Raw genomic sequence first — 143,475 nt, 5'->3', positions numbered from 1 at the left:
ATTTACCATGCACATCCAAAATTGGATCAAAACCAATAGAAAGTAGCTTTAAAACCTTAATTTCAGGCACTGTTTACAAATCTGTATATGTGACTTATGAATGTTTTGCTCAGCCACCACCTTCAGTAAGAGAAGGAACAAAGAAAATATTGCTAAGATTTCTTCCCTAAGTTATGTGTAATTATCTATAGAAGTGCAGAAGTTTCACATTATTCTCTTGTTCATTTAACTAGGATTCCTCATGTGACTATGGGCTCATGGGCAGGAATAAACATTAATAAAACCTGCCCCTGAAAGATCTTCATGCTATTGACAGATAGATTTTATTCTTGCAGTTTATTAAAAATATCAGATATCTGAAACTGAAGCACGGTTGCCTAGATTTCATTAGATCCATATGTAACACAGTAAGTGCATGTCCCTAGAAGGATGTCTCTGTTGGAAGCAAATTTCTAGATACATTTTTCCTTTGTTTAAAGGCAAAATGTATTTCTTCCTTTTTGCCATCATTATAATTATTAATTTTCTTCTTGTTAATAAAAATGCTCTCCAGAGAGCTTCCAACTGAAGTATTCATGCATAAGGAAACTACTATACTGTTATGGTTTTTTTATATAAATTACGCTCTTTTTGCTGTTGTCTCACTGCAGATTTTTTACAGGGTATAAGGAATTAAGGAGCTTTTAGATGCTAAACAAATTAGTCATAGGGTACCTTGCTTTCATATGAAAGGGAGAGCTGAGACACCACTGTGGAACATGCAGCATAAAAATGAAGCTCACCACTTTTTTCAGGGAGCTCTGGAAATGGGTTCTTGTGGTTTCTACAGCTGGAAATGTAAAAGGTTTCTCAGGTTTCTCCTTTCTTTTGTTAAAAAAATTTCAAAATTGCTGCTCCTGATGTCCTTCTGCACAACATCTTACGGCCTTGGGAAGATCTTTTCTCTGAATGGTCTTGGGAACAACACTCAAGTGTCTAAATGGAGTTCAACTGAAATAAATATTAAAATGCCCATAATTTTCAAGGAAAAATTATGCCTTCCCCACAATTTTAAAATGCTACAGAAAGCATGCCAACTCCTCTGAAAAACTGTACATTTCCTTTCCACCTTTTAAAGGACTATAGACAAATGAATGTTTTCTGAAGCGCCTGACTGCAACAATGCCGTATTGAGAATGTGTGAGCAGTTGCTAAGGTGAAGCTAGACCCTGACAAGTTGGGTTATTACTCTGAGGAACGTGTGTGGCAGCTGAAGAAGCTCTGTCCAAAGACAGCTGCTACCTGTCCTGCCATGGATGGTCCCTGTAGCTTTTCATGCATGTCCAGTGAGACGGTGGTGGCATGGAAGTTCGTGGCTCCCAGAACTCCAGCAAGAGAAAAGAGACTTACAGCTGTGCTTCATCTTCAGCTGAGATGAAACTGCAGTTGAGACAAGAGGAAAAGTGCAGTGAAAAATGAGGACAAGTTGCAAACTCTCAGAAAGGGATTGGCACCGCAGCCAACTTCATTCACTAAGGCATGGGCATAAAACCAAATTGCTTTCTCATGAAAATACTGAGGGTTTTTTAATACCATTCTCCTAGGCTTTCATCCCTTCTATTACTTTATCCCTGCAGTTTTATTCTTTCCTTCTCTCTGATCATTGGCTTTCTGTTCGCCCTTTTCTCTCTTAGTTCAAGCATTTTTGCTTTTCTCTGTCCCTTTTTTCAAACACTTAAACTCAACATCCCCCCCCCCCCCTTTAAAATAGCCTTTAAACAGTCACTGTTTCAAGCATCCTTTTTCCCCCTGCTAGTTTGACTCTCTCACCTCCTGCCTTCTCCACTAATTCACACCCTCCCACACTCACCCAAACACAAAGTTTTTGCCTGGAAATCGTGAATGAATGGGTGATGGGTGGGAATGAAGGGTATTCCCAGAATGGGTATCTTCAACTCCAGTCATCAAATTCCCAATGAAAATTGATCAGCAAATATGTTGGAATAAAGGCAGAGAAGGTGGCAAGGAGGTTTTTGGACATCTATTTACTAAATTGGAAAGCTGGGGACAAAGATGCTCAAGACAAAGGGTTTGCATTGGAAATACAACTAACCTTTCCAGTGTCTAACTCTTCAAGCTAATAACCCTCTGGGAGTTTACAATAGTCCCAGCAGAAGACACACAGACACACACTGTATTTTCTCTGACGTGGAATTTTTTTCTGTCTTTGTTATCTGAAATTTTAATTAAAGTTATCCAAACTGAAAGAGTTTTTGGCACTGTGCACAGCATAACAAAAGCCTCCACTAGCACAGCACAGCTGCACATCATAACAAACCCTGTCTTTTCCTGCAGCAAAACCATTCCTTCAATGGTCAACCAGGTACATTTCTGTGATGACACAGGAGAAAGCTCCACAAAGAAATGCCAACTCTTTTTCCTTGTAATTCTGTTAGTCACATAACTACACACACATAAGGAATTTTCTGATAGTGGTTAAAGCCCTGTCCCAGTCAACTAAAACATGTATATTTTTTAATAAACTTAAATTTCCAGTCAGCCATTGCTTTGCTTCAAATAGGTCATGTAGTATTTTTGTTTCCTTGACTTTTTAAAAATATGTGTTGACACTGCATAAGGAGCAGTTGGAAATGTAAGTTTGAAGAATAAAAATACATTTGATAAAATACCACAATTCTTTTACTGAGAAGGACAATTTGGTAGCAACAAGCTCCATGGACCCTTACAAAGATGGATTAGGCATGCAGCACATACAAAAAGCCAAGACTGGGGAATGAAGAAGCAACTCCTAATATTTTTCAAAACAAATTTTCAACCTCTCTCTCAAAATGATGAAATGTATAAATCTGCTGGATCAGAGGTAAGCGGTGGCATAAAGACAAAATAGAGTAGGCTGAGTGAAAGATCTCACCAAGCAAAATAGTGTGTCTTCAGTCATTAGTGCAAGCCCATTGGAAATAGGTTTGCTGGTGGACTGTGAATGATGCTTTCCCACCTATCCAGTCAGTCTTTGGCTTCTCTGAGGGCACCTTTCATCACTAACAGGCTGAAGCAAAGCCAGTTTAATGATCTGTCTCCTCAAAATTTATTGTGGGACAAAAGCAAGTACTATTCCTCCTCTGAATTAATTTTCACCCAAAGAGGAACAGTTTCTAATATGAAATTCTGGGACAAAATACCATCCATACACACTAGCAGGCTGGGTCATGAGAACTGGTCCAGGCATGGAGCAGCCACCCAGAAGAAATTCTGTGTTCTGCTATTTGAATGACTGCTTGTAAATAGAGGTTCATAATGTACTCAGATAGGCCATGAGATGCTAATAAGTCTTAAGGAGCACAGCTCTAATCTGGTTTTAAAATGACAACCAAATAGGAATGAGACATACAGCATGTCCCTCAAGTAATCTAATTCTTTTTCTGTGACATGATTCTAATATAATTCTTCACATTCACACTGTATGGCTTAATCTGAATTAGCTTTCTGAGCAAGACCTGATATGGGCTGATCATTTAGCCTCTCCAGCTGATTTTCTCTCAGACAGACCTCATTTTAGGTTTCCTTAATATACAACTTCTGCAGCTGTTTTGTCGTGACCTTCAGCAGCTCTATCTCCTTCCAGCTGACCCAGATGCTTTGCTTCTGTAATCTGAATCCCCGTTTTCAGAGGCTGCTGCTGCTGCTTCTGCAGTGCTCCTTTTTGTGTTTTCAGTGAGCTCTCACAGAAAGCTCTTAGACAAATATAGTTGTCATGGCATGGAAGAGAAGTCATTCTTGCATTTAAAATCTGCTAATGACATAGGGAAAAGAAGGTATGAACAAATGGTCACTTTTCACAAAGAAGGGGAATTGGCACTAAGAATCCCAAAGATAATGTGCTCAGACTTGGGAAGCAGTTACACACAGGCAAGGCAGCTGCATGTGTAGGTGAAAAACCTTTTGTGATGATTAAAAATGGTTTAGTAAAACCAGTTCTAAAGCTGACTGCAAAAAGTGTCTGAGGGATTTCACAATGCTGAATAGCTGTGATATAAAATAGCAGGTGAAACGTAAGGTTAAGACCATTGTATCACATACAGGAAAAACACTTCTATGTATACATAAAAGTGAATGAGCTCTAATTTAGCTACTGACATTGGGGGGAAAAATAACAGGGATCACAAATAGAAACCATCCTTAATTGGATTAGTACAGTGTGCCCACGCTTTGTCTGAGAATACTTTTTTCCATAAAAGATGTGGACAAAGGAAAGTCTGTTCAAAGCTATGGAAATGGCTCAGAGCATTTTAACTTGGAAAAGAGATGACCGAGGGAAAATATGATCAACATTTATGAAATGATAATGGCTTGGAAAAGAACAACAGATCTTCACTGCTTCTTATAATGCAAGAATAAAGGTGCACAAAACCGAAATAGCCAGTGGCAAATATAAATAATAAAAATGTAAGTGCTTTTTTTGCACAGCAGGTAGTGAAGCCATGTAACTCTTTGTGTGGGAGGTGTTAAGGAAGCAAAAGCAAGAACAGGTTAAAAAAGTCCTGCTAGATATATTCATTAGTGTGGAAGTTCGCCATGGGATATCCAATATACGTTCAGTTAAATCTTGGAAGTGAAAAAAACCTCCCAGTCCAAAAACCTGCAGCTCTTCATGCTGATGCATCAATAAATAGAATAAAGATTGTTTCATATTTGCCATTTTCTCAATTTCTTCTTCTAAGTAGCTGGTATTGGCCATTATCAGAGACATGAAGTCAAGTTAGAGTTGTCTTTATCCTGACTCAGTACAAGCACCCTCCTGCAATTAAAGTAAAAAGGTTATACAGAAACTGTTGATCAAAAGCATCTTTATGCTGAGAATGGAGACAAGTAAACACAATCTCCAGCTCAGGTACTTTCACTATGCAATTAAGGCAGCTTCCAAAGACACAATGATATTCTTAAGTGCAGAAATTGCATGTCTAGTGCAGAACCACCCCAAAAAAAAATCTAGGCAAGGAGGAATCTTGTTTAGATCTTCTGTTGCTCAGATATTTGGATGTGGAGTTAACATATGCATCTCTGTGAGCCATCCTGCTCAGGGCAATTTTGTGAACCAGCTTCTATGGTCAAATACTCTGCAGCATGAGGGAGGAGCAGCTGATGATTTCAAACGAGCTATAAATAATCTGAAGGACATTAAATAAACAAGTCACATAGAATCATAGAACAGTTTGGGTTGGAAAGGACCTTTAAAGGTCATCTAGCTCAACCCCCCTGCAATGAGTAGGGACATCAATTAGATCTGGTTGCTCAGAGCCACATACAATCTGACCTTGAATGCTTCCAGATATGGGGCATCTACCAGCTCTCTGGGGAATCTATGTGTGTTTTACTACATTATAAAAAGTTTTCCTTATATCTAATTTAAATTGACCCTCTCTAAGTTTAAAATGCTTACCCCTTGGTCTATCACAAGAGACCTTGCTGAAAAGTCCCTCTCCAGCATTCTTGTAGGCCATCTTTAGGGACTGTCAGGCTGCTATATGGTATCCCAGAGCCTGCTCTTCTCCAGACTGAACAATCCCAGCTGTCTCAGCCTTTCTCCATAGCAAAGATGCTCCAGCCCTAGGACTGTTTTTGTTGCTCTCCTCGGGCACCTGCTCCAGCAGGCCCATGTCCCTGCTGTGCTGAGGATCCCAGACCTGGATGCAGCCCTTGGGTAGGTTCTCACCAGAGCAGAGCAGAGGGGCAGAATCCCCTCCCTGGCCCTGCTGCCCACACTGCTTTGGATGCAGCCCAGGGTACAACTGGCTTTTCTGGGCTGCAAGCACACATTGCTGGGCCATGAGCAGCTTCTCATTCACCAGCACCCCCAATCCTTGATGGATGTGATTGAGATTAGTGATTCTGGGAAACAATAACAGATCCCTGTGGAAGAAAAACAGAGCACACACAGTGATGATTCTGCTAACAGGCCAAGCTTTGTATCAGGTGTAGAAAGCAGATGGCAGCAGAAGGAAATCTGAGCTACATGTAGTAGTTGCCACAGACATACTCTGAACGCAATGAGCCAAAACTACCATAAGAGACAAAAGCTGTTTATATAACTCCATGGAGAAGAAAAAGGAAGGAAAAGATGATCCGAACAGGATGCTGCATTTCAGGACATAAGGTGGGAAGTGTTAGTCACAGCATTAGGCATGCATGTTTTTAATCCAGCAAGAGGAACTGTCTGTGTAAAGGCATTGGCTTTACTTTCTAAAATTGTCTGGTACACTGTGTTTTGAAAGGGTGCCATGAAAGTTCATGAAATGAGACTTTGAATGGTGGGGTATGCCATGTCAGATGGAAATGTTCATCTTTCCCTTTGCTACTGAATCACAATGAACAACATCTCTCTGAAGTTCTGCAGTCTGGAAATTTCATCAACTACCCTCTTATGAAAACAAAATCCAGCTCAATTCCATTCACCCAAAGTGGTGGAAAGTCAAAACTTTTTCTGGTAGCAATGCTACCAGAAGCTTGGAAATCGATGAGGTTTGCAAGTACTTAATAATAACAACAACAATAATAACAATAACAATAACAATAATAATAATAATAATAATAATAATTTTAAATCTGACAAAATGCAAAAGCATGTGACAAGTAAATTCAGACAATCAAAGTAACAGATTCATGGTTTTAAGCCATCTATTTCAAACATTTTATTTCCCAAAGTTTAGTATCAAATCAAGATTTGAAGGCAAGAGCGACAAAAATTGTTCAAAATCTGACAACTCTTACCAATCTCATTGCTAACAAAATTTCATCTTGGGGTATATTTATAGATCAGCTCTCTGAATCCAGCTGCAATCCAGCTGATTTTTCAGCTTTGTTTAGCTGATTTGGTAGAACTGCCAATGGTATGTATACAAGCAATGACCTGCTGCAAATTATATTAAAAATGTGACTTTGGCCAGGATATCAGAACTCAAGATGAAAATATTTTCTACCTCATACAAGGACAAATCTGATGTCTTTTGACTTCCAATAGTTGCAGAAGGATGCCCTGAGAATGCAAAAAGAAAGAGAGAAAAGCTCAGCACCTCTTCAGCTTCAGAAGTCATGCTTCAAAAAAGTATGGCTTTAGTGAGTTTGTTTATCTCATTACTGTTTTCCTCCATTGTTAATAAAACTGAGATGTGTCTCTTGCAAAGGCACTGTGCCCTTTATCTACTTATATAATTCATTGTGCTAGTTTTGACTGCAGTAGAGTTAATTTTCTTCCCAGCAGCTAGTACAGAGCTGTGTTTGTATTTGTGCAGAACACAGGATTGATAACACAGAGATGTTTTTGTTATTGCTGAGCAGGGCTTACACAGAGCCAAGGCCTTTTCTGCTTTTTATATTCTGTGCTGTCAAGGAGGCCGGGAGTGCAAGGGAGATTGAGAGGAGACACAGCCAGGACAGGTGACCCCAACTGACCAAAGGGAAATTCCAGACCATATGGCATCATGCTCAGTATATAAAGTGGGGGAAGAATGAGAAGGGGGATCCAGGAGATGGCTGAACACCTGCCTGCCCATGGGAAGCAGTGAATGAATTCCTTGTTTTGCTGTACTTGCATGCATGGCTTTTGCTTTTCCTATTACACTCAACTAATGAGTTTTTTTGCCTTTACCCTTCCTGTTCTCTCCCCAGTTCCACTGGTGGGGAAGGGAGTGAGTGAGTGAGTGAGTGAGTGAGTGAGTGAGTGAGTGAGTGAGTGAGTGAGTGAGTGAGTGAGTGAGTGACTGGGGCTTGGTGGGTGGCTGGAGTTAAACCATGACACCCATAAACACTTCAGAGAAGTGAGGATCAGTCCCTAAAACTGTTGTGGCTTTTCTTTGGATTGTGTGCCTCAGACTGGTCCATCAGGTGCTTTCTGTTCATTGGAAATGAGGTCTGAGTCTGTCATAAATTGCAGACCTGGAGTTACCCAGCCAAAGTAGGTCCCTGATCACAGACCCCAGGGAAACTTTTTGTTATTTGCTTTCTGCAGAGGGAGCTGGAGCTAAGGGATGTGGGCAGCATTTACAGAAGCAGGAGTCATCCATCCCTCACAGCAAACCAAGAGTGGACATGACTAAACTGATGGACAAGAATGAGCCTCAAACACACACTGGACTGAGGCTGAGGAAAGAGATGGAGAGGCTCAGGGTAGAGTGACAGCTTTTACACAACTCATCCTTCTGTAAAAGGGATCTGAGCCATTGATAGGTAGATTCATAATGCACTTCTTGAGTACTGCTCTCAAAGCACAAAGGAACAGTCACCTTGTGAAGTCAACATGCAAAGCCTGTCTGCCTCTTCACCAAAAGATCTGCCACTGCATTTGCAGCTCACAACACTGACTACAGCTGCCTCTGCAAGGATCAAAATACATATAGAGCTTTAGTCTCTCATCTTCATCACCAGCAAAGCCAGTCACCTTTGCTGTCCTCAGTTTCAGAAAAATAGATCTGATGTACTGCACTGCCTTGCAAAACTGAGAAGTTGTCACATCCCATCACAGAAACAGTGGGTTCTTAAAATGGATAGGTCACCTGAATAAGACTGAGGTTTCCAAGGATAGAGAACTGCTACCTAGGTTAAAGAAGCAGGCAGGCTTTTTTATTTGCTTATGTCAATAGCAACATATATAATAATCCATTAAAAAGGCTTTTCTGGATGGTCCTGGTATGTAAGATGCCATTCAGGAATTTACTGTTCCAGATGGTGAATATCAGAGAAAGCTTCCCCACAGTTTCTCTTCTGTTATTGAGTATTTGACTGGCTTAAAAAAAAAGAAAAAAAAAAGAAAAAAAAAGAAATAAATCTATTTGTGGCAGTCACCCAGCAAGGCATGTTTCATCCTAAACAGCTAAAGAGTTATATAATTACAGTCAACAGAAAGCAGTCTTATCTGGGAAGTGTCAGGCAGACTTACTTACAGGCAGTGATAGGAACTCAGTCCCTGCCACAATATGCTTTTTCATGTTTTTTCTCCTTTTCATTGCTTTTTCTGTATAACTTTGTGCCCTGATTTTACATGGTTTGGATTAGTTCATTATTAGTCTTCTGTAAAATCAGTATAGCCTCTGAACTAAAAATACAGATTAAAAGAAAAAAGAAAGGGTTTGCCAACAAAATATTAATGTCTTGACAAGACAGCTAAGTCTGGCATATGAAGGCAGCTTTCTTTGGCTATCCAAAATAATTTCTACAGTAATTGGCTTCTTTCTCACATTTTTGAAGGTTGTATCCCCAGTACAGTGCTATACAACTGATGATTTATGCTTCTCATAAAAGAGAGGTAACTACAGGAAAAATAGTGCCTAAGCCACACTGGGGGAAAAAATGGCTAAAACATAGCTGCCAGAACTTTCTTAGGCCACTTCATTAAAAATAAAGAGGTGAGTATACTGTAACAAATCCTTCAAATCAATAAAGCCTAGGCCTCTCACAAACTGCAAAGTCATTGCAATAGGCAAGGCATGGAGAAGATATTTCCCTAGGTGAGTGTAAAATAACTTATACAATGCAATCTTTAGCAATTGTGGAGGAGGTGTTTTTAGCAGCTACATTGTCCTAAAGGGACATTCCAGCTCTGGATTTTGGCATGCTACCCTTTGGATTTGTGCCTCTATGTGTATGTTGACTTGCAAGGTTATGCCCTCTGCCTTTGAGAAGAGTGGGAACTTGTAACAACAAGAATAGGGGCTCTGGTATATCTTCAGCTCTTTTTCCAGGTGCCTTTGTGAGGGACTACTCAACTGGATAGGGCAGAGCATGGCTGGTGGAAGTGCCTATGCAAGTGGGCTTGGGCCAGGCAGCTGCTGGTGTCACCTGAACCTCTGCAAACCTCTCCTTCACGGTGGAGTCCTGGGTATGGAGCAGCTGTTCAAGGCAGAAACATGCAGAAGTGATGCACTTACCCACCCCCCACACAGTGAGAGGAACCTTGCAGGTCCTAGGAAACAGAGGAACTATAAGGCAAACAACCACACACCTTTCCCTCTCTGTGAAACAGAATGAAGTCTAGATTATTTTCTATTCTGGTTGTCAAAGGACTTACAGCTAATGCAGAGAATCTGTGTCATAGGTAAGAAGACATGATTTTTCCATCAGCAACACAGTTTATAACATGAAAGAGAACAAAAATAAAAGAAATAGTACTGGGTAGTTCTTTCTTGTAGTAACAAAATTACGCTAAGACAATAGAAGATAGAGGTGTAAGAAAATGTTATTTTAACAAAGAATGGATGAATAATCCCCACAGCTGTTCTTTCAAAAAGTCCCTATCTAGTTATTTTACAGAGGTCTTTATAAGGACACAGAAACCTGTTCTGGGTGAGGTACTGATCCTAGGGTAGTATGACAGCTTGCAACAGCCACAGGACCAAAGCTACCACCAAAACAACAGGGCAGTCACACTTCCCTTGTCTGTGATACTCTTCTGGGGTCAGCCCATGGGCCCTGCCTTCCTGGACATCTGTCTGCATCTGTGCCTTGCTATGCTGCTCAGAGCTGCAAGTCACTAAACCATGGTTTGAGGAGAAGAGAGAACGAAAGACCATGGCATTTATCATCCAGAGATGAGCAGTGCTCTACATGGAATGGCTTCATGTTGGGAATCAAATAAAAGTTTGTGTTTTTGAGGAAGTGGTGAAAGAAGAGATTGAGAAAGTGGAGAACAAGCCAATCAACCTTTCACATTCCCTCAGATCTCGTGGGATGTCCAATCCAATTCCTTGTGACTTGTGTTGACACCTCAGTGGTATCTCCCAATGCTCTGTTGTTGGTAAACTTCTTCAGAGTGGCTTGAGTGGCTTCCTCCTAGCTTGTTGACTGGCTCCTACACTGTGCTCTCTGCAGCCTAATCACATGCTGTCAGACTCTAATGGGGATGCTAATGAACTAATTATCATCTATTGGTAGCTGATCTTCCTGGGAATGCAAGTGGAGCTGCTCTTCACATATGTCACTAGAAGAGTCTCTGCTGCCAACCTAATCAGAGATTTTCACCTGCTGTTTTTTTCTTTTTGGCAAAAACAAAGTTGGGAAGAGATACACTACACAGTCCTTCTCACATCACAGATCCCAATAAGGTGCACCCATCAGTGGGACAGGCAGTTGTGGGGAAGAGAAACAGAGGATCAGTCACTTGAGTACAGGCCATGCACATTCCATAAACATCCTAAGCTGGGCTTGATCCCTCTGGTAACAAGATTTAGAGGAATTCCTCTTGCCTATTGCCCACAGCAAGAATAATGAACTAAAAGCCTCATACATTAGATACAACAGAAAAATCAATTGAATGTAAAAGGACTTTTAAAAAAATTGATTCTGGGTTTTAGGTTTTAGGCAAGATGCAGCTTGTCCAAAAAAGCAAAAATTGAAATGGATATTATCTTCAAGGGAATACTGGTACTGCTGCAATAAGACATGTTTACTAGACAGTCTGGATGTTAAAATTAAAAGAGCTCTGGCTAATTCAGAAATTAGAAAACATGTACAAGGCCTACAAATGAACTGTATCTCTGCAAAGATAAAAATCAGCATATGGGACAGAGCTGCCAAATTCCAGTATGTGATCTGTGCTGTGGAATAAGACACCAGATATGCCAGCCACCAGTTCCTGATATGCTATTTCTATCTACAGCAGAAATGGAGAGATTTCCCTTGGTTAAAATGGATCCTAAATCTGTCCCAGAATCCATTGAGATATCTAGGATATTCTCCTAGGAACATTAAAATGAAGAATTGGAATGGAAGAGTGGAGAGAACAGGAAGAAAAAACTGTTGGAAAGCACATGAAAGGGAAGGCAGGAAGAGACCATTACTAAATTTCACAATATGTACATAGGCAAGAGATACACCACACAAAAATAAGTGAAAAAAAGCTACATAAGAAAAGAAGAGAACATTTCTATTCTCCTCTCTCTCTGCTTTCTGAGAATATCAGAGGGACAAGGCATTAGTCCTATTAAAAATTCTGGTTGTAGAATGGACACATGTTGTATATATGTCCCCACCTGAGGGAACAGTCAAAGAATGACTGTATGGGCTTTGCATGGTTTGAACAACTGATGGTTGGATAAGATTCATTGGAGATGCCCACCCAGCTATGTGATTGCTTTCAGGTCAGGGAAGACAGAAAAAAATGTGATCAGTTTTGGTGTAGTTGCCATTTTTTTTGAGTGTTATGCACTTCTGCATAACAGCCCTGGATAGGACTGAAATTTGTTAAAAATGTGCTCCTGTCTCCTATGTTGCAGTGTCCTATCAATCTTCATGGCAGTTTGGTTTTCTGTCAGAGTTTGCCATATGACTTTGAGAAAAGGACACTCCCAAAAAAAGATTTTTAAAGGAGATTTTACATAAACTTCAGGAAACATTACTTTAAAATCATCTCTAGTTAACTGCAAAGAAAGGGTATGAATAAAATGAAAATAGTAAATAATATTTTAAACAGTAGATTTTATTATTACTAAATAAAATTCAATTTTTTCCATGTGATTGGATTTTTTACTGATTTACTTTTTTACTGAAGTAAGATGGGCAGGTGGGGAATTGGTAAAGCTGCATAATACTAGAGTTCAGTTCTTTGGTTTATCATTTACTTCATGCACAGCCATACACAAACTACAGTACAATTTCTGTGCTTTGGTTTCCCTATGAGGTAAGTAACAGGTGTTTCTACTAATATCATAGTGATTTCTTTAGAGGAGTGAGATGAGACTTAAGTAACACTAAGAATTTTAAGATCCACTGAGAGTAAATGCTAAAAAAATGTCAAGTGTTGTTGTTACAGTAAATAGGTTTCCAGAGAAGACAATCAACAAGCTGAGAGGAAACAGTAAATTATAAGCCTCTTCAATGAATGGCTTGACTTCTCTAGATACAATTCATCCAAATAAATTGGGACCTTCTCTTGTGTTAGGATCACATCTCATCCTTGCTGCTGCACATGTTATACCCAGATTCCATGAGCTGCATGGACAAAAGGGTGAGGGGAGAGGGGGAACTGTGCTGTCTCATCCCATGTCACACAAGCCAAGCACATGCCAGCCGAGATATCTGAGCAGCTCATGTCCTTTCATCTGCAATGGGAAATCTGTGTTTCCTCTCTGCATTGAAGCTGTGGGGAGAAATAACTGGGGGAAAGTTCCAAAGGGCAGGATTGTGCAGCTTTTATTGCCTTGTTGCATAACACATTATGTGAGCATCTGAAACACCGAGTTAAGACTTATCTTGAATTTAATGATGCTATTGCCCTGTTCCATAGCAAACTGCAGGAATCACTAATTACATCTCTTAGAGGCCAAGCTATTCAGCTTACATCAAAAGAGAGACTGGAAAAAATAATTACTGTTAACAAGTGAACTGAAACTATTATGCAAACTTCCCCAGTGAGCAAAAGCTGCAAGCCATAATCTGAATGAGGTGGAGGATAATAAACGGCAAATGCTGTTAAAGCATTTGTGCCCTCTTTTAAAAACAACAACGAAACTAACCAAACAAAAATCTGATAGGTCAGTGCAAGAAATGCAAGTAGATATTTTTGTCCTAGGGTCACGAAGATAAATTGGGATGCTGATGAGACACTGCTCTCTGCAAAGCCTCTGAGTTGAAGGAACAAATTATACTATTGCCATCATCCAAGCGGGTTGCAGACCAGTTCAAAGTCTGCTTTCCCTTTTCCGTGCTATCTGCTTCCAGCTGGCCCTGTCAGCTCAGATGTTTTGAAGAAAATTCTCCTCCGTCTCTGGTGAGGAGTGAATGCATGCTGTAAAGACTGGCCTGAAATAAAACTGGGCCATCTGCCAAACTTGGATTCAGAACTCTATGTTGTCCTAAAATAAACACATTTACCTTTACCCACGTGGTGAGAGTCCATCCCATGACTGTTTTCATCCTTTCCACCTCTCCCATGTTCTCTTACTCACCTCCAGTGTGCCACTCCACATTGTACCTGCTTCCCAAGCCTCACCAGGACTTTTACAGAGCAGTGTTGATCCTAACACGGGCTCAGTGTTTGCATGGAGCACTGCAGAAGAGATCTGGGGGCTGCAAACCCACCACGTCTCACAAGAACACATCTGTTGCTCCAGCATCACTACTAATTGTGCTACAGTGCATATCAAGCTGTCTTTCCTTCCAAGGGAAAGGGATCTTCAATTATCTTCAGTTAAATTCTCCAAGCAGTGGCTGCTGCAGAGGGCTGGCTTGATAGAATGAAGGGTCTGGCTTGTGGCAGGCTCCTTATAAGCACAAGGCTGAGATAGTCACTGGATATGGCTGAGGCTGGTCTAACTGTAAGCCTAAGACTTGCTCTTTTGTTTCCTTAATGAAGTTATTGCAATCAATTTTTTGGCATTAGAAGAGATTTTTTTGACATCTCAGGTTGCTAACTTGCTTTGAGGCATCGGAGTCCCTTTGAGTATTATCTAGGGCAAGATTTCAGTAGAGTATCTTTCAGGGATTTAATAAATATTCTTATTTTTTTATACACCATCAAAGACAGAATGTGGGGCTAGCTGCTGTCAATCAGACTTTCTGTAGCAACTGCTATCATCTGAGAAAAAAAAAAAAAACCAAAACCTGAATTAGAAACATTTTAATTTAAAGAGGGGACTGGAGAAAACATTTTAGGACATGGATGCTGCAGGATGTGAGAGAGCTGGAACAGCAAAGCAGAACTGAAATTTCACCTGTCATACTTTATGAGACAGTGGTAGAAAATAGCAATGAGTTTTATTTGTAGCAAGGTGACCCAAGGTGCTTTCACGGCTGAACTCACAACTTGCACAAAATAGTCATGGTTTAGGGTCTATGAGTCAGAAATAAATTTAAACCCTGTATTTTTTAAACTGCCTGCAGCACTTGTTTCTTTCTTCTGTATTCTCCTGTCCTTGCTGAGTGTGCCGCTTAGAGCTTGTGATCTGCAGGACTTTAGAGAAGAGAGGCAGGTATGATGATAGCTTTCGTCTATTTATATCTACTCAAAATGTACTTTTACCTTGAAAATTCTCCCAGGCTCTTTTCTCTCTTTATCAAACAATGTCATTGCTGTGGCTGACAACATACCCAGCTGGGAATCACTCACTACAGCCATGTGAAATGCAGCTTATGAGACTTCAGGAGTGCACAAAACCAATCAGGCAATGGAGGTAGATCTAAGGTATCTGGTCAAGTGGAATCAAGATGTGAACAGTGAGGGAAATTGTCATCACAGAGCACCAGATGAGTCAGCGCTGCCAAAAATTTTGAAGGCAACAATTTAGAGGTGAGCTTCAGAAAGGCTTAAAATATTAGAGCATCATTGTTTTCCTCATGAGTTTCTCCCATAGTTGAAGCAGGAACTATTCCTTCCCTTGAGTTCAATCCTCCTTCTTTGGCATTTCCAGATGTACTGTAAGTCTTCCAGGTTCATTTCCTGTGATTCCATTAGCTCAAATGCTTCACACAGCACTCTTGGGCACCTTAGCAACATCTGTATATGGGATTATTTAGTAAGATCAGACCACTCTGGCTCCTTCGTTATTTTTCTACCTCTGTTTTTTGGTCTCTTGCTCTCCTTTCCTGAGATATAAGTATTCTAAAATGCAAAGTAACACTCAATATGTTATGGGGCTTTCCTCAATGCCACGACTTTTTAAAGACAGCAACCCAGAGAACACTCTCAAAAACACCTGTCAGCCAAGCTCTGGGTTGCACCCTGCATCAGGGAGGTTGCAACTCTGATCTTAGTCTGAGAAGTTCTAATTTCTCTGTCAATCAAATATATATATGCCTCATCCCCTGTACATGCCCCAAAGGATTCATCCAAGTACTGAAAAACAGTTGTTGTTCACTCTGCCACTTGGCTATGATGAAGAGAAATGAAAGAGAAACTCAAGGAAACAAGTGCTGCATTGTGAGACTTTTAATGAAAATTGCCAGCAAGCAGCAGTGTGGGAGCACTGAGAGCAGCTGATATAGATGCCTCCCTCACACTGGCAGCTCCCCTACAGTGGCGTGAGCCAGGGCTAACTGGCTCTGTTAGTTTAGAGCAAGGCCACAGGTAATATTGTGGGTATGCCAGAGCCCTGCCCTCCATCCTGACATTTAGTGTGGGTCTGGGGAGCCCCAGCAGAAAGCTCCATATATCCAGTGCTCCTCATGCAAGATTTGCAGAATAGGACCACATGTATTTTCTCAGAGAGCTGACAATGCCAGTAACCTTGATCAGTGAGGGAGGAGTAGTAGTTCGTCATAGCAAAAGATATTTAGCACTGCTGTTTCTAATCAATCTCCATTGCACATCTTTTCCATATCTCACAGGAACTGTATTCTCAAAGACATTGGAAAAGATGAAAACACAATTCTTGCATTTGAAGAACTGGGTCAGGCTGGGCTTTGCCTTTCTGGCACAAAGATTTATTTTTTTGTATAACAAATGGTGACCACTTCATCAAAACAAGTCCTTTTAATCTGTATAAAGAAATCATATCTTGCCTTTAGTCTTCCCCATGACAAATGTAAGCTTATTGGAGCGATTTGTGTTCTTTATTGCACAGCAATTATCCTGCTGTGAAAGGATGGACTTAATGACCAATCAGGTAATTTGTATTGCTAATTTCTCTGCTTATATCTCGGGAGGGTGCATGCTAAAAATTCTTTTTAATAAAAAGAACTTTCTTAACCCAGTGCATATAATTACACCACTGGTAAAGCACAGATACCTCCTACTTTTTAATAAATGACTCATGATTGTGCCTGCCTTGCTTTTCAGATGCTGAATGTTGTCCATTTTTCAGGGATCTGATTCATAAGAAGCCTCAAGTATGGATTTTAAATATGCAGTCCCTTAAAATGTTGTAAGTTATCTAAACCAAAAGCTCCATAAAACTATGATTGAAAAATTTCATCTGCAATTGTAATATCTTTCTATATTGCAGCTGAGGCCAGAGGAAAACTTTTTTTTATCAAAGGCACTTGGCTGCACAAGTGTCCTGACAAGAGCCATTTGTTAAGATTAGATGGCAGAGGACAAGCAGAAAATGGTGGAATCAACAGAAAATATGAGCTCATGTCCAATCATTTATCGCCGTATGTAAATTATTTGGTAGCCCAAGTGAGAGTCTGACAAAACTAGCCTAAGGACAGAATGAAGATTGAAAATCACAGTCTTGTAGTTTGGGTATTTTTACCCCTCTCAGTCTGTACAGCATTAGGCAAAGGCAGCCCTACGTGTAGTTCAGGATACCATCTGCCTCAGGTATGGTCTCTTTCCACTCAAAATCTTTTCTTGGGTATAATGAAGGGATCTCTCACATTTGGGCAGCTGGCATTATTTCTCACTAGCTCCAACCAGCCTATTGAATGTCTGGAAATGGGGATATTTCCTCAAAGCATCAGTAGATTAGATTTGTAGTGCTTGGCCTGCAGGAGCAGCACATGGCCATGTGGACAGTGTAGCACGTGTGCTCATGACAGGTACCCTTCCTAGAAGCTTGTCATCACCAGCTGATGAGCACATCTGTACACACTCAGGAGATGTATCATAGAAGAACTGAATATTCTATATGGCTTTTAGTATTTAGCTGAGTCTTAAAACTTTAGGAGCACCACCAGTGTTAATATACCGAATCCAATACAGAGCCAGTAAAATTTTCTGAGCATATTAAAAAAGGTTGGTTCCCTGTGACTAATTGTGCTGACACTCACCTACCTGTGCATTAACTGGAAACCATAGTATGACAAATACAAAAAAAGGAATGACACAAACATTATTTCTATGAGTTCTTGAAACTGTCAAGATGTGCAGGTTTTTCCACAAATATTTGAATAAGGAGCAGAGAGAACTTTCCCCTGGTAATGAGTCAAACTTCAGTCCTTAAACTACAAGTGTATTTTGGTGATTTGAGGGCAAATATAACATTTCCTGATATAGCTGCATCAGAAAGATGCTTTAAATGACTTCTAAAATCCATGAATTTTTATCTTCTAAGAGTGTGTATGAATCTGTTATCTGCACAGCACTTGAATTAACAGCTGCCTGAATCTGGTCAAGACACTGTGAACATTGCCAACAGAGAAAGTTCATCAGACAGGGTATAAAATAATGGAAAAACCCAGACCATTCTCTTTCAAAATCACCTTGTCATGGTGCAGGAGATCTTTTGTGGAGAGATGTCATGCCAAGTTAATGAGAAGTGTCTGCTCCAACACCTGCTGTCCTTAACAAATTGACATGCTGTAATCATGGAGCAGTCCTGGAGAGGAGCTGGGGAGGGGAAGGAGAACAGCACCCACGGGGCAGCCGAGTCAGGGAACAGGTTCTGCCAGGGGAAGCCAGGCACAGTGTCTCACTGGCCCTCTTCCCTGAGAGCTCTGCCAGCAGCAGCCAGCTTTAAATCTACTCTCAACTGACACATCACCCTCCCCTGCTGATCCTATTTGCTTCTTGGGCCGGCTCCCAGCACCTAGCAGTCATGAGAGATTGCCAGCGCTTCATGATGCTGCTCCCACTCCCACAGGAGAAGCAGGAGCCAGAGGAAGATGGGGTGATGAGCCGATCTTGGCCCCTTTGGCATACAGCAATAAAACTGTGGGGTTGTCAGGGACAGGAAGGATCTTGCCAGGAGGGGAGTAAGAAAGATTTTTCATTTCTTATTTCCACTTTGTTTCTGATGACTTGCTCTGTTACAGGCTGAAGTGCCAGTGTGTACTTCAGCACAGAAAATGGGAGGCTGAGACAGAGTCTGATCTCACTCGTTGCTAAGAGAGTAACCTAATTTGCAGCAGATGGTGTTTATTGTTACTTCCCATCTGCATGAGGATTAAGAATTCTTCTCAGAAAAAAAATGATGCAGCCTGACAGCATCCTGGTAAGAACAGGCAAACTTAATTCCAGTCAAATATGACTTTTATGAGTCTTTGGGTAAGCTTAACTGAAATAAAGTTTAGGATTATTATTTTTTACGGTGTTTCTTTACTTAATTTTTTTTTTTAGTTGAGGATAATAATTTTTTTTAATAATGTCACTTAAAGTTTCTAACTTTGCAGAGTAATTTTAAAAAATGTACAGGAATGGAGATCAAAAAATGTACCAGTAAGGAATAAGCACATTGTCTCTAATCAAAAGTAACTTAATGTCAGGCTTGAGATTTTAAGTTTCAGCTTCCCAAGGCCTTAAACCAGAATACAGCCCCACAAAGGAACTGATAGCACATCTTGTAGTGTCTGTCCTTGGCCCCTAGCAGTGATAAAAGAGAGCTATGGGTATGGTGTCTGTGAATGATCAGTCCCTTAAAAGCACAGATGTCTCTCTTATGTTCAGCACCCATTGACTGATTGTGCCTCATGGCACAGCACATCCCTTTGTACACACTAAGAAACCAAACTTTTCTTCAATTCATACAATCCACCTGAAGTCATAAGAGTTGTACCAAGGTGGTTAGTACATTGAGCCTCGTTAAAGTCTGCCTGAGTTGGTTTTGTAACACATACTGTAAAACTGTCACCTTGAATACACTGCCACTATCACTTCCACTTCTGCCTGGGCTTTAATAAGCACAAAAACATTCACATGACTACAGCTTAGAAACCAAGATGGAACTTTAAAATGGAAATTATAATGGACAAACCAAAAAATAATAGTATTCAAAACAAGATAGCAAAAAACCACGAAGACTTAAATGACAACTTGGTCAAATATGTGTTTATTAATAAAAGCAGCTTGCCTTAACATGTGTGCCACTCCCCAGACTAGAATGGTTATCCTGTATTTATAGTATTGTTGCCTAAATCTATAGTAAAATCTCTCTGTATTCTTACTCATAGATTCATTTCTTGATTGGTATGCCCTCCTTTCCTTCCTGCATTTTATGCCCTTAGAAGAAAAAGCAGAGTCTGGTTATTTTTCTGCAATTTCTAGAAATCAGGCATCCCTGGCAGACGGCTGGGTGCTGAGAAGATCGGCTGGGTATGTCAGGAAATTCGTGGCATTCCAGTCAAAAGGAATCTGTCTGAGGCCAGTGGAGCTAACCCAACCCCTGCCTGGGCTGCAGCAGACAGCATCCCTTGCACAGCTGATCTGTACATTCACAGCAAGTCTGAAGCAGCTGGGGTATGTCTGCTATCTGGCATGTGCACTGCATAAATAGAAATCGCTCTCTAGGATTTCTTGAAGAGGAGTCTAGAAGTCCTACACACATCTGTAACAGGTTTTGTAGGGGTTGCTAATTTAATGCAAAATTTATGACAGCATTAGGTCATTTGGTATTCTCGAGATTTGCAGTGCAAAAGGCACAGCAGTGGTGGCACTTATGAGGATGTTGGCCAGAAGATGCTTTGCCATCCTAAAGCACATTTATTAAAATCTTCAAGTGTGTATTTTCCCTCTTAATTGGTTTATACAATAATGGCCCATCTGAGCTTGTTTCATTATTTTTTCTGTTTTGGTGTTGCTAGGTGGGCTCCACACATGTAGGTGTAAGATTACATGCAATATCCATGATATATGTACCACAACTCACACATATATTTTCCCATGCAGAGTTTCTCTTCCAGCTTGGTTACCTCACACCTCTTAAATGAAATGTGGAAAAAAACTTTGCTGGCTTTGTTCCTCAGAATCTTATAACAGAGTAGCTTTTTGCCACCCTAAAAATCATCAAGTTAAACAAAACTTGGCAAGCTCAACCAGATCTCTGCTTAGTGCAGGCTAATAAAATTTTCTCCCATTTCAGATGGAAATGTTTCTCCTCCAAATCTTGTGCTCTTTAAATAACTTTTTACCCTTCAGAAAAAGTGCACAGATTTCTATGTTTCTGTGAATCATTAGTGACATCCAGTGGCTAAAATGCTAAAAATTCATAATTCCTATTGTCAAGGGACACCTAAATTTCCATCTCTTTCTCTAAGGGCTACCTATTAGAAAAAAGGAAAAGGTGGAAAATTCTGTTCCCCAGCTCTTCCAAAACACATTGTGGATTTGATTAAATCTCACTGAGCTTGCAACATACAACTGCTATCTTTCCTTTGTGATAACTATAATAAACTATAGAGCTCCCCTAAGGAACCATAGAGCTCCCTAAAGAAATCAAATGCCTGAAACCATGCCACTTTCAATAAAAACACAGATACATATCACAATGCAAAACAAACAAACAAATGTGAAAATGCTGAGAAATATAAACCAAATACAGGTAAGGGTTTCACTAAGGGAGGGGTGTGTGTGACAGAATGAGAGATGCTGAAGAAACAATATGGAATGAAAGAAAAGGAACAGCAATTTGGACCATCACAGCATTGCAGAACTACAGAACTAAAGAATGAGTTGGCTTGGAAAGGGCCTTTAAAGATCACCTAGTTCAACTTCCTGCCACAGGCCGGGACATCTTTCACTAGCCCAGGCTGCTCAAGCCCCATCAGCCTGATCTTGAACACTTCCAGTGCTGGGGCACCCACAGCTTATTTGGACAACCTATTCCTGTACCTTACCACCCTCATTGTAAAAAACTTTCTTCCTTATATCCAATCTAAATCAACCTTCTTTCAGTTTAAAGTCATTGCTCCATGTCCTGACACTACAGGCCTTGGTAAAAAGTCTTTCTCTATCCTTCTTAAAAGCCCTCTTCTTCAGACTGAAAATCCTCAATTGTTTCAGCCTTTCTTCAAAAGAGAGGTGTCCAAGGTCTATGATTATTTTCATGGTCCTGCTTGTGAATAATGTATCCTTGATCAAAAGTTTAATAGATATTTTTGGGCAAAGCACTAACTAAAGGGGATCTGGCTATAAACCAATGTAACATTGTGCTGTTGTTTGAAAGCTCTGTCTTAAAAAGGTAGCCTTTTGTAATTTCTTGCAGTAAGCACATTATCAAAGTAATAAACAACTCTGCCTTTGTTTCCTCTCCTGATGGAAATAAATTGATAACCCCTGAATTGTGGTTAACAGTCTGCTGAATCAGGTATAAGCAGTTATCTCTGCTCCAGTCTTGCTACTTCTGTAATGCCTGGGATATCACTGAACTCCAATTAGCCAGCTAACTCAACAATGGAGAAGAAATTTTCAGGTTAACTCAAAATAATTAAGTTCCATTTTGAGAGCTTTCCTAGCTGTCATTGTGAGCATGTCAGGAGGAGCTGAAGGTGGAAAACCACAGCCTTTTTTTCAGCTGTGTGGGGCCCTGAGGCAGGATGTCTTAAGTTAAGCAGCTCCTTTACGCTATGCCTTGTCTGGGCATGGCAACTCAAGCATGACAGAGCTGAAACCTCTCATGCCTTTAAGCTGGCATACTTTCATATTGCAGTTCTACATTTTACATACATTCACTACAGATCTTGTCCTATGTGCCACAGAAGCATAGAAGAGCCCAGTTGGGAAAAAACCTCCAGAGATTATCTGGTCCAAGCTTTCATTAGAAGGGGAGCCCAGGTGAAATTATATAGCACCATGTCCAATTGCATCTTGAAACTCTCCTGTGATGCAGCCATGGGCACTTCTCCATGTCCCTGGGGAGGCTGGTCCAGTGAATAATTGTTTAAAAAAATTTTTTATGCTCATATTTATATCATACATATAAATTCATGTTTCGATATATCCACATACACATGTCATTATTACAATGTTATAGTTGTCTTCCAAGACCCATCACCTGAGGAATTTCCAAACTTCTTTGGCTTGTTTATTTAGGACCAAGTATTTTTTAATCTACCCACTGACATTAAGCATGACTAGATCCTCACCAGCTCAGTAGGCTTATTAATACCTCTGGAGTTGGGTTACTGACAGTTAACCACAGAAATCAGTGGCATTCACTTACTGACTTCAGTGTTCAGGACTGGAGTCAGGTATATAAACTCTTCTACACTTTTTCATGTATTTAATTCAATTTCCAAGAGAAAACACAATAAAGGCACTCAGTAAGATGTCAATATTCGGAAAATGTCCTTTTCTCCCTTCCAAACTTTCATTTATTAACTGATGCTTTTTGGTTGTAACATCTAGTGAAAGCAGCTAACATAGACTATTTCTTACAGAGTTTTGCTGGAGGGCCAGAAGATACATTGATGGAGGTGTCATCTTAGGAAGGCAAAGTACTAAAAATAATACATTAACACTGGCACCTCAGTTTGCCTAATACTACCTAAATTTTTAAAGTTTCTCAGTACCTGGAGTGTTGTAGCACATATTAACTGTAGTATATCTGTCCCTACATGTTGTACAGAGTCACACTTTTCCCATTTATCATAAATCGCAGGTGATGTCTTCAACTCTTTCAAATAATAAAAGCAGAGAAAATTTTCAAGAACGTGGTGGAAGGTAAAACTAACTGCTTTCCTTCCCAATTTATCTGATATCCAGCAGTATTTCCACAATAGTGGATTGGTCACTGGCAGCCTTCAGTAAAATGATAATAGAATTATCCTAAGCATAATTTGTTGTATCATTATTCCTCCCTTGAAATGTTCTTAGTTTGAGAATAAGAAAGGGTCCTGGAATCTTTAAAATTCAGCACCCACACAACAGCTAAAAGTAGCTCTTCTACTCTCAGGCACCTACATTATCCTTATTCAGATAATAACAATAATAACAGACAGACTTTCAGGTGCTCTCTCTTCATTCATCTAATGGGTCCATTAATGATATGTTATTCAAAGCTGAAGATTAAATGGTGATTTTAAGTTTTCAAGAAATTCTTAGGTGCCAAGTCTTTGTTGTTGAAAAAAAAGTGTTTAAAACTGTGTTTTCTAAGCCAGGAAGTATTGGAATGACAGTAACAAGAATCAGGAAAGGAAAGGGATGAAGGGGTAGTACAAATGGACTAAGTAAACAAAAGTAATGGAAGTATAGGGAGCTTTGCAGGACTCTTTGGAATTGCTAGCTCCCTCATTGCTTTGCCTGTCTTTTCCATCTTGGAGAAACTTTACTTTGTGCACCACTTCCCCAGGTGAAAATGGCTGTACAGAGACACAGGGCATGTGGAAATAACCTACAACTCCTAATTCTGGTTTTAGCACTAACTTACTAAAGTGCCATATTGCAGTCTGCGCTGGTGAATTGTTAAGTTCCACAAACTTCATATTTGAATTTACAATTACATCAATAAATATGAAGAGTGTAAGAGCTCATCATTAAACAAATCCAAGTCAGAAGCATACTTTCTATTTCCTCAAAGCACTTTATAATTAGAGCTTTGTAAACAAAACCATAAATGGCACCAGCAATTATTTTTAGAGCAAGATTTGTCATAGCTAGTACACTTAGAAGTAGGTGCAACTACTTGTTAAGAAGTTAGCATTAAATGCTGGCTAAAATTTTCATTTCAAGCATCCAGCTCACTAAATTAAAATATGGCTAAGCAATAATGTAGCTTTGTTCCTGTACCAGAATGTAGACATTTCAATATCACAATGTAAGAAACCTGACATGCACAGTCGTAGCTATTGCAAAAAAGTGCCAGTGTAGATTTGTGAGGTGGGTGTATTGTTTTCTGCTCTCCATCTGACAACACATGACAGCTATAAATCATGCCTGACAGCCTCTGAGATCTCTGAGAGGGTTGGACACTCTGAAACATGTCAGCCTTGAAAAGCTTTCCAAAGGGACAAGGTGAAAGCAAGCAGGGGAAATGAGGACACCAGGAGCCAGCCAGCAGGTGCACATGTCCACCATGCTCACCACTGACCCACCTGGCCCTTCACACTCCCAGTAACTCAGGCAAGTCCTGAGAAACACAGTGCCAGCCATGAATCATTGGCAAAAATCTTTGCTGGGTACAGACCAGCCAGGCTCTGTGTAGTGCTGAAGAAGTTAGGACAGGAGATATGTGTGGGTGCTGTAAAAATGTTGGCTGCCCTAGAGGTCTGGGGGTTTCCAGCCCAGTGTACCACAGAGCCCATGTTCATCAAGCCTAGGGAGTCTTCTCTGTCATTATCCACAGAACAACTGGCAGAGAAACAGGATGCACCCTTACAACTCTCTGGCAAGGCACTGGGATAGCTCCTCATTTGAGCTCACTGAGACAAAATTAAATCCACAAAATGCTCATGTGAGGAACGAGATCATTTGCTGTCTTCCATCCTGAGGCGCAAACAGAAATGTAAGTGACAGCAGGGAGGCTTTCTAGAGCTAAATTTGTCTTCACTAAGTCATCAGTGACCTTGAACAAAAGATTTTGAATGAAACAAGAGCCTAAGAAGAGATTCTGCTGAAAAGGATGGGGGAAGTAAATTATGCTCTGACTCAGTTTCTGTTACTCAGGATCACATGAGCACAAACTACAATAAATTTAAACACGAGAAAAAGCTTATTTTGCTGTAAGAATGGTCAGACCCTGGCATTTCTTGCCTATAGAGGCTGGGTATCCTCCACCCCGGTAATACATAAAACCTGAGGAGATGTGGCTGTTGGCTACCAGATCTGGGTGACCCTGCTCACCTTCCATCCCCTGGAGCCCCTTTCCTCCTCTGCAGCCCTGTGTCTCCATGGCTTGTGCTGTGGGCCCTGATGGCTGGGCCCTGCAGCTTGACATGACTGGGTCAGTTTGGTGTGCTTGGTGCCCACACCAGGCACCCACAGCAGCAGCACAGCTCAGCTACCCTGACATCTCAGGGCGGCAAGAACCATAGGTTTAGATTAGATATCAGGAAGAAAGTCTTTACTGTCAGGGCAGTGAAGCACTGGAACAGATTGCCCAGACAAGCTGTGGATGTCCCAACCCTGGAAGTGTTCAAGGCCATCTTGGATGGGCCTCTGAGCAACCTGGTCAAGTAGAAGGTGTCCCTGCCCATGGCAGAAGTGTTAAAACTAGATGATCTTTAAGGTCCCTTCTGACCTAACCCATTCAATGACATTATTCTTTCTAACCCAAATAATTCAAGGACATTGCGATGCTGGAGCACATCCAGAGAAGGGCAGCAAGGCTTGTGAAGGGTCTAGAAATATGTCTTATGAGGAATGGCCAAAGGAGCTGGGTTTGTTTATTCTAGAGAAGAGGTGGCCCAGGCGATGTCTCATTGCTTTCTGCCTGAAAGGAGATTGTAGTGAGGTGGGGACTGGTCTCTTCTCCTATGCCTGCACTGAAGGACACAGGGAAATGGCCTTAAGCTGAGACAGGAGAGATCCAGATAGATATTGGAAAAAAAATTGTACTGGTAGGGTGGTCAGGTATTGGAATAGGTTGCCCAGCAAAGTGGTGGAATCAAGAGGCATCTGGATCTGGCTCAGGGTGACATGGTTTAGCAGTTTAGGGGTTACAGTGGTAGTGCTGCTGGATGATCTGGATGAGGAGATTGAGTTTACCCTTTGTAAATGCACAGGACGCAAAGTTGGGTGTGAGTATTGAGTGCTGAGTCCTACACTTTGGCCACAACAACCCCATGCAGTGCTACAGGCTGGGGGAAAAGTGGATGGAAAGAGACCCAGTGGAGGGGGACTTGTTGGTGCTGGTTGACAGCAGCAGAACATGAGCCAGTGTGTGCCCAGGTAGCCAAGAAGGCCGATGGCATCCTGGCCTCCATCACTAATCGCATGTTCAGCGGGACCAGGGCAGTGATTGCACCTCTGTTCTTGGCCCTGGTGAGGCTGCCCCTTGAGTTCAGTGACCAGTTCTGGGCTTCTCTGCTCAGGAAGGACATTGAGGTGCAGGAGTGTGTCCAGAGAAGGGTGATGGAGCTGGTGAAGGGTCTGGAGTGTAAGTCCTGTGAGGAGCAGCTGAGGGAGCTGGGAGTGCTCAGCCTGGAGGAGTCTTGGAGGTTCCCCACTGCTCCTCTCTACGACTGCCTGAAAGGAGCGTGTAGCCAGGTGGGGATCAGCCTATTCTTCCAGGTAACCAGTGACAGGATGTGAGGAAATGGCCTCAATCTGCACCAGGGAAAGTTTAGATCGGACATTAGAAGGATTTTCTTCACAGGAAGGGTGCTTGGACATTGCATTGGGCTGCCTAGAGAAGTGTTGGAGTCTCTGTCTCAGGAGGTGTTTAAGAAAAGACTGGACGCGGCACCCAATGCCATGACGTAATTGCCATGGCGGCGTTCAGTGACAGGTTAGACCCCATGATTCCAGAGGCGTTTTCCAGCCTATCCAGCCTATCCAGCCTCCTGCCTCCCAACCGTCCCCGCCGAGCCGGGGCAGGCCGAGCCCGAGCGGCCCCGCCCTGCACGCCGCCCGCCGGGCCCCGCCCGCAGCGCCGCCCGGAGCCCTCCAGGGGGCGCTGCGGCGGCGGCCGCGCTCGGCGGTGCCGCGCTGGCCGAGGGGCGGTGCCGCGCTGGCCGAGGGGCGGTGCGGGCCCAGCATGGAGGGCAGGATGAGCCTGCCGCGGGGCCCCGAGAACCTCTGCTTCGACAAGGACGAGTTCATGAAGGTGCGCGGGGACCGGGGGTCGTGGAGGGGCGAGGGGCCTCCTGAGGAAGGGGGTGGCGGGTTCCCTGCGGGAGAGCGCGGCCCGGAGCCTTGGCGGGGATTTTACAGCTCCGCCACGGCCCTTCCCCCGGCCGGGGCTGCGAGGAGCGCCGGGGGTGTCACTGACAGGGGATCCGGGATCCGGCCGTGTCCAGGTAGGGCCGGGCTCCGAGACTGACGGGAGCGAGAGGCCTCGCTGCTTGCAGAGAGTAGAGCAGTTCTCAGTACTGAATTTCCACTCTTGGCTGTTGTTTAGTGGTTTGTTTGGTTTTTAAGTCTCCTGTATTTCGGGGAGCTGGTCACTGGATATTCAGCCCCACGACACTCTGTGCTTTTCAGCCTAAAAACCGAGAGTTTAACTACTGCGCTAAGAAGCCTTTTTCCCCCTAGGGCTTTAGTTTGGTCAGCTCACAGGCATATGGAGTACTTTATTTTGGGTGTGTTCCTTGTGTGAACTGTTTACTTACATCCTTCTCCGTTTCCTGTTTCAGGCGGATTTTGATGTTGATCACTTTGTGTCAGACTGCAGGAAACGTGTGCAGTTGGAAGAGCTCCGTGAGGATCTGGAGCTCTATTACAAACTCCTTAAAACTGCTATGGTAGAACTCATAAATAAGGACTATGCAGATTTTGTGAATCTCTCAACGAATCTTGTAAGTGTTTCTAGTTGTACTGTGTAGTTCAGACTTAGTGTGGTTCAGTGGGATTTTTATTTTTCGTATGAAAAGTATATGGCTTTTATTTTGGCATTTTATGATTTAAGGCATCTTAAACTGATGTCTCTAATCCTTGCACTGAGACACCATTCCTGTAGAACTTACAGAATTGCTGTACAGAATTGCTGTTGGCCTGTAGTAGATGTTTTATATGTATGCATTTTGTCTTGAAAAGCTGGCTTGTTAGGGAGTTAAGACTCAGGGCAAACTTTGTTTCAAACTGTCAGCACTTTTAAAATTGAAGGAAATTAATCATTAAAATAGAACAGCAATGATAAAAGTAAGGCTGTTTTGAAGGATTCTTTTAGGAATCTTTAAACTTTTTGTATAGTCATAGTATCTTAAAAGATCTCCAACTTTGTGTCTGAAAATTGTAATTGTTCCAGTTATACAGATTCAAAGACTGAGACTTAACATACTTCTGAGAGGAAAAATTTCCATAGGAGGAAATTTTGTTTATCTTTTGGGTTTGTGTGAAAGCAGTCTTACATCTTTATGCTTGTATTTGAGATAACATATTTTTGCATTGAATTAAAAACTGGAAATTATAAAGGAAGTTATGTTTCCTCAGTTCTCTTTAAGTATCTGTAAAATGATAGGCTTTGTCAGTAATTCACATATGATCTTATCAAAAAAGTAATACATGTGTTTGTGGTAATTTCTTTAGGTTGGCATGGACAAGGCTCTCAATCAGCTTTCCGTACCCTTGGGACAGTTAAGGGAAGAAGTTATGGTATGTTCAAAACAATCATTGTCAACAGCTTGGTAAACTTCAGCTCGCTCTCATATGATGTACAGAATGTCTTCTATTCAAGTTAATATTCGTTACAATAAACTTCTCTTTGAAAACTGATGACTAAGAAGTATTGTATTTTCAGGCACTTGTATTGCAGTAAATGTTGGTTTCCCATAGTGCATTTCAACCAAGAGATAAAAGAGTTTCTAAAATTTGACAAGTGAATAGACTCTTGCAAGACAAGTCTATGGAGATATCTTGAAGCTGTTTTAATATTTGAGTAACTTAAAGGTGATAGAAAATTCAGATGCAGCACAGTCCCTTTATGGACTTACTTTCCTCAGTGTGTGGTTTAACCATAAAACATTACACTTTTGAAGGTGGAGCTTATTCTGGCTCCTCCACACTGACTTGGTATTTATAGGAAGGGGCAATTTTGATCATCTTGGTAGCCAGTTGAAAAGGATGCTTGCTGCATAAATGTGCCTTCAAAATATCACACCCCTTGTGTTTAACAGAAAACAGGGTCAGCTAGCATAGAGAAATCCTTACTGCATGAAAAATATTATTTAAAACTGATTTGTAACTCCAGTTGCAAGACATAAAAACATAGTGGGTTGATTGCTTGCTTTTAGGCAAAGGTCATTTGTTCTCTCTAAGGTAATAAAAGAATGGTTATGGTGGAAATAATTATATTTGCAGTGGCAATACCTAAGGAGCAGATTCTACTTTCAGTTATTTAGTAGTATTTATGGCTTTTTCACTTGATATCGTGTAGCTTTTATTACTCCCATGATCTAATTAATCTGTGTCTTAAGTTTAGATTTATTTTTTTTAGGTTTTTTTTCAACCCTTAAATGGGAAGCAAGCTTCACATACTGACTTTTTCTCTCACAGAGTCTTAAGTCATGTGTCAGTGAAGGAATTCAAGCAGTAGATGACCGAATGACTAAACAAGAAGACATTAGAAGAAAAAAGGTACAACAGATAGTACTATCTTTAAAAGATCGTCCTTAGGATAACTTTTTGCCATTAACCCTGAGAAAATGAAATTAAGAAAGTTCTATGCTGTCTAGATGCAAGCTGTGCAGGATTTTGTACTTGTAAAATGTATTGACATTTTGGTTGACAGACTTCATATTTTACAGTGTCTAGTTGATAATAAATCTTTGTTTTACTGTTGTTGCCCAAAACACATGTTTGATTTAGTTGGATTTTTTTTTTTTTATTTTGTAATAGTTGCTCTTGTTTTTGACTGCAGTAGCATATAAACCTACTTATTATGAATGGAATTGAAGTACAGCTGTTTAATTTTTGTGGGCAGGAGACACACTAACACTTGTCTTTGTTCTTTGAAAAACATCAGGGATAGGAACAACTGTCCTACATCTGTGACAAACATTTATTTGTGGTGTTTTATGGACATATGTGAGCAATAACTTCAACTGAGACATGACTCAAGTGTTAAGATAAATGGAGAAAACTTAAACCAGAAAAAAACCAAAGAACTAAGAAACCATCTAAAATATTTTCTTTAGGTGATGTCAATTGGGACTGGGGTTAGACATGAAAAATCTTTCTTTAATTACAGATGTGTGTCCTGAGACTTATTCACGTTATTCAGTCTGTGGAGAAAATTGAGAAGATTCTACATTCCCAAGGCACTAAAGAATTGTCCTCATTAGAGGGAAACAGGTAAAAAAATTGTAATGCTCACCTTTGTTTGTAGTTGATGAGACTAACTTAATTTCATGGTGTTGTTGAAAGTGAATTTACAAACAGTAGGAGGTATCTTTAGAAATGTAACTCTGATGGAATAAATTACTGTAATTTTAGTATTTTCTTGGTTTTAGTCTTCTGCAAGCCAGTCATTCACAGAACATGTAACTCAGACTCCAAAGTTCCAAATTACTTGTGGTGCTTTCAGTAAGCAAGCTTTGTAAAGTTAGTGTGCAGTTATTTTATTTTACTTTATTTTATCAGAAGTCACCAATCCTCTCATGTCTGAAATACTCCCTATAGTTTATTCCAATGTCATTTGTAAATGAAACAAAACAGTTTTTCTTGTTTTCCCTGCTTATATGTAAAAATGAAAGGACTGCTGCAAGAATAGCTTAAGGCAGACAAGGCAAACCTAGTACAAGGAAGGTTTGTGACAAATTCCAGTCAAACCTCTTCCTCTGCCTTTACTGAGGATTGCAGGATGTCGTTCAGCCAATTTTGGAACTGATGTACCAGTCATGCACTTGAAAGGCTTGACTGGGATGCAAGTACAATTTAAGCTGGAGGGAAGACCCAGTGTGAGACTGTCTCTTCAGCTCAGTGTGCTGGATCAATCACATGGTAGGTGGGGTAGGTGTACCAGAAAGTGGGTTGATACCTAGAGGGACAAAAGCAGATGTTTCCAGTCAGGTGAGGCACTTTGCAGAATTCAGTTTGCAGTTAAGATCGTACTTGAACAACTGAAAATTCGGCTCATTATTGGGATTGTGTGGGCTTGAGAAGGGCAGGACTGTTTCTCTAGAGATAACTATCATTAGTTTTACTATATGACAGAGTAAGAAAGAAACAAATCTGGATGGTGAAGGTCACCTGGTGCAGTTTCTGAGCTCTCTTAAAACTGACATTCCATGTGATAATAAAACTGCCTAAAACTTTTTTAGGAGAAAGTGCTTCATACTGCTGAGGCAAGAGCTTATGTTCCTCTCAGCTTCTGCTTCACCCACTTCATGTAAGAGCTGCAAAACAGCGCTAATCATGTAGCGTGCTCCAGATCATTATTGCTTGATTGCAATCATTATTGTAGTACCTATCAGAATTGAAAATATTGAAACTACAAAAAATTGAGGGAGAGCTCTGTCTATCTGTTACCTTGGGTTGTTGAAAGGATCTAACTGTGTATTCTCATTTGTATCATCTCTCTTCCAGTCCACTTCTAACTGGACAAGTTTTAGAGAGAATTGCCACAGAATTTAATCAACTACAATTTCATGCAGTACAAAGCAAAGGAATGCCCCTTTTAGACAAAGTGAGACCAGTAAGTATTGCATGACACTTAACACTTGGACAGTCAAGGAAAACCAGTATACCTGGAAGATAAATGCCTGTTTCCACAGAGTTTTATTGAGTTAATTTATGGAGAAAAATGGGTTTCATGAGGCCATTTTTATCAGTTGACTAGAACTATTGCTTTTTCTGAGGATTTATGCCCTGTTTGCTTACTTCTTTAGGATAAATTACTGAGAATAAGAGCAGGAAATATGACAGACATTTTTGTCAGCCTAATGTATCTTGCAGTTCGTCTGCTTACTGATACTGAGGCCTCGTTCTAGAGATTTATGTTGGCTTTGTTAGCTGCCATGTACAGACCAGAATATAAATGGAATGTGCCTACATAGTGGCTGGCTTGAATATATTCAAGTTTGTCTTCTCATGAAATTATGCTGGCCATTACTAATCTCCCAGTATGCTCTTTTACCTACTGTAAAAGACAAAGTGTTGTTTTGGTGGGACTTTTTTCTTCTATTCATTCAGTGGGGAGAGGGGATAAATGAAAACTTGTGCTAAAAGAAAGCTGTGAATGTAGAGATGGGGTAATGCTTTAAGCTGATTCTCATGAGGGTGTCATTCTTAATGGCTTTCAAGCTATTGAGGTAGTTCAGAGTTCCAGTTTGTGCCTCTGCCTGTTGGCAATACAAACTTGTTTCGGCTCCAGATATCCATGGGATCATTTTGTTACATGGACAGTTTACAAGACTCCTCTGGCCACTGAGTTGGATATCAGACTTGGATATTAGCAGCAGTGAGCATGAGCAGCAGAGTAGTGTATGGGGTGGGAGAACATTTTTCACGTGGTGTTTGTCAGGACTTCTGACCTGTACCTGTTGTTGCTAAGGCTCATCAGAATGTAGCTTTCATGACCAGTCAGCAGTTGGGTTCCTGGCTTTGCATGTTCAGTACAAATTCTATGAATCATTTTAGGATGGATAGACACAATACAGCATGTAAAAAGAGAGAGAAGAAATTTTACTGGCTATAGTCATAGTTCAACTCCGACTGCCTTAATGTGTGTTGCTGATCTTCCTTCAAAGGCAGAGTTATAGGGCCAGGAGTATATCTGCAGGTAGTGTAGCAATGGACTCATTGCTACACTAGTCAGATCTAGTAGAAAAGATGTCATGGGAGATCAGGAAAAATGATTTGCAAAAAGGAGAATATGTGTACACTGAAGAAGCTGTTTGGCAGAAGCCAGAGGAATCTAATTTCTTTGGTGTTTGCTAGTGTCACTCAGTGTCATTGGTTTGTGGTAATTTGACAAGTAGTGCTGGGTACACGCTGTCTGTTTAGTCTCTGACAGTGAGGGATAAATGCTACAATTGTTATCCCTGGTCACTTACTGTAAATCTTTTGTTTATTGTCACATACTGGTTCAGTTGAACAAGGAACAATTACTAACTTATTTCCTCAGGATAAACCAGACTTGATACAAGTTACCGTGGAACTTACAACATATAGAGCATAATAATTGCCTTTAGGTTTATTATAATAAATCTTGTCTTATATAGCATCAGTAGCCAATTAAGTTTGTGTTAATGGTCATTGAACACTGGCAGTTATCAAATTTTTGTACTTTTCAGGTAAGGATAGAAAGCTGAGTTAGGCACATCAGGATGCATTTGCTTCAACAATGATGACAGGCTTTGATTTTGGCTTTTTCTGACTATATTTTCTTTCTCTTTGTAGCGTATAGCTGGAATAACAGCCATGTTGCAGCAGTCTCTGGAAGGGCTGCTCTTGGAAGGCCTTCAAACGTCAAATGTTGACATAATACGCCACTGTCTACGCACTTATGCAACAATTGACAAAACACGAGATGCAGAGGCATTAGTTGGCCAAGTGCTTGTAAAACCTTATGTAGATGAGGTAAGATAACATAAAAAAATTCCATTTGTTTTCCAAACATGTTTATTTTTCCTGTGAACCTCCAGCTTTTGTTAGCAGCTTCAGAATATCTTTGTGGAGAGAACAGGAGAACTGAGCCACAGCAAAATGTCAACTTGATTGTTGTTGCTATTTAAGAAGAAAAGGATGGAGGAATTCTCTTACTTGCCTGTCACCAATTTCGAGTTATATCCAGGGTGGATTCTTTTTCTTACCTCTACTTTTCTTGGGCTAAAGAATCAAAAAACCAAACCTCTCCCATTTAGGACAGGTTTCCATTGGGTGTCTGCCACATGCTGTAACAGCTGCTACTGTGTGGGACGTGTCACTTTCCCCTCAGTTTTCTGTGGCTCTGTTCTTTCACCACTTCTACACCATTCCACCTGTTTATGTTGCAAGAGGCAAATGTGTTCGGACGTTGGAAGAATACCAAGAAACAAGCTGTTGTTCTTTTCCTACTGTCTTCTCTTTGTGGCAGAGATTATCCCTTTTCACTGAGTATGAGGCACTGTCCAGACAAACTGATTCGCTAGCTATGTTAAAGGCTTAGCAGTGTCACAGAAGATGCTTTGCTTTGGCTTGCCTGTATTTGGGATTGGACCAACCACCTCAACATTTAGAAGGAGTTTTTACTTTATTCTGAGTTTGATTAGCTTTTACCAGTTCCCTCTTTAACTTGACAGACTGCTTCAGGTGACAGTGATGTGGCAGTGTAGTGGGTTGGGAGCCAGACATAGTGGCTCAAATTAAAAAGAAAGGATCTCCTTCCCATTTTTGGGCCAGTCTTGGCAGTTAAGAGTGCTGCTTTAAAGGAAGTAATAAATCAGGCTGGCAAGTTATACTTGGAAAATACAATGAAAAAATAAGTAATATACTGACTATCCCAGTATTTGAGGTTATAGTGTTAAGAGTTTTGTGAGTCTTGCATTGCAGCATATTTTATATTCACTTTTCTGGCATTTAACATTGAGCTGTTCCTGGCAGGTGATGGTGGAGCAGTATGTGCAATCCCACCCTAATGGCCTCCAGGCTATGTACAGTAGGCTGTTGGAGTTTGTTCCTCATCATTGCCGCCTCCTGCGGGAAGTAACAGGGGGAGCAATTTCCAGGTAAGTATCTTGGGCTTCTCAGCTGCACTGAAGTCACAACAAGTATCATATGCTTTGAAATCCTTTGCATTATCAGCTTTCATGCACTAATGACTTATCTGGCCTTTCCTGAAAATTCTAGTCAAGTTTGATTTTTACCTCATGCCTCTGTTTCTCAAAACAAATCAGTGAACAGACTTTCCTGGTGCTGCAGCCCAGACCTTCAGAGGAAGCAAAGACAATCCTGTATTTCAGTAGCAGAAGTGAGTCCTGTGCATGATACAATGTGTCAGATAACTCGGTTTTTTGAACCCATTAAATATGATTGCACACTTCATCCAAGGAGAAGAGCATAATAAAGCTATCAAAATATAAGTTTAGAAGTTATTGAGTTAGTGCACATCAGAAAAGTGGGAATGGTCCTCAGTGGTTTGACTGATTTATTGTGTGTACCAAAACTACAGGTTTAATTTATTTGTGCTTCCACTGTGTTCTCAAAAAGTGCTTAATTCCTTATGCAATTAAATTACCTGTTTTTCAAGCTTAAATAATTCAGGTCTACTGAATTGTATCCATTTATTCATCTCTTTGCAGGATGGCTAATATAGCACACTGCTGTAATTAGCAGAACTATGGACATAGCCCCTAGGGACTGCAGAATTGCTTTTCTAATTAGTCATCCATTGCTGAGCTTTTTGTGACTCCTAAGTTTTACTAACATTTTAATTCTTTCAATCCCTCAGCAAGTTTTAATCGTTCTTCTTAATAATGGAATGTTTCTACTTTGTGGTGTGGTGTACTAAATTGGAACAGAATGCTATTATCTCTTCTGCTCTCAATTTTTAAGTTTTCAAAGTCAAGGTACCTTTTGATCTTTTGATCAAACACAATATGTATAAATACAGTTTGGAACAATTAGGAAGAAGTTGTCTTTTTCATTGCATTAGTCACATTATTCCTACTTGGTAGGTCTTGGAAGTTTGGAGCTATTAAAACTTGAATTATACCTAGGATTTCTCAGCTGAAATGTACTAATTTCCAGTACACACTTGGAAAATAGGTAACTGATAAATTTTTAAACCACTTTTGAGAGTTACAAAAAAAGCAGCTTTGATTTGATAAGACTGTGGAATCGGATAAGGAGTCTTCAAAGGAAGAACAGTTTAGGGAATCAGTATAAATATGTAAAAAAATTTCATTGCATTTTGTCTAGTGCTGTGCATCTGTTCTTTTAGTGATTCCTGCCTCCAAATAGAAGTCTGGTGGTAAAATATAACCATGGAATAATTGCAATTTTTTTCAGTGAAAAAGCGGATATTGTTCCTGGATATGATTTCTTAGTGAACTCAGGTGTGGCCAGAAATAGTACGTGGTTTGGAAGAGAAATTACCATCACTTTTTAACCCTGGAAACCCAGATGTGTTTCATGAGGTAATTAATTTCCATTTTTTCCATTTCTAATTTCTGTGACAAACACAAGAATTTAAAGAGTCATGTTCTCTAGCTTCTCCCCCCCTGCTGCTTTTGTGTAAATTCATGTTGTTGCATGGCTTGGAAGAGGAGGTTATCTCAAGCCACTTGGTCAATTTTCATAGGAATTAATTCTTCCCTCAAGTTTGTTAGGAGAGCTTGCACAGAAGTTACTGGACACCATTTAGTCAGGTGAATTAGTGTTTATTTTGGGAGTAGAATTGAATGTTATTGAAGGTGAGAGTGGATGGCTCCAGTGTTCACTCAAGTCTAGAACTGCTGTATAGCAGGAGCTGTCGTATTAATTAAATTCCTGGGTTGCAACTTCCTTTTTACTATGGGAAGATTTAAAAAATTCCTTGTTTCACTTGCTTGTTTTAGCTTTTGCTCTCTTGCAGTACTGCATATTATGTTGTGATTATAAACACAAGTCAACTAAAACCTGAAAATATTTGGCAGTGCCATCAGGTTTAGAAAACAGAGATAGTATTTCTCTGATATCACAAGCTTACATTAAATAATGAATTTAAAGTACTTGTCACTCCTGTATTTTCTTCATTGGTAGTGCTGCTCTGTCTCTAAAACATCATCTTTTACTAATAGTGAAATAGATTTCTTGCTCTAGTATGAAGATCTTCTCTGGCAGCGCTTCACTGGTGACTTGTGTGTTGCAAGTAGAAAATAGGAACTCTCTGCTTTTCCTCATGTCCTGCCTGCTTTGTGTTTAACCATGGTTACTGAAAAAATTGGAGTTTTCCCCTGACAGTTTGACTTGTGATTAGTGTGAAACATTTTATTTTCAAGATAGAGATCGGAGGCAGTGATAAATTGTCTGAAGGAAGGCATTGTTGGCATATCAGGACAGATGACTTGAGGAAATGCTGGCTTGCCAGTGGAGGTTTGTAAGGCATGTGATTCTTCATGTCTTCCTGAAAAACTGCTTTTACTAAACACTTAGATATTTTTTTCTTGGAGTTTAAGATCTCTTTTGTACAGATAGATTGCATAAGTTAAGGCAGCTAGGCATGACTGAGAGTGTTTGCAGTGCTGTCTCTGAATAAGAAGCAAATGACAGGGATGTTGAAGAAAGCTGTGGTAGTGCCGCACAAGTGACACTGTAATGTGTTCCTCCTCCCGCATGAGAATTCTGAGTTTACCATGAAGTTTAGTCACTCTCCAAGCTTTCACCTTATGCCTACATACTGCAGATTGTGAGCCTTGTTGGGCCTTTGCTGTACTACGGGGCATGACTGTACAAGAGTGTATTGTGTCTTCAGAAAAGCTGGGTTTGCTTAAAAGGCCTGTCTTATGTTATACTGATAGTGGCCAACAAAGGCATTTGGTTTATTTAAAAAACACCAAACAATCAAAAAAAACCCCAGTAAAAACCCAGCACCCACCCATGACTTCCAGGTAAATCATGTAGTAAGTCCAAAGTACTTTCCGTACTGCTTTTGACTACTTAAGGGACTCATAGTCATTAAAATCATTAAAATATTTTACTTTAAAATCAATATAAAGTTGAAATGCCAAGTGTAAAAATGCTATTGCACCTATCTAAAGAGTAATAGTTCTGAACTGAGAGGGAGGGAAAATCCCTTTAAAATTGTTTTGCTCTGATGATGAGCCAAGTAACACTACACAAATTTTAGACAATAATCTTGTGTCTCCATTTTCTAGGCTGATAGAAATGCAGAACAGTTTTTTTTCTCTATGTGTATTTGCATATATACCTATGTATAGGTTTAATGCAAATAAGTTTGAATATGGTGTGTTTTCTGTTAAGGGGTTTTTAGGTGTCGAAAAGAGAGAGGGATTGAAAGATTTGTTTTAAATCCTTTAAAAATCAGACCGGCAATGTTAAGTATGTTAAGTATGTTAAAATAAGCGTTTGTGCGACATGGCTTTTTAAAATAGTTTCAGCTATTCTATTCTGTGCCTTTCTTTGAGTTAGATGTGTAGTTTTATGGGTATTTGAAAAGAATACTTCTTTTATTCCTAACATTCATTTAAGATTAAGTTTAGATCTCTCTGTTTGAGAATTGCTCCCTTTTGGTTCTCGATTTTACTTTTCTTAAATAAATGTGCAGTCAACAATCCAATCCTAGAAGTTGAAATAGGAACCAGTCTTGCAGTTAATTCCTTCTCCTGGATATAATGTTTTCAATATTGAGATGTCTCTTGAGGTGCCTTCTATTTTGAAAGTGATGGGTGTCTGCAGAGTGTTTGGTTTATATCTCTGACTTACACTTAGGGTAGCAGAGCATTAACAGCTTGTTTGCCTTTTTACAGTGCTGAGTTTATTATCTAAGAAAGGAGGCCTGAAAGAGAACTAATCTGTCATTCAGTCTAGGTCTAACTCCCATACCTTTTATGGGTTCATTGTGTTATAAATACAACCAGGTTAGGAGAAAAGTAGTTACTTAAAAGCTTTTGGATGCAATTTTCAGAATATTATCTTGACACTGAAACTACCACGTCACAAGAAAGGTATTCTGTAGTTATACCTTTAACAGAAAGTTATGAACTTCCTGAGATACCCAGTACTGAGGCATCCCTGTGGCAGTTCATGTCCTTTGTTCACAGGAGAGTTTTTGAGAGCAGGCCCTCTAAGCAGCAACACAGGGGCTTCTCCTGATAATGTTTTACTGCTTCACAAGAGGCAAAATCACCTGGCTCCTGTAGTGCTCTGGATTGTGGATTGAACCCTAACCCTGCAGTGAAGTCAGAAGCACTGAGAGATTGTCAGGCTTATTTCATTATTTCAGTAGTGGATTTATGAGAATATATGATAGGTTTTATGGCTGTTTCCTAATTTTTTTTTTTAATAGAAGAAACTTGCACAGAAACCAAACTAGCTTTCAGTTCATAGAAGTAATTCTAACTGCAGTTGTATTTTGATTTTAAATTTATTTGCCTAAGTTTCATGGTCTGTTAGCAAGGTCTATTTTGTATGAAATAACATTTTTTGTACTGCTTTACTTCTGGTTTTCATCAAGTATTTGGCTTTCTGCTTTGTGCATGATTTAACTTATTATTTCATTATTTTCAGTGTTCTCATACTATTGAGACCAAATCCACAGTATGTTTGGGGATTAATGTAATTTTTTTTGCTTGCAACCAACTTAATACTATTCATAAACATCTTATTAGAAGTATACACTGGATGAAGTTAGTTTATCTGAAATTGTTTGAAGTTCTTCTGCATATATTTGATATTTGCAAAATATTTTTAGGGAAACAGCTCTAGAAATTCTTACAGTACAAGTCCTGTGTAACAGACAAAAATATTGTGCTTCCATTCTCATATGCAGTTGGCTATGTGTACTTCTGAGTTTCATTCCTGATTGTTTCTCCTTGTATAATTATATCTGCTGCACCTGACTCTGTTAATACTGTGCAGCACCACCCCAGTGATTGAGCTCAGAGATAGTCATGAATCTCTGATCAGTTCTGCTTGATCAGCGTGCTTGGACAGTTTTATGCTTTTTAGAAGTGTCCTTACCATAAAGTAACACTTTGAAGTTAATTTGGTTTCGGTGTCTCTGCAGCCCAGGCTTTTAGCCTTGTATGATGAGGTGATGAGGGGCAGTGTCAGCCCATCCTCACCCTTGAGCTTAGTTGTAGCATGGTACAAGTGTTCTGCTGAATGGGTGGTGGCCTTTCTTGTTTGCTGGGAGCCTGTGTGTGACCAGAATGCTCCTTCTCTTCCTGCAGAAATACACCACCAGTATGGATTTTGTACGGAAATTCGAACGGCAGTGTGGCTCCCAGGCCAGCGTGAAGCGGTTAAGAGCTCATCCCTCTTACCACAGCTTTAACAACAAATGGAATCTGCCTGTATATTTTCAAATAAGGTTAGCATGCATTTTTTTGTTCACTCTTAAGGTCACACCTCTTCATTGTTCAAAGTCTCACTTGTCAACAAATCATATGGAAATCAAGAATTTAATTATGTCAAGTAACTTTTATATACCTTTCAACAGTTTAGCAGAAAACCACATAACTACTCTTCAATATGTACTGTGTTGTTACACCAGATTTGATAAGCTACTCATAAGACTTTCAGGAACAGATCTAAATAAGTCTTGAATTCTTGTTTCAAATTATTTTTCTCCAGTGTCCCTGAAACTAAGCTGTATGTTGAATGCTACTTATGGAAATCCAGAGGAATACTTACTGTGAAGGAAGAATTTTTTTTCTTAGAGGTATAGAACTAAAGGACTTGACAACTTTCAGCTTTTCCAGACCTAGCCATGTTTCTGACACTCTTTTTGTCTCACACAGGAGGTACTCTTTAAATTGTAGCATTGCCTTCCCAAAGATTGTCCTCCTATTCCCTGTTCCTGAGGAGCTAAGTCATAACTTCTGGGATATTTTAGTAGCTTCTGGGATATTTTAGTAGCAGGTCTGATGTATTTATAATGTTTTCTTTTACAGACCTTGCAGCTAGAAAAGAACAGAGAGACCCAAGAAAGTCCTTTCTAAATTCTAGTAATGTTAGAATTTGAATGAACAAAATAGAATATAAAACTGTATTTTTAGAAAGGGCAGTGTGTACGTCTGATTGTAGGGCTGGAGAGCAATCCTCCAGGCAAGGAACAGAACCATTGGTGAAGTCTGCTATGACCCAGCTGTGCCATGTGTAATCTGTCTTGGTCCAAAGCCTTCTGAGAGCCTCTTAAAAAAACCCCAAACAAACAAAAAGTGGAATTTCCAAAAGAGGTGGAAGAGAAATTGATGTTTATTTTTAACCTGTGTCACTTTAGTGGCCCTTTTTATTGCACAATTCTGTAATTGGTAATAACACTACCACAGTCACATTTTTACAGTTTCTTTAATCCAGGGGGAATCTACACTTGTGCTGAAAAATTCCATTTAGGAATCTTACGAGTGGTAGAGTTAATATAAGTGACAAGAACATGGGGTTGGGAGCTGGGTCTTAATATTTTGGTGGTTCATGGTGTTTTGTAAAACTGTAGTCACAACATCTGATACCCTGATTTTTTTTTATTTTTTTTTTGCTTGCACATCTGTTCCTGCAGTTGTGTAGTGAACTGTAAGGACCTGTTACTCAGAAAAAAAATTACTGATTTTCAACTTCAGTCAATTTCCCCAAACCACTTAACTGTACAAATATTCATGCTGGCCCAAGGGAAGGGGCAGGAGTATTCACTACATAGTGGTGCACAGACTAAAAGTGTCTGTGGAACTGCAGCCATTATGAACCTTTTAACAGATATGTATCATTAATTGCCCTTTTTGTTTCAAGTCCAACTTTTCTAGTAGGAGGCCAATTGATCAAACTTTGATAATCTTGCTCATAAAATTGAAATGGAGCTTCAGCATATTTCTCTTCAAAAATGTTTGCCATTAGATATTCTGAGCTCTGATTGATTAAAACACTTTTAAAAAATCATTTTCCTTTAATCCAAGATTACTGTAAGACTAAATAGTGTACTATTTTGGGAAATATTTGGATAACAGCAGCTGATTCATCTTAAATTATAGTATTCCTTTATATTGGAATAATATAACTTTGGAAGTACCCATTAATTCTTCAGTGCATAATTGTGAAAATAATACAACATATTAATTATATATATCAGGGAAGCTTTCTCTTGATGTATGTTAATATCCTTTAAGTCATACAAGATTTTGATTGAACTGTTATCTCACACTTTGGCATTTATAGTTAAGATTGTTTGGCGTTTTCTTTTTTCAATTACAGAAATTCCCCAGAAAAATCAGCCATTACTAAAGCCTTTAGAAATGATCCTTTGAGGAACAGATGGATGTTCAGGCATTTCTTCTGTAGCAGGGCTGGCACAAACAGCACCAGTAACTCTTTCCCGTGTTTCATTCTTTCAGTTGTGTCAATACAGCTGATTGTGCCCTACACTGGGGAAATGATTTCCTATGTAAGACATACTCAGCAAAAATTACATTGTCATTAAAAACCTTATTCTGTTCTCTAATCCTTTTCACCAAAAGACTTAGACACTGCTCTGTTGATGGAAGCAGGGCATAGGCAGAACTGAGGCTTTGAAGCCATTTCACAAACGTGTTTAGTTGCTAAACATCCATCCTAGTCCATTAGGAGTTTGAGCAAAAAAAACTAGATGGGCTCCTGTCCTGATCTGGAAATGATAGTTAAGAGACTTTAAGATAAACCCTACAAGGTTGTAATTACTAAGTTTGATAGAAAGACTTACAGAGTTACTATGATGCACATAAAAGCAAAAAAGAGGAAATCACTGACAACAGAACTTTCTACAGGGAAGCTTAAAATGATGCAAGTATGGAAAAGTATCAGAGGTTTTAATAACTTCTGCTGTTATACCTAAAAAATTTTGGAGATGTCATTTTGGTTTGGGTTTTTTTTTGCTTTGAATGGTGAATTTTTTTAAAAGGGTATTTTAAAAGAGGAATTAAACAAACAAAAGAAAAAAAATAACCAAAAACAGGTGTCCTTGAGGAACTACTGATTTTTATTGGGTACAGAATTGTTTGCAGAACCTTATGTTACTGCTCATTAACAAACATGTAGAAATCTGGAGCTCCAGTATCATGTGACATACCTGAAGGTTAAAGAAGGTCAGTTTGATTGCTTATAGTTTAAAAACAGTAACAAAACAAAAAATTTCCCTCCTCAAAAAGCTGAGGACTTGTCACTCTGTGAGCTATCATTTTGATGATAGTTGTGGTTTGCAACCACAACTTTAATAATATCCCAAAGTATAAGCTTTGTATGTGCCTGTAAAATGTCAAATATTCTCTTTCAAGTGTTTGAATGCTAGTGTTAAGTTGGGCAAAAATAACCCCAGGTTTAAAATCTGTGTTATGTCCATTGATAGCAATAGAAATAATACTAAAGTAAACATTGAAAAATGTTTAGGCATCAGTTTAAGCAATTGTGATATTCAAAATTTTTCTTTCTCACAGATTCAGAGAAATAGCAGGGGCCTTAGAAGAAGCACTTTCAGATACACTAGAGGAAGCACCAGGTAAACTTTTTTGCAAAAATATTTATTGTAAAGGAATCAGTTGTATAAATAGCAGGGATCACTCTGTCTCTTGAGTGTTCAGTAACATGTATCCCGTGGTTCACATTCAATAGTAAGGAATTATTTCTGATTGACTGTTCAAACAGTATAAAACATTGTTGCAGAGATGGCAATGTGAGAATTCTGGTAAGTGATCATTTTGCTTACTAAAAACCCCTCTTTAGCAGCTGTCACTGACATACTTATGGAAGCAGCCCCTTAGTGCAAGAAGGAGTTGTTAGCATTTGACATCTTCTAAGTGACAACCAAAAGACTATGCTGTGTTATTGGGGCGTATTTTTCTTGATGTTGTAGCAATGTATAGCACTATGTAAAAATGTCTGTCTGTTGGCAGCATTTAGGCTTGCTATCATTCATAGAGTTGGTGTCTGCTCCAAAAATATATATTGATTTATGAGGAGATGAGGAGGTATACACAAGAGGAATAACCTGATACATCCATTAGAAGCATATTGTAATCAGAAGAACTAATTTCAGCTAACAGTGAATATTTGTGAAGAAGGTATCTACAGACACCTAAATGTCTGTATGTGTGTATCCACACATGCCCTCTGAGGCAAACCAGGAGAAAAAAATCCTAATGGAGACAAAATATGTATACATCTTACCACTTCAATTCCTAGGCCTGGAACTTGCTGACACATTCCTTATCTTTCTAATTGTATTCTCTAAAATGTTAAAACTATGTAAACTGCTTTAAATGTAAAACTGTGTAAACTGCTTTAAAAGTATTTTGTTTAAATATGGACATTTGTACAGTATTTAAAATAAATATTTATAGCAAATATCTCATGTAACTGGGAGAGGAGCAATAGTTTAGTGGTAAGGGAGTATTATGTTATGGCTGGCAGGAATATCTAATGTAACTTCTTCAAAAGACTGCCAAAAATTATTTTGGAAATGTTATTTCCTGAAGTGGATTATCTGGCCAAGCTGTTTCTGCCTTTATTGCAGGCAAATTCTCATTTCTTGCTTTTGCCGGCTACAGCAAGACTTTGGTGGAATTTGAAATCTAAAGCATTGAGGAGATAGTATTTTAAGTGTTTATTTCAGACAGTGCCTAATACATTTCTATCTGATGATTGTATCTTTTAGGAAAGATCTTGGGTAAATCTTGGGTAATGCAATTACACTGATGTTGCATCTTTTAAAAAGGTGCTTAGGAACTTGACCTTTGTTTCCTGATCATTTCTAGCTGGGAGCTCCTTCTGTCTCTTGGCCACCCACATGGTGTGGGCGAGTCTTGTGAAGTGCTGGTCGGATCAGATGTTTGTGCCGCTGTTAGCGCACCGCCTGTGGAAACTCAGCCTGCAGATCTTGGCACGCTACTCCGTGTTCATCAGCGAGGTGAGAGAGAGCAGCCTGCTCTAAGGGGCTGGTGATGGGGTGTGTCCATCAAAAAGAGACTCTTTGAAGCAAAATATGTGACCTCTTTTTAAGAGTTCTTTTGTCAAGTTAATGGTTTTTAACCTTCAAGCAGTACATGAGTTTGGCTTATAAAAAGTATCACTGCAAAATACGTGATTAGTCACAAGTATCAGTACTGTTGCAGTGCTGCTGTCTGCTGCTTTGGTGGTTGCCAAAGCTGTACTTCATGCTGCTTAATTCTGCCTCTGCCACTGAAACAAGAAGCCAAAATCTTAGTTCTCTTCTGTTTGTGTGTTGTTGATTGAGTGAAGTTGTGAAACAGAGCCAGGGAAATAATAACCCTGCAAATAAGAAGGAGTGATATAATCTGGATCAGTTATTTAATATTGGGAATGCAAAACCAAAGTTTCCTGGACAGCTGACTCAGCATCAATGATCACTGCTTTTGAGCAGAGAAAATGTGCTTTGCTCTTGTACTGCCTGCTCCCAGCCATACAAGTGAGCCCCTGTTTCTTGTGCCATAGAGAGACAGTACAATAGAATAATTGGGATTTGAAGAGATTTCTGGAAGTCATTTGGTCCCAATTCCTACTCAAAATAGGGCCAGTGTATATGAGGTTGTACAGAGCCTCTTAAGTTGAATTTTGAGTATATGCAAAGATGGTGATTGCACTCTTTCCTGGGAATGCTGGTCTAATGATTGATTGCTTTTTCCTCCTTTGTGATCAGAATTCCTCTTGGTAAGGTACATATCCATTGCCTATTACTCTCTCACTGTACCTCAGGGATCAATCTGATTCTGTGTTCTCTGTACATGCCCCTTTGGTAGTTGAAGATGGAAGTAATACCTCCATTTATACTTTCTTTTGTGACTCAGCGACTTAGTTCTCTCAGCTAAATGAGCTCATGCAAAGTACTGATAAGTACCAGAGTTAAAGCAGAGTAATCAGGGGAAGCGCTTGCCTGACAGCAGAGAGCTTGAGGAGGGGGAAGAAAGGAGTTGTTTGACAGCAGGAGTGGACTGCCCTCTCTTAACCTTAATTAGAGAAATTTGTTCTAAATCACCCAACTTTGTAGTGCACTCAAAATTTTTTAACATTTACCTTTTGCATATTTTAGTAATGGTATTTGGTAATATCCCTTGAAAGTGTGGCATTCTAATGCTGAAGTCTTACAAGTCCTTTATGTACTGTTTCAGTTTGTCCAGCTTTAACTGCTTTCTCTATTGCTAGGGTTCACACTTCAATTTGATGTTTCAGGTTTCTGTAAGGCCCATTTCCAGTGAAAATACAAAGGAGAGCAAAAAACCTGTGCCAGTTGGTAGAAAGGAATCTTCTTTAAGCCTCAACCCCAGTGAGGACCAAGGAAATGGATCTTCTCCAGAAAGTGTGCCATTGTCTTCTATATCTAGTACTCAGCTGATACACGTTGCTGCAGATCTGGACAAACTGCAGGATCGGGTCTGTGCTTTTGACTTTACTTAGAAAGAATCTTCATCATTGTTTTTGGCATCTTGTAAGAGCATTAAATTGTTTAAAATAATGTACCATAATTATTTTTTAATCTTAAATGCCAAAACTTGGGGTGTCTGATACCTGAAATACATGGCCTACTCTGTGCTTATTTGGAATGGCAGATTATGGGCAAACCACCTCAGGTATTTAAATTATTTTTATCAGTAGCTGCTGGGCTTAATCCCTAAAATAATATCTTTCTGCAGTTTTTTGGTGTGAAGTGTCACTCTGCCAATCTTACCTTTTCTAGTGAAGTCTCTGTTGCAGCTTGGAGTGTGGTGCAACATTCAGCTTTAGTGTGTTTGTTTGCTGGTTTTAGTCTTTGAGGTTGGAAAAGGTTTTATCATCATGATTATACTTGATTAATGATCCAGAATCTTGAGGAGAGATGTATGTTGTTAATTGTCTCCCAGTAGGGATGATTCCTATGTATTTATTTTCAGAAAGGCTGAATTTTCTGTAATTTGTGAAGTTGTAAATTGCAGGAGGTTTTGTTAATTCTAAATTATTTCTTCTGAGTACAATAATAAGGTAGAGGATTTAGTGTGTAAGCCTAAATTCCTGTGCATGTTGTAAAGTTTTAGTACTGATTGCACAGAGATGCAGTAAAACCATAGAAATTGAGGGTGTTTTGTGATGCAATTCAAACTTACAGAATGTAGGAAAAGAAATTAAAATTTTTATAACATTACTATATCTCTCTTGATTTTGGGGTTTTTTTTTCAGATTCCTGATATCTTAGACATGATTAAACCAAAGCTTGAAACGATTGGCTTCAAGAATATGTCTTGCATTGCAGGTAAAGCTGAGAGGCTCCTTCTCCTTTCTCCCAAATCCCCTCTGCCAAAAAAATGAAATCAACTTTTACAGTTTCATTATTTAGGGTGAAAATACTTAATGAAATTTGCCTTCTGTTTAAATTGTTAAATAGAAACAATCTTGAACAGATCTGTTGAGTCTAGAAAATGCTTAACAATTAAAATTGAGTGAGTCTAAAGTGCTTTTAGGATTTTTCTCCAGAAAGTGAGTACTTTATCCTAGAAGATTCATATCATTAAACTTTTGAAATAATTGGGGAAGAAGACATAAGAGAGGCTTTCCATTATCCAGTGGAAACTAAAATATTTTTCTAAAATGACTGTTCTCTCTTAGGCCTGATGAGTCATTTGACGCAGAGGGTTATCAAAGTATCATAGTTAAATACCTTAACTTTAGAAAGTAGAAGCAATTCAGTATTTTAGTCTCCTTTTTTCTTTCTGGGTTTTTGGTTTGGGTTGGTTTGGTTTTTGGGTTTGTCGCTTTGGTTCATTTGTTTGTTTTTTTTCATCTGATCATTCTTTATGTGAAATACGGAGTTTGATTTTAATTTAATAATTAAAGCTAGGCATGTGTGAGTGAACTAGTCCCTGTCTGCAAGCATAGCCAGGAGTTCTGCATCATGAATTCCACTGAAATCTCTAAATCAGAACTACTGGTAGATGTCCAAGTCTATTAGAGATGTAGGAGTTTGTGCACATCCCCTGCTCAATAGATGGTCTGTAACCAATCATGGCTCTGAGTTGAATTTACTCCAGTAATTCCATAGGGAATTTAGAGAGAATTTCACACAGTTTATTTGGAAGGTAAGAGCCTTTTGATTCAGGCCCTTGCCTCATTGGTAATACTGGAAAAACTTTGAACCTGAAGAATGTCACTTTACTGCACTTGTCTTTCCTTTTCTCTATCTGTGTTTCTGGCTGAGGAATGGTTGGTATTACTGGCAGTGTTTTATAAGTGGCTGGTGTGTATTTATTTGGTAAGCATATCCTGTACTTGACACCAGATAGTGAGTGGGATTAGGAAGTTGAGGGGATTCACATAACTTGTGTTGTGTTTGGACAGGGTAGCTCAGTTTAAACTTCAGCATTTTTACTTTAATAGGAGCCTTGGAAGATTCAAAGACTTCTCTATCAGCCTGTGTGCCTACCTTGAATAACAGGATCATCCAGGATCTCAGTGAGTCCTCCTTTGCATACCTGAAGAGTGCACTGGAAGTTCCAAGATTATATAGGAGAACCAACAAGGTCAGTGCTGCTTGCAAATGAAAAATTAAATCTCAGAAGGGCCTGTGCTGAGATTATTGTGAGTTTTTTAAGTCTGTCCATATCTGCTTGACTGAGCCCATGACAATGTCTTCAACCTAGTGAAGTATAGTACAAAGCTGTAGGTATTTTAACAAAAGTGTAATAGTCTGTTTCGGGCACTGAGTCTGCTCAGCTTTGTCTGGAATCAGCATGAGCAGAAAGAGCATTCAGGATCATACCCTGGTAATAGGAATGGCTGGCACATGCATCTCTGAAAAAGCTTTGGGCATTTTGAACCTTGTTCTGTATTATATTGCTCTGTATAGCACTACTGAATTATTTTGTGGTGGTGTCTTCCCTGTGTATAAGGATCTCTTGTTCACTTGTCCTAAATGGTTTATGTATCTCTTTGCTTTAGGTACAGGATTAGCATTTTTACATGTGCTAGAATTGGGTGTTGATGCTTTGAGTAAGTAAATGACTGGTTCCTTCTTCCCCAACTTGTTTCCCTGTCATCTGCCAGGAGGTGCCAACTAAAGCTTCACCTTATGTTGACAGTGCTCTTAAGCCTTTCTACCGACTGCAGAATGACTACAGAGACACCTTGAAGCAGCCCATGATTCATCAGTGGTTGGAAGGTGCTCTCTCTGAAAGCACACAGAAGTAAGAAAACCATACAGAACATTATTTGCCTTAGTTAAAAACTCCAATGTCTATTGAACAGGCACAGGAAAAAAAACTATATGCTATGAATTAACACAACTGTAAAGAAAATCAAAATACAGCACTCCTTAGGTGGGATATATTTCCTTTGATTTACTCTCATATTGCATGTTCAGCAGATGAAATGCTGGGCAGGGAGTCCAAAAACCTGGTTCCTGCTCAGATCTGTGCAAACCATGATGAGGTGGATAGGACATTTGAAAATTGGGTTACTTCTGGGAATGCAGCAGTGAACTAAAGATGTGCAGAATTGATGTAAGACCTTAAACCCATAACTTTCAATGAAAGTTGCTAATCTTGTTCCTTTCAATGAACAGTGGTTGAATTTTTAAGAACTTGAGTTCTACTGTCCTTTGTCTTCTTTAATGTATGCAATTATTATCCAACTTTTTAGTGGTTTAAAAAAAGCTTTGGGCTTCTTAAACTGCTGAAGAGCTAGTTGTTCACAATTTTAATAAGGCAGTCATAAAGTAATACTTTCTTTAGCAGATCTTCTGTTTCCTAGTTAGCATCTTCAGGGCTTTTGAACATGAGTAGTCATATGCATTAGGATCCTTTATGGATTTTTTTTCCATTAGTCTAGCTGTATTTTAAATTCTTACTGCTGTATTTTAAATTCTTACTGAGCAGGGATCTTGCATTTTGTGAGTTCTGCCAGTCAAAGCATGTAACGTGAGATAGCAATACTTGTTTTTGTTTGAAAGTTCTGCCAGAAAATTTCACAGGACACCTCCTACTTTTTGTGTTGTGGACAATTTACTCTTTGTGTTAGCTATATTTTTTTTTTATCTCTAACCTTGCCTAAAACAAAAGAGTCGCCTTAGCCTATTTGGATTTTTTTTTCTTTTTCCCATCTTTATAGTTTTGCTTTGTTGGTTTTCTTTGACCTTTCTGACCGTAAATGATAACATCAGAAGAATCCATGCAGGTTAAAGTATAATGTGTGCTTTCTGTCTGTCCTTACATGGTTTTTCCCAATAATTCTTTGCATATTATACTGTCTGTTGGCTGCTGCTGAGCATAGACTGATTTTTTTTTCTGAGATTTAACCACATAGTAATACTGAGGTTTTAAACCATAGTCAGAACATGAGTTTTTTCTTGTCCTTTGCCTCCTTATGCCTCCCTACTCTTCCTCTTCTGGTACCTTTCAGAATAGACATAAAATTGTTAGACAATTTTACACTTTCACCAACCATCCTTAAAATTTTTCTTAAGTATTTTGGACAGGGCTAAGCTTAGGTTGATCTTGATTGCACTGGCCATTTTCATTTTGCACAAAACGTATTTTTTCAAGCTTGGTGTCTCTTTACCAGTTTTTAGTGCATGGAAAAAACTTTATTGTTATTTGTTAAGTAACATTGCTGAAGAACTGCAAAGATTCCTGGAATCTCAATCCACTCAAGATTATTGAGCTAAAATATCTTGGGGTGAATTCTTGTCTGTCTCTCTACATCTGTGTGCCTGGTTAGTCCTTTTAAAGCTTAAGTAAACCTGGTGACAGCATGCAGAGTAGCTGTTACATAGTTCCTTGGACCCAACCAGAGCTGTTTTGCCCCCAAAAAGCAGTTCTTCACTTTCCAAAACTTAGATTAAACATAGTGGTGCTGCTACTTGTGAATAAAATTATTTCAGCAGTCCAGTCTAACTCTTAACAGAGTCATAAAAATTTGAAACATTAAAGTGGAACAACATGGTGGCAGTGGTTAAACACCAGTAAGGCTGGCAGGTTCGTTTCTTAATTCCTTAGAATTTTCTTCAAATTCTCTTTTCATGGTTTGTTGCTACTATTTTCATCATTTTGTTTTAAAATATCTTATCCTCACTTACAAGCAACAAGTCAAAGAAACTGAATTTCTTACACAGAGGAGTATTGTAGTCTATTTTTTGAGAATACAAATGCAAATAATTAATTTCTTGCTGTGATAATACATTCTTATGTATTATCTATTCACATCTGAATAAAAAAAAACAGAAAAGAGCATAAACTAGTTAAAAATCACTGGGGCTAAATTTGCTTAAATGGCAGAAGGATTTAGGACTACAACAGAAGTAGGAATTAAGTGAGTGGGACTAGGAAATACCAAGATATGAAAAGAGGACACGACTGACTTTTACTGGAATACTTTTGCTTTTCATAGAATGCTGTTGTGAAACAAGTTTCCATGGCACTGGCGGGCACTTTTCTTTAGCCATCCCTATCTAATTACTTTTTTAAAAAGCTTTTCTGCTTTTTGTTGCCTCCTTGTTTAAAATCATCAGGAAGATTGTTTCAACTCTTAATTCTTACAGTAATATTTTTCATAGGCTCTTTGAAAGTTAGGTATTTTAGCAAATTACAGAACATAGCTCAATCTGGTCATTTCTCTCATGGATCTTTTAATTTCCCATTGTTGCCCTGTTTTCCTTCTAATTGTTAACTCACTGTTAATTTGTATGATATGCTCTTCCCACTTAGGGATGGGGTTTCAGTCCATAAGACTTTTTGAACTTTTGTTGAGTAGTTGGTGTTTGATTCTATGCTTTCTTTAATGTGGATTCTTTCTCCATGGGCAACAGTGTTTTATTTTATCTCTGACATTTCTAAATTAGGGTTAGGGTTCTTCTCACTTTTCCTGCCAGCTTCCTGAGATTCCTGTTTAAATCAGTTTCTTCATTTTAGAAATAGGCATTTCTGACTGGTGTGCCTATGTGTGCTGTCATATACACTTTTATAACTTGCCTAAAAATATGTGGGTTTTGGTCTGTCCAGCTGTTATTCCTGTCCTGATTATAAAATTGAGTATTATCAGTAGTCTATTGATTGTAAAGAGAGGCTGATTTTGACTGTTTAAAATTGAGCAGTTGCATTCCTTGGTCACTATTGAGCACAAACATCTTGAACAAGTCAAAAATGTCTTCAAGACTGAATAGTAATCTTCAGATTAACCTCTGGAACAAATAATGGAGATACTGGTTAATTGGTAATGCTCATCAGCATCTTCTTTGCAAGGGAAGCCATTCCTTCTGGCACTGTTCAGCAGGGCCAGTGATGTACTTCTGTGTATGAAGTCGGCTCTTCTGTAAAGTTTCTTTCTCATTAACCTTCCTTAATTCAGGTATTATGAAACTGTATCTGATGTGCTCAGTTCTGTTAAGAAAATGGAAGAGAGTCTAAAAAGGTTGAAGCAAGCAAGAAGAACTGCAACTTCAAACCCCGTTGGTACAAATGGGGGCATGAGTGATGATAACAAAATCCGACTCCAGCTGGCCTTAGACATTGAGTATTTTGGAGAACAAGTAAGTTATGACAAACGAGTTTCTTCTTATTAATAGTTTTGGAAGGGAGATGGAAAAGGAAAGGGAACCTTGACTCCAGTTTTGGTCTTGAAAGCTTTGCTGGTGTGGGTTTGGGTTTTTGTTTTGTGTTTTCACATTTGTATAAAGGAGATTATTTCAGACCTTGGTGATTTTAGATACCACTTCAGCAATGCATACTTTCCTATCCTTTCTTGTACAAATGCAAAGCTTATATTTCTTACTACTTAAAATTCAAGTACTGCTCAGTGCTTGGAAGCATTAAGAAGAAACACTGTCTTTACAGATGAGAGGGCAGGGACCTGACTTAGGTCTGATAGAACCTTCATTATGGCCCTTCTTTTGTTTGTCTTCTGTTGGGGTGTTTCCAGCCTTGACTTTCTGCATGGTCAGGGTCTGTTCCCAAGAGCTGTGAGGATGTCAGCCTGATTTGTTGTGCTGCATAACTGTAAGTGCTTCTCAGTGCCAAATACGAAATTTTAAATAGCAAAACAGAAAATATTCCAAGAAATGTATGCAATTGTACAAACATACTGTTTTGCACTCCTTTATTTCTAAAAATCATATCTATTCCAACTAAGAGTCAAATCATATCTATTCCAACTATGGTATTCTATCATAGCTGTTTCAGCTAAGAGTGTATATCATTATGCCAAGGAATTGTCTGATCTTGTTTGTGAGCAGATACTGTTGATGCATTCTAACAGGTAGATTAAGTCTGCTTGTGTGTGAGCAGATGCGCAGATGCTTTTCTCAGATATGAGACTAATCACAATTGGGTGGAACTGTGGAGATCTTACTAACAAAAACTATTATTTGTCAGCTTTTGCCTGGGGTTGAGCTTTTGTTCTTCTTTTCCATGACTGCAGTGTGATTTTAAGCTGAACTGGGACAGATTATTCATGATCATTTGGAGATGTTTTGGTACATGTGACTATTACAAAGAGGTCCAGCAGCAAACACCTTTTCAGAATCACTTCAGTATGGTTTTAGTTAGATCCAGATTTTTCTGCTTCACTGCACTCTTAATTTTTTCATGGCCATATTTTTCTTATTGTCAGAACAAGAGATTTCCTGGCTAAGAAATTACTTGCAGCAACCTCTATAATTGTAGAGTTGTTTTTGTCTCCCAGGAAGTGCAAGGCTAGAACCATAGGCTTTTGCAGCCTATTGAAATGCTTTCACTGTCATGCTGTTGGCTCTTCTTGGATGTATTCACATTGATCTTTAAAGTATTGCCCAGAAACTTCATTTAGAGTGGGAAAAAAAAAAGAATCAGTTGAAATCAATGCATTAAAACCAACTGCAGCCAAGTTTCTCTTTCTGATTGCTTCACTGGGAAACTTCCAGCTGGCTTTAGTTACAAGTTGCCTAGAAGATGGTGAAATATTTCCCTGCAAGACATTTCTGTAACTAGAGAGACTTAACTGAGCAAAGCTGGATGCAAATATTTATAGTTTGCAGTATATGCAGTTGTGTTTTTTGCCACATGTCAGTACAGGAGAAAACATAGGCTTCATTAAGTATTTTAAGTACAATAATTAGTGGGTTTTCAATGTTTTAAAGAAAATTAATGGATTTTCTGTATTTTTTTAGATCCGAAAGATGGGACTGGAAACAAGCAGCATAAAAAGCTTTTCAGCCCTTGCAGAGCTGGTTCTAACTGCCAAGGATCAAGCTACAGTGGAACCATCCTAGATATTTTTGAAAGCATGTGATTGAAGATAAACAATGTCCCTAAAAGAAAGAGAGAGAACTCTGCTTTGTTTACCAAATAAATAGCAATTAAGTGCTTCCTAAAGTATCTCAAGCAGCAAATCAGTGTATCTTCTGCTTTGATGAACTTGCTTCACCAAAAGACTGAGACTTTATCAGTTATCCATTATATGGAAAGCAATCAAAGTTCTAAACTTTGTACTATAGAATAAAAGTAGAAGAAAATGTTTTTCTTATTTTTGTTGTACAACTTGAAATGTACAAGAACAAAGTTTTATGTTGAAAATTATATGTAATAAATTGTCTTCCTAACGTTTGATGTACCATGTGTTTGAATCGAATGTATTGATTGATGACTGTGTTACAACCCACTCCAGAGGCAAAGTAACTGAGGTTCTTGTTAACTGAACCCTTGATCAGAGTGAAAGGACACTGAGTGACCAGAGTTTATGTATCTATAAATATATATATATATATATATATCTGTATCTATCTATCTATCTGGTTTATTTGTTTATTTTAGAGCAGTTTGGTTGCAATGAAGGAAAGAAGGAAAGTTATGTAGCTGTTTTGGTGATTGTCTATAGAAACAGAACAATATGAAAGTAATATCATTTAATATATAAGTAAATCATTTAATATAAAAGATATCATTTAAGAAAATATATAAGGAAAAGAAAGAAAGAGAAAATATATGAGTACATAGTAGATATGAAAGACATCACCATCCATGGATCCAACAACAAGACTTGATTGTTGCCATTTCAGATGTTCGTTGGTCAAAGTAATGGTCACAGTCATGATCCATCAGGGATGGGGGAAGTCCATGAAACAAAGAGGGTTCATACATGTTTGATTCAGGTGGGAATGCCCTGGTACCTCCCCTGAGGGGGAGTTCTACACTGTTGTTGTTATCACTGTGAATCATGTGCAGTCCCTCTGGTGGGAAGCCCCAGAAATGAGTCTGGGGGCACATCAGGGTTGTTGGTGGTCACAGACTCCACCTGTCCCATAACTTAGGGTGATTTTGAACAGTGATATGAGCACTTGCTTTCTCTCCCACAGTTTGCCAGAGAATTTTTGTCTGGATGAATTAACCAGGATGTGCTAACCAGATCTCACCAGTGACAGGTCTGGAATCAGCACCTTCCTGTCACAAATTCCTCCATTCTGTGCTTATCTCCAGTTCCTGCTGTGGTGGCTTATCTTATGGCAAGTTCTGTCTGTGGCCTTGGCAGTGCTTGAGACGGGCAGCTGTGTGCTTTAACTCTTTACAGGATGTCAAAAACTTCCAAATGTTATTCCAGCTCTCCTGGGAGAGCAGACCTTGGTCTAAGGCTGGTTCAAAGGAGAAAGCTGTGGAGGAAGCCATGTTGTGGCAGTTCTGTGTTCCCCTTGGCATGCCTTTTGCAGCTGCAGTGTGCTTGGAGCTCTGGGCTTGGTCATTTTCGGAACCCTGACCCTAGGCGTGGCTCTAACCTTAGGCAGAGCTGGACAAAGTACTCTCAGGAACAGGATCCTGCTATTTCTCATTGCTGCTTTGCTCCTTCATCATGGGATGTGGTTAGCTCTTGTTTGGGTTTTGAATGTTTTCATTTAACTGATGTGGTTTTTTTCACAGACCATGTTGGTGTGAAGGGCTGCATGACAAAAACTCATAAAGTAATTTAAATTTTAAAAATAATTTTTGCTACAAGTATCTTACTTAAATGTTATTACATTCAGACTACCTGTTTTCCTTCAAATTCAAACTTAATTCACTAAGCTAGAATTTTTTCAAGGCTGGCATATTTCTTATTTGTATTATATTATCTATTAGAATTTACCTGCCTACATGTAGAATTTTTGTAACTTCCGACCTAGTTACATCAGTGCAAGGTGCATCTTTATTTAGCAGGAAATTTGAAAGTGTTGCTAGGGTTTAAAATGGTAGAAGAATTAACAAAGAGCTTTCTTGAACCTAGAGAGATCTGCCTATTGATGCTTCTCATTCACATGTGAAGGGCAGGCACAGTCTGGGCACAGTAGGAGTTGAATTTAGGGCTTTAAAGTCAAAAATGCCCTGGTTTTGTTTGCGTTTTGTTGTTCTGATTTTTTTTTCCTTCTTTTTTTTTTACCTTGTGAAAATTTAACACTGGAATTCTAGTTCCGGATTATTAATTAAAAATACCTGTTTCTTCCTAAAGTATTTAGAGAGCTTGGGACTTAATGCCCAGATTATGCAAATTTTCCAAGTACTTAGAGATAGGAGGTGTGTAGCACATGGCTGTTGGGTGAAGTGAAACTGTAGTGAGCAAACCTTTCACAGCTTGAGGGCTTTCATTCCTCACTGTTGGAAACTGATCACATTTTAGTTGAGAAGACACAACCATGATATCATGGTGCTTTTGAAGCAATTAGGAAAGGTGGCTGTTAGGACTTTTCTAAAACTGATTTTTTGAAGGGAGGCAGTGAAGAAAGCCCTGCTGCTTAAAATTACATGGTGGTGCTTGTGTTCAATATTGAGTAATGGAGAGCAGGATTTGGCTTTTCTAATTTGCTTAGCATCTCTCCGTTCATGGCACATACACAATCAAGGGAGCATCCAAGTTTATTGCTGAAAAGAGAGACAGCAAAGTGAACCAACTTGTCAGATGACAGATCTGTTTGTCTCTTTCAGGCCTGTGGAAATCCTCAGCCTTAGGCACACACTGCTGAGTGGATGTAACTCTTAGTGCTTATGGACAAGGAGTTTGTGTACCTATTATATTTTTCTAGGCTTCTAATAGATGAACACAGAAAGCATGTTCTCCCCACACCTCTTAATTTTCTTAAGAGTCAGGAGTAAAAACGTCATCCTAGTTCTAGCTACTGTTGTTTTCAGCAATAATGTTTTCTTATGATAAAATGGAAGTGTAAATTGTAGCCTGAGACTAAGATTGTAGGATTGTAAATGCACTGTGCAACTGCTCACTTCAGCAGGACTGCATCTCTATGCAATTAAATTTCTACCACAGCTGTCACCAAAGCAGCAGATTCTGAGACCTGTACAGACTAGTGATTGAAAATAGAACAGTTTTGTTTGTATCCTCCGAAGCTGGGGAAAAGGATATAGTCTGTGTACCAAAGCAAAAAGAAACAAAAAGGCACAGAGAGATAACTTACACTTGAGTTGCAAGTGATTTTCCACATCTTCCTGTAATAACAATGCTTCCTACTTGTCTTCATCAACTTTCTGAGGATTTAGGCTGAATTCTGTTCTTTTCCACTGAAGATCAGCTTTAATTTCAGGGCAGGAAATAACATTGTATAGCAAATCAAAATTGCTGAATGGTCCTATGATTGCTTTAAATGTATCACTGGTTCTGTGTCAGTTCCCCATCTTTTATTTTTGTTCACTTGAATAGGATTGAATTTTCTTTCAGTGGAATAATACATCAGTTAAGAATTTGTGATACACCCATTGAAAGAAAGGTGTGAATTAACTTTGGTAAACTGAATTTTAGCATTTCAAACACTGTGGATCATTGAGGAGATGATCTACCATCTAAGTGCTTCAATGGAGATGTCTTCTGCTACTAATCCTATTTCTTCTATTCCTTAAGTAATTTTTGAATTGCACTTCATGACAGTAATGCAGTTTTGATTTTGTGCCTTTTTTCTTCTTCCATTCTAGAACTTTAGAAAACTTGCTATGCCTTTCTAATCTTGGAAGGAATTTAGCTGGAAGAGGTTTTGTACAATATTGAGGAGAGAAAGAGCGGTGGTATGTCTTCCTCTAAAATGGTAACTGGGTTCTCAACTTGGTATGTTATACCAGAAGTGGACCAGACAGTTCTAACCTCATTGTCTAAAGATAACTAGCAATATGTGTATTTGGCTGGACCACTCAAGGAATATTTACTATCTTTTTTCCATCAACCATTGTATTTTCTAGGTAAAACCAGGAGGGATGAGGAAGCAAAGTGCATAAATTTCTTAAAAGTTGTGGTTTTTATGCTGTCCGTAAATTTTCTGCTATGCTCAGGGATAAACTGTGCTGTCTGTTGAAACCTAAAGAGCTCATCATTGCCTTTGTTCTCTTTGTCCAAATCTCCCACTTTTAGAGCCTGAGTTCAGGTGCTTCATTCACTAGATTATTAGGCTGTAAATTGCATTTGGGATCTCAGTATGTGAGTAGTGTCTAGGATGCTGGGAATGTGCCATCATGGTGTGCCTGACAGAGGAATTTGGTACAATTGGAGGAGAGTGAAGAGTAAAAAATGCCATGAAATTTTACAAGTAAAATTGATATCAGAAACAAGTCCCAGGAGAGTGTACATAGTTGGGGAAGCAGAGAGTAAGTTGGGAATTGGACATGGGTGGTTTTTTTTTTTTTAGTTGGTTGTTTTTTACCATTGGAATATGTAGCAGAATGAGTACCTGTACAGATAGCTTATCTTGTTGGTATTGTAGCATTTGCTCCAGCACTTCTCTCTTTGCAGTCCTTATTCTAGTCAGTTTACTTTTAGTTCCTTGTCTCTGCCCTTTTCTTCTTCCTTTTCATCTCCACGATGTCAGTGGAGAGGTGCTCTCCACCACAACATTTCTTTTCTGAACAGTGTGTTTGATGGGTTTGTTTTGTTTTTCTGCCTGTAACCACTGAAGAGGGATATGGAGTTCCAGAGCATATGGCCCCCACCTGTGAATAAAGGCATTTACCCCTTAACTTTGTCAGTGTACCCAGAAGTTATTTATGGACAAACTAAGCCAGAACTCGTTTATGAAAAAAAAGCCCAACTGAACTGTGGCAAAGAAACTTGGAAGTGAGTTTATTTGCATCTTTCTACCTCTGCATGTTCATACTTAATTACTTCTGTATATAACACAAGTACAGTATTTAGATGTTAGAGCATCTGGAGTCCATACAGTATAAATGGATAAATACATGGATGCTGTATCCTAGTATTCCTGGGGGTTATTTTATTTATTTTCCATGAAGCTACAGGGATGTGTCACATATCCACATCACTGACACCAAGCTGCTGGCATTAGTGCATTTAGATTAGATACACATTTGGGCCACTGTGGATGGTAATGAGCTGCTGTGCACTGTAGGATATGTCTTGCATGATCTGCCAAAGAGATTTGCAGTTATTTTTAAGTGCCATTAGTGCTAACAATAAACCTAGAGATGAGAGGTGGAAATCCTTGTTCCAGGCTTTCCTTAGTACCAAGGTTTGTCTCCCAGTTCCTCACTTCAAAGAGTCGTCTAATAATCTCTTGTTCCACTTTAATGTTGCAAATTTTTATGACTCTGTTAAGAGTTGGACTGGACTGCTGAAATAATTTTATTCACAAGTAGCAGCACCACGTCCACTATTTATACTAATATATATTATTGCCATTAATGCTATTTTTAAAGAACATATGGTTTGGATATGTTAAAGTTTACAGAATTGGACGCTAACCAGTAATGTCCTTCTTTGCTACAAGGCTGTAAGAAATGCCTCACAGGTTATAAAGTAATCCAGTAAATGGAACTGTGCTGCAAAAGTAGACCTTTTGGGATCTTTTTCCTAAAAAAATCAGAGATAATTCTGTCAGGCTCTGAGAATTTATCCATCACAGTTCATTAATACTACCAAACCCTATTTTTGGCATTTCCATAGAGTTAGAAGTGAACATATCCATCTGGGCTGCAGAAAGAAGAAACTTCCTCTAAGCATGTTTTTGCTTCCAAAGCAGAAAAATCTTGTCTCAGTGGGACAAGTGGAGCCTGCCTGTGCTGTTGGCAGCATTTTAGAGGGAAATATTGCTGATGAAGCTAGAAATCCCTGTGGATAATTGTAAAATCTTCAGTGTAATGTAAAAGGGAGTCTCTCTTGCAAGACTGACTGTACAATTAAAGAATGAAGAGGTCCTTTTCCATAGTAAATAAAAATACTATAGTAAAAGCTGCTTATCTGTTTTTTCAAGTTGATGCTTTGCGTTGAAACACTGCCCTGCCCCACTGCATCCAAAAAGGGAACTAGGAGCAAAAGAGATACAAAGAATAAAATGGAAGCTGGAGGAAGGATGTGAGTCACCTCACATGAAATAGATAATGAGGATGAAATGTTGCAAGGTGTTAGCTTTCAAAAAGCTGTATTTTGAACACTGACTGCTTCATCTCAAAGCTAAGTAGAGCACTCAACAACATCACAAAAATATCTGATGAATAAGAAAAAGGTGATGGGAAATGTGCATCATTCCACTCTTTTCTTATCCTCTGTGTTTGCATTTAATCCTCATGCAGAGGGTTTACTACTCTGCCAAGAAAAAGCATTGCCCTTGACTGCTTTTCAAAAACAGCAAAAAGGAATGGCTTATTCAGTGTTACATCCAGGTACACCCCATCTTCCTTCTGTGCTGCAGGGTCTTCTGGCTGCTCTGTTCCATCACTGGCCAGTTTGAAAAAGGCTTTATTTATTACCTGTAAGGAAAAACATATGAGTAACTCTGGAGTCATCAGAGCACAATCATGATGGGACAAATGAGAGTCTGAGTAAATGGTGAAGCACATTGTACTCCATAGATGCTTAAAAGAGAAGTTGGAGTGCTTGTCCATAACGTGCAAAAGCTGTATAACTGCTTTTACACTTGGGCTTGGCTGTCATGCTGTTACCCTTGTGTCATGGTTTAACCCCAGCCAGCAGCTGAGCTGCTCACTCATTCCTCCCATGACTTGCCAACAACTAAAACTCATGTGTTATCAGCATTATTCTCCTACTAAATCAAAAACATAACATTGTATGTGATACTCAGTCCCCTACTAAGCATGTCCCCTACAAGGCTCTGACTGCTTAGTTCTAGTTATCTTTATTCAATTTAGGAGGCTGAAACTGTGCAGGAAGCTTTTTTTTTTAATGCCAGTGATATGTACTGTACCTTTCCAACTGTTAGACTGGCATTGCTTATCTTACTGAAGTCTGCCCCCTTCCCCAGCAGTGCAGGCAGTTCCATATCTGCAAGAAGCTCCTGTAGATCAGAGCTGTCTTCTAGTGTTAATGCTGGCAGCTTTAATTTAATTTCTCTGCAGAGAGAGGGAGAGAGAGAGAGGCAAGTGAGTGATTGTTCACTGTGAGAGCATAGTGGTTGGGCAGTCCTGAGGCATGGGCATGTGAAAACAACTGCAACAAGTGCTCAGTGTGTGGGCACAAACACAGTGGGTGCCTCTTACTGTTTCCAAGTGTGAACTCACCCAGATTTCACCCAGGGTCTGCTGCTAAACTCCAGATCATCCCACTTCATGGGTGGGATGCTTGTTTCCTTGAAATACCCCCAGATAAAAAGCTGATCCCACCGAAGTGGAGCTCCTTTGAAGTGAGCCCCTGGCTGTGCAGGGGTTTCTCTTTGTGGCACAGCAGTACAGCCTCCCTGGCAGGACCTGACCCCAGGTGAGGGGCAGGCCCGTGTGGCTCACCCCATGCCATCCATCCCTTCCATGGGAGGGTGCACAGCCCCTTCCCTACCTTGGGGACAGGCGCTGGAGCCAGGCTGAGGACTGCCAGCTCAGCTGGGACTGCAGGTGCTCCAGGTCGCTGCCACCGATGGGCTGCAGCAGCACCAGCAGCGCCGTCTGGCTGATGGGAACCTCCACCATGGAAAAAGTGCCGCTGGCATCGGTTTGGTACTTGAATGTCCCCGTGATGGACAGCATAGGGACCAAAACCTTTGTGTCTGAATCCACCCAGAACTCCTGAGGCTCTTTGAGCGGGAAAGCTTGCTTAACATTTGCTGAAAAACAGATCAAGAAAAGATAAATTGATTCTTCTCTTCCTTCCTTCCTCCCCTCTGCCCCTTAGCTGGTCTTTTTAAGAACACACTGTGCCTCAGAGAAGGACTGCATGTATAAAATCACATTTAGCTACTGTAATCATATGTCTCCCCCTTTTAATCTGCCTTCTGGTGGCATCAAGCACAGGGGCCATGACCATCGGGACTGTGACTAAAGCTGCTGTGTTTCTGTTGGCTTTGTGGCCTTTCCTGGGGACAGGAAAGTGTCTCTGCTTGCTTGGCTGCCTGCTTCCTCCCAGGCTGCCACATGATCCCCCGGGGCTGACAGGCGTGTGCAGAGGGTCAGCTTGGTTTCCTCTCTGTCCCTCAAGTGCAGTGATGGCATGTTTGGAAGCACATTCATCAAAGCCAGCCCTTGCTGCAGGAGCACTCTCAGGCAGCCAGGTGGGCTCAGGAGAGGGAAGGCAGCACAAGCTCTCCCTGACGTCTCACCCTTCACCATCTTACAAACCAAAGCAATGGGGAAGGTTGTAAGCACAGCACTGAAGTGTTGCTTGAGCTAAGGAGGTTAAAAAGGACATACTTGAATACTTACTAGACCTTAAAATAAATTTCTTTCCCAGCTCACAACTATGAAGGGCCTTGCTCTCACCTTGCACTACTTCTGTGCAGCTTTGCATTTCAACATGTTATCTTCTCACTGCCACAGATCAATGCTGTGCCCAGCTGGGCAGATAATCCTGTTCAGCACTAAAGAAACTACTGCCCACAGTGAAACTTGCACCTGATGTTCTGCACTGAATTCTAAATGGCAGGCCCTGCTTGGCAGCAAGTCTACAAATGTGAAGAAAACTGTGTGCAAGTGAACAGCACTTGAGACCACAGGAACATTTAGCTGTTGTTTTGTATGTATTTCTGTCACTTTATCAGTGCTATGGCTGCTAATAACATCTCAGAGCTTTTGTAACATGTTTCAGAGAAAAAAAAATGTACTTTTTCCTTTCTGCAGCTATAGGGACAGACATGGAGCATGACAGCATCAGCTGTCATGGGTGCCCCTTCACAACCAAATGGCAAACCAAACGCTAAAGTCATCTTCTGTGTTTATTAGAAGGTAATTGTTTGTGTAATTCATTTGTTCTTGAGCCAATTTTGTCCATCCCATGTGTGGGCACTGTAACATTTAAAATGCACCTTCTGAGAGAGAAGGTAGTAGAGCTGACCCAGTGAGGCAAACCCTTGAACATGTGTTTCTAAGCTTATACAAATTACAAGTTTCCAATACAGAAGAGGAAAAAATTGTTCTACTAAAGAAAAACTGCTTTTATCACCATGCCCAAGTGTGTAACACAATTACTTTAGTAGTATCATATCTATGCTAGATCTTACAATGAAGAGAAAGTTGATGCCCACAGCTCACTGAGAGAATGACAGCACCCATGAAAGGCAAAGAAAACCTGACATCCAGTTTTGAGGTGGGAAGATGGAGGCACAAAAACGTTTCCTGAGCACCACAACTCCACCTTTAGCAGTAGAGCCTCACTCAGGAGCTTGGGGCTCACTTCAAGTGTTCTGAAATACATTCCCAAGTAGGCAAGCTGTCTGAAGTGTGCAGCCTTTGATACTGCATTCAGTCAGGAGGATCTAGGAGAGCAGCTACACTCAGAAGAGAAGGCTCAGTTGTAGTACAGGGGGATTTCTGGGACAGCAGCACAGAATGACCCTTGGCAATGAAGGGATTGCCTCATTCTAGGTTTGTGTAAGTGCCCTGCTTCCATAACTGGTGATGTTCAGTTGCTTCCTGAGCCAGATGTTGCCTACAGACTTCTGTGTTTAATAGCCACTAGAGGAGTCATGTCCATTGTATTTTTTAGCCTTTTTTGTATCTATACCTCTGCCCTGCATCCCTCAGCTCCTTTGGCTTTCTTTAAAACTACACCCTTTTCAATCTTGCTGGAGGCCCCTCATGACTTTCAGCTCCTTTGCAGCAAGAAATGCTGCGCAAGTCTTTCTTATGCACCTTTCCACACTTTTCCTGGACATGGAAGATTTCTTGAAGGCCATCTGACTCCTCCTGACTCCCCGTCACCCTTGCTGGCTCATGGCAGACAGGATTCCTGGCACAGTGGTGGGGAGCAGAGGTCCAGCCTTTCATCTGAGCCCTTCCCTTTCCCCACTGGCCAGGCCTGGCCTTGTTCCTTCCCAGGAGCAGGGTTGCTGCCTGTCCTTCCCCAAGCCTGTTCCCAAGAGGAGCAGTGCTGCCTCGTACCTGCCAGGCGGACGTCCACGGCAAACAGCAGCTGGGTGGATGGGTCCATGTCTGCCAGCAAGGCCTCGCTCTGGCCCTCGCTTTTGGCCTCCACAAAGGCGCTGATTTGTTTCACTGCCTCGCCTGGATTGGCAAAGTCAACAGCTCGGGCGTAGAATGCATCAGCACTGGGGAGCAAGTGCTCCATGAACAGCTGGAAGAGGGCTATGCCAGGGGCACTGAACAAGCTCAGTGTCTTGGAAAAGAGCAGCTCCTCGTCCCCGCTCTTCACAAGCCTCTCGATCGTCCTCAGGCTGGAAAGGAAATTGCTTCCGACTGCTGTGGAAGTGCAGTCAGGGTTTCCAGAGGGGGGGACAAATCCCAGCAAACCCTGCAAATCAAGTGCTGTCTGGTTTGAGGCCCCCAGGTAGAATGACACCAAGGAGCTGTAGAGGCTGGTTGGGGACAGGAGCACATTTTGGCCCCTCCGTGCTTTCTGCAGTGTGCTGTAAAATCGCATGCCCAGGACGTACACCAGGTCACTCAGGTAGCTCCGTTCCTTCTCCCCCCAGGTGCTGAGGCTTGGGGCTTCCAACTTGTTGTCATTCATGCCACCTTCATATTCGGGTGTGGTTTGGGACTCAATGGAGACAGGGACAATAGTCTTTCCCTCCTGAACCAACTTTTCCAGCTTGTCACAGTCACTCTCATTGAAAGAAAACAAACTGAAAGGGTGGACGTAGACCCGGTCACAAGTCACCACAGTAAGGCAAGCCAACAAGCAGAGAAGATCTGCTACCAGATTCATGTTGGAAAATTGCCTCCAACGTGTCTGCTGAAAGAAAAAATTAGGAGAAAAGGAGAGTGGTCAGTCTGTTTCAAGTAGTTTCTCTTAATCACAGGGAGAGTTGCTAGTGCTGTGTTGGAGTTACAAAGGTGGGGATTTTAGTATTTAGTGGTGTTTGGTCTGACTCTGCCCCAAAAAGCCTTGGATGAGACAGACAAGTTTCAATGGCAGCAGGTGGGAAACGGTGAGCACAGATGTGACTCCATTACCCACTGCAGTACCCTAAGGATTTATCATGGGAATGGTAGTGGATGCTGGTTATGCCTGCAAACTAGAGCATGCTATTTCTGCAAAACCTTGTTTTGCAACAAATGCAACAACATTTGTTCCTGGGAGCTGGTCAGAGCCATCTCTGCAAACTGCTGCACTGAGCCTTGCTGACACACAGGCTAAGCAATGTGCCTGTTGTTATGCAGGGAGTAGGTTTGGAAACCAGCTCTGTTAAGGTCCAAACACAGAACGTATGTCTGGTCAGTAATGGATGTCTAGTCAGCAAAATACTTGGCACTAGCTGAGCACATTATGTTTTCACAGCCCAGTGCAAACATTCATTCTAGCTTCTAGGCAAACACACTCCAGGCTCCCTTATACAAATGTGCTCACATTGAAACCATTTTTCATTGCACCTTCTATGTCTGAATACAGAGTTAGAAGGGGTAGGCTGAGTTTTACTCAGCTGTGCAGGCAGTCTTCTCCTGAGGTAAAAGATCACTTGCTGCTCTTGTTTTTCCTGACAAGAAGCAGAGAATTTTATTGTATGTGGATGTCACTGGTGTTTTAGCACAAAGGACATAATGCATATTGGGAATGACAATGTCATGGACACACATACACACAGACAAATTATACCCACTGACAAATTTTATATTTTTAGGATTCTCTCTTTTCTTATATCAAACTTTTTTGATAACTAATAGCTCTGCTGCACCTTTCTTGGATTTCTAATATATGACTGTTTATCCGTGTATTTGAAATCCACATTGAAATGTGTTGAAAATTATGCATCTGTAACACATATCATCAGCCAAAATGCTGTTATTCAGAGCTGTATTTTTATTCTAGTAGTAATTCCTTGTTTATTGTAGCTTTGTTCACCCTCTTTCATCCATTTCGAGTTCCGCAGAGCTCATTGGATGGGCAAAATGCTATCAGCCTTGCCAGTACCCAAGCCCTACTCTCTGCTTTCTTCCTCCAAGGCTTTTTGAGTCACAGCAGTCTGTCAGGTATTGTAATTCTGGTAGCCTGAGCCTTTTGAGAGGACACAGAGCAATGTCTGTCTCACCAACACTTTACACAGGGTGAAAGTGCTTGTGTTTAAATCCAGCTATTCAAGACCTGGCCCCTTCCCAGCCTAATTTACAATGTATAACCATATTCTTTCCCCTGAGGGGTCCCCAAGTATTTCATGCCTAATGATATCCCAGTTTGCAGTACCACCACTCTACAAAAATTGAGATGTGCTTGGTAACTAGACATACCTTGCCAAGTATGTCTGCCTGCTAACACGGATATCTGCATTCCCAGGCTGTAGGCTCCTATCTAACAGCTGGGTTTGCAAATGAAGTTTATGTTCTTGTGATGGTCACTCAGGTTGTCCAAGTGTCTTCCTACTGAATGCCTGTGAGTCAAGCCTGAAATTATTTAGTCCCCAGAGGCATGCAGAGGAGGATCTGTTGTAGATTTCTGTCCCTGTGCCTTCACTCAAGGATTGTTCTTCTCCATTAATTCCCACCTCATCCTCTAAATTACTGTATGGGCAGCACAGCCGTGCTGCTGTCCCCTCTGCTCCCAGCCCCTCTTCACCTCCCCAGCCCCACTGGTAGCATGTGACATGCATGACAGAGCATATTCATTGCTTGTGACTGACTAAAAAATTATCTTGGAAGGTGCCTTCCCAACTTCACTTGCACAGTTAGCCCAACTACTGTGCTAGTGGATTTCTAGACTCCTCAATGCATTTTTTCACATTGGCATCCTCAGGAAAACGAACCAAAAAGCCACAAATTAGAAGGAATTCCCTTCCCACATTGTTCTCTCCATCATACAATTCTTTTGAGGCATTACTTAATCTTTCCTACACCCAGGCAGGCTGTGCCATTAGGCACTGTTGGCACCCAGTGGTCACTTCTCTCTGGCATGCCAGAGCTCCCAGCTCTGTTCAGCTTTTGTTTTATGAGCAGAAGCAAGAGGAGCAGCTCTCACTGCCAAGCACTTACCCTAAACCCCATCTGTGGAAAGTCAGCGTGGTTTGCTTGGCTAAAGAAGAGAGCCCCAAGCTCTTTGGGAAAGCATCAACACCTGAGCTGGAAAAGCAGCATTCAAAGCAAATGCAGTAAGAGCTCGTACTCGCCTCTGTCCTGGGGGTGTCGCCCCTTTGTTGCCCCTCCGATGCTGCTGTCCCTCAGGCGAGCTCCTCACACACCTCTCCCCCCCCGGGGCGGTGGGACTGCGGTGGAATTCTGCCCTTTCTAAGCGGCTGCTGCGGGGCATTGCGCAAAGCTGCTTTACATCACAGCCTGGGGCTGACAGAAGTTACCTCGGGCCAATGAGACCTGAGCCCGGCTCAACACCGGCTGCATAGAAAGTTCCAGGGATGGATGGATACACAACCTTTAGCCAGACCCAGCACACCTGTGTAGCCTGCAGTTACACATTTACCAAGGCAGACATAGGCCTTTTTACTACACAGAATAACTGATTATAGGGAAGACCTCATTTTTGCCAGACTGAAAGGAATGCAGATTTCTTTGTACTTATATTTGTTGTACAGTTGGATTTTTGGATTTGTTGCACAGTGATCAGATTTTTGACTTCACAGATAAATTGCCTTTAATCTCTACCTTGCAGCCTGGGGACCCACCAGTGTGTGAGACATGTATGCTACTGCAGAATAAAGTGATTAAGCTCTCAGTTTTTATCCCTTCTTTCCCTCTTGAACTGTTCAGATTGTCTAGGCTTTGTTCTTTCTCCTCTTGAACAAAAAGTGTTGAAATGGAGAAGCTGAAAACCAGATAGGGGAGATGGCCAGAGCTGGATCACAAAGACTTCATCCGTCCCAGTGTCAGCCTCTCAAGTCTTGTTTGGGAAAAGGGGTTGGGATTTGCAGATCTTTGTGCTGCATTTGAAACAATCTTTCAATTTTGATGTGCCCCTTCTTGCTATTTAAGCACATAAACAGTGAATCAAGGTAGGGATAAATGCAATTGGTTAGACTGGGTCATGTTCAGTGCCCTTTATTCTTAGTAATTAAAATCCCATGGCTCTTACAGGAGTAGGGCTGATTTATCATCTGTCCTTTGATTTTAGAGGGCCAGTCAGGCATGATTTGTACTGCAGTGCCCAGCTACATGTTGGGTTCAAGGAGAGAGCTGAGAGACGGGGATGTTGTGCCTGGACAGCTGGAGCTGGTGGAGATGAAGGTGGAGACAGGGACAGCTGAGTCCTGCCAGCCCAAGGGCTGTATGCCAGGTGCCTAATGCCAAAGAGATGAGAAATTTCTGTCTCTGCAGTCCTGCTTTTCATTTAAACAATCTGATTACCTTCACTATAATGAAGTCCAAAAGTGGTTCTGAGCCCAGGCTTGTATAACATGCACAGAAGGCTTAAACAAATAGCTTGAAACATTCAAGGTGTTTTGTCCTCTTGCTGCCTGAACATCTCAGGTGAGGAAGCATCTGCCCACAGCACAATCCCTGAGCATTTATACCATCTCCAGACAGCTTTAAAATGCTTCTAGCTGAGTAAAGAATACAGGCAAAGGGAGAAGGATGAAAAATGAAAAATTCATATTGCTCAGCTAAATGCTAAGATCAAGTTAGGCTTCAGGTCCCCCTTCTTTCCCCTCTACCCTGGAGACTCCTTCCCACAGGCAGACCAGCAGAGCCAGTTGGTCCCTTAGAGGCCAATGGAGCTGCAGGTGGGACGTGAGCACAGCCAAAATCTGTATCTCCTGCACCACCACCCATGTGGGTCCTCCTGAGGCACTAAGCAGGCACCAGCAAAACACACAAATGGCCAGACCATGCTGAGCCTAGGAGCTAGAGCTGGTCTGCTGCATCCCTCTAGATGAGGCTTGAGCACAGGTAAAAAGAAAATCCATCCCAGTACTCTCTGTATCGAGGACACACAAATGAAAGATGTTTCATGGAAGGGCACCTTGTATTCCATAAAACTCTGAAAAGTATCCTTACTAAAAATAATTACTGGCTTTGGCTAATAAGCTACAAGTGATGTTAATAACTTACATTATGTACAGCTGTCAGACTTACATGTTTGCTGTGGACAATAAACACTGAAAATGGAAATCACAAACCCCCTCACCCACTGTACTTTTTTTCTCAGATCATTATGCCTTTCTTTGTTCTGTAGCATCCAGACAATGTTGTTTGGCTATCTCCTGCTTCCAGTTCCCCTGAAGGTCATGACCAAGCCATGCTGCAGCTGTTGGTCTCCTTGTGCTGTAAGTACCAGCCCTAAACAGGCCACCCTGGCTGCAGGGGATGCTGCCCTGAAGAAGAGAAGGAGCAGGAGTCACCTGAACAACAAATCTAGCATGTGAGTCTGGGGGCTCTGCCACATAAAGGAAGTTCAGTTTAGTTGAATATTCTCGGGGTTTTCAGCCAAGTTGATCCTTGGGTGTCTTTTGGTGTTTGTGCACTTAGTTCTATTGTTTTCTGTCGATAAAAAATTGGTCAGTGTCTCTGAGGAACACAGAAGTCTATCTTTCGCCCCCCACCCTTGCCCCTACATCAATAAAGTAATCCCATTAAAATACCTAGCTTTCTCCAGAAAAGAAGTTTCACCAGGAAATGTTCAATGTGCTGTTTTCGCCACAGTCCTCCTCTTGCTTTGGGCCACTGGGAATTGGGCTGGCCCCAGTAATGAGGAAGAAACTTTGATTTTACCTCATGTTCATGCACTACTGCAAAGCTCAGATACAGCTCCCCCCCTCATTTACCAGTCACTTGTGCTTGCTCACTCTATTAATACTCCCCTATTAAGATGCATCACACACCAGCACACTTCTTAGATCTTTGTCTTTTATCTTTTAACACATTCTTCTAAAGGAGAAAGTTCAGATTACAAAGAACATATCCTGGCACACCTGCAACATGTTTTATCCTAGTAGCACTTAACTACAGTTAGTCTTTAATTTTACTTCTGAGACATTTTTAAGCAGGAGTGCATGAGCATTATTCCAATTACTATATGTGGACTCTGTTGTCAGGCTTTTTTTGTTGAGTTGCCATGGTTTTAGGAATAGGAGTGTTCTTAAAGATAGAACTTCGACTTTAAAAAGCAGAGTCTTTATCCTGCCCTTCAATTCTGGCATCCAAGGATTTTGCCCCTTAAAGAGAGTTGTTCCAGAGAACTTGCACTGGGCCAAACTTGTGCAAAAAGCTTTCTGGCAGCAAGGAACCCAAGAAGGTGAAAGCAAGGCTGTTCTACAAGCATCCCCTATCCAAAATAAGCCTGTGGCCCACACACATTTTCTAATGAACCTCTCCCTGCAGCAGCCACAGTAAAGGCACAAAGAAACACAGAGCTCTCAAACCTGTTGTTCAGTGGTGAGGTGTGCGCTCTCCTTTTGCCCCGCTCTCGGATTTTGGAGGGGCACTCGGCTCCCCCTCTTATACCCACTCTTGCATAAGCCGGGCCCGCCCCCTCCCCCCCACCGCTGCCCTCATTTCTCTTCAAAACCTGCCTCTGTTTTTCCTGCTTGTTATTCATGGTAGCTGCTGAGAGGGAGCAAAGAGAGGTGGAAAAACACTGGTGCTGCAGTTATGGCTTTCCTTGCAGCCATCCTAGGGATCAGATCTCCTGGTCAGCCTCGCTGCTGTGAAGTGCTAATGTGGAAGCACTCCCCTGCCCCACAAAAAAATCTTGGTGATGGTGCTCCAGCACTTCTTCATGCAAATACTGCCAAAAAGGCTTCAGAAATTTAAACCCTGGCAGAGGAACACTAACCCTATAGACAGCAGCATGTAATCCAGCCTTGAATGGGAAAATGTTTTTGTCCAAGCTAAAATTTTGACTGATCGACCAGGCAGCTATTCTTTTGCAGAAGAACATTGCGTTTCCACTTTGTCAAAAAGCGTTTTCATTGATCTGAATTGTTCTGGGAAAAGCTGTATAAAATTCAGCACTTTGTGTGGAGACAATAGTAAATATTTTATTCTGTTTCGTTCCGTTTGTTTTCCAGCTTTCCCGAATTTTGCTCCGAGACCTGAACTCAAAAGGGCCAGATGTACTCCTGTGATGATGCTCTTGTCTCCTGTGGGGCAGATTATACATATACATACACAGATTATGAATTAATATATGTATGGCTAATTTAGACATAATAGCATGTACATGGCATATATAATTCATTACTAAATTTGAGGGTTTCTCTTATTAAGCCTAAAAGCCTTGAGTGAGAAACAGGCTACAAACAGTTTGTTTATGCAGCCTGCGAGTTGACATTGGTAATAGTGAACAGCTACATCCCATCAACATTCACAACGTTCCCTCTCTCTGTTTTGGTAAGGAAACACAGCGTGGAGTCTTAACAAGGCTCCAAATGGAGAGGGTAAACAGGCACTGGGAAAAGGACTGGGAGGAAAGGCAAAAGAGAATGCCTGTGTGGGAGGATCTGACAAAAGGAAGACTGGGGACTATTGCTTCATCAGCTGCTGCAGTGGTTACCCCAGGTGTGGCAGTCAGTTGTGGGGATGTAATGGAAGAATGATTGATTGTGAGACAGCCAGGAAAAAAGCTTTGTGGAGCAGAAGAGTGCCTACAGAGACCAAGACATTTCAATTAGGTAGAGAATCCACTGGTATGGGAAGTATAAACATAAAATGCTAAAGGTGAACAGAAAGTCTTGAACCACTCTTTTGTAATATTGCCAGAATCAGTGCATTCCCAGTAAAATTATCAGTCTGCAAATATAAAGGAGGAACCCTTTTGCATGCTGGAACTGTGGGAGACACTGCCACAGGATGCTGCAGAGACCAAAGGTCTTGGTACAAAAAGCAATTAAATGAAAATAACAGAGGGTGTGGCCATTGGCCTCTGCAGGACATAATGGTCCAGGTGAGATTGCTAACTCGGGAACCCCCCAGACAGATAGCTGTCATGAATTTTGCTTGATCTAGCATCTCTCATGCTTCTCTCCAAGGGACTGTCTTCAACTTGCTGTGGAAATAGAGATGTCTGAGCTGAGGCCAGCTTATGCTGGCTCATTTTGCAGCACAGACTGAAAATACTCTTTCAGTAGTGCTACACTAAAGAAACAACACACTCAGCAAACCCAGCCCTCAGCCTCACCATTGTTCCTGTGCACAGAGCATTTAGGAACATGCTGATAACTCTTCAAAATCAACATAAACCATGGAAAATATGAATGATTTTCAAAAATTGTGGGTAGGCTCTTCATATTAATTAGCTGTGTTTCAGTTTTTCTCTTTTAATCAGGGTACATGCACAAACTGTGGCAGAGTTACTGCACTGGGGTCTAAAATATGTCTCTGACTCCTGCCAGACCTATGTGCTCTGTTCTAACTTCAGCTGCAGACAGAGTATTTGGTGACTTTTTCCAGAGTGAATAAGTAGGAAAGGAGTACCACTCTGGCAAGTTTCTATACTTTAGTAAGCCAATTTTCCTCCCATTCTGTGAGAGTTGTGGCAAACTGCCATGGGCCTGATTTTATTTGTTTATATTTGCTGTCTCTAGTGGGGAAAGGCAGTGCAAAGTAATATTTTTTTAGCTGTTTTAATAAAATAGGAATAGGTTTGCATATGATTTTTCCTGTGTTTTCTCTGTATGCCTGACCTCTGCCCATGCTGGCTGGAACCACTTTTCTGTGAAAGCTTCTGATGAGCATGAGAGATGTACTCAGCTTGCCCAATTTTTTGTGTAAAGAGGATTGCAAAAATGCTTTTCAATAATAACATTCAAAGTACAGATGATGAAAGAGAGGGATTATCCTGCTTCTGCCATGGGTTCTCACAGCAAGGAGCAATGGAAAACCTGGTAATTTGGCTCCCATAAACCCCAAGGATCACGTGTGTCGTTCCTGTGCTGGGGTGGAGGAAAACAGTGTGTCTGCCTGGATGATGCCAAAATGCACATGATGAGTGGGCAGCCTGAGAGCTGACTCAGGTGGAAGGGCTGGTGTGGCACAGTGCTCCCTCTCCACGGGAGAGGTCCCCTGGCTGAGCCAGCTGCCTGGCATGCCCTCACTGCCACAGATCCTCCCTGTTGGAGGAGAGAGCATCCTTGTATTAACACTAGTACAATCAGCCTAAAATTTCATTTGGTTTGCCACAGTTTGTGTTTGCATGCCCTGAGAGTAAAGATGGCTTCAAATTTTTGTAGCCCTATTTTTCTTATCTGTCCCAGTGGAAGATGCAGTTTTTAAGAGCATTTTAAATATGGTCTGTGCACAGCCTGCACATGCACACAGAGGCATGACTGTGGGCCCACTCTGTGTGTGGGCAGAGGAAACCTCCTTCCCTGAGGATCTTAAAATACTTTTCAGTCTAACAGTTACATCAGCAACATATAATTGATTTGGGTCCTTTCCTCTGGCACAGGCTGTGCCTGTGACGAGCAAGAGACAATCCCAGACTGAAGCAGCCTGTCCTGAGAGTTGAAAGTGGACACAAAAAGGTGACATGAATCACCTTCAGTCATGCAACAGGTTGGTACCATCTCAAGAACAAACAGCCAGGTTTCTCTACTCCCAGCCCAGTGTTTACCTTTTTGATCTCGCTCTATCTTCATACAGTCCTGTGGATAAGGCAGAGCAGCAGGGATGCCTGCCTGAAAGAGCTGGTGCCAGCTTTGTTATCAGAACTCTGGCAGATGCCTTTGTGTCAGGGAGGGATTTTGCATTGTGCCAATATTTGCCAGCTGGGTCAGCCACTGAGGTCTTCAAGCTATTACCCAAGTTGAGCAAGGGAAGCAGCCAGGTGACCACTGTCTGGGAAATGCCACAAAACTCACTCCAAAAGCCTCCAGCACCAAACATCTGGCTGCCCTCAGTACTGCAAGTATGCTGCAATACACTCAGTAGTGATTTACTCCCTGGGGATCTCCTAAGTGATATCTCTGGTGGCTGATCTTTTCTGTCATACTGAGGTTTTGAAAGTGTGGTTGTAATTTTTGTACCCCAGCCAAATTGTCCACAGGGCACTATGAACAATAGTTGTTGTCTCCTAGCCTGGAAACTCCAAGTATAGCCACCAAAAGACCTTTAGAAGATGGGATATCCGTGCTGCCTGCACAAACTTAGGTTCCCCTTTATCTTTTCCCAAGCCTCTCTCAAAATACCTCCACCCCTCCTGCTGCTCCTCTGCCTGGATGGGCAAATAGTTGCAACCAGCAGGACTCTGCAATTTTGGACACTGTGTGGTGTTCCTCTGAGCAGACTGTCTGCGGTGGTCTCCTGCCTCACTCGAGGGGTGTTTCTAATGATATGCAGTTTGTGCAGTTCATTAGTGAGAAATAGACTGCAGGCATTGTGGGACTCTTCCATCTTCTGGAGCTGCAGCAGCTCCCACTCAGCCAGCTACAGGGGCAAAAGTGCAGCTCTCTTGGGACAGCAGCCGCAATTTTCAGTGCTCCAAACACAATCTACAGACCCTTTTGCGAGATGAGGGCAGGGCTGTCAGGTTGGCATTAATTTGAGGGGTGCACAACTAACAAGTGCTCAGCTACGCTGGACTCCCTTCCCTTCCCTTCCCTTCCCTTCCCTTCCCTTCCCTTCCCTTCCCTTCCCTTCCCTTCCCTTCCCTTCCCTTCCCTTCCCTTCCCTTCCCTTCCCTTCCCTTCCCTTCCCTTCCCTTCCCTTCCCTTCCCTTCCCTTCCCTTCCCTTCCCTTCCCTTCCCTTCCCTTCCCTTCCCTTCCCTTCCCTTCCCTTCCCTTCCCTTCCCTTCCCTTCCCTTCCCTTCCCTTCCCTTCCCTTCCCTTCCCTTCCCTTCCCTTCCCTTCCCTTCCCTTCCCTTCCCTTCCCGTCTCCTTAGCCGAAGCTGCCGCCTTGCGGAGGCTCCGCCACATCGCTGCTCCCGGCGCGGCCGGGGCTGTCCCGGCCAGGAACATTTGGAAATGCTATTACCGTACTGCCCTTTGGTAAACCAGTAATTCTGGAAGCAAGAGGAGGGGAAAGTTAAATTTGTATTCAGTAATTTTTTTTTTTCTACAGGAAGTAATTAAAGAGCTCATAACTTAAAATTTCTGGGGTTTCAATAGCGTGGCAAAAGTCAATCTCCAGGCAGATCAGAACTTCCTGCTCTTTTGTTTTTGCTGGATGTTTCTTAAGCAAAGGCTTACATGCTGCAGTTTTGGGTTCATTTTTATTTTTACTTTTCTTTTTCTACTTTTTCTATTTTAACTGTAAAAACGTGAAATAACAATTTAGCTTACTGCTTGAGGGATAAATCAGAGGAACAGTATTACTGAGCCCAGAATATTCATGATGAAAAAAGGATTAACATTGCCTTCTGGCAACATACCCTGATGAAAGCCTTTGAAAACCATAACTCCTGTCATTATTAAAAAAAAAAAAAAAAAAAAAAAAAAAAAAAAAAAAAAAAAAAAAGTGAGTGCTCTTGCAGTTATTCTGTTAGTCCCAGGAAAAGCTGAGCTCCCTTAGGGACTGCCTCTGATTCAGGGAGCTGAAGACATACTGCAACTTGGCTCCTCTCCCATACTGCCACTTGGTATTTCACAGTCTTAAGAAAAAGAATAAAAATAATCTTAAAAGCCCTCTTTTGTTTGTAAAGCTGCCGCTCCCCCAAAGTGATGAATTAATGCAGCATTGTGTGCTTAGCTCTGACAAAAGCCTGGAACAACAGCTCAGAAAGCTGTGCTGTTTGGCTGGGTAAAGCACTTAGATGGCTGTCTAATGATGATCTTTCAGCTGCCAGCACAGATAATGTTGTCCTTACTTACCCAAGCATACAAAAAGGTGTTTCACATTTCTGGGTGTGTAAAAGGGGTGGCAGCCCATCAGAGAGGCCAAGTAAAAAGGGAACAGGCAGAGCAGAGCTGCCTCCTGGCACTGCAGTGCTGTCAGCGTCAGGGCAAGCTGGGCAAGTTGGGCTGTGGTGGGGGAGCCACCCATGGTGACAGCTCAGCACGTCCTGCCCTCAGCCCTGCAGCATGGCTGGGCCACGCCAGCATCTCACAGCCAGCCACAGCAGTGGGCAGTGACAGCAAGGCTCAGGTGGTGTGAGCACACATGAATACTAAGACCACATCTGAGACTGATGCCTCTTTAGGAGAACCTACTGCTTTTGCACAGCACAGTGAAAGCAACCAGACTTCTTACATTCACTGTTATTTTAGGATCCTCCCTTGAATGAGATTTTGATATCCTGCAATTCCTCAAAGGTATTTTTTTTCCTCTTAATCTGCAAGATTTTTAAAGGGCACTTCTTAAAAACCCTCCCTTTGATTTTCTGTACCCTTTTTCTCATTGCTCTCTAGCCTTTTTCACTAGGTTGTCCACAACATTTTGAAGGGTTGTCCAGTCCTCAGATTGTCTTTCAGAACCCCTAAAGCTGTCCTTTCTCATCTTCCTTCCCTCTGCTTCACTTCTGCCTGGAAAGGAAGGAGAGGAGGATACTCCAGCCCCTCTGTAGCAAGCTATGTCTTCTCCAGAGAAAGTATTACTTTACTTCCAGAAGACAACACAAATTTCCTTAAAAAAACAGCCCCAAGCTGGGCTTAATTTTATCTGGTCTCTGCTGTTGTTGGAGCAATAGAAGATGTCCCAAGCTAGCAAAGATGTGTGCAGGAGCATATGTGAAGCCTGCCAGGCTACTGGGCAAAAGTCCATGCACTCCACTGAGCCAAAGTAATGGAAAGTATCAGAAACAGCGTGGTTTCATGTGACTGTGACTGTGGCATTTGGATTCAAATCAAGGCCAGGATCAGATGGTGCCAAGCAGTATGAAATGAGACTAATCTCAGAGAGAACAAAGATGTTTTATGTAACTTCATACAGATCTGGAGGAGGAAGCACAGATAGCTGCTGAGTTTCACAGGTGGTACCTCAGTCCATAAAACATCTCCCCTTAAATCTTTGCAAATATAAGGAGAACAATAAAGAGACCTAGACAAAACCAGTCATATCTCTCAAACACTGTCCTGGTTTAGGGAGACCTAAAGAGTCTGGAGAAAGAGTACAAAAATTAAATATCTAGCCTAAACCAGTCCCTTAGAGAAGGTCAGATGGCATTAAAGGGGCTTAGCCAGCAGGTAACAAGCACTGGAGGACATGGAGTCAGTCAGACCAAAGGCTATGGATAAACCCTCAATGTTAAACTGTTGACAGGGCAGGAAGTGTAATGACAACAGGGTTATGAAAGACTTTAGGTTGCTGTCATTTGAATAACCAACTTTATATCCTGAATGACCAGTCTACCTGATGTTAATGGGGAAGGAATTACATAAGTGTGACTCAGAAAAAGCACATGCCAAATGCTGAACAGCAGAGGATGAAAGCCAGAGCTATAGCATGATACTAAGCAAGGAGGCCAAGAAATGGAAACCATAGTTTCCTACATCAAGCCTTTGTGTCACCTTCTATCCCATGAATTATGCTGGAAAGTGAATAAGGGTCTCTTCTAGAGTAAAAAATTACTCTATAAAAAAAAAAAAAATTACTCTGTTCCTATTAGCAGTAAGTGTGCCTGAGCCTCTGCTCTTGGCAGAGAATGCTCACCCTCTGCCAGAGCCACCGCTTCTTCTGCACAATGCCCATCTGGCCCCCTCTCTTGGTGTCATGGGATGAGCAGTGTCTTGGCAGGAGGGCACTGCCTGTGGGCAGCTGCAATTGCACTGGTGTTCACACTCCCTGAGTGTTTTGCTCCCATGGCTAAAGGTAATGGATAAAACTCCTTATGTCTCAGGAACAGGCATTTAATGATGGTACCCGGAAGAAAATGGTGCTCAGCTTTAACATATGTTGCCAGCCTGTGCATCACTCATACTGTCATGCTGTCACCTTGAAATCTTGCCTGGTCATGTGGCTTGCAGAGAGATCTCTGCAGTCTGCAGGAGCCTAATGGTGTCCAGAGCAGTCCCACTAGGAATTAATTGCATTCGATCTGACAGCTCCCTGTGTGCCAGCAGCACTTTCACACGCTGGCAGGCTCTCACTCACTGCCTGCACAGCCCAAGGACAGACCTGCTCCATCCCCCTGCTGGGACAGCCCGGTGGGCTGCAGACCCACAGTTCCTGAGGCAGTGGAATCCTGGAGGAAGGACTTTATTACTCAGTGTGACAAGACTTTCGTATCAGTACTGTCTTGTATTGCTTAAATGTCACAATATGTCTGCTGGGACTATGTCCCAAATGGAAATGTACACAGGCTGGTGTCGCAGCCTCTCGTTGTCTGTGTTCACCTGCTGCTCCAGGGAGTATTAAAATACACCCTGCTTTTACCCACTGAGCCAGGACACCTAGGAGCAAAGGTGTTCCAGGTCAGTGGCTCAAGTCCTGCTCGCCACCCTCCTGAGCACGTAGGATTGTGTTGCTGGTGTCTGTCCATAAGAGACCATCACAGGATGTGTTGCATTTCCCTCCCAGCCTGAATATCTGCAGAGAGCACCAAGTGGCAGGAATAAAAAGTGGAAAAATGCTCTTTCACTGCTTCCAAAAGATTTCATGGTAAAAGAGCAAAACTGCTCAGTTCCTGTAAAACTCAAGAGTGGGGTAAGCATGTAGGTGAAACATAGATTTGTTTGTTTCTGCCCTTCAAGAGATGACCCTGCAATTCTTAACATATGTCAGGCAAGGTATTGCATTTTCATAAAAACTGAGACATTTTATAAGTGTTTTCTGCTCGTTCCTCTTTCTTCCACCCACACTCCCCAGACACCATCTCTCCTGTGCACTTTTAGTGCCTTGACACCAAGGCTGAAATCTCAGAGACATGAATTTTCCTGCAGTGCCATGACATGAAGCAGCAGGGCAAGGAGAAGGAAATGCTGTCCCTGCCCTCTGGGAGAAAGGCTAAAGCATGAAAAAATTTCTTATTGCACAGCAGAATGTTCACATAGGAGAAAATCTGCATGCATTCCCCTGCAGCAGGACAAGCCCCTGTAGAGCTCAGCCCACACATTTTCATCTGCAACTGAACTCTGAAAGGAAGAAATTTCCTGAGGTGATACGTGATTACCCTCCTTGGGACGCAGCATGTGTGCAGTCTGTGTGTCTAGGGCACTGAAGGTCTCCTTCCCCATTAAACATGTTACTCTGGTGTATGAGAATGTGCCTTGGCCCACACAGAGGTGTTGTGGATAAAGTTCCTCGTTTTGCTGATGGTTGAGTATGAGATTTTGGGTACTTCACATCCCGGGGCTTGTGTTGGCACTAAAATGCCTTTTACCTGCCTTAACCTGATATCTGGTATTCCTCTCACTTGACTCTATGCATTTGATCTGGGCATCTACCCTGAGCTACCCCCCATGAGGGTCTGTCTAGAGGCAAATGAAGGACACAGTCATCTCCAGAGGGATCTCAAGGATGAGTACACAGTGAGTCACTTTCTGGAGGTTTTGGTCTTCTCAATGGCTGTGGAAAAAGCTGACATGAGTAACTTGGAGTCTATTGTGCAAACCTAAAGTTTGGTCAAATGACGGCCAAGTTTGGAGCACCAGGCCTGCCTCTTCTCACAGATTTGGACTGTATCCACATATTTGCACAATGGGAACTTGGTCTCAGCAGGAGTCTGCAGATATCAACAATGGATGCAATTATGGGGAATAAACATGGGAATATACGTTCTGAAAAAGAAAGCTTTCCTCCCAGCACTGCTGTGAAAAATAGCAGAACAGAGAGGAACTAATTCTGTTTCACCTAATTGCTCTCCATAAATCATTTCTTGGCAGCAGGCTAAACTGGTCCTCCAAAGGGCCAATTAAAGCAAACGGAGGCAGAGTGCTGTTTGTACTCAGGGGTGTGTTTTATACTACAGGAACTGTAATTTGTTCCAAGAGGGTGGTATCTCCTCCCTTTCCAAGCAGAGAGGAATGTCTATGTCTGGCTCTGAGTGTTATTTCTTCAGTGCATCCATGGTGCATTGTCTGGCATTCTCTCCATCCAACGTGAGATACAATGGTGCAGCTGAATGCTGGTAAGCAGAAAAATCACAGAATCATTTAGGTTTGAAAGGACTAATAAGATCATTGAGTCCAACCACCAACCAAGCACTGCCAAGTCCACTGCTAAACCATATCCCTGAGCACACATCTGCACATCTTTTAAATATCCCAGAGGATGGTGACACCACCACTTCCATGGGCAGCCTGTTCCAATGCTTGACAACACCTTCCATGAAGAAGGCCCCTTCTGAGCTTCCTCTTGTCCAGGCGAAACGACCCCAGCTCCCCCAGCTGCTCCTCCTAAGACTTGTGCTCCAATCCCTTCAGATCAACAAGGTCACGAAACCTGGAAATCAGTGACAATCGGTATTTGTTTTAAAATCACACCATACAGTGCACGCAGAACTCCTTCAGCGTGCGGCCCATCAGAATCCCTCCTCAGGGATTTTCTAATGCTCTTGCTGTGTTTGCCCAGCCTGTATCCAGCTCCAAGTCCTCCCCACTAGCTTTGCACACCCCTTTTGTGCACACCTAGCCCTTGCTCTGCACTCTGCCAGCAGAGCAGCCACCGCTAGGGCATCTCTTGTCCCTGCTGTCCCTCCTGCATGATGTCCAACAGGAACAACCCACCTGCCCGCTAAGGCAGCCCTGCCGCAGGCAGCCCAGGCCGCTCTCCCGCCCAGAGAGAGAGCCAGGCAAGCTGGCAGCGCGGCCGCAGCCCTCCGTGGGCTCTGGTTTCCCTCCCAAGCCCAGCCCAATGGCCCTGGCTGAGCTCTGCATACCTCGGAGCCACCCCCGGGCCGGGGCAGCCTCCCGCGGGGCCGTGCCGGGCCGGGAGCGGTGCCAGGCCGCGCACACCCCTCACACCCCTCCTGGCCCGGCAGCCGCGGGGAAGGAAGGACAGGGCAGCCCGGGCCGCTCCCTGGGTGTCCGGGACCGGCCGCCTTCCCTCCCTGTTTGCTTTCAGGGTGTTTGTCTCTGGTGCTGTGCAGGTCAGTCTCGCTCAGCAGCAGCTCAAGGAGGTGACACGGAGAAGGGCTGGAGGATACTGCCGGCTCCCCCACCACAGAGCCCTTCCCAGCCCCTCGTCCTTCACAAGGCACGTGAGGCATTCTGGTATCCTCGCTCCCCTCTCCTTTCCCACCTGTTCTGTCCCCACCAGCGGCTAAGCCTTGTCTCTCCGGGCAGGTGGGCGGCAGCCATGCCCTATCTGCACCAGGACTCGAAGCCGCGGCCGGCTGCGCATCCCGGCGGTGCCCGAGGCACGCACAGCTCGGGACAGGGCTACGAGCAGCTGAAGCGGGAGTGCCTGCGTAGGGGTGTCCTCTTCGAGGACCCCGACTTCCCCGCCTGCAATTCGTCTCTCTTCTTCAGTGAGAACCCAGCCATTCCCTTCGTCTGGAAGAGGCCTGGGGTGAGTATGCCCTTGTGTTTGTGCCTCCCATCCCGCCCAAGGTCAGGCAGCTGGGCTTCAGGGGGGCACCAAGAACCCCCTGTTCAGAGAGATGTGGAGATGAAGTGTGGGAGTATGGAGGGGCTTGACAGCTAGCCTGCAAGCAAAGCTGAGTTAATAGAAGAAATAACAATTGATGATTTTTGGGTGTATCTATAGCAAAGAAGACAAAGCTGTCAGCATGGAAAGTGATTAGAAAAGATACATGAAAATTTTTGTAAGCTAGACTACGTGCTTAAGTAGATGTGTATATATACTTTATTAAATTTCTGTAAAACTTTTGCCAATTATATTGACGTTAATTGCTTTACACCAATGAATATAATAAGTTATTGTAATGTAATTAATGAGTTAAGATCACGCTTTGTTAAGAGTATATAAGCTAGAGAACATGCAGAATAAAAACTTTTTCTTCTTAGACCCTGATCACGTGTGTGTATATCAATCCAACCTAACAGTGACATGGGGGGAAAACCTTCCCACCTCAGGAGCAGTGGCTTAGGATTGGGATGCCCCTCACAAAGAGCTCAAGCTGCAGGATGAAAGGGCTGGAAGGCTTCACCCCATGTTTCAGGTGTAGCTTGTTGTACAGACACACTTATGCATGTGTATTTATGTGCATGCATAAAGGACTCGTAATCAGCTTCCCTCTTACATTACTGCCAGACAAAAGATGAAAGTAAGAGGGCACGCAGGGAATTAAGGGTAAAATACATTATGATAATGTTCTAACTGTGTAAAATTGCTTGTTATTAATGTAGGAAATTCATAAATAAGATCAACTTCAAAAATTCAAACCTTTTAACTTTTACAGCACTAGAGTCTTACACTTACCTGCTCACTTCCGTCAGGGAGCACTGAGAGATTACAACTGCATGCTGTGGCTACTGAGCCATTCAGCAGTAGCCAAGGGCTCAGTGAGTATCTCTTAATGCATCTTGCATAACAGTCATTAATAACACAGTAGGAGCCTGAAGCTGCACCAGTCACACGCTCTCAGATCATAAACCCAGCATCGCTCCAGGTTCCTTCTTCTCACTTCACCCTGTAACTAATAACCACAGAAAAAAAAATGTGGCAACATTTCATTTCTTTGCTAAGGACTGATATTTATTCTGGGTTTTCTTTATAGTCTGGGAGCTGCTTCCTTTATAAAAAACTTTTCTTTGGTGATAGTGATACCAAGGGAGAGAAAGAACAAAGTAAGCTTAAAGAAGGGTTTAAATTATCCTAATTCCCAATGATAATCTTTCAGTGCCTCAGCATCTTGTAGTTAACATACTGCTGATACAGAGTAGAATTAAAGCTGTTACTCCTGGACAAGTTTCAGTTTTGAAAAAATTGGAGATCCCAGCCCATGCTAAGTGCAGCCCCCACAGGCACTGCTGCCTGTGTGTGCTCCAGAAAGCCAGGTGGTCCGTGGGGCTGCCTCCCAGCACAGGAGAGGCTGTGAGGCTGAGACGCTTTGGGGGCGGTGACTCTAGAGTGCTGAGAGGCATCAAAAACGGACACTAAATCTTAAAGAATGGTTTGCCTTTGCCCAGCTCTCAGGTGCTAGTTTGTCTTTTTAGGGGTCGGAATAGTTAAAATCTGGTGTAAAATGTGACCAGGAGTGGTTGAGAGCTTGTGTGCCCTTGTGTATGGTACACAGGGGCAGTGGAGAATGGTCTGTTTTCCTCAGGATCTTTGTATGCTGAACTGGAAACATTTCCAGGATGAGTAAGTTACCTCAAATGGCATCTGCCTTTACTCCAGTTCCCCCCACACACTTTTGTGAGCTGCACAGCGAGAAATAAAACTCAGGGGAGGCTGAGAGGATGTGTAAGGACAGGGTATTAGTTATGTTCTGCTCTGGCTCCTCAGCATTTAAACTAAATCAGTTTCATCTCTACTATCTGTCAGGAGTAGCAGGAAAATAGAGGTGGTGTAACAATTTCAATTTAACACATTTTACTTTGCAAGGGGAACATTGGCCTGGAGCATGTGCCAGGTGAGTTGCCACAGCTGGAGAGGCTGAGCACAAAATCATGGCCTCTGTGCAGGGTATCTGTATTCCAGCTTCTTTCATGGTGACTGCTTTTTACTGCATCTCCCACCAGTATTTTACAGTAGCTTGGTTAAGTGTAGCGCAGTACATGAGGGTGATTGCAGGGACAAATAATCTAAATCTTCTGATTTACAATCTGTTAGAGTTAATCTTTAGTAATGAGAGTAGAGAAGGCTTTCTCATTACTTTGACATGCATATATCTGCATATATGCATGTTTGTAGCAGCATGAGCAACACCTTCACCTAGCACTAATCTGTAAATCTCCCACTGCAATCAGTGAGTTACCTGGATCTGCATCAGATGAATATCTGACTTTCTTCATAAGTGAAGTGCTCCACGATTCAGACATTTAGTGATTTTGTTTAGCAATACTTTTAAATCCTTTTTAATTTCAAATTCAAACTGTCCTTTATCAAAATTTTAGAGCAATCTGAAGAACATAAGACTCTTTTCTCATTATATTTCCTTTCCTTTCCTTAATTCAACAGCTCAGTGTCTGGGAAAGGTAGACATATAAATTGAAGAATGAAAAAAATCCAACTCAAGAAAGGAAAGACAAATGGGTTTCACCAATTTCAGATGAGTCTAGAGTCTACAGGAGGAAGTAAGAAAGAAATATTCCTAGTATGAACAGCCACGGACAACCAGTATGAGAGGTTGGGACCAGGCAGAGAAATGTAATCACAGAGATCACCTAAACAATCTCACTCCCAGTGTGTTTTAGCTCTCTATGCGTCCCCTCTACCAGTGCAAGACAGGCACCGGGATGCAATTTGTTTTCTTTTGGGTTTAAAGAAACATAGCTTTAATGCAGCATCAGGACAGTCACAGGTCACTGTGTTTCATCTCTCTGAAGACTGCATGCTCCTACTTCCAGGCAATGTCTTTGTGCAGGTGAATCCTTAAATTACTGCATGCTGTGTGTGAATGCTGGGTTTTGTCCTTTAACATGCCAAAAGTCCTGATACATTATTATACTATCTGAAAGTCCTTTCAAAATTAACATTATTTTTGCAACACCCACTCAAAAACTGTAGTGTGTTTTCTTTTGTTCAGCAGAGAATGTGGCACAAGTCCAGTCAACACCCTTTTAATTCCTTTTTATTGATTTTTTAAAAATTCTTTTTGATTGCTCTAGACACAGGAGATCGAAAACATTTTTCCATGTATGAGTTACAGAGATGTGTTATAAACAATGAGTCACAAATCAAACCCATGTCAGTGGAAAGGTTTTTTATCTTGTCCCTTGCTAACACACAGGGCTTCTTGGTAACAGCTAAATGCATTAGTTTCAATGAGAATTACATCTCCTGAGAGCAATGGAGATAAAACAAAGTGTGTTGTTGAACATCAGCTACTTTATCAGCCATTGCTATATCAATGTCTCAAGGCAATGAGCTGTGGTTTTATTGTTCATGCCCAGTCCCAATGAGACTGAGTGTATTTAACTAGCAGGCGGGCCAGGTGAGGAGGAGCTGCTGTTTGCTTCCCTTTGCTCCACACTCTGGGGACATGGTGTGCTGTGGTACCTCCTCCCCGGGGCACCTGTGCCTGAGGCACAACCTGGCCACCACCTCCTCCCCAGCAAAGGCAAACAAAAATGATGCAAACCAGTTTCCTCCTGGCTATTGCCTCTGCAGGGGGAGCTCCGCAGCAGCGGTGCTGCTTCACTGAGGGGAGTGCCCTGCCAGCAGCAGGTGCTTCAGCAATAAGTGCAGGGAGCTGAACAAAGCTATCAATATTCTGCCCTATGGTCTGAGAAACTGCAGTGATACGAATGCAAAGCAACTCAATTTAATCTAGGCAAATGCAGGGATTAAATGACTGAATGTGCTCTTCTATTTCCCCTGCCCTCCCCATTAATTTGTTTCATTTGCCACTTAGGCGGAAGGATCTGCTTCATGCCACAGCGTCTGCAATAATGTATCAGGGCAGGCTGATTAACTACAGGCATATTCCTCCAGTAATATATTGGATATTCTCCTCTCCCCTTTTCCATTCAGTTCAATCAATTACATTCAATATACAGTTCATGGGAAAATGGAGAAGAATTCCTGCCACATTAATTGGTTTATCACTATAATTTTTCTATCCAGACATGGTACTAGTAATTGAACTAAACCAGTCTAATGAATGCTTGAGAACTGCTGTAATGGCACCATGAGCACCATTCCCTCTGACCTCTGACCACATGGGGTGGGTAGTGTTAGCTCCTCCTAAAAATTAGCAGGACTGAAGCTGGCTTTGTTGTTTGCTTTTTTGAGGAGGAAATTGTCTCATGGTTGTCAGACACTGTATGTACCAGGTATTACGTGCAAGTAAATAAAAGGCTTACTAGTTCAGTTGAAAGTAAATTGCCAATTTTATTTTTTTCAACCATTGGAGGAAAGCAAGCTAACAAAAAGCCTTGTTAACCAGGGCTGCAGCCTGACATCAATCTTCTGGATGAGTTTGTGCTATGATATTTTAACAATTGCCTACAGATGAATAAAGAATGCCAGCCTTTCATTAGCAGCCAACTAATTAGGAAAAAAATGAGGATAGTTGATTCTTTAATTGCTCTACACTGTAATTAATTAGCAAGGATTCCCCATCTTGTTCTTTGTGGTGGCAACACTGCTGCAGGATAATACAGCTCATGGGGCACACAGGGTTTGTCAGTGCTGCTGCAAGTCTGGTTCAGCAGACTTGCAGATGGTGATATTTTCCTGTTGTTCCTTAGAAATTCTAAGTAATTTCTCTGTCTCACTGTTGCAGGACATTGTCAAAGACCCCAAGTTTATCGTTGGAGGAGCCACCAGAACTGACATTTGTCAAGGGGATCTTGGTGAGTGATTCCCTGTGGGTGGATGTGTTTGTGTGGAGCAGCAGCAGCAGTGTCCTCACAGAGGAGGGGATATTGTCCCTCCTGAGCTGGTGGCAGCAGTGGAGCTGGAGGTCCTGCCCAGGCTTGCCTGGTCCATGGCTGCTTCTTGGATAGCTCCTGCCCATCCATGCCAGGGGCCATCTTGGTGCAGTGGGATTCAGGATCAGGGAAGGATTTTCACTCGAGGGTACTGTGAGCCCAAGGGAGTCTTTTGTCTACCAGCCCCTCCAGACTGAAGCACAGTCTGCCCTGGCCAGGCAGGGACACCCTCTCTGGGGACATGCAAGCTGTCTTTTGGGTTTCAGGGGAAGTGGCAGCTAGCTGTCATAACATCTCCTCTGGCCCCTTTTCCTCCTCTTTCCCCTTTCTCAATCCACAGGTGACTGCTGGCTTTTAGCAGCCATAGCTTCTCTCACACTGAATGAAAAAGCACTAGCAAGAGTGGTGCCACTGGATCAAAATTTTGGGCCAGATTACGCTGGAATATTTCACTTCCAGGTAAGGTGAACATCTATCACAGAATGAACCCATCTCTGTCATTACATTTCATGGTCTATTTTGCAGTGAGGCTGACAGGTACTGCAGAGGAGACACTGCAGTAGGATTTCTGAGCTTACAGTGTTGTTCATGTTTTGAGTAACAAACTAGAGGGCTACGTCAGCCTCGTAACAGGCATAAACACAGCCATTCCTGTTATGTGATGAGATACATAGCTTTAAAAATAATTTCACATTATCCTGGGCACACACACCTCACTTAGGATATAAGTCCTTAAAGGAGTTGAACTGGTACCTGTAACACATGTGTGCCCTAAAGGAGTTTTGAATTATGTGGTGAACATTGGTCTGATTGACACAGTCCAGGCAAGGAGCTACAGTACAGGTCTACGCATTTAGTCTTGGTGTTTTCTAAGACAGATCTTCCTAGAGAGCAGCCTTGCAGGGCAGAACAGGAACAGATGATTTACATGTCTTCTAATCAAGCCTTACAATTAGAAATTCTGGGACACCAGAATCCTGCTCTCAGGAAATGCTGTGCTGTCAGCAAACTCATGCACCATCCTTTCTAAACAGTTTTGGCAGCACAATGAGTGGCTGGATGTCGTGATTGATGACCGATTGCCCACCTTCAAGGGCCGGTTGGTTTTCCTGCACTCAGCTGAACTCAATGAATTTTGGAGTGCCTTACTAGAGAAAGCCTATGCCAAGTAAGTCCCACTGCTCATACATAATTTGCTACTTGTACATACATTATTCATGGTTTGTTCATATGGTATTCACAATTATAGTGAGCAGCTTCCAGCATTTGCTGCTGCCCTTGCCAGCCTGACAACTGGCACTAAAGAAGGAGCACCCCCAGGCCATAAAGATACAGAGAAATGGATGAATTAAAAATGGACCTAAAAAGGGAAGCAGAATGACCCCAATACTACTGCTTGGGTACACTCTGGGGTACTTATTTTTACTTCAGTGCTATTGCTGCAATTCTACACATGTGTGAGAAAGCTCTCAGACATGGATATCTTGAAAACAGTTCTCACAGTCAGTGTGTGTTTTCCAGGTTGAATGGCAGCTACGAGTCTCTGAAGGGTGGCAGTACAATAGAGGCCATGGAGGATTTCACTGGCGGTATAGGAGAAACGTATGATGTTAAGGAAGCTCCTGACAATTTCTATGAAATCCTAGGAAAAGCCCTGAAAAGATGCTCAATGGTGGGCTGTTCTATTGATGTAAGTAAGAAATAGGGTCTCAATTTCTCGGTGCCCTCAACTTTGGGGTTTAGTGTTTTCTGGTTTGAGTTTCACTTTTCCTCCTGATGAAGTTTGCTGCTTGCAAAGACTAGTTAAAATTTATTGAACTAGGCAGTGTGATACTCAGCTGGCTGATGGGACCCTTCACCATCATCACTGTCCATCAAAGCCTTTTTACAAGAAATGAGACCATGTGAACACCTGATCTCAGTCTGGAAATGTAGATGTGCTGAAACAAAATCAAAGGGGCAGAGGAGGAATTCCACCCTGGAATCACCTCATTTTAAACAATGTTTAAAACCTTCCATATTTTTCTCAAAAGGGCACCACTGCACCATGGTTGAGCAGAAAGCCAAGTTCCCTGTTTGTAGCACTGGTTAGCCTGCTGCTTGGAAGGGACCAGGCGGCACCACTTGTGATCTCACTCTGAAGAGAGAGGTTAATTCACAGTTTTTTCCCCTATTCCAGACCAGCAGTGCTGCTGAGTCAGAAGCCCGAACCCCGTTTGGCCTTGTGAAAGGCCATGCGTACTCTGTGACTGGCATTGAGGAGGTATGTCCAGCAGCATGGGGCAAGGAGGGGAAGTTATCCTGGGGAAGTTATCCAAATTCCAATCCAACTCTCCCTCCCATATCTCCTGTGGCACTCTGCACCTTTTTCCCAGCTGTTAACACCAGCCTCTGCACACTGGGGAAGCCTTGCTCCCTAGATCCTGGCACTTGATATTTTCTGCATTTCCTTCTTCCCCAGGTGAGCTATAGGGGCCAGCAAGTGCAGCTCATCAGGATAAGGAACCCGTGGGGACAGGTGGAGTGGAACGGCCCTTGGAGTGACAAGTGAGTGCACTGTCCCTTACACACTGGCCTTGCAAAGGCCACATCCCAGCTTCTGCTCCATAGCTGGCTTCCTGCAGCCCCAGCTGCTCCATGGGAAACTAATCCAAGAGTTTGCATGTGCCTAACAGTATTTCTGCCTCACAGCATCTCCCCCTCAGCATATTCAAAGCAGTGCAATGCAGGGACTCTGTCAAGGTTGTTTAGCCCCCAAAACCTAGCATCAGCAGAAATCATGCATGAATATAAATAAGTTAATATTAATACACTCCCAATTGTAAAAGTTACACATTTTTTTTATTAAATATTTACAAGCCTGTTGCTGTAGTACTTGAAACACAACATCCATAGTTTGTCCTACTACAGATAAGCTGAAACTGATAATGTATTACCCCCTTTGAATAGCTTGCATCTCTCTGTTTATTGTTTGGGATTTCTTAAACACATCAGGAGTAATACCTTAATAATAATAAATGGCCATTAAAGTTGTGGAAGAACTCCAAAACACAGCAGGGTTGGTCTGGAAACCAATCAGGTTTTACTACTAATGGTAAACAAACACAAGCAATACAAAATGAAAAGATATGTGGTAAAAAAAAATCAACACTACATTCTTCTCCAGCACACACTTTTCAGTATATTTTTTCACATATTCATTGTTTCATTTTTGTTTCACTTTTTCTACTGAGGTTTTTTTTTAATTCACATAAACGCAGAGGAGAGGAACCATAACCTGCCTGGCCCTTTAATATTGCTGAGACATGTAACCATTTGTAGGACTACTTCAAATTTCCCTGTCCCTATCATGGCCCAGAAGTAAATTAAATATGTCCACATCAGCTCAGATCCTTTATCTTGAAGAAAAACATGGATAATTGACATGTATAATGAGTTCTTAAATTTGAAAAAGATGGAGAGGTTATGATCAGGACAGGCATCTGGCAGTATATGCTGTTCATCAAAAAGGCTGTCTCTGCAAAGCAGAACTCTGACTCTGCCCTTGGGAGGCTTTCTGGAACTCAGGATGCAGAGGGGCTTGCAGGTCAGTACAGGAGCCTCTCTTAACATTTTGCAGTGGTTGCTGGAATTAAAAACCACAACACAAGGTGCCTTCTACTCCTTAAGTTTGTTATGTCAAATTGGAAATACATTAGTGCACTTCCACGTTTCCTGAAAAGCTTTATCAGGTTTTTGTTTGGTTTTGATATGCCACAGCTGGAGTCAAAGGGGTGCGTGTAAAGGAGGTGAAGGCTTAACCTGGGGCCCCAGTTACTCCACTGAATCTCTCTGTGCAGTCAGTTCCCACTGACTCAATCTTGAAAAAACATCTGGCCCTAAATTAGCAACAAGAGTGAAAAAGATGATGGTGCTACAGATGGAATACAGATTTAAGGAGAGTGTTTACTTACCAACATCTTGAGGTTTACCAATAGCCCTACTGTCTCCAACCCAAACACCTGAGACTAGTCCCAATGTCAATAACTCACATAAAGACCACTCTGGAGCAACTTTGGGATTTTTGGCCTGGTGCTGCTTTTGTCTGCATTAATTAATCTCTGCAACCATGAGTGACAACAGGATCAGGAAGCCTCTTAAATGCAACTGTGTTTGTGTAAGCTGCACAAATAAAACACATATGAGAGAAGAACAGCCTGCTGTTATGTCCTGCCAGTCATTCTGAGCCAGGGAAAATGGATTGCCACATGCCTGTAGTAAAGCTTGGTTTTGTTCTCCCTCAGCTCTGCAGAGTGGCGCTCAGTCAGCCCATCGGAGCAGAGACGCCTGTCTCAGGCAGCACGGGATGATGGAGAGTTCTGGTAAGACACAGGTTCTTAAAGTCTGGGACTCTAATCAGAAATCAAGGTGCAAGTGGCCAAAACAAGCAACAAAGGAAGAAGCCTTTGCATGATGAAATTCTCAGTTTCTGCCTAAGAGAGGACAGGTAGAACGCTCTCTTTGTTTTCTGTGTTTCGTAGGTGCCTAAACCTGTTTTTATAACAAAAGCCCTCAAAAATCAGTTTAGTTAATGGCATTGGTATTTCAAATATTGTGTGTCTCCCATGAATGTAACACCATTTAAATCCTTTCCATGAACAAAGGGAGGATATACAAAAGGGAGCATTGTATTGTACTGTGTCAGCTATGAAATGCCTTCAAGATTCATTTTGGGCATGTACTGGAAGAGAATGAGACCTGAGAAGCAATACTACTAGTTGCATAAAGTAAACAGCACCAAGATACATGTGAAATTGTGGAAAAATTGAAGAGATTAAATGAAATAAAATTAAATGAAATGACAAAATGAGAGAAAAAAAAAGAAACCAACATGGTGGAAATTGCTTTAGAAGTGTGAAGTGTTCTTCATGCCAAATTCGTGATCTCAGACAGAGCAGATGGCTGACTTGCACATGATCCCCCTGCCCTATATTGATTGTGCTGTGACAATGTGTTGGATCACATTTTCTGGGGCCAGATGCTCAATTATTTTACACATAGGTAAATCGAGAGAGGAATGCAATGGAGCTGTTCCAGGTTTTGCCTGCAAGTTAAACAAAAGTTCAACTTCAGGCCTGAGAAGTTATTTGAGATAGACAGTGCAGCATGTTAAGTCACACAAAATGATTTACCACAAATTTTGATAACAGGAGGAAAGTAGGTCCAGTGGCTGTTCCGTTACTGTATTTTTACATAAGATATTTTGAGTTATTTTCTATTGACATAGCAAATGCATCAGGGCATTTGCAGCTTCTTCAAAAAGCTTTTGTGTTTGTTTGGGCTTTGGGTTTGGTGGGATTTTTTTTGTCTGTTTTTGACCTGGTTACAGCTGTAGCTTACATGGTGAGTGTAAAGGAGACAAAGACTTTACATGGAACCCAAGTAACTCCAGCAAGTATTTCAATACAGGGCAGAACTTAAGGCCTGACCATGTGATAGAGGTAAAAGTGTGCAAGTAGGCATCAAATAAACAGTGAAATTAATGGAAAAAATCCCTTTTTAAACCCTTTTGTCCTTTGGACTTGTGAGAACTGAAGAAAATCTTCATGGTGACAGGCTGAGGACATTTTGACCTCATTAATTACCCCAAAGACGTTTTGGCATTTGGCTAATGCATTTCAGATTGGTCCTGTCCAGGTACTTCTAATAGATGCAAAGGGGCATCTTGTGGTTGGCTAAGGAATCAGCTTCATAGTCTTAGTCCCTTCCCTCCTAAGATCAGAGGGTCAGAGTCTTTTCCCTTCATAAGTACAAACCAAGAACAGCTCTAGGGAAATCAGAACAGGTGTTTTACCTCCTTGAAGTCAAATCTATAAAGGGCAACCCCTTCCTCTGCTTTGCAGCACATTTCCAAAGAGCCCAAAATTGCATTGTGTGGCCAGGGAATCAAGCCATTTAGAGAGATTTTGCTATGCTGCCCCCACTTTAGTGTCCTGAGCATCAGAGTGAGCATAAGCAGCGTCTAGGGCTAGCAATATCGGGGAATAGCTGACAAGGAAGGGCAGAACTCAGCAAAGCAAACCCTGCTGTTTCTTTTCACACCAAAACCAAGTTGTAAAATGGCCCACAGCAAGTGTAAATTAATACCACCACAGACATCTATTTGTTATAAGGAGGAAAAATGGAATTAGCTCTGTTGGACGAGGCACACTGGGGGCTTGCTGGAGCCTATCTGCCTCTGCCGCAGGTAAACTTGCATCTTGGAGGGCTTTTGCTCTCCTGCTACTCCATTTTGTTGTTAGGCATCTGCCACAGGAGGAAAAGGATAGTTACAGAAGCTTGTGTTAGGGAGGAGATCCATTTCTGTGTGTTATTTCTATGGTCCAGGGAGAGAGGGGGGCTCTTCCAGACAGCAATTCAGAGCAGAGAATATATCTAGATGTCAAATTGCCCTCACAAAGACCTAATGCATCAGCTCTTTTTCAGAGGGAAGCTCAGCCTACCAAGGCTACCCTCAGGCTTAGAGTATAAGTGAGTGAAAGCTAGTTGCTCTCCTGCTGGCATATATCCATGTTCACCAAAACTACTCTGCATGAACTGGTGATCTGGCCCTGGGGCTCTGGGGGATAAGTGCTTCTGCTGGGCATCCTTCACAAAGATGAATGGCTGCCCGTTCCTTAACACTTCTTTTGCTCAGGATGAAGTTTGAAGACTTCAAAGTGCATTTTGACAAAGTTGAGATCTGCAACCTGACTCCAGATGCCCTGGAAGACAGCACTGCCCACAAATGGGAAGTGGCCATCCACCAAGGAAGCTGGGTCCGGGGAGCCACTGCAGGAGGATGTAGGAATTTCCTAGGTAAGTAAATACCAGTTATGAGAAGCAGGCACCAAAATCTTTACCTGCCCTCAGCTATAGCTCTTCAGAGAGGAGGTCTGTGGCCAGAGTTGTGGGTGCAGGACAGTTCAGCTGACAGGAACCAGCTAAAGGGACATATGAGGAATCTCAAACCACTGTGTGGTTTAAGAGTACTGTACTTTAATGATAAGACCTTTCTGTGAATGGCTTTTTTGAATGAACAAACCAAATGAATGGTCCCACTTGAGACTTTGTGGTGAAAGACTCTGCTGGTTTTGCTCTCAGGTTCATTGATCTGATTTACCTCTTAATGACATTTGCATGAGCAGCACTAGGTTCCAATTAGCCAGCTAAACTGCAGCAGCAAGTGTAAAATGCTACAAAAAGCCCAGATCGGCCAACATATTTATGTGCCTCTGAAGCTGTGTCATGGGTCTGAGCTGTGTTAGTGCAGAATGACACCAGCACTGTGGGATCATTGTAGCTATGAAATTTTAACAAAATTTCATCTCACAACTTCATTTGAACTATAGTAACTTAATGAGGCCCCAGGCCTAAAATCTTTCCTACACTTAGTTCCATGAAGGACTTTGGGATTTGGCTTATTTTTTGCAAAGCTTAGTGGAAAGAAGTATAATGATTAATGGAAAAACTAAGTTTGAGTGAAACCTCATCTTCATTGTCTTTTTTGGTTTGGTTGGGGGTGTTTTTGTAGTAGTAGTGGTGATTTATTATTCTGAGTCAAGTAACTCTCTGGTGTTCTTTACACTGGCAGAGACTTTCTGGACAAATCCACAAATCAAGTTGCATTTGACAGAGAAGGACGATGGACAAGAGGAGTGCACATTCATAGCAGCACTGATGCAAAAGGGTCGCCGTAAACTCAAGAAGCTTGGAGCTGAAATGCTGACCATTGGCTACTCTATTTATGAGGTACTTTGCTGCTACAGCACAGAAGCTGCACTATTGCTGTTTGGAACTTTCTCCTGCCCCATTTTTGGGGCCCTTGCACCTAAAATAACCTTTAGTAAGTAACCTAACAGTTGCATCATGGCCTGTGGAGGATGGAGTCCTCTCAGAGGAGAATTTCGGAGGCCCCACAGGGCCATGGGCTCCTTGAACAGACCCCTCAGCCATTCTGTTACCCCCTGCCTGGCTCAGGCAGAGGGAATATTGCTTCTTCTGAGCATCCTGGGGCACATCACACACCGATGCCTGTCCCTGAGTGAGGTTGAGGTTGGTGAATATGTTGTCTGTGTGACACCCTATCTGGGATGGTGGTGTTTAATGGCAGGGCATGTTTAAGTAGGAAGACAATGTCCCAGAATACTCTGAGACTGCCTTCTGGGTGGGAAAAGACAATGGTAGTGGGTCCTTGCCATAAGGTGGGAGCTAAATTACAGTAGGTACCTGGGAGAGGGAATGAGAGTCAGGATCACAGCCTCGAGTGACACTTGTGCCCGGCAGAATTTGTCTCAGTGATTAAGAAGGGGGTGAGTATGGCTTTCAGCACACCCTGGCCAGTGCAGCACTGCCTGTTTTTCCTCTCCTAGAGCCCTGGCACAGATGAACACTTGGGCAAAGACTTCTTCAGGTACCACGCCTCCAAGGCCAGGAGCAAAACCTACATCAATTTAAGGGAAGTATCCCACCGATTCAAGCTGCCACCGGGTGATTACATTCTCATTCCGACCACATTTGAGCCACACCAGGAGGCAGATTTCTGCCTGAGGATCTTCTCTGAGAAGAAGGCCATCACTGAGTAAGTCAGCAGCAAGCTTTGGGCCCTCCAGTGCTCCCCTGTACATGGGGTTGTTGGCTGCTGGGGAGAGTGTGGCTGCCAGGCATCCAGCCCTACAGCAGAGATCCAGCATGGCAAACTCTTGATCATTTGGGGTTTTTTGTTTGTACTTTTCCATTTTTGCTAAACCCAGCCTTTTTTTGAGAGGGGTTGAGAAGGTGGGAAAATAGGGTGTGCCATGATGAATCTGCTGGATGTTTGACAGGGAAGAACTGCTAGCTGGCACTGTCTGGGGCTCTGTGAATACAGCAGTGCTTGTTTCCTATTTGTTTCCTCCCAAAGTTTGTCCAAAAGACAATTTTATGTTAAAAAAGCATACTGAGGAAAAAATGTGTTCACAATGAATAATGAACAAAGAATGAGATGAATTCTTTAGCAGATGACATGCACAGCTGTGTCCTCCCTGGGTCCTGCCTAATGTCTGTTCTAAGGGCTTATACCAAAATTTAAACAGTGCAAAAGTCTGCTTGTTTCATGAATTTTACCTAAACATAACCTGTTATGTTAAAAAAAACATTTTTTCATTCACCTGGGGAAAAGGTAATCATCAAACTTCCACCCCAAGCAGATGTTGAATACCTTCAGATACCAAATAAGGTTTTGTTTTCTCCAGGGATCTAGATGAAAACATTGCCATTGATCTTCCTGAGGTAAGTCTACAGAGTTAAAGTAGCAAGGGAATAGCTCAGCAGAAGCTGGCACACATTGCTTTTGCTGTCTTTGGCTAAACCATGTTCATTTTACAGGAATGTTACACTACTGCCAGTTTTGTGTATGTCACTGAAATGCTAAGCTCTGCTTAAAAGAGCTGTAACAATCAAAATCATAATTGTTATGCCTCCCATCCCCTTGAAGGCAGTCAGTGCCAGCCAGCACGAGAGGTGGTGTCAGCCACCACACGTGCAGTGAAAGCACCACCCATTAGCACTGGGGAGCTGCACGACTGTTCACATCTTTTAAAATTTTATTTATTGTGAAAAATAAGAAGCAAGAGAGTGTCTAATAGACCTGCATTAATTTTGCACATAAATATCTTTATTTTACTTCTCAGTATCCGCAGGACTTGAGAGGGAATGCTTACACATGCACACGCCTACTGAAGTGATTGAGTTCTTTTTGCTTTTGAATGGCTTGGTCTGCCTGCTGAGCACTAATTGCAGCTGGGTCTGAGTCAGCTCCTGTTTAAATGTATCCCTGCAAATAAGCCATTAATTGTGGTGTGCCTTTCCATGGAAACAAGCAAAGCCAAGATCTAATTTGTCCCTCTTTAGTAAAACTCTTCTCCGGGAACCCAGCGAACAACGACATCTTCATTTCCGCAATCTCAGGGCCATGTTCTGTAGCAAAATAAATCTGTGCTGGGTAGCATGCTGAAGTGCAGCAACCTCTGGCTGCTGGTCTCAAGAAGGTCCCAGGATGATGCCACGAGAGAGAGCTCAACAGTGCTGTGGTTGTTGGAGGTCCAGGGAAACAGAATGGTGTTGGGTGGGATGAGAGGAGAGAGCGGTGTTTTCCAGGATGGGTGCTCTTGGTTTTACCAAGGCAATGGCACACTATATACTTGTCCAGGTGAAGGAAATGAGAGGGTGAGACTCCCCTTGGGCAGAGAGGTGGCTGGGAGGCCTCAGATCTGGCAGAGTTCAGAAGCACGTGTACCCTTATTTTAAGATGTACATTGGTCCAGGGTGCACATTTGCAGGAGAAATGTCATGTTTTACAATTCTTATAAGGACTTGTGTGGTCGGTGTTGCAGCCTCTACATCCAACCCCAAGCCCACAAGAAACTGAAGAAGAAAAGCAGTTCCGGACACTGTTTGAGCAGATTTCAGGAAAGGTGAGTGCAAAACACTTAGGGTCAGAGCCAGATGTAAAAAGAGGGGAAATGCTTCTGCTCCTATACAGGGCCGTGGATACATGAAACAAAATATTTTGGGAGTATGCTTAGTTGTAGTGTGTTGTTTGGGCACCAGATGTCACCATGCCTTACGGCTCGATAGATAAGGGTGCAGTCCCTGGTGAGCAAGCAGGAGGACCAAAGCTAGAACTCAAGCTCTGAAGGAGCCTGCCTGGTTTAATGTTCAGTTGCAGTTGAGTTTTCTTTGAATCAACAGCTCCCACTTGAGATCTCCTTCAGGCAGACTTAGGCACAGCAGGCACTCCTGTATTTGCCCAGACCTTAAATTTTTTAGCTTTTTCTGGGTTTTGTATGGTTCTCTTTTGCTGAGTTGCAATAAAGTACAGATGAATGATGTTTGTGTTTTCTGGGTAGGTCTGATTACAGAAACATTCAAGTAACAGATGCTTCACTTTCTTTTTTTTTTTTTTTTTTTTTTCCTCTGCAGGACCTGGCGATATCTGCAGAAGAGCTTGAATATGTTCTGAATGCTGTATTAAAAAAAAGTAAGTGCTGACAACTTCTAAGTTAAGGATTGTATATAACTTTATAAAATCTGCCATTTAATTCATTTACATATAGAAAATTCAAGGCTGTCCTATGACCTCAACCTGGTGTCCTTGAGCAAGCGAGGGCAGAGCCAGGAAAGCATTTGGTCCATGATCTAACCAGGAGCTTGCCCTGCCTCCAGCATGATCCATGTCAGCTCAGTGAGGCCAGCTCTCTATTGCACTGCCACTCTGCTGTGGAAGGACAAGCACTAGAATGGGACTTTTAAGACCTGGATGTAGCTCATGATCCTGCTACAGGCCCTTTGTACAGTGGGAAACATGTCACTGAACCTCATCTCCTGATTTACAAATCAAGGACAGTATTTCCTGTCTCCAGTAAATGCATCTTCTGTCTGGAATGAGACTTCTCTGTGGTGAGAGTTGCCTTCATCTTCTAGTTCACAGCCCTCCCACAATGAGGACTAAGAGTCAGCTATCTCTGTTCATGAGTACTATTTCCTCCTTTCTGCTTATAAAAGACAGCTTTGCCCATGATTTCTTTCTTATTATTGTTCTTTTTCAGCAAAGAATATAAAATTCAAGAAGTTAAGTCTCATTTCATGCCGAAATATAATTTCTCTTATGGATGTATCCTTTCAAATAAGTGCCTGTGAGGCTAAATGAAGAATTAATAGAATTGTCCATAACATTGTATGTTGTGGATGTCAGAAATGGATTTGGTAATGTCATGGCAGATCACTACCCAAAGAAAACAAAAATATGTGACTGTTTTATCCTGATTTTTATTTTAGAAATTTAGGGTTAAGAGTTTCAGCACAAACTGTTTTATATTGCAGACTTAGAGGCAGATGCTTTAATGCTGACCACCTTTAGAAGTAAATCTGAAGCTTAATAGAACAGTGCATTTTTCAAGCTGTTGTTTATTTGAAAGAGACCTAGAAAACTTAAGAAAAGTCTGCTGTCTGGAAGGCTAAATTCACCAGGCAGAGTTGTACATGCAAGTTATGGGTCAGAAATTAAGGATCAGCAGTGGTGAAAATTGCTGATATCGAAGCTCTTTTTTAACAATCAGTTTAAAAACTGGAAAATCTGGTCTTTCAACTAGCTCCTGGGACTCCAGGAAACAGACATGTGGGTGAGAGTTGTCTTTCCAAATTTAGGCATTTGTGGTGTAGGTGTCTACATCTAAGCCAGCTTTCTAGACTTCCTTTGTAGATAGCAAAAGGGGTGGTGTAATTAATTTTTCTGGATGTACCCAGCTGAGGGGTGCTGAATGACTGCTCAGGCATCAGGTGAGGTAAATCACAGCCCTGGTGCTTCCCCACCAGATTTGTCCTTTGCAGAGTTCTGGTTCCTGCTGAGTTTGCTAAGCATGTCTTCTCCTCAGGTAGAGCTGCTTTTGCAGTATGCTTTCCCAATAAACAGTTTTGGTGCAGATGAGACAAAACAGTCCTACCAAGGCAAGTATCTAATATTTGGTTTATGTGTTGCTTGTTCAGCTGAGATGTTCTTATCTTTTGCTTTTGTTGCTCCAGTCCATGACAGAGGTAATATCCATTAAAACATTTAGAGAAAACAAAAGCAGACAGAGTTTTATCCTGTAAAAGCTAGTTTATAATATTAAAACTCAATGCAGATTAATAACCGTGCACATGCAATGAGAAATGGGACCAGTCCTAAATTTTGTTGCTTAAAAACCAAGGCTCAGTAGGGAGCTGCTGGTCCATGTTCACATCTCATCCTTACATGGTATTGGCACAGAGCCAGGCCCTGTGCCTGACCCTGGAGCATGGCAGCAGTTCTAGGTTTACTATTTAGGATACAACTGAATAGTTTCCATGATTTGCAATGCTTCCAAGCAAATCTCTGCATAGATTTGAATAAATGGGGAGACATCTCTTCCTCTGCTTTGGAAGCACAAGGAATGCAGACACAATCATCCCACTCTGGCCATGCTATTTGGAGCACAATGGAGAAGCAAAACCATAAAAACGAAAATCCAAGTCAATGCTGGCACAGTCTCCTCTGTGTCACATGCTACTGAATTCCCTGGCAACTGTCACCATGGGGTGGTGAGGAGCAGGGATGGAGTTCTACATGACCCTGGGAAGAAGAACCTGGCTGGGTAAAAAAACCCTTTGCAGAAGTGAGAATGTCCTTGGGATCTGTGGGTGCCCCCAATAATGTCACCAGCTCAAATAACAGCAGGTGATAGTCAGACCCTGTTTGGCATGTTTTGACCTTTGTGAATGCTCACTGAGCCAGTGTCCATCTGAGCAAGGGCTTTGTCCTGGCAAGATGGAAAAAGGAAAGGGAATGGGACCATTCCTTATTTAGCATTTCAGAACAGGTGCCTCATCCTGGAAATGAACTGTGCTCAGTTCATCAGTAACTCAGTGAAATAAGTCCCTCGCTTCAGGCAGAGAGAAGGCCAGGCAGATCTAATCATTGCCTCCTAGAACTGCTATACAGGCATTTATTTCAGACCACAAGGACCAGATTTTGCCAGTCTCACCCCACCACCCTCATGAATTTTTTGTTGAGCCATTGCAACAGAGCCTGGTCTCTAGATAAAAATACTGAAGAGCACATTGGTTGACTAACTCCTTTGGGTACAGTAGCAATTTGTTTTAATCAGGTAATTTAATTCTCTGAGTCATTTATATCCCATTTACATCCAAAACTGTTCTTGCCTTAGAATAATCTTTCTTCCTCATGTAGTGCCTGAATTGCTCAGCTGTGTTTTTACATCACATAATGTTCCTCCAGTATCACAGCCACAGTCATGACTGTAACTGCTGGAGCTCTACCTTTTGAGAAATTCCAAAGCCAGTTTCAGCAGCACCATAGGCTTTCCAGTCAACATTTTCTTCCTAAGGGAACTACTCTGATAAGTTCAGACTGAATTTGGACTTTCATATAAGAAGTCCTTTTCCTTAGTTCATATTACCAGACCAATGGCTACGGGAAACTGGAATTCAGTGAGTTCAAAATTTTCTGGGAAAAACTGAAGAAATGGATAGTAGGTGACATTATCCACTGTAATTTTTCCTCCATTTTATTAGCTACTTCCTGAACAGTTTATTAGGTAAAAGCAGACAAAAATGGAGACAGGAGTGTGTTCAAGCCATGAATTTTAACACAAAACAAATGTTTTAAAAGCATGGGGTTTGTTTTGGATAGTCAGAGACATTCTTAGCTTTCCATGATGATAAACCATAATGGTTTTCTGGAAATAACTGAGATTTTTGTAAGCTAATCAACTATGTTTGGGATAAAGAATGCAATGGACACTAAAAAGCAAGCCATTCAAAAGGAAACTTAAGGAGTTTCCATAACTGCTGTTGTACAGAAGAAAGTGATGATTCATGACTAGTAGGAAACAATAATTTCCTAAGTCCCTGCATTTTCATTACTGATCTCTCAGGAGTCAACTGTGCTGAAGTCTGGGAAAGTGCTTATTCTAATTTTAAACATATTTTCCTGCCACTGTATGTGGCAGTAAGAATAAGTAGGCTTGCAGAATCAATCGCAGACTGAATATTCAAATAAAAGACATTATAATTGTTTCCTTATGGCCATTAATAGGTTTTTCTGAATTCATGCTTCACCAAAGCATTCAAAATATGCAGTTCTTTGCTTCTCGTCTAGCCCATCAAAAATGGCCAACACTTTTTCTGGTTACTAATGCCACATCTCTTTTAACAAAGGACACATTGTGTTTCAGCAAGGGGCTTGAGAAATCCTTGTATCCTGTAGGAAGATTTGTACATATATTGGCTGGAAAATTTTAAGCTGAATGTGACGACAGCTCCAAATAATTCATATTCCAAAGGAGAGTTGTATTTGTCATCTCAATAAAAGGATGGAATTTAACTCCAGCTTGAAAACTGCTTAATATATAGGTCAAACCTCAAACTATTTGACCAGTTCTCTTGGTTGTACCATGAATGTGGCTATTCAGCTCTTTTACACTTAGAAGCAAATGAGTAAGTGAGAATATTAACATCATGTTAAAATTTGTCTCTAGTGTTCAGAACTACGGAGAAAAACATAAAAGAAGATTAAGAGAATGTGTCAGTTAAAAGACAGAGAACAATACATCTTTCCAGTTAAAATCACCTTTTTTTAAAAAATCACGACATTTTTAATCAAGAGCAACTCATTATTTTTTAATGCTTGCATTTGGCAGTACTTGTTTAAGTCACAACAACCTGTTATATGACAAGAGAATTGGGACCAAGATTTGCTCCTCCATTATAAAATCAGACTGGATCTAGACCAAAGTTTTATCACCTTTCTTAAATGCTTAGGCTGTGCAGTTGGAGATGAACACCTTCCCTTCCTATCCCTTTCATATGCCAGTACTGAGCTTTCTGTGTACTCCTTTAATAACAGAGTATCTTCCTTCAATTTGACTTTGATAAATCTGGCTCCATGTCCTCTTATGAGCTTCGTGGTGCTCTTAAAGCTGCAGGTAAGACAAGCACTGCACTTTATCTGGCAAACCTGTTGGGCCAATCAGTGTGAGTGAAGAGGACAACCAATCACACAGGCCAGGTGCTCCTGAACAGGAAGGAGGTCTAAACCACAGAGAGAACCTAGGCACATAGAATAGGGGAATTTTGCCCCAGTTACCCCCAGTCCTGAAAGGCAGGCAGTCAGAGCAATCTCTGTGTTTTATTGAGTTCCGTTAAACTCAGCAGGGCTGCACATGTGTAGAGTTAGACCTTGAAACAGACCACTTCAGAGTCCATCTACATTCAAGAGTTGAAGGAATAGCAAGTAAGCTGCTATGAAGAGAGATCACTGCATTAGTATTTCATCACAACTTATTTTTATCAAAGCAGAATAATTTTGCAGAAATCCCTCCAAATTCAAGAAGACAGAATGGTCACTCATACATCAAAGTGTGCATGGACTAGAAAATGCAGTGCCTGAAAAATTCCTTGTTCAGAGTTTGTTATTCATTGCAGACTTAAGGAACTTCATGGTTAGATCTCTTTCTGGACGGATGTGTGCCACTGAGTATTCTCCCATTAAGTGTCTTTCAAGATTAGTTAATAGAGATCTGTAGATTACCCCTGACATGTGAGGTTGCTCATTTTTTCTTTGTGTGTGTCTTTGGGAAGGATACCAGCTCAACAATTACCTGCTGCAACTGATTGTCCTCCGATACTCTGATGAGCAGTTCCAGATTGAATTTGATGATTTTCTGAACTGTGTAATACGCCTTGAGAATGCGAGTCGTGAGTATCTCCTTCCTCTGGAATTTCATCCCCTTTGAGAAAGAAATTGTTCTGCTTTTGGCTGTTGAGCATGTTGCACAATATCTGAGATGGAGTACAAGGCTAACAGAAAGGAGCTGTGTTTAGCATTTGCATTTAGGGTGGCTTTTCTCCTGTAACATGAAAAATGTTCTGCTGCCAATGGAAAATTTCCCCATGCGAATAGAGCTTGCTACATAAACTCTGCAGCAATGTTGAAGGCATGTGAAGAATGCTGGTAAAGTCCATGTTGTAACCCTTTTTGTGGCTCACCCAGGAGCTTTATTTGGGATCACAGAAGTTCAAGGTTCAAAAGGGATATTCAAATTCAATATCCCTTTTGCTTCATGGAAAGAGAAAATTGGCATGTGCTTGGGCAGGTATTTCCTGTACCTTTTACACAACATGTTCCCTTTTGGCTTCAGATGTGGTTCCCTGTACATCAAGGCACCCAAGGTCTCAGTTCACTTCTGGCACAGGGTCACTCTCATTACAAAGCAGCAGTAGTAGAGATAGGTTAAAAGGCTGGATAGATGGCTGGATAAAGTGATCATTAGTGTGGCTGAGAATTCAAATAAAACCCAATTTACTCTATGAGAAGAAAAATCAACTTTCTTCACTGTTTTTTTTGATTTTATTCTTCTCTTTACTTTCTGGCTTGACTGTAGCAATAGAGTTATTAAATTCTATTGCTAGAGAGATAGAAGTTAAATAAGATTTATAAAGGAATGCAAATTGCTTGGCTTGATTTCAGAGTATACTCCAAATCTGACTGTTTAGCAGATTCAGGACACCTCTTCCAGACAAGTCCTGAAGTGACCCTTGCCTAAAGGCCTTAAGTCAGCAAGACATTTCCTCTTGCAAGGACTTTCTTTGTCAGAGGAGCTACCACAACCAAGCAATCCTAAGCAATCTGCCTTTGCACCAAGCCTTCCCTCTCCCTGGCATGGCCACTCGTCCGTCTGTCCGTGGTTGTGGGCGGGAGAGCTTGTGTATGAATATGAATGAGGTGTATTTATAGCCCTGCTGTCCCTTTCTCATTGCAGGAGTATTCCAAGCACTGAGTGTGAAAAACAAGGAGTTCATTAACCTGAATATAGGCGAGGTATGAGCACAGATTCATAAGCGCTGACAAAATGATGGGGTTTCTCTAGAGCTTTGTCCTCTTCTAAGAGCTGGGGTATTTCTGCATGATACTTCAGGTATCCATGAGAGTGCAGGGGGGGTATCTGCTATAGGTTTCACCACAGCTGGAATTTTACAGCCCACTACAGCCCACTCACTGATTAAACCTCCTCCACGCTATTTCTTTCCTTCCTTGCCCTGTGGCATTGACAGCTTCCCATGCCCCTTTCTCTGCTTTTATTCCATCCTTGGGTGCCAGGTTTCAGTGGGGGAAAGAGGAAGGAGCAGATGGGGATGGGGCAGTCTTTCACTCCCCCTGAGTCCCTCAGGAATTCAGATCAGCCTCGCCTGTGCATGTCTGTCATTTTCTTCTCACAGTCCTCAGCACAGGTTTCTTATTTTCTTGTGCTCTCCTTGTCTCCCTGTTGCTGTGAGCTGTCTCTCATTTCACACTAAGCCAAAGCTTCCTGGGGTGAGGCACAATGAATTCCCAGGGAAAGGAAATGTGGGAACGAACATAGACGTCTGGGATGCAAATAAAGTAGCTTCTGCTTCCAGCATCTAGTGCTTTGCCTTATTCCTTCCTGCTGGCTGAGGTCTCTCCTTAATGACAGGATGTAAAAGCCAAGTGAGCAAAGGTCCTTTCCCTGCCTGGGGTCAACTCAGAGCAAAGTACTGCTTTGGAATGGCTCTCATTTGGGGAAAGACATGGGGAGGGAGAAGGGCCTGAAATACTTAATTGTAAAGTTGACCTTTTTCTGATACTAGTTTATCAGCCTGGGAATGAGCATCTGAAGAAATCTGATTTGGATGCCAGGAGTTTCTTGCAACTTTGCTGCTGAGACTTTTGCCCCAAGAGCTGAGGTCCCCTTCACATGCAAACTTCACCAGGAGATTCCTGCAGAGAAACATGCATTCTACCTCCACTTTCTGTTCTCCGGTCCTGTGGATGAGTTCAAGTGTCAGATCATGTGGTTTTGGTAGAGCCTAATACTGGATTTGACACTGAGCATTTGGAGGGGAGCACGTGCCTCTCAAGCAGGCTGAAACTGTTGTTCCTGAATGACCACAGGTTTTTATGAAATAGGATTGTGTTTAGTTTCAGCATGGCACAGACTACAGTGATTAAAAGTCTTTATTGATGCTTGGCTACTGATTACTGTAAGGTGCTTTCGAAAATACAAGGTTGCATAAAACTTGCTCAGTTTGGAATTTATTTCCGGGCATAATGTGTGGCTGCATGACAAGTACCCCATTGTAGCCACATGAATTGCAGTCTGGTGAGCTGTGGACAAAGAAACACTAGGGACTGTATGGATGAAAATTCATTTCTTAATAGTTGTGGTCCCAGGTCCAGGGTTCCTTAGAAGGATGGTTACGCTAAGGTTTGACATTCATCACAGGTATAACTTTAGGGAAGAATTATTGCACCTCACATTTTCTTAGTCCTTCCTCTGCTACCAGCAAAGTTCCTCTGCTTCACATTTTGCTGTGTAGCAAGAGAATGTCCCACAGGCCCATCTCTGCAGAGTTGCACACAGTTTGTCACCATCTTCAGAGAAACACGTGACTGCTGAGACAGTGAGAACTTGTATGGGGCCATTTTCCTCCAGGCAGTCTGAGATTGTGTCCCACACCAGCCATGCTCCAGAAGAACAACTATAATAATTTACATTAACTAAATGTACCCATTGGTAAGGTCCTGATCTCTGCAGATGTTATTTTGCATCTGTGACTTACACAGTATTACTCATGTGATGTGGGTAGTAAGTGCTGACTTAAAAAGTAACAGTAATAGCAGCCAGGGACTTAAGAGGTCTTCACAGGATTTGTTTCCATGATAATCTTCATAATTTGTGTCTATTTTATAATGAATCAACTGGCTGGCTTTGTTTCCTAAAACCTTCCTTGCAGTGTAACAGATGGCCCCAGGCTAGCCTTGCATTCCCTACTGTCTGGGATCACTGAGACAGACAGGGTTTTGTTTTCTCTAGATTTAGACCTAATGAACAATTCAGGAAAGAAAATCAAGCTGCAGTAAAGGTGAAGCTCAAACAATAAAAAAATGTACAGATCATGGTGTTTAAAATACCAACTTTCCTTTTTTCTATGCAGAAAATACTCTGGAGCTAGCTGGAAGCTAAGCAAAAGCTGATGGTTGCAGTATTTGATTAACTGAAGTACTCAGCCCCATGAGGTGTATTGATTTTCAGATGTGCTGATTGTATGCTCTTTTACAGCACCAGAGACACCTGTCTAAATTTGTGAAAGTTTGGATTAAAATCTAGACTGTCCTATGAACATTCAGCCACTCACTTGAAACAAAAAAACCCAATCCACAGATCTTTAACTGGTTCAGTGTGCACAAGATTAGATGTGGATACAAATTTGTTGTAATATACCATTGTTCATATGCCATGCAGAAGAAAAGAGATGTCTCGATACCTGGCATTACCAGTGTAGCTTTCTGTTGCTCTCCACAGAGCTGATGTTGTCTAGAGAAATCAGGATTGCTACACAAAAATTATGAATAAAGGTGGGAGCAATGAGGTAAAGGCAAAAATCTCCTCGGCTTTAAAAACAAAATTAATGCATTAAGAAAAACACCCCCTGAGAAGTTTTCTGCCCACTCGGAGCAGTTGCCTGCTGACTGTACCACAAGGAACTTGGGAAGTAACATCTGAGTTCTTTAGGAATCAGCCTCTTTCTTGGGCAGCCAGCTCTGCAGAGAGCCCAGTCCCAGTCCTGCCTTGGGGCTTACACAACACCCACAGCCACAGCAGAGGGAGTTAAGCACAAGAGAACTTGCAGGTACAGCTGGGCTGGTCCATGGCCACTCAGACTCTTTTACAGCACAGCTCCAGTCTCACCACTTTGGCTGTAAGGATATTACAGATGCCTGTGCTGAAAGCCTTGCCAATATCAAGGTGAAGAACAGTAATTGCTTGTCCTATGTGCTAGACCTTTTCCTTTCTGCACTGGAGCAAGGCCCACCTTAAAAAGGGAAGAGTAGCTCTGGCAGTAACTTCTGCAGCATGAAGAGGGAATCCCTGGTGAGGTGGGGGTTTGTGTGCTATTAGCCTGTTTGTGTGAGTGACTTAGTGGGAGAGTGAGATGTTTCATTTCACAGCCCCACCTGAACACAATCGTCCTTCTCAACCACCTGGTGTTAGAGCAGGAGGGCAACTTTGCCCAGGAGCAGGAGTTTGGGCTTGCTGGTCTTCTTTTTTCTTTTAAACAAGGATCTTGAAGCTAGTTCTTGCTGCCTTCTCTGACATGAGATGAGATGCAGATGTATTTGGCTCTGTACCATTACAGGAGCTATGGCAAATCCCTTCCAGTGCTGGGAAAGCTGGGAGTGGTCCACTCCCTAATGTGGTGCACACAGACCTTGTTAGCAAGAATGGCTCATGCTGGGAAGCCCTGCCTTGTCTGCTAATAGCAACATTAATGGGGAACATGAGAGTCATTTTTCATAATTATGTGAGTGGAAAAAACTAAGAATCACTTAGCTACAGGGTTGCAATCTGAGCACGCTTTCCCACTAGCTAACCAAATGGAAATCTCTCCCTAAACCTGCTGCTAAAGCCTTAGGCTAGATGTTAGCAGGGGCTGGCTGCTGCCCTGGAGCTGATTGCCTCCTCTGCTCCCCTGGGCCCTCTCAGCCACCTTGGTGCCCCAAGATGTTGGGCAGTGCTCCGAGACATGGCATATTTCTGAGTTTAAAGGAACAGCATCAACTCAAGGCACAAACCTTTGGTGAGGGTATTCACTTGTGGTTTGCCCCAAACTCCACCACCTCCACCACCCTAACCACCATGATGCTGGATTTGGCAATGGCATTTTCCTGCCTTGCTGTAGGTTTTCTTCTCAGCCTGTTGCTGAGGCAAGAAGGGACAGAGATAGTGAAAACTACCATGAAAAAACTGCCTTAAAAAAATTTTAAAAATCTGAAAAACTGTGAAATTTTGCTCTGCCTTTTCTCCATAAAAACAGAGACAGAAACCATCAGTAAATCTTGTGGGCACAAGGGTGGTCAGAAGCATCCCATGCTTCTTCAGAAAGCTCCCAAGGAGTGGCTCAGCAATGCTGCATCTTTGTTTTGGTTTGGGTGGTTTTGTTTGGGGTTTTTTTTTTTTTGTTTTGGTTTTTTGGTAGGTGTTTTGGGTTTGTTTGTGTTTTCTTTTGGTTTTGTTACAGACCTATTTTAAGTCCCACTAGGTCTTTTGGGAGCCTACAAACTCGTGTGTCAGCACAGGTGGTGCACAAGACCTTGCCGGGGGAGTGAGGGGGAAGAAAAAAAGTGAAATCTGGCCATTCCAGTGCTGGCAAATCCTCCATATTGTGGTGCTGTGGTGTCAGGTAGGAGAAATGCTAGAAGTGACGTGGCAGCTCACCCCATTTATAACAGTTGTGGTTGCTCCCAGTCATGAAAATTAAATATTTGTGGATAGAGATGAGTTATCTAAATAATTTAAATTTGAACTGCATTATCTCGCCACAAGTCCCCCACCTCCCCCCTGAAATATATGAGCCTTTGTGCTTTTTGACTTGTGGCAGCATGTGTTTTGGAAGAACATCAGAGTGCTGAGGGCAGTTTGCAATGTTCCCAGCAAGGCTGAAACTTCAGCGTTTTACAAATTAATTATAAATACTTGCTGATTGAGGTAAACACACAAGATGTCAGCAATTGCCAGCAACTATCTTGTGCACGACAGGCACTTATAAGGGCAAGTGTGTTATAAATTGCTCTCCTAAAATCTCTTATTTTCATCCTTTGTCCTTTGCATGACTCTTCAAAGGAAGTGAGCTCCACTGAGCAGGATTTGGCCTCCTGGGCAGCCTGGATACCTCTTTGAGTATTATCCACAGAGGCAGAGGACTCAAACAGAGCAAACATAGCAGCAGGCGTTAGATACATGCCTGTTCTTCTTCTGGCCCAAGGAATATATAGCTATCACTCTTAATTGCCATTTTAATTTTATTTTTTTTTAGAAAAAAAGCCCTGAACTAAAGTAAGATGGTGTATTCCTCTCCCCCAGGTGTACAGCAGAAATGATGAATAATTTCCTTTTCAGGTACTTCACTGGACTACTTGAAGTGTGCTTTTTTTCCTGGTCCTTCAGAGAGGAAAAAAGCATTTATCCCAGATGCAAAACTGTCCATGTTTCATTTGCCCCCAGGGGCAGATGGAGCTGCCTACATGCCTTACCTGCAGTGCAGTGTTTGCCATGCATGAGGGCCAAATTCCCTCACACCTTGGGAGAGGCCACCCAGGAAAACAAGGACAGGTGTGAGGGGTCCCCTCATGAGTGTTGCGTGGCCACCTCGCCTGGCAGACAGCCCCCCCAAGGACACAGCCCAGGCACTGCCCTGGTGAGGGGGGCAATGCCAGCATTTTGTGACAATTTTATCCAGTTGCTAAGCAGCTGGGTCCCAGGGACACAAATAAAGTGAAAACAAAATGTCCCGGGGGAGAGCAGGCGTGTTGCTCTGGGAGGGCACTCAGAGCCACGGCTTCCTCTGCCCTCCCGCCCCAGCTCTGCGGGGCTGCACCAGGGCCTGAGGGAGGGCATGGCCAGTGCAGGGCTTTGGGAAGGGGCCCTGGCAGCCAGAGTCCAAGCTGGGCTGGCTTCTCTTCTCGGTGGGGTTTGAGCCCAAACCTGCCTGCAGAAGGCTGGCTGAGGGCACACACAGCTGGCTCTCCCAGCCCCCACTCCAGCTGGGCCTGTGCAGGGCACTGAGCACTGCTGGGGCCAGGGAGAAAGTCTCGGTACAGCTCCTCAGCCCAGCACCCAGGGCACCACTGCTGGGATGCAGTTTCTGTGCCCCTAGACAGTTAAGTGTTTTATGGCAAGCATTCTCCTTGTCTGACCAGCAGATCATACTTTTCATTGCTTGCACACTCCCTCCATCCCTGGCCTCTCAAAGAACTGCCCCATTTCACTGCAAAGCAGAGTAGCTCCAGCACAGGGAGCTGAGAAGATCCCAACCACCACAGTCTTGGATCTCATATCCCAGTGATGGGGGCTGAAATAGGAGATCTGGGCTCAAAACCCCTGAGTAATTCAAATAGCACTTACCTCTCTCCAGTCTCCTCTGGTTCTTAGACACTCAGCTTTTCTGCATCGGTTTAACACCCAAATTCAAGGCTGTCATTCATTCAGGAAATAATCTGTGGGACCTTATTTCTCAAAGAAATTGTGGAGTCTCCCTCACTGGAGATGTCTAAGAACTGCCTGGACACAATCCTGTGCCAGGTGCTCTAGGATGGCCCTGCTTGAGCAGGGAGGCTGGACAAGATGACCTCCTCTGGTCCCTTCCTGCCTGACCCATTCTCTGCTGTATCAGCAGGCCATTTTAGGACACAATACTGTGTAGCAGAACCATTTATTGTACAAAGGGGAGCCAACACAGGTCCTCAGGGATGCAATCACATTGCACCACAGCCCCCTTGGTCACCCAGCAGCTTGCTGCCAGTATGGGCATCTCAGCATCTGCTCCAGCTTGAAAGCAGATTATCTGGTGCCAGAGAAAATGGATTTATCATGACTGATACCATTCATTTCCTAGAGAACATGCCAAGTGACTGAAATAGAAATGAGGTCAGCAATTAATAGGGTAGCTCTCAGCTACTGTCACCATATGTTGATATGATGATGGCTGGTTTATCTATTTACCTGATAAATAGCTTATGAAAGTTCTATCGGGACACATTTCAAGGAGAGTGGAGACAAAACTCAAGGGGGCTGTTGTACAGACACTGACATCCTCATAGATTTCTTCTCCAGCATTGAAACTTGCATAAATATTTCTGCCATTTCAGGGAGGGTTTCTTCATGTCCCTGGGGAAAGGGGACTGGATGAGTCACAATCAGCTGCAGCATCAGCTTAATTTTCTGTCCTACCAGGTTCAGCTGGAGATTGTCTGACTTTATTCCTTACAGGGACATCATATATGATGTATTTTCTTGAACTGGGGTAGGAAAACTTTTGAGCACAAGAAACAGAGATTGAGAAGTGTCTTAATAAATGTGCCATGTCACGAGGGCAGCAGGCCAAGTTGTGGGTTACGTTGTTGGAGCCAGGAGCTCTGAGACATCTTCAGTCCTGCCATGACAGAGGCTGTTTCAGTTTCTGATCCTTGTAATAAGTCCAGCTTTCTCTGCAGCTCATGGGTAATACCTTTCCAACAGAACCCACAGAGCTCTTTTAGAGAAATGTTATTCCTTCCTGAGACAGGAAATTTCAAGCTTGTCAAAGCACTTTTCTGAGCCAACAAGAGCTACAGTAGAAAAATTTTGATCAAAAACAGGTGCACAGGCTGGCTGGGAGGCTGAAAAAGAGTCACTGTGCAGTTTGCACAACCCCTGGGGAAAAGATATGTAACTCAGAGTGAGGAGAAGAAAATGAGCTCTGGGCTGATTGTGGGATGGGGAATCTGCAAGGAGCTGGAGAGGGACCACTCCCTCAGCAGCTCACACTGCAGTCTGCAAACATTTCACAGCAATGTTTGCTTAATTGGGTGGCATTACAGCTTGCCTGCCCCACTAAGGAGCAAACGTGCTGCTCCCTTCTTCCAAGATGATGAAAGAGTGTAAGACATAAACAGCCACAATTATAATTGGGTAAAGTCTTGGGAACCAGAAGCAAAGGCTCCATCACCACCCCAAAAGTTCTGAGGAGACAAGACCCGTGTGTCAGGGGCCTGAGTGTCTAACAGAACTCACTGATGTTGGGGAATGATGTATGGGGCAAGTCTTTCTTGGTGAAGAGGCTGCCTGTATGCAGTTTTTGGGGACAGGACACTTTTTTCATTATTTCAGCCTATAGAAACCTCCAGTAAAACCTTTAATCTGATTAATCAAACACCTGTGGCACTGGAAAGAAACTTTCCCAGCTGTGTACAGATTTTGCATTTAAACTGCCCTAACTTCTGCATTTCCTAAAAACAGAGGCCAATTTTTTGAGTATAAAAATCTCCCACAATGCCAAAGCCCATTTGAAGAGCTGCTCCCACAGAGCAGCTTTGCTGCCAGGATGCAGCCATGCAGCACCCCAGACCCCCTGATGAGGATGGTGTGAGGGGCTGGGCAGGCAGCAGCTGGAGTCCACTGCTGTGGCTGGGTGCAGGGATGTTCCCACAACACCCAAAGCACGGGGACAATTCCCCTGCTCAAGGCAAACACAGCCCTGTCCTTGTGTCCCTCCACAGACCACAGCAAATTTCTCCATTACCACGCCACACCTGGACCTGAGATGGCCCAAGAGACACCAGACATGGTTCCTCTGCCCTGCTTATGGCAGAAAGACACAACCCATGGTTTGGGATAACTGAAAAGAGGCTCTTTGCCTCATGTGGGGTGGAAATCTGCTCACAATTTCAGTCTGGATTAGAAAGGCGCCTTCCTTGCTGGCAGCCTTTGCAGTTGTGCTGTTAGTGCCATAGAATTTCATTTACTTCAGAAGCCTCTGAGAAAGTGAGAATTGTCAGGACTTTTACTGGAAGTTTCAGCTTTTATGATTACCGAGAATATTTATAAAATGGCATTAGAGCAAGTCTTAAAGCTTCAGAAAACTGAATACAAATAAAGATTAATCCAAATTTATTATTTGTGAAGTCTAAACCCTCTTGATGATTTCAGTGGCCCTAACTCATGGTTTGCATATGTCTTGATGTGTTGTTACTGCTCCTGACATGGAATAACCCTGCACTGGCATTGTTTACAGGCAAGAATTTCCTTCCCCAATAAATGATTGAAAGTGTTCAGTCAATTAACTCTCCAGGGTCTTTAATTTAGTAGTTTCCTGATCATTAACAACCAGTTCTTGAAAAGCATTAACACCAAACTACCCCCCAAGAGTGGAAATCTGTGGTTTAGACCTATGAAGCCCTACCATCAGTTTTCTAATGCTGCACTGACTGAGGAGCGTTCCTTTTCTCTCCAGAGTCTCTTTGCTCTCAGGCATCTCTCAGATGGGGAGATATGGAAGGGAGATATGGAGATCTACTGCTCCAGAAGCATATTCATATTTATGTTAAGGTAGGCTTGTATACTTAATATAAAATATGTAATATAAATTATTATTTTTATATAGAGATATACATGTGTTTTAGGTACATGTGGCACAGCTTGTGTACAAGGCTTCAGTCACAACTGCCAGTAGTGAGGCAGCTGGTCCCCTAAAAATACTGACAGCCAACTTTGGATCCACCATGCATGGATTATCCAATTTCACAGCTAACTGGGAAGGAGTACCAAAGCCCTACACAGAAAATTGCCTGTAATCATGGACTCATCTCTGTCCCAGGGGCAAAATTCTGTTTCTCCAGTTACTTACTAACGTGGAACCCAAAAAAGAATCTGCCTTATGTTTCATGGACCTCTGAAGGGAAGGACATAGGAATGTGCATGTGTATCCATGTGGGAACCAGGCTATGGTGCTGTAAGGAAGAGCCCCCTGTGGTCAGTGCAACCTTGTCATGCAAACCTTGTCATGACAAAGGCCTGTCAATCAATCTTGCACCACTTGTGTTGCCTCTAAATGCAAGCCAGACTTCAAAACTCTAAATATTGTCCAAGTGGCAGGGCCAAGCAGGCAACAGAATGCAGAACTCACTGTAAAATGCCTTTTTCTTCCCAGCTGGTCCCTTTGCTGTGTAGGTTCTTAAATCCTCTACAATGTGATTGGTCTCCTTGAAACAAGGTCCCTGGTGTCCAGCCACAGACCTGAAGGATGTTCATCACCCTGCAGGTATTTTCTCCTTATTTCCATGCCTCTAGCTTTCACCCTGCATATTCATTGCACACACAGACTTCTTGTCAGTCAAGGTTGCATGAGAAAGCAAAACAAATATATCTCGGACATTTTTGCCTCTACATGTCTCACTTAGTTCACAGTCCCTACAAGCCTCAGAAGCCCTGGGTGACCCCTGAAGGCAGACACCTTCAGCTCCAGTCAAAATGATGTTTAACACTCAGCACTTGGCCTTTCCCATCTGAAAGCAGCATTGACTTTAGTGATTTACCAAGGTATGTGGCAGCTCAAGAGGGCTTTCAGGGCTCCAGGGGGTAAAATTAGATGTGGCAGCTCCATCCTGGCATTGGCAGCACACTATGCCCTCCTCTGCTGCAGCTGGCCCTGCTGGCTGTCACACTGGGGTGTGATGCTCCACAGTGGGGTGACCACCAGAGCTGAGCAGTGTCCCCCTGGCCCAAGGGGGGCTGTGAAAGCTGAAAAAGTGGCCTTCAGTGGGACATCCTTAGTGGAGAGACCTCGTTACTGCCTCTAGGCAAAGGGCAGGATGTTTAGCTGTGTTTGCAAAGCAGGTGGAAAATAAACAAAAAGCTCTGGATCCATGAGTAGAAAGTGCAGCCAGCAGCAGCTCCAAAGCTGGCCCCAATGTGCAGGCATTGTGGAGGTGCTGTTGGTGCTGTCTCTCTTTCTGTCAGCATGAGCACCGGTGAAATGCCGGGTCTGCCTTCTCCTGGAAGCACAATAAGGCCCTGTTTTCCAAGCAGGAAAACTTTTCCATTTCAGGGCAACAACTGCCTGCCAGAAACACAGCACACAGAGATGTGAGGTGAGCACTCTTGCTGAGAATGGGGAACTCCCTGAGAAAGGGCCACCAACTACACACAGCTGGGATGTGCCAGTTCCTGTCCTACTTTGTGTGAGTGCACTGAAATATCCATGGGCTATAGAAAGTTCTTTCTCAGGCACGTTTGGCAGCCTTTTCTGTTTGCAAGTGTATTTTGAAGTTTCAAGACTTAAATCTTGAATGTAAGCTCTAAATAAACTCTACTGCTTCAGCAAAGGCTTGTCTTTGTCGCATACCAGTGGGTGCCACCTCTGCAGGACACCTCAGTGTGGGAAATGATTTGGGGCTGCTGGTGGTAGACTGGCCAGCCAAATTTCATCCCACAGCAGCATTCCTGTGCAGGTCCCAGCATGGAGCCTGTCTCAGTGTGGGGACATTTACTCCACCAGCAGCCTGTGTCTCAGCCAGCACCCAGAAAGGCATCTTTGCCACCATTTCAAGTGACTTACAAAGGTCTATTTCTTGTCCTTCCCACCATGAGGCTGCTTCCAAGTGACTTCAGCTGATGCTTTTTGCAGTTTTTCAGGAGTTTAAATTGATGCTTTGAGCTGTGTTCTGGCATTCAGCCAGAGGTGATGCCAGGATCGGAGCCCACTGCTTTACTGGAAGTCTCTAAACAGGAGTCTTTGCATCGTCAAGAGAATACCCAGGGGATTTCAGCACAGAAAAGTTCTTTGGAATAACTTCAACACTGGAAAAAATGATGTCCTGTAATAACAGAATTTGCATGTTCACTCATTGAGCTACACCTCATACAGTCAGCTGAGGCAGGGGCGTCCTCTTGGCTCTCCACAGAGAACAACTGTGGGCTGTGAGTAATTTGGGAAGGGGAACATCACTGGCCTCACTGAGGCTGAGACAGGCCAGGAGGGCCATGAGCACCTTGTCTTTACCATGGCTATTAGCAACTGCTCCGGCCAGGAGGTTTTCATATTCTATTTCCATTTTCTATTTTATATGTAAAAAACCTAATCCACAGGCCCCATGGCCTTCATCTCACCGGTCCTCAAAAGATGACAACAAATGTCAGTGTTGCTGTCCTTGGGCTTGGACGTGCCTTACACACACATGAGCAGCATCCCTGCAGGACAGCCTGTGAGGGCATCTCTAGATGAAGAGAGGGATCTGAGGGCATGCCAAGTTTGCAGGCAAAGACTTCAGTGGAGGTGTCCTGCAGCAATGCCCCCATCACTGCAGCTTGGCTGTCCATGGCTTCCATGCCAGGTCATCCCTTCGGCACCGGAGCAGGAGGAGGCGCTTTGGGGTAGAGGTCCAGCTCTGCTGCCAAAAGGGACAGCAAAGAGCTGGGCTGTGCCACAATCTGCTCTGGAACAGCACAACAGATGGAGCTGACTCTGATCCTTGGAGTTTTGCTGAGAGCAGAACCTCTGGCAGATTTTCAGTGTTTCAGTTGCTGTTACAAAGAGTGAGCATTTCTAAGCCCCAGTTTCTTGAGTTCAAAAATATATGTATAACCTTGTTTGTATCCTGTGGGCACTCAGTGTCCTTCAGGGCTGTGAATGCCCCTTCCCTACAACCACCACTGGTTTTGAGTCTCCTGCAATGACTGGGCACGGAAAGAGAACATGTGCTGCCCAAAACTGGATCAGTTGTTTGCAAGAGGTCGTGAACTGACCACATTTTGTAGGTAGCTGGTTGCAAGTGCTGAGGCTGCTAAACTCAAAAGCTAAACTCATTTTAAACGTGGCAAGAGTAACTTGAAGCCTATGAATTTTTAAACAGCCAAGCTCTGGATCAATTAAAAATCTTTCAGTGCACCTCTCCAGTAACAACTTGTTTGTGTGCCATGTGCTTTCCCTCTCTCTGTAACTGGGTTATAATCATTCTCTTTACAAAGTTTTATGTGGTGCATGCACTTGTTGGGCTTGCCTGCTCTTTTTGAGCCAGTCTGACAGCTGGCATTTGGTCCTCTCCTCTCAGGAGGGTCATTGCCTCAGCAAGGTGGGTTTGGAGTCTCTCAGCCCTGAACAGCTGCAAGAGCAGAGAAGAGACTGAGCCACATCACCTGTGTGCCAGGAGGATGCTGGAGCTGTTGGTCCTCTTTTTTTTGAATTTAAAGAACCTGTGAAGAACCTCAGCCCTATCCTGAGGCAGTGGGAAGCTCTGAAATGTTGGATTGTCCCCTTTCATGGAGCAGGAAGCTGTTTTGCTCCCTCACGGGTTGCAGTGCCTGGCCTTTGTCTCTCCAGGGTGAGTGAGGATGGGGGGGTCTGTGCTGGTCTGGAAGCTGAGACTCCACAGGTGCTGGCAATCTCCTCTCACAGCCCTGTTGGAGCCACTGGCAAATGCAGCTTCCCTGGAGCCTGTGTGTTTCAGCTGGGTGTTGGTCAGGTTGGGCTGAGCAGCCGCTCCCTGTGATGGACACACGGGGAAGCTGCTGCGGAAACACTGCCTGCAATGCATCCTGCAAAACCAGCTTTTTCACTGGAAGTTTAATGATTTCTTCTCTAAGTATTTCTACTGCCTGGCCAAAGTAAAAGTGTCTAAAATTAGCTTCCCCAGATAAAGACATTTTTGTCATATTTGGTGCATTCCTATCCGAGCACTGAGAGCCAGCTGTTTGGGCAGGGTTACAGAGAGCAATCTGTTTGTAACTGTACCGGTCTGGCATTTCTAGCCCTGGAATTAATAGCTTTTTATCTTTCTACATCCTAGGTTCATTTTTTCCATGCTAAGAGAGTGCCAGAAGAAGCATTATAAACACTATATAATTAAAACCAGAAGTGCCTCACAGTGAACTTAATTGTAAATGCTAATGGCATTTCTAGCAAAGGTAATACCCTGGGGGACTCATTGCAAATTAACTAAGAAGAACTCAGTGATGTTGCTTCTATGGATTTTAACTGAAACTGTACAGTTAAAAGGAGTCAGGAGTTGGATTTTTTCATGTCAGTTGAAATCCTTGTAACTGGGGTCACTGAGTGCTGGGTAAAACCTGTGAGACCAGATTCAGAAGCCACCCCTGATTCTGTTTTTTATTATCATGTAACTTCCCTTACCAGGACATTACCATTACAACCCAGTTTTTCCATCTGCTCTTCTGGCTCTACACTGGTGAAAGTCATTTGGCTTCAGAGAGTGGTGTTGGAGAGAGAAAAGAGCTGGGCTCCAGTGTGAGGAAAGCGCAGGGGCGAGGCTGGAGACCTGGTGGTTGGGCTGATGCCAGCAGAGGAACCAAGGCTGGCTCTCTACTTCTCAGGGCTCTGCACCCTCTAGTGCAGAAACAAAAAAAAAAAAAAAGTTGATAGAGGCAAAAAGAAACATATTTAAAGAATGCCCACAAAAATCCAGCAATCTCTAATGGCCGTGCTTTGCAAATACTTCTGTGCTGATTTTCCAGGCATGTGTGAGATGCTGGCCCAGGGGTTTTTCAACAAAGTGCTTTAGGAGCCTTTGCTGTAGCTGGTGAAGCCTTCCTGTGACCTCTCCACCGAGGTGCTTGCTGCAGGGCTGGGGGCTTTGGCAGGATGGCAGAAGACTGGAGAGTGAATAACAGCTCAAGATGAAAGGTTTTTCTGTGCTGAAGGTCATGAGGACCTATGGGCTCTGGTGCCTGGCATATGAGCTACCGGTGGTCAAATGTCTCAAAGGGAAAGTTTCCCGTCCTGGCACGGGGCCTTTTACTAAGCTCTGCTGCAACAACAATCCCTGCTGCTGTGGAGCAAGCCTGGGAGGGGAAAGCTCCCTTTGAAAGGGCAAGCCCAGTGCTGGGGCAGGCTGGACTGGAGGCTGACAGGCTCATCAGCAAGTGCCCACCTCGCCAACTCCTGGTTCTTGCTCCATCCATCAACAGGAACCCACCCCTTGAGCCCTGGGGAGCCCTGACAGCCCAGAAGGGACAGCTGGCTGCCAGCAGTGACCTAGACCAGGCACAGGGCAGGGAGAGGGCTCCATCACTGGCTACAGGCCTGAGGGACCTGGCTCCAGGCCTTGGCACATTCATGCCATGCTGGGAAGAGGGGAGTGAGTGTCATTCCTGGTGGACACATCAGTGACAAGGAACTGAGAAGTTAGTTCCTTGTCACTAATGAAGAAGATTTGCTTGCTCCCAGCCAGGGCTGGTTTTGAACCAGCTGGTGAAAAGAACATCCAGGAGGGTACTTTGCCTTTTGCTAAGCTTGTTCCTAGTCACCAGTGCTCCTGAAATGTGACTTGTGGGACCTCAGTGATGAGAAGCTTCCCTGGGACTTTTGTGAGATTTCCACAGTCAGATGATTTGATGCCAAAGCCAGCTGGTTGACTCAAAGCTTGGGTCAAGGCTAGTGGTAGAGACATGGTACAGCTTGTCCTAAGATTGGGTATTCAAAATTATTTTATCTGGGATTTTTTTTTCCCTTTCTCAACTCCTTTTAGCGGTTTCTGGAGGAAAAGCAGTTAAGATGTGCATGAAATTTAACATGCCAGGTGTGCCCCAGGGAAAGCAGGTCCCTGATGCTTCAGTGTTATTAAAATGTCTTGCAACATTTTATTTACAACTAGACATTTTCTCACTAATAAGGCTCTGCATGACTCTGAGTGACTGCTAAACCACTCTCCTGGTGAGATGGGAGACAGGATGAAACAGGACAAGCACGAAGCAGTACTCCTGTGTTGGCAGGATGGTGGGCCCAGAAGCTCTCATCTGTCAGTCCTTTAGCAGTGACTTTGGCCAGACTGAGTTTCTGGGGCTCAGTGTGTCAGACTCAGGCCATGGGGTGTGCTGAGGGCTCAGAGGCAGTGGCACAGCCCCCAGGCACAGCTCCCAGCACCTCAGTCCCTGCAGCAGTCGCTGCCTGCTCTGCTGCCAGCCTGGTGGGAGCTCAGAGGTGCCCTCCTACGTGCTCTGAATCACTGGCAGCAGCTCAGTTTCTCCAGGACAGAGAAGTTGAGAAGAAAAGCTTTTATTACTGGCCACAAACATTTGCAGTATTCTTGCCCTGGAGCAACTGAGCTGCAGCCAGACGGGTGGAACCCAAAGGGATCAGTGCAACACTCAGGCCAGAGCAGGGTTTCTTAAACATAAGCTTATAGGCACACACCAGAAGTTTCTTTCTTGGCAGATGTAAGGCCTGAAAAATGTGTCAAGGAAAGCAGGATGTTGAGTTAGAACTTTAATAACAAACAGCTGCAATAAAGGCCAGGCTTCCTACAAGTCAAAATAGATTTTGCCACCAAGCTAAGTGGAGCCAGTGCTCCAGCTCACAGAGCTTGGAAATGTCAGGCTGGAGAGGACCCATGAGGTGAATTTGCTCCTCCCAGCTGAACTCTGGTTTTTCTTCCATCACCTTTTCTTCTCCCATCTCCATCAGGATGCCACTGCATCTTTTCCTAGCAGCCAGCACTTCACAGCAACAAGAACATTTCTCCTGAGATAATTTGCACCGACTGCAAGTGTGAGATTTTAAACACTGCCTTCAACTCTGGTTATTGGACTTCAGAGGACAAACTTAGGAGACAAATGACCCATTGAACTTCAGGGTCACTGGCACTTGACATTTTTGGTAAGAAGAGAAGCCAGGACTCAGGTCAGGCCCTTGTGTAAACCTCTGTTTGGTCACTGAAGTCAAACCGGCCAAAAAGCACAGAATTCTCTTTCCATCCCCCATGCATTTTATTTTCTTTTTCATTCCCTTGTTCGTTTTGGAGACAAGCATTATAGGAAAACTACAGTAAGCTATTTTCAGGGCAGCTAAATGTTTTTTTTGTTGGCATCCCAGTTGAATCCTGACTTGCCAAGGGCATTTAGCCCTGTATCTTGATCCTGCATAAGGTCCAAGTTTCACAGCCATGTGCCCAGCCACCCTCTGGGTGAAGAACCTTTTTCTAATATCCAACCTAAACTTCCCCTGACACAACTTCAGGCCATTCCCTCAGGCCCTGTCACTGGTCACCACATTATGGTTTTGATCTCACAGTAATATACAGTAACATACTGATTCAAGAGGGTGATGGGCAAACTTGGACAGCAAAGCGCAGGGGTCTGTCAGTAAATAATGCCTGCAAAGCTGGGTTTGTCTCCCAGGGACATGATTTGCAAGCTCTTTGGGGAATGCAGTTGTTGAGTGATCAGCAGGACTCTGCCTGCTGGGTGCTGCACCAGCACCTACAACCATGACCTCAAAGGTTGTCCCAACCTCAGCAAATACCACCAAAGTCACCAGTAAATCAATCAATCAGTCAATCAATCAGTCAATCACCATTCTTCAGCCACAGCATCTTTTCTACTCTGCCCTTACAAGTCCTCACTCATGCATCAGACCTGCTGGCTCCTTGTGCTGAGACAGTGCCCAGATGCTGTGGATTTGCCTTTAGTAGAGAACTTTTAAAAGTTGAGAGGAAGCGTAGACAAGATTGAAGCAAATTATGTGTAGGCCAGGTCCTAAATATAGTTGGAATACCACCCTTAGTTGGCTGTGGAATCTTTCCAAACCAAATTCTTCTTCAAATGCCTTTTTAGCTGCTGGAAATCCAGCCCAAGTACAAACCAAATTGTTTTTCCAAATACATTTCTGGAAGAAGTAGATGTGAGCATGCAGAAGAAAATCTATCCTTGTGGTTGCACATTTGATTCTCTTACACTTTGGGAACTTGCTGCACATCACAAAAGGCAGGCAGTGAGACTACCCCGTGGCCTCTGCTAGCACCTTCCTTTTTGTGAGATGCTTTTTAAGCCCACACATAACCCATTCTCTCCCCCATCCTGCTTGGGTGAAGTGAAGGAACAGCTGTGTGGTGTTTCATTGACAGCTGGGGCTAAACCACAACATGCAGCTTTCAAATTGCTTCTGCAATAATGATCCAGACTCTGCTTTGGATTACCTGGAGACACTGGTGGGAGAGTGTGTGTGTTAGGTTTGAGTCTATTACAATGAAGTACAAATAGATTTTAGTCTTCCCAAATCTCATCCTGCCCCCAGCTGTCAGATCACATGATAAAGCAAGGATACCTCCCCAAACAGATTCACTGAAAGGCTTGAAAAAACAGCTGAAGTGTGTTGATTTTTTTTTCCCCGATATAAAAAATTTGGTTTCTAAATTCTGAATCAAATCATTCCTGGCTGTCTCTCAGGCAGATTCAAGATGCCCCAAACAACTCCAATGGCACCAAGGAAAGCAGAGTATCAAGGACAACATACAAAGCAGCACAAAAACCTTGACAGTTCTATTTAAAGTGACTTTATTAAAACATTGTTAATATAAAATGTGACCAAATACAATTTTGTTTTTGTAAGAATGTTTAATAAAAACATATTCAAGAAAGAAGGAGCATCAACTCTTGTCAAAGCACAGGAAAAACCTACCAGGATAAGTAAAAAGTTCTGCAGCATGTTCTACCAGCTGGTCCCAATGTGTATTAGGGTCGAGTTAGCTGATGGAAGAGACAGGCAGCCCCAGTTCTTCCCTAAGAAGCTTTAAGGTATTACCAGAGATTTAAAGTAACCCTCCTTGACAGTAGGAGACTTTTGTTTTCAGATCTCCCCAAATCAGAATAAGATTAGAATGTGCATCTTCATTTTGGATTTTCAGCAGCTGAATGTACAGAAAATCAGATTCACTGGTAACTGTAAACCCCAAGATTAACATTTATTAGGTTTAAAAGGAAGGTGCAGGTCGATGTCAATAATACACCTAAAGAATTTGTGGTAAAGTTCTTCTAAGCTGCATTAACTCTGGATGCTTGTAGCAAATGCTACAAAAGAAAAAAACAGCGGAAAAATCCAGGATGGTAACAACAAATATTTTCTGAACTGCTGAATGCAGAGATAACATCCACAACTACAGGAGTTTGTACATCTCAGGAAGAATGTAAAAAAGCTTTCAGAAGCCTATAAATAAGAGTATGCTATACAATGACTTTTACTCTGTGGTGATCTTTCCATTTAGCTAAGGAACCTTTTTAGAAAACACTAGAAAAAGTGGAGGTTTTGGCCTTGGTGTTTTGGGGTTTTTTTTGCGTTCTTTTGGTGGCGTGTGGGGGCAAGAAAAGGGGGGATATGCTTACAGCATTTTCCTTGTCCAACAAGTAAATTTTAATGCTCTATCAGCACACTCTGCTTGTTCAGAGCAAGCAGCACACCAATTAGAGGCAAGGATTCTTCCAGGACATTGCAAACTCTTCCTGTAACAAGCAGAAAAAATCCTGCTGCATCCAATTCTGCACATTTAACTGCCCCTGGCATTGAACCAAATGTCAAGTGCTAATCCATGAGAAGCCTAGCACAACTATGGCTTAGGAGATGGTGACCTTCTTACAGCCTTGGCTAGGACCCATTAGAGCCCTGTGTTTTGCCTTCTACCCCAAACAAATGCTATGGGACTATTGCTGAGGTAAAGGGAAAAGTCAAACCTTTGGCATTGGAGCAGACCAGTCACTGGCTGTGCGTGGGGGAATTAAGGCTTCAAGGTGAGGTAAACACAGTGAGAATCAGGGTGTAAATCATGCTGCATTTCAGAGACAACAGATCCAAATGACAGCTACTCTTGCTCTCTACATTTTAAACACCAAAGATCATTCAAAAGCAGAACTGGAGGCAACACTGCCAAGGGCCACCTTGAGATGCCTCTCTGCACCTTAGGAATAAATGTAAGCCAGATGTTGAATACTAAAGAGGATGAACCCACAAGGAGGAAAAAGCACCAAAGTTAATGAGTCCTTGAGACGATAAGCTGCTTAAAAAACAAAAAAGCCTCACACTGCTGTGACCTCCCATAAACATAGTGGTTTACTGAGACAAAGGTAATCTACACTCCAGAAATTCTCAGTGCTGTAGTTCCAGCACTAGTATTATGAAGAGTTATGCTCTAGTAAGGAGGCAGTGAAATTGTGTTCCCTGAAGAATTTCTCCACTTCATTAGGTGTTGTCCCACTCCCTTCTACCCACCCCCAAGCCTTCAATTCAAACACCAGAAACACCATTTCCCCAGGTCATTTTTCTAAAACTCTTAAGTTATTTTAGCAGATTTGTAGGGTACAAACACAGTGCTTTTTTGGATCCATCATTTTGGCAATGCCTTTGCCTTCTTCAGAAGAAAAAGTGTCTTCAGTAAGTGGTACAAAAGATACTTTCAAAGGGAAAAAAATCTACAAATCAATGCAATTCTGGATGCTTGCCTTTCATACTGTTTTTTGCTAGCTATCTGAAGTATGCTTGGAACCACTGCACGTGCAACACTATTTCTTACAAGCCACGCTAGCAAGGTTTCCACTGAAAACTGCAATCTGGTCCTGTAGGTTCCATTTCTAGGATACAGAGACTCTCATTTGTGTTTCCTTAACATGTGTACAGTAACTTCTCCCATCCTCTCAATACAGTAGCTACTAAAACTTTTAACAGATATTAAAAAATATCCAAATGAAACCACACTTCTATCACTGTTTAAAAAACAAAAATGCATACGGTATTACAAAAGTTTATACAAAGGCAACATTTAAGAGTTTGAAAGTTACTTCTAGAAAAAGACACAAATGCTAGTAAATTAACATACAGGGAGAAAGGTGTTCCACTCCTTCCCCAAAACTGGTTTGATCTGTTTTGAAGTATCTTTTACCAGTTGTCTAGAAAATCAAAGCCAGTCTTCAAGATAACATTGCTTGTACTAGTCTGCAAGGTAAAAAAAAGGAAATAAGATTTAGTTGTTAATTATGTTATTGCAAACTCAACATTTGACTGCCTATCTAATAACTGAAGTTTAAAATGATGTCTGACAATATTTCAAGGTCTTTACCATGCTCTAGGATACCTAAGTACCTATACCATAAACTGCTAGACATGACATGGAAAAATACTCACAGTGCCCAAAAACACAATTCCAGATAAAAATAAAATTATTCTTGTGGTCCGCAGGCAAAATGTTTTGGTTTTTTCCCTCATGGAAAAAATTAATGAAGATCAATTTTTCAGACTACATTGGGAATTACAGAGAATGAAACAAACACAGAAGGCAAGCATCATTAATTCAACAGATTGTCTGTTGCAATTAGAGTCAGTTGTTTGCAGAAAACTACACAGATGAAACTTTGATGACAAGTTATTTACTACTCTATCCAGAACATACTCACTCCTGCAGGGTTAGCCATGGCATTTAAGGTGATTCTAATGTTTAGGAAGAGTCTCTGGATTCTCTTCCTAGAGCCCGGCTTCCCAGAACAGGGAAGATAATCCAGAAAAGAAGAAAGGAAGAAATTCTTATAATACATGAAGTTGTCTGCTCCTCTGTTCCTATTTTCACATGGGAGGGTTGTTTCTCCACAGAGAGAAAAAACAGGTTTTTCAAACAATCTCAGTTATCTTGAAAACATTCACAAAGGAACTGAAACTGTTAATTTGTAAGAAAATATTATAAAGCCTTTAACTCAAATTAAAGGACAACCATGTTCACAAATTGTAGCTAGGCAGCTCAGGAAGCATTATCCCTCAGCTTGAGAAAATGATAACTAAACAAAGGGCTTCAAATACTTCAGTGGCTTAAGTATGGTTCTCTCCTAAGCGCTGCCACTCTCCTAAGTGCACTTCTCTTGCAACCAGTTACCTCACCCTGCATCTTTCTGACTTTACATCATCTCCTTTGGAATTTGAACAAAGTTGAGAAAACAGAAAAAGCTGTGTCAAGTGCTGAAGGTGTACAGCAATGTGTCAGGCTACTGCCAGAGCGATGCCACAGATTTCAAACAGAACTGCACAGCTCTGCTTGAAGTACCACTCCTCTTCTCTACTTCACAGTTTTCAAGCTTTTGATCTCTTTCTTTTTTTCCCCTCCCTGTATCATATCCTGCTGTTTCCTTTCTTTTCTCACAGCTCAGCATCTGCTTTTTAAAATAGCTTCAATTGGCTATTGAGCTGCTTAAGGTTATTTTTTGTTGGTGGGTTGTTTGGGTTTTTTCATTAAAAAAAACATTGAAAAGGCTAATTCTGGAAGCTCATTCTATTTCTATTTTGGACTTTAAGAGAAAACACATTTGAAAGCAGCACAGCTGCCTGGGACAAAGCACTGGGAAGTGGCTGTCAGGCTACTGCTTGGAACAGTTGAGAACCAGTTCACCATTCACCACTATGTTGTGTGTACCAAAAAAGTATGCTAGACCCTAGTTCACCTACTTTTCAAGTTAAAAAGCTTATTCTTTCCATTAAGTGTTTTGCTTTTGCAAATAAAACCCCCAAGCCCCACAACCTCTTTTATGTGATACAGCAACTTGCTAGGTTGCTGTCAATGAGCTACTTGGTGCCTTGTCAGCATTTCGGGTGTTAGATTTAAATTGTGCCTTTATCCTATGTGTTAAAAAGCACTTAATTGAAGTTAACACGTCAAACAGACTGTTAAATAACAGATTAAATAGACTTCTTCACATTTGAAAGACAAAAAAGCCATCAAACTGAGCAATGGCTTAGTGATTTTTGGAGTCCCTAACCTTCCAGTGGCCTTGCCAGATTTTAATGTGCTGTACAGTTCTTAAATATAAAGGCAGTGGGCATAGCAGTACTCACCTGTGCAGGCATTTGTGGGTCTGTAAGTATAGTACCATCAGTATCTTCCTTGTTTGTCCTAGAAGAAGCCAGATCCTGTGGTGGATCAGGAAGAAAGAAGTCATCTAGAGAACTAGTAGGGAGCTGAGTAGGTCGAGGTTTCTCCCACTCAAGAGACACAGAAGGAGTGCTGGGGGCAGCAGACTTCTCTGCTTTAGTTATGCTGGGCTTCTCAGCTTTGGTCATCTCCTTTGGAGCAGACTCTTGTCTGTAAAAAGAGGGAAGGGGCTTCTCTCCTTTCTCCATGGACTTGATCTGGCTGGGGGTCAGGGACTGGAACTCAGACTTGTCTCCTTCAAACTTGGAGCGCTCTGCGTTTATCTTCCAGAAGGATGACTCCTCTTCCTTCCTGGGTGCTATCAAGCCCTCAGAGCTAGGGGGCTTACTGGCCTGAGAAGATTTAGGGACCTGGACACCGGGTGCTGCTTTAGCAGGCTGCCTCTGCTCGTTCTGCAGCTGGGCACCACCTTGCTCTTGTATGGAGAGAGATGCAACGCTGAACTCCATCTGACTCTGTTCAGGGACAGAAAAACAGCATTTCATAGAGCTTCACACAGATGCAGTTTTGACTTTCTGACCCTGGTGCACATGGATAACACCTCAGCCCACTCCAAGACAGCTCTCAGACAACAAATACCACAGCAAAGCTAACTTAATTCCTCCATAAATGTCTATCTTTGTAGTTTCATAAAAATAATTATTTTTAAAAGTCTGAACTGCAAGCAAACATAAAAGTCCCAGACCTGCTGCAGAGGAGACAGAGAAAGGAATTGTATTGGAGTTACTCAGTGCCATCTAAGGCAGCAGTGCACAGCATGCACAGCACTGAAACATTAGAATAGCAGCACTAAAACATTACAACAGCTGCAGATGCATTTTGAAAGTCAGAGATGTTTTACATGAAAATTTTAAGCAAAAAAGCTTCAGAGTGTAGCTCAAAAGACAATTTTCCATTACAGTCTTTGAAATAGCTGGTTACAGGTCCATCTGCTTCCAAGATAAAGGATTAGATGTAATAGGTATGCATAGGTAAATAGTTTTATAATTCTAATGCCCCTCTAAAGGAAGAGAAATAACTCCAGCAGGACCATTCTTCACCTATTCCTGAGCCCTGGTTTGTTTTCACTTGCAGTGCTGAGATAGCTGTACCCACTTCTGAGAGGTAACACTGGGCCAAGGAAGCAAGTGACCACAGTTAATGCATGAAATAAATCTTACAAGTCACAGAAAAGTGAGCAGTACTTCCAAATGTTTGCTTTACTTACCACCACCTCAGTAAAATGATTCTCAACTAGCTAGACACTCTTCAGGCTAATAAAAGTTAAGCCTTATTACCCTCTGAGAAACATGTAAGCATATGTGCCAGGAAAGAACAACCTAATACACAGATTTGTGTTTGTAAAAAGGGACAAATAATGCAAGGGAAAAAAAAAAGCCTTTACTGTTAAAGCTGTGTTGTTGTCATCATGGGCCTGATTGGGTTTGAAAAAAACTCAAGAGGACTTGTAGCCTTTGCTACAAATGGTTGAAAGACACTTTAGAAGTTCATTACAAATTTGTGATGTTTTTTCACCATTCTACTCTATTGCCCAGCCTTTCCCAAATAAAACTGCAATAGCATCTATGGGCTTCAGTCTAAAACAAGTCCTAGTTGCATATCATTTTCACTGAAGTGTTTGATCTTGAGTCCTACATTATTGTGCATGTGAAGTTCAAAGGGGCTCTAGATCTAGCAGGACTCACAAGCCTGGTAGTTAATATTCACAACTTCTCATCAAAGAACAACTGTTAAACCAGCAACTGATTATTTATAAAACAATTTTTTTTAAACAGTCAGCAGCTGACTACACATAATTTGATTCATGGACTTAGATCTGACCTTTCTAAAGAATTAGATGCATCATTTTTCCAAGGCTGTAGGCAAGAGAGCACCAAGCTCCGTGTTCTCATGAAGAATATACTGTGCTATCAAAAGATGCAGAACATAAACAAGCTCCAAGTAATTATAGCTCAGCTAGAATAAGGTGAGGGCAAGGATACACACAAGTCTTACCAAACAACTCAACATCCCACCCTGCCTGCAAAAAAACTATGGAGAAAAACCTCAGTGCTCTGATTTATTTTTTTTAAACAAGCCATGACGTAAAATTAAGAGCAGGATATTTATTCACAGATAAATTTTGCATAAACAAACCATAGATGCAATGGTGTTGAGGATTATTTACAGTGACTGCCATTCTCTATATTAAAATATAGGGATTTATTTCCCTAAGCTCATTTGGCAGTACTACTGAATAGTGATTTACCACCCTGAAGTTAAGATGCTTTAAGACTTTGGAACTGATAAAATCCCAGCTTAAAAAAACACACAACACAATATCAAATAGACCTGCAATTCCCCAGTAGCCAAGAGAAAAAACAAAAGGCAGATTCTAAAAATCAAAGACAGGTTAAAAAAAAAAAAATCCATCTTAGAAGACTTAAGTCATGTAGGAATTAAAACAGCGCTACTTTTTGTCCTGCAGCAGTCTGCTGTCTTCTGAACAGCCTGTCCTGGGGCTCCCACTGGGGATGACAGTAGCTAAAGGCCACCACAGCAGCAGTCACTTTCAGTAGAATGATTCCTTCACCCCCCAGCCCAAGGGAGAGGGAAGATCAGTGCCTGGAGTGCAGAGCAGCCATCACAGCCCCCAGGTCCACCAGGGCAGCGTTGGAAATAAAATCCAGAAAAAACACCCATGGAAGGCAAGTATGGGTCTGTTCAAACAAAAATTAGGAAAAGAGTAAACCAACAAGATGGCTCTGCATTTCAGGAGCAGCTAGCCAGACAAGCTGAGCCAGGCCTTCTGAGAAGTTCTCAGATTGTGGAGCTAAAGCCACTGACTGTAGTGATATTTAATGTTCTTTTTATGGGGCAAAATATCCAACTCAGAGATGTGGCTTGGAAGTGGCACATCACTCCTAGCATAGAGAAGAGCCTGGCACTGCAGCAGCACCTCAGGCAATGCCTTTCCAACTTCAGTGCCTTTCCAACCTGCTCGTGGCTGCATGCTCTGGAGAGGATGTCCTCTCTGCCCTTTTGTGCAGAGACCACAGGGTGCACCCATTTCAGAAGACAGGACCACCTGACACTTGAGATTGCATATCTGTCTCACAGAATGCTCTGGAGATCAAACAGCTCATAGCCTGACACAGAATAATCCCAATGAAAATACTTCAGGAGTTTTCGTTCTCCCACAAGGAAGGCAGAGAAGACAAGACTACCCCGACAGGTTCTGAAAGCACTGTGTCTCAGCATGATGTAAATACAGCTCTGAGAGGTCACAGGGATAATTCTGCTTCTAGCATTTAATTCCAGAAGCCAAGACCTTCTGTGGACCAGTCACAAGGTATTCTGTTTTCCCTGAAATATGTAATGCTTCTCTTAGACTTCTGAGGTTATTTAACACATCTAAACCCCTAAGAAATGTAGCTGATGAAAGAAAATGATTAATAGGCAATATCTTTCCAGTCAAAAAATTGGCAATAAAACACCCTCCCCCGCAAGGAAAAAACAAACAACAGAGCAGCAGCCTAAGTAGGAAGATAATTTCACAGAGATAGAAAAGGCCCATGTGTGAAACACCCTATGCTGATATCTAAGTAATGAGTAGTACTGTACACTCTAATGAGTCACTAGACCCTACAAATGTGATTTTAATTAGAGTTCTGCTCTCAATTTCTTATATCAGATTGCAAATTGGCAATTGGTTGCGTCAGCAGGAGAAGGAAGGAAACTATATTTAAAAGACAGCAACCTCCCCCTCCCTCCCTCCCTCCCAAAAAATGCCCTTTTCCTTTAGGTTTGCCAGCCACGGGAATATCTTGATGCACATCTCTCCTGGCCCCAGCCAAACTCAGGGCAGCAGCTCACCTGTAAAGGTTTGGGCAGAGCTGCTGTGAGCTGCACCTGCCCATGCAGGGCTCAGAAGCAGAACTGCACTTGTGGCACTCCACCAGCTGCCACCCTGGGGAGGCAAACACTGAGCAGTGGGGTGTGATTTCATGGTCAAAAGGGAATTGTCTTTCAGGCACAGTTTGGGATTCTAGAGAGAGGGTTTCAGTTCCCCACTGCTTTCATTGATTTTGTATTACTTTGCATGAGCTGCAGTTCCTGTATGTATAAATCCCCATCTGAGGAATAAAATAAAAATATTTTCTTTTTCCTACCATCTGTCCAAATGGTATTTCTGGGAATTGTTCTGCCCAGAAAGTCTCAAGAGTTTACAGACAGACTAGTACAGTCCCAACTGTAATTTCTAGAAATTATTGGAATTCAAATAAAAGCTATTAACAGCAATAGTATTTTCAAGATATTGCATGAGCAAGTCTTTCTCAACACATTAAGAGAGTGGGGGTAGAGAGTGCATGTGAAAGCATGCACAAAGAAGTATTTTGAGGTAAAGCAAATCTAGAAGCCTGTGTTCTTTTCAGTCTTATCCCTCTGGTCCCAAACCACTGCAAGGCTTTAAATAAAGGGTGTCCTGTCTTGATAATTTTTCTGGATCATAAATATAAATAATATTATAAATTGCAGGTTTTAGGAGGCTGTATGTCCATCTTTCCTTAAAAAGACCATATGAAGGTATTTAGGAATTTTATTTACTGGATTAAAGAATTTAGACCAAACTTCAGTCTCAAGGCAGCAATAATCCACTGAATTGCAACAGTGGCTGTATATACTCATGGGAAACAATGTATGCTGAAAGAGAGGCACCAGGGGCACTGAGAATGTCATGATTTAATTACACTGTATGAAATCAGGTCTCAGTTCATAAGTACATATTAAAAACAAGATGACCACAAAGAATCCAGGAACTTTTAAAGCTTCTTATTCACTCATCAGGAATGTGTAGTATTTTACTAAGCAGTCACACAAATACAGCCAAAACAAATTGTTTTGCTTGGCAGGCTGAAAAATCCAAATTGTTGAGACAAAGACTACAGAAACACTGTCAAAGCAACTTGTTTTAAGCATAGCCTGATAAATGCAGAGGTAAGAAAGCCAATTTTAAAAGATTTAGAAGATGACTTTGCTTTGCTGAATGGACAAAACCAAAATAAATATGGGGCTCAAAGCAGCTGCAGTTTTTGCTTTGTTTCCTGCACACACCGTGGGTGTTTTCAGGATCTTTTCAGAGTCAGAAAGAAAACCTTAGGTCAGCAGAGGCAAATTGCAAGAGCAAAAAATAGAGCAAAGCACTCAAAACCAATCTAAGTAATTTTAGTCCATACAGAAGTCAATGCAATGTTATATAGTATGGACCTTTGGAAGAAATTCCATTCTGTACTCTGCAGATATGAACTGAATCCAGCCAGCCACTGTTTCTGGCTAGCTTGAGCAAGCTTGTACTGACAGTGCCTGGTTTTATGCTCAAAACCAACAAAGACTGATGCAGGTAACTGAATCCCTACACTTGGCCATACAGACTAATATAGACCTTGAACACAGCTTCTATTACCACAGGTTGGGTTTGGTGGAGGTTTTTTTGCTCAAGAACAGTTGTTTTACAGCACTGTGTTTTAAACATACATAGTCTAAATCAAAAAGGGAAGGCTAATCTCAAAAGCTCAGGGATCACTCTCCTTCCAAGGAAGTGCTGCCATTTACGCCAGCTTGGTAAAAATAATCACACCAAATTATAGCTTGTAACAAACAATTATAATATCATGCTGCTAAGGAAGGAAGGAAAAAATTCTCTTCTGCCACTGTGTTCCTATTTAAAACAAAACACCAACTAGGGCTTGTAGAAAGAAGGATACTGAAGACTGCCTCAATTTTAGACAAAGGAAGCAGTTGGTAAAGCATGTTTATTACAATGTGCTTTATTATTTAATAAAGCATGTTTATTACAAGTGGGATATAGCTGTTTTCTCCCCAAATCATTGCTGGGATTAGATCACTTCTATAGCAATATAATTAGGGAATTCAGACAGGGAGGCAGCAACCAGATTATTGAAGGGATTGAAGCCTGTCACTTCTTCATTTTCCCTTTTTTTTTTTTTTGTTTGTTTATTTTAAACACACCTCAGAGGCCTCTCTTTTCAACAAATACCTGAAGGCCTGTTGAAAACAGAAGAGAATCAGCAACTGTTCTACGTGTATCAAGAAAATTAATACCACTATTAATACTAATTATAATTAATACTAATAATATTATATTAGATATATATGTGTAAATTTTCATTAATACCATGAATTAGAAGTCAATTGCAATTTATTCCCATGCTGCTCAGTGCATTCCGTGTGTTAACTGAGGTGGCAAACTGAAATATTTTCTGCCCATTACTAAATTAATTAAGTCCTCCCCTGCCCCTGCCCAAATCTGAAATCACAAAATTCATAAAGTTCTGAGTTCAGGAAGAGTTGCAGAGAAATTTTACTTCCAAGTTCAGGCATGATTCTTGTTTTCCATTTATATCTTGAGGTCTGTGCTGAGTTTCACTGAATTTTTACTTCAAACAAACCAAGAAACCTCAAAGGCTAAACTCAGCCAAAATGTCATCTTTCATCTCAGGTAAACCTGAAGCCATAAATAGAATGTCCTGAATTCATAAACCTGGGTAGAGCTCCAGTTAAAAATGTAACCCACATTTCAAGACATGTTATGTCCATGAGGGCTCCACCCATGAACCAAATCACTCCCTCCAATTCAATCTTTAGTTTTAAAATGTCAGCCCTTTTGCAGTGCCAAGAGAACTTACTGCTTCCCAAGTTTTCCTTCTGAGAAGTGTTATCGTTATCTACTAAAAATATTATTTTAAATGCTGTCTAACAGCTAACTCGGCAATTTACACTGTAGCTCTACTTTGTTTGCCTTGTGTGAGGATTTAAAAATAAAAAGGTGAGACAAGAAATACTCATCTAAAAATAGTGGAGATATTCAGGCAAGTGTTTGTTGTGATATGAACAGCTGCAGCCCTATCTCACATTTGTGTTTAAAATGAGAATACAGAAAGTTTACTTGGGACACAAGTGAAGTCACCAGGCCCTTCAACAATGTTCTGAACAGAATGACAGTAACTCAGTACACTGTTCTCTGGGTAAGTTTGACTGCCATGCAAGTAGGGAATCCATGGCACTAGCTACAGTGAGAAAAATTTCTCCATACCTTATCAACTAGAATGCCCACTGGCATCACTGTTACAGCTGAGAGCCTTCAGCCTGGGAGAATACATGCCCTCCCCTCTTCTCTACACTTCTCACTACCCCCTCACAGTTTCCCTCATGTTAGTTACAGAAAATACTCATTTGGCTGCTTTATTTTTCTGTCTCAGTGTTTAAAAAAAAAAATAAAAAAATCCTATTGGTTTTACTGATTTGCAGCTCTACTTTCTTCTGCTCTGCAAAACCACGTTCCCTTCCTTGGGTGAGCCAGAGCATATTCGTGCACATTTAGGCAATAACATGCTAAAAACCCAAACCAAACAAAAAGCTCTGCATTAAAGGGAGATCAGGGAGAAGAGTATTGTGGAAAAAACAACCCATCCTGGGGAGAGCTCATGGAATGGAAAGAGCCTGACAGCCTTAAATAACAGTGGGATCAGGTTTGGCTCACAGGACATTGAACAATGCATTACAACACAGCAACCTTCTTGAACAGCTCATTCAGGCTTCCTCACATGGCACCACTTGAGTAAGGCTACGTTTTCCTCAGCTGGTACCTCATTAAAAATTGCCTCCCAGTATTACCTCATAAAAGTTAGGGAAGATCAAAGAGTAAGCACAAAGCAAGATCTCCACTTCTGAAAAGGAAGACTCAGCAGTGGAAGGATTTGGTTGAAAGATTGATACACTGGGGAAAAACCAAAAGGAAGAATCCACAGGAACCAACCAAACCACACCCCATAAATCCAGATAAAATGTATTCTCTAGACTTTTGCTAAAGAAAAAGATCATGCAACTTTTTAGCCCACAGCTGTGGCACAGCTTTTATTTCTGGTCAGCAAGGAGGGAGAGGGGAAAGAGGGAAACACAGAAAATCCTCCACTGGTTCCTGACCATGACAGCTTTTAAGGCAGTTTTAAGGCAAGTGAAGACTGGCATTGGCTTCTCTGAAACTGCAGCACTGCAGGCTGCCAGGACCCAGGAGTCACGTCAAGTTATAGGTTAATCAGCTTCTGCAAAGCACAGATGGGGTGCAGCTACAGGCAGTGACCTTGAGCAGGGAGGGCTAAGTCTCAGGTCAACTGGATTAATTTAGTATTCACTGGCATTTCCAAATAATTACTCTGCATTAGGCTGAGATTATATTCATAAGGTCATACATGATTATCTACATAGTTCAAGGGCAAAGAAAAAAAAAGGAACCAGGAAACAGGGCAGTAGCAGCCTTCTCTGGCAGATAGGGCAGAAAACACTAAGTCTGAAATGTGTGATTAAATTAACATGCCTGCCATACCCAGTTGAGAAAGACAATGAGCTGTGGTTTTGCTCCCAGAATTTTTCCAACAAGAAGAACTAAACTTGATTTCCCACCACACATATGGCACAACTGTGTTTCCTCACACTACAGGCTCAGAAAAAATGGAGAACTCTGGTTCCGTGTTAGCCATATGAGAATCCCATCATAAATAATGCTTTAACAAAATACCAGAGATAAAGTAAGGTGTAAAAGAAACCCCAAACCAACTCACCACAGAAAAATATGGGGTTTTTTTAAGGAACCTTTTGAATAGGAAATAACATAGAGCTTCTAGCATGGCCCCAGGTTAACAGTTTCACTACATTTGTCCTAAGATAACATTCTAGTTCATAATAAAAAGAGGAAGTACTAGACAGGCTTTCAGAAAGAATCCAGTGAAGTTATGAGATACCTGCACATTTCTCACACCATCTTCTAGCTACTTTACTCCTGACTTACAAGTGAAATGCAGCTATGCTCATACAGTATCTAAGACAAGGGTCTTACTAAACGTGGAAAGTTGATTAAAAAGCTTGCAACAAAAAATAAAATTGCAATGAATTGGTTTTACATCTGCACTCAAAGCCAGAACGTTAGTTCATGAAGTACATTTTGAGTTTCTCCTGATGTAAATCAAAGCATACCAGTCCTGTTTGATTTGCAGCATGGTCACTTTATACCACTTGCATAGAATAGGGTGACATTAATCTATCAAGTAACAAAATGAAGACAATAAATGCAGTAGGAATAGTATAAAATGACAAAGCAACATTAAAAAAAAAAAAAAAGCTGTTTAATTACCTTCGTTTCCCAGGAGAACGGAGCTGAGTGTTCATCTTGCCAAGTTATGTCCTGAAATAAAATTGAAGAATGACTAAAAACCAGAAGAGTAGCTTCATCTTCTCAGAAGCATCACACAGATGACATTATGTTACACTGCTGGAACTATAACAACCACTGCTACAGAACTGACTAAAAAGTGAAAGCACTACTTAAAGATGGCACTGATTACAATTTAAGACTGACTGAAAGCAGGTCCTCTAAAGGGAAGGTTATCAATACTATACCAATTTAATCTACAAAATATATGAAGGTTTAGCCTGGTCTCAATCTCCTGAAATGGTTTCTCCACAAACAGCTTTAAATTGTATTATATTTCCAGTCTTCTACTAGGTGTTTCTTTGGTAGCCACTAGCAACACCCAGGGACAGAAACAACAAAAGAAGGGGATTCAGGGAAATCAAGTCCCATTTCCTCCCTTTGGCAGACCAAAGAGCACGAGCACGGCCAGGCAGTCATGGGGTAGTGAAACAGCTGTGTGGCCAAGGCACAGCTGGATCCAGCCCCAAGAGGACACATCATTGCACCATGGCAGTGAGGGCACTCTGAAATAAATGTTCAGAGGTGGTGAAGGAGCCACACAGCACCCACAGCACCAAATCTCAAATCCACTATTTGAAGATGCTGCATTTCTGAAAATTATCCCAAATGGAGAAATTTAAACAATTTCTTCATACAAGGCATGCCCTCCAGAAATACATGCAGCCCACACTGAAAAAAGAAAGGGTGGAAAATAATTTGAAAAATGATTGTTGTTCATACATGTTGAAGAATTACAACAACATGATTGCATTTCTATTCCTAGTCATGGCTGGGACTCACTGGTACATTGGATGGTCCCACAGGTAGAGCTGCACCCTCCACAATGAGCAGGTGGACACAGCAGCACACCAGGGAAAGAACAGGATTGGGAGCACCTTATGGAAAGGGAAAGGCCAGGAGTAACCATGAAGGATTTTCACACTCCTGCTGTTCAGAGAATAGCAGAACTCAACCATGTTTTAACACAACACAGGAACCCCACATTTCACTGTGGTTGCTTTTTTCTTCTTATTCCTGGTCTCTGCCTTTCTAGGAATATATTTCTCAGACATCTGATAACATTCTCCTGATCTGCCCTCTCTTATTTCACTGTAGGCAGATTTTTTGGCCTAGAGCTATGAGATCATGATTAGAAGTATCTAAAACTATCTCCTAAACATAAAAACATGGCATACTCCAACTATTACTCATCTGTGAAATACAGAGTTTCTAGCAGCAAGGTATTTGTGGTATATATGAGGGTGATCCCACGCTCTTAAAAAGAACTGGCCTGGTAGAGCTCATCTAAGAGGAAAGGCCTGGGCTCTTCTCAATCACATATTGTGGCCAAAAGGAAATTTGGTGTAGGACACTTTTGCCAAGAACACAAATGTAATTCAGGTTCTCTCAATCCAGGAAACAGATTCTCAGATGTTTTAACATTTAAAAGAAAAAAGGAGCAGAAGTCTGCTTTTTAGTATCTATCAGCATTTGCACTGTGGTGTGCTGCTGTCTGCATGGGAATGCCACACCACTCAATGTGTGATACCTCACAGCAGGTGTGTCTAATTACTTCAAATTCCTTCTAGGACAATGTCCTTTGCCTCTGAAATGGAGTTGCTCATTTCTAAACAACTGGAGTTCATCGTTTCTGAAGCATGCATGAGAGAGGAATCATGGCCCAGAAGGGAAGAGAGATGGGAGAACCTAACCATTGCATTGAGCATCACACACAAGCAGGACTAGAACACTTCTGTCTGCATGGGGTCAGGATAAATCAGGGCTTGACTTCAACCACAGCAGTAGAGGACAGAACTGAAGTCCAGAGAACACTGTAACACTGCTACATGCAGTCACAGCACCTTAAAGCTCCAGATGCATAGGCATAAGTGCCACTGGGTTTTATCTAAAGAGTTTAAAGGAAGCTCTGTCTTCTTGCCATTTATAGGACAAGCAAACCAGCCAGGGATCAGTTTTAAACTTGGCAGTAAGCCATCCTCGTGCTGGATCCAAGACATCCAGTTCTTTATTTTGCTGTATTTGAGGCAAGAGAAGACAGCACTGGCAGGGACAGCTCTTCACCCAACACATCCTGCACACCCCGAACTCAGCCGTGACACCGCTGCTGAGAGCGAGCCCTGAGGACCACAGAGGGATGGAAAAGCAGCATGGGCAAGGCAGAGTGAAGGTATGAGGCTGTCATGCAGCAGGATACATCATTCCCTGCAGGACACAGCAAGTCAGCCTCCCACTCCACAGAAGCTGATGTCTCCTCAAGCATCATTGTCCTTGTTGGCACCGCAACTTGTAACCTCAACCTCAGGCATTGGCAAGCAAAAAGTTCCTGGAATGAATTAATTTTGGTAACAGCTGTCAGAAGTTCTGGTCAGAGATAGAATCTAAGAGTTTCACAGATTATATAAGATGGAAGTAGTAGACCCTTGTTGGGCAGCAACTCTCTAAAAAAAAAGGATCATTTTAATTTTTTTTACTTAAATGATGGCTCATTGTTTCTTGGGCTGCACAACTCATCCCTCCTCAGAGCCAGAAACTCTGAGGAGCTCTGTCCACATTCAAAAGATGTTCTGTGGGATATAGCAAAGAATAAAATAGGATAAGACATGGCTGGAGGATACAAACCTTCAAGCAATTGATGTCTGTGGTTATTTGAAGTGTACTTGGGGCTAGGATGAAGGAGACAGTCGACAAGTTCTGCCCTTTGTCAGGGCAGGGAAGGAAGTTTGTGGCCTCCACCTCATGTGTCTTCACACAGAGAACATTCAGAGGACCAAGTGAAAAGACAGAATACTGTTGAACCATGTTCTGCTATCTAGACTGCCTGATTCATCTTTATCACCAACCAAATATGAAAAGTAATTTAGGTTTTTTGTAGAATAAACAAGTTCTTACATGCTTGAAGAAACTGGGAGCAAAAGAATCAACTGTTTCAATAGTAACAAAAGAGAATTATGACTGGAAATTCTAGGGAAAAAGGATTCAAGGCCATTTATCATAACATAGATTAGAAAAAAATTCATATCTGATCAGCTTTTGTTTTCGGCATACAACAATGCCTTCTTCCAGCAAGAAGGCAAATAAATAAACTTTTGTTCACCAGGGTTAAAAAAAAGAACCTATTTGTAAGAAATGGGGCCTCATGCAACGTATTTCAAAACTGAAAAAGACTAGTGAGAAAGAGGCAAAAATCTGGTCATACACTTGACTTCAACAAGCAGCTGCAAAATACATAAAAAATAACCACAAATTACATTTGCTATATGTAGGCAGCTTGCTGGAAAACAACATCTGAATTTCAAAATGGAAGGCACTGGTAGAAGTGTGCCTGTGTATCTGACATGAGCATTGTTCAGCACAGCTGACAGTAGCTGGACAAGACACAAACCCACCAATAAATGCTTCTCAGAAGTGTTATTAGAACAGGACTTGCTGGTTACTGAGGTTTTACTGCACTCAAATGCTGCCTTTCATTTTTGGGTGTTTAAAAAGCACAAATCTCTAACAGGCCAAACTTAAAAGTTTTTGCTATATTGCTTATTTGTTGCTTTAAAGCAATTTTAAGTAGGTAAAGGGTTGATTCTTTGTTTGGTGCCAAAGTTCTTAAGGCTAAGCAAAACAAATAGCATCTCTGCCTGAAGGCAGGTAAGTCAAGCTCCCTCTTAAAACACAATGAATGAAACTAACCAAACTCTCTCACCTGTCTTTCTCCACATAAAATGTTTATCACTTCCTAAAGCATATGACATTTTTTCCAACGAAAAGTTAATTCTTTCACATCCAACTCTTTTACTGCTCAAATACTTAATATGCATTCAAAGAAAAAAAACCTAAAAACCAAAGGAAAAATTAGACCTTGATTCCATGTCTACATCACATGCTTGTGGTTAAAGAGGGATGGCATTAAGAGAACAGTGAGAAGTTCTTACTGTAAACTGTTGCTGTAAACTGAATATCTAAATTATCTTTTACTGAACCAGAGAGAACCCAGTGGCATCAACTGACACCAAACCAGCTGCATTATCAAAGGCTGGACACTACAGTGTGCAAAGGGTGGTAGCCTCTCAATACTGCTGATTTTCCTCCTATTCCCCTCATTGTTTACAGCATATTTAAAAAATAATCCATCTATATTACATTCATGCTCAATCTCAGCTTGTATTTCCAGATCTTTCCCTGCTCAGTTAATCTCCATTTCTACCACTATCGGCATTAGAATGAAAATGGAGAAATTATAAATGGAATAATGCCAGCAATTGAGGGCTTGTTGGAAAGGGGAAGCTCTGTTGCAGCATCCAAAAGCCCTTGGTCAGGAGGTCTGGGCTGTCTAGACACAGAAAATTATGGTGAAGCAACAAATAGCCTCCTGTGCTGGGCTCATGTGCAATGATAGCAAGTCAATCTTCAGCAAACAGGACAAAACTTATTTCACTGGGTGTGAAATGCCCCTGTTAGCCTAATTCTCTTTTGAAACTGTGCTCACAGTGCCTGCAGGGCTTCTGCTACCAGCTCCATGACTGGTGATGCTGCAATGAGGATAAGATGGAAGGGAAGGAGCAGTGACTCCAGGCATTTTTCTAAGAGTCCCATATGGTGCTGCAGTGCTCTAGCATTATAAAATGACTGGATCATGGCTACAGGATGCCACGGTCCTGTTACTGCGCGTCTATTTTCTGTAACACCCTTCCCACACAGCCAACATAGTCAAAGATGTTTTGAAAATGTAAGAGATGTTCATAGTTTGAGAACTTACAGTCCTGGGCCACAAGTTCAGGAGATAAATTTGGTGTTAGAAGAAATATACAGGAAATGGTGGGGGTGAGAAAGAGGGAAGCAACTGTCCAGAAATACAAGACCACTACATATGTCCTCTGGACCACCTTATCATAATGGTCATAGGCATGAAAATGGGACTGAAACAGTGAGAGGCCCGGACCAGCAAATCAGTATCTTCAGTATTCATCCTCGGTTTGCTTTCTACCACGTCTTCCAAAGAACATGAGGTCAGAGAGATCAGATTTCTGTGCTTAAGCAAGCCCAGGTAGATCACTACAGATTTCAACATCAGTTAAAAGGGAAGATGAGCTGTGGCTGGAAACATGAAACTTTTGGACCAGGTGTATCAGCAAGAACATCATCAGGACAAAACACTCTCACTGAAAGCGCTGCAGTATCCACAAGTGATTCTAAGGCATGTGGGCTATCCTCTCTTTCCTTGCCTTAGGATACCCTACACAATAGGCAGGGAGAGCAGCCAGGACCAATCCAATAGTCCTGAGCGAGGGCTGGGTGCCCACGGTGCATGCAGCAGCTGGGAACCACCCAGGCAGCAGGGGCACAGCTCCCTGAGCAGGACACACGGACAGCAGAGCTCTGCAGGCCAAGCGCTGGCCAGCGCGGGAAGCGGAACCGAACCGGCGAGGGACCGGCACGGCGCTGGCTCTGCCGCAGCAGGACGAGGAGGGACAATTTGTCAGCCAGGGCAGACATCCAGCAATCAGGTCGAATGCCAGCAAGGGAGCCAGGAGAGAGGAAGCTATCAGATGAAGAGCCAGGAAAGGCTCCAAGGCTCAGTAGTACAGTTGGAAGAACTAAAATGGAAATGGTGAATGCCAAAATGAGTGGAATCTCTTTTCTTCAGAGAAACAATTTATATTAACTTCTGCTTAGAAGTCAAAGAGGAAGTCAATTGAGGCAGATGCTTCCAAAATTAAACACTTTGTATCGAGTATTTGGAGGAACCTTGCCTTCTTTGGTTAATGGCTACAGAAGCATTAACATTATGCATATTGTAACTGTATTTGGGGAGAAGAGGGGAAAGAAAACTATTTGCCCAGTTTCAGATGGACTCTCTAGATGTTTAGGAAATTATTATTTCCATACAGTGCAGCACAACAGCCTACAAACATGCTTGTTTTCCTTCCAGATTCACATAATTCAAAGCAGAAAGCACAGCTGAGCTCTCCAAGCTGGGAAAACAGAACATATTTATTTTCCACACTCTTTAAATTCTTTCACTACTAACTTCAGATTTAAGTTTCTTTTCAAAGGTTGTTTGCACAACCAAATTTGTTGTCTTGTGTCCTTCTTCTACACCTCTTTTTGGCCATTACTATCAAATATTTATCTAGAATTTTGGATATCATGAACTAGACATACATGAGCTACATCCTGTGCTCTCTAGCTTTAGATATGATGTGTGTGCAGCACAGCATCACACTTTCCTGACAGGGGAAACACAGGCAGCAGTCTCCTGGCACAAAGCTGGTTGGGAACCATGATGCCCAGGATCAGTGTGCCCCACATGCTTCTTAGAAATCCCATTGCAAGGGATATTGGAGAGGAGCCTAAAAGTAGCACTGCTCTCTTTAAATTGGATTGATGATTACAAATGGAGAAGCAGATTTTTTTCTTTTTCTGGTAGAAGCCACATAACTAACAACAGGTCACTTAAAGTTATTATATGGTGATAGTGAAAGAAACCGGCTCTGTAATCATACGAGAATAAAAGAATAGAATAGAAATGTAAAAGAATAGAAAACAAAGGGAATCAATACACTGAATAAGAGACACAGTATCCGAAGAGTACTGTCAGGTTGCTTCAAGCATTGTTAGACCTTCCTCTTCAAGGGCTCAACTCGGTAACAGGACCCACTGCTCCAGACCGGGTACTCTTTTACAGTGGATTTCCAGAAGGACTGCCATGCTTCACCATTGGATAGATGGCTGTCAGAAGGTTCAAAATCCATACTTTTTGCATCTATCTTTCCACACCCTTGTTTTTCCTGGCATGTGACATGGAACAGGCTGCATTTTTTTTAAGGTGTCAAACATGCCAAGAGCTGGAATGTTTTCAGCGTTGTATTTTTAACCGTGTCTAAAACTAGAAACGAAAAGGAAGAGATTTAATTCAGTGTAAACATTCCCTACAGCCCATTTTCAGCAAGAGACTATGTCCAGCGCCCTGCTCCGCCGTCGGGGGAACTGAGACCGTCCAAGTCTTTCTGCAAAACCCACTTCAGCGCTATCGCTGCCGGCGCCTTCCCTGCCTTTACGGGCGGCGAACATCCCGCCCTCCCGCACAGCCAGGCAGCGGGGAAAGGAACCCAGCTCATCACCGGGGCGACTCGCCCGGCTGCCGACGGCGCGGAACGCCCGCGACCCCGGCCAGCCCAGCCCGGCGGCACCGCAGCTCGGAGAGGTGGCGGCCGCCGCGCCCCGCCCGTGCCGGGGCTGGGCAGCGCCGCTCCCGCCCGGACCCCCGGCGCCCCTTCCCCTTTCCCCTTTCCCCTTTCCCCTTCCCCGCGGCCGGTACCTCGTCTCCGAAGCGCACCACCTTCTGCCCGGTGTTGAGGCGCAGGCTGGGGTAGGAGGCGGGCGGCGCGGGAGGGCGGGTGGTGCCGCGGTGCGCGGCGTAGCGGGCCTGGACGTGCGGCTCCACCAGGCACTTGTCGATGATCTCGTCCTGCTGCCGGGGCGGCAGCCGCTCCCACTCGGGCCCGTAGCGCTCGCGGATCCGCTCCTTCTCCGCCATGATCTTGCGCGCCATGGGGCTCAGCGAGGAGAAGTAGCTGAACCGCTTGCGCTCCCGCTCGTCCAGCGGCCGGTTCCCGTTCATCACCGCCGTGCGGGAAGCGGCGATCGCCGCCGCCATGGAGGCCATGGCCACCCCGCCGCCGCCAGCCCCGCACTCGCACGGCGGGATTGGGGATGGCACCGGGAAGAGAACCGCCTCCTCCGCTCCCCTCCCGCAGACGCCGCCTCCCTCGCTCCCTATAAAGCCGGGCGGCCGCCGCCCCGCGCTGCCCGCCCCCCGCACGCCCTGCCCGCGGCGCCGCCCGCTCCCGCCGCACGGAGCCGGCCTTGCTCCCGCCGCAGGGAAGCGGGGACGCCGCCTCCCGGCCTTGCTTCGGTCTCGGTACCGCCGATAACGTGGGGCTGAGCGCGCCCCGCCGCCCTCAAGAGCTCCTGCCCGGCAGCGCTCGTCTCCCCCAGCCTTTCCCCCGTTGCCGAGGAGGTAAGCTGTAGTATTCCCACGCTGCCGGGCCAGGAGCACCAGGAGGGGACTTGCCTCAGCTGGCAGAGGAGCACAGTGCCCAAGAACCTGCCTTTCCTCGCTCCTAAATAAGTCGTACGTGTTTCTTAACACGATAGAAGGTCCAGCAGCTGCTCTCAG

At 42.3% G+C, this 143,475-nt stretch overlaps 4 protein-coding genes across 5 annotated transcripts; 2 read left to right on the top strand and 2 right to left on the bottom strand.

Annotated features, from left to right (window-relative positions):
- The first annotated feature begins 27,253 nt into the window (after positions 1–27,253).
- On the top strand, positions 27,254–54,389 carry COG2 (component of oligomeric golgi complex 2). The gene is given in 19 exon segments (XM_036380965.2): positions 27,254–27,341; positions 27,871–28,032; positions 28,763–28,828; positions 29,729–29,809; positions 30,423–30,526; positions 31,760–31,868; positions 33,575–33,754; positions 34,757–34,881; positions 36,164–36,209; positions 36,211–36,291; positions 40,048–40,187; positions 43,276–43,337; positions 44,593–44,744; positions 46,025–46,225; positions 47,006–47,078; positions 48,200–48,342; positions 48,866–49,005; positions 52,163–52,343; positions 53,958–54,389. Coding segments are annotated over 19 exon segments (2,217 nt in total). The 5' UTR covers positions 27,254–27,272; the 3' UTR covers positions 54,060–54,389.
- A 4,452-nt stretch (positions 54,390–58,841) lies between these two features.
- Positions 58,842–70,530, bottom strand: AGT (angiotensinogen). 2 transcript variants are annotated; one of them, XM_036380033.1, is made up of 5 exons: positions 70,464–70,530; positions 64,084–64,897; positions 61,550–61,814; positions 60,966–61,110; positions 58,842–60,510 (listed from the first exon to the last, which is right to left on the bottom strand). In XM_036380033.1, exons 2-5 carry the CDS (start codon positions 64,868–64,870, stop codon positions 60,319–60,321), a joined length of 1,389 nt encoding a protein of 462 aa, XP_036235926.1. In that variant the 5' UTR covers positions 64,871–64,897; positions 70,464–70,530; the 3' UTR covers positions 58,842–60,318. The 2 variants fall into 2 exon arrangements, with proteins under 2 accessions (XP_036235926.1, XP_036235928.1); XM_036380035.2 differs by having other exon boundaries at positions 64,084–64,894; positions 70,464–70,522.
- Positions 70,531–81,211: 10,681 nt separating this feature from the next.
- Positions 81,212–104,649, top strand: CAPN9 (calpain 9). Its single transcript, XM_036380330.1, has 20 exons — positions 81,212–81,424; positions 86,271–86,340; positions 86,759–86,877; positions 87,453–87,586; positions 87,940–88,108; positions 88,598–88,681; positions 88,880–88,965; positions 90,702–90,779; positions 93,095–93,255; positions 94,031–94,188; positions 94,809–95,017; positions 95,670–95,706; positions 96,810–96,890; positions 97,399–97,456; positions 98,025–98,089; positions 100,416–100,484; positions 101,861–101,939; positions 102,595–102,711; positions 103,776–103,834; positions 104,623–104,649. The coding sequence occupies exons 1-20, from the start codon at positions 81,212–81,214 to the stop codon at positions 104,647–104,649; spliced, it is 2,073 nt and encodes a 690-aa protein (XP_036236223.1).
- A 16,968-nt stretch (positions 104,650–121,617) lies between these two features.
- C3H1orf198 (chromosome 3 C1orf198 homolog) lies at positions 121,618–143,005 on the bottom strand. Its single transcript, XM_036380874.2, has 4 exons — positions 142,615–143,005; positions 135,225–135,275; positions 125,941–126,492; positions 121,618–124,059 (listed from the first exon to the last, which is right to left on the bottom strand). Exons 1-4 carry the CDS (start codon positions 142,960–142,962, stop codon positions 124,003–124,005), a joined length of 1,008 nt encoding a protein of 335 aa, XP_036236767.1. The 5' UTR covers positions 142,963–143,005; the 3' UTR covers positions 121,618–124,002.
- Positions 143,006–143,475: the final 470 nt, after the last annotated feature.

This window comes from Molothrus ater, chromosome 3 (genome assembly GCF_012460135.2).
Source record: "Molothrus ater isolate BHLD 08-10-18 breed brown headed cowbird chromosome 3, BPBGC_Mater_1.1, whole genome shotgun sequence".
NCBI classification, from domain to species: Eukaryota; Metazoa; Chordata; class Aves; order Passeriformes; family Icteridae; genus Molothrus; species Molothrus ater.
This window is presented reverse-complemented; position numbering and strand designations above follow the sequence as displayed.

Coding starts and splice junctions, on each gene's coding strand:
- AGT (XM_036380033.1), bottom strand. CDS start 64,870: ATGAATCTGGTAGCAGATCTTCTCTGCTTGTTGGCTTGCCTTACTGTG. Junction 61,815..64,083: donor CGTGGACGTCCGCCTGGCAG/GTACGAGGCAGC, acceptor TCTGTTTTTCAG/CAAATGTTAAGCAAGCTTTC. Junction 60,511..60,965: donor CCAGTCTAACAGTTGGAAAG/GTACAGTACATA, acceptor TTTTCCTTACAG/GTAATAAATAAAGCCTTTTT.
- CAPN9 (XM_036380330.1), top strand. CDS start 81,212: ATGCCCTATCTGCACCAGGACTCGAAGCCGCGGCCGGCTGCGCATCCC. Junction 86,341..86,758: donor CATTTGTCAAGGGGATCTTG/GTGAGTGATTCC, acceptor CTCAATCCACAG/GTGACTGCTGGCTTTTAGCA. Junction 86,878..87,452: donor CTGGAATATTTCACTTCCAG/GTAAGGTGAACA, acceptor CTTTCTAAACAG/TTTTGGCAGCACAATGAGTG.
- C3H1orf198 (XM_036380874.2), bottom strand. CDS start 142,962: ATGGCCTCCATGGCGGCGGCGATCGCCGCTTCCCGCACGGCGGTGATG. Junction 126,493..135,224: donor CGTTCTCCTGGGAAACGAAG/GTAATTAAACAG, acceptor GTCCCTGAACAG/AGTCAGATGGAGTTCAGCGT. Junction 124,060..125,940: donor ACCCACAAATGCCTGCACAG/GTGAGTACTGCT, acceptor TTTACCTTGCAG/ACTAGTACAAGCAATGTTAT.